We start from the raw sequence: 144,179 nt of genomic DNA, 5'->3' as shown, positions 1-144,179 counted from the left end.
TTGCATGTGTTTCGTGAACATCAACATGTTCATTGCCGTCGTATACATCTAGTTACATGATGTTTCTCACAAAAACTGAACATATTTAATTTGTTGAAAGTACTCGTAGATGGTAAGCATTCATTCCTGTATATGTTGAAGTTCTGGAATTAATAATGTAAGTTCGCTCGCTAGAATCCATAACGGGGTTCGAATTTTTGGAAGCCGCAGTTATTCTAACCGGGGGCTGTTAATAAATAACAATAACTACTTTAATACACCAATATCGTACACCTCTATCTCAACGGCATTCAGTGGAACGTTGCCTATGCTGTGATACAAAGCCTTGAAAATCTAGTGATGGGTCGTTCATGAACGAACTGATTCTTTTGAACGACTCATTGAGAGTCGACTCTTGTAAGAGCTAGCTCCCTCCTTGCTCCTTGAGAGCTAGTACACGCACGCACATTAATGGTGTCCCGACATAAACAATCAACACTGCCCCACTCCAGTACTGAAAAGGGAGGGGTGGAGGAAGTGAACAGGTAGTGCTGAATACACAGTGTGTGTATTCCAGCGTTATACTGTAACATTGTAATAAGATGGCTCCTATCCTATCACAGGTGAATCGAGGACGTATTATTGGTATGTGGGAGGCTCACATGGTCCCCCAAGCAATAGCACAAGCAATACTGTGCAGTCTTCAGACAGTTTGGAGATGGATTGAAATATGGCAAGAACGAGGTGAAGAAGGATTGGTAGACCCGATATAACGCAGCTACAAAATATTCCTAACTAGTATAAAATACTTTTCGGTTAAAAACCTCCTTTACCTCTTAATACTGTAATTATCAGAGTAGGTTACTTTTTAATTTTTTAATGTTAAAATGCTATTTGTTCGGAGCGTCGACCTATAGAGTTCTTTTGCCCCTACTTGCACAATATATGAACCTCCATGTAATTGGAATTGCGGAAGTGTTGAATGTGAGAAACGTTAAGGACGGCACAAACACGCAGTCCCCAGGCCAGGGATATACTCATTTACAATTAAAACCCCCTGACCCGGCAGGGAATCGAACTCGGGGCGGCCGGACACGTTGCCCCGTACACCGCGGGGCCGGACGAGTAGGCTTCAATACATCCGCCACTGTGCCCATTTCGATCACAACGAAGTCTTGTAGCGGGCTGTCTGCATGCAGTCCATGCAGCAATGCGTTAAGCGAGAAGGGGAGTCATTGTGCCTTCGACACTACCCCTTCACTCCCTTTCCCCATGTTTTGTACTGGATTGGCCTTCAACACTACCCCTTCACTCTCTCCCCTTCTTTTCAATACTGGAGTGGGGCAGTGTTGATTGTTTATGTCAGGACACCATTAATGTGCACGTCTGTACGAGCCGACTCTTTTATCAACTGCGACTCCAAGAAAGAGCTAGCTCGTCACATCGACTCTCGTTCATTTCTAGCCAATACCATGCCTCAGATAATCACGTGACATATAGAAGCCGCTTTCTTTTTTAAAGGCTGCCCAGTCTAGCCCTCTTCCCGCACTCAGTTTTATTATGTCAGAAATAATTAAGAAATATTCTGACAAATCCTCACCTGTTTCTTAAATGCGGTCGTAAGTTAGTTATGAACCAACATATTGCCAAAATCTTTCGGTTTTACGGTACAGTGGATAAAATAATATACCGTAGTTTTAAATCGAATTAAGGGAAATAGAAAATAACGCTAGTTTTGACTTTAAAATATAGGCTAAATAACTAATGCCAAAGTGTATAGCGCAGTACATTTTCAAATAATTATTTATTAACGTGCAGTCGTGTAAGGAGTCCGACTCCTTAGCTGGATGGTCAGCATTGAGACCTTCGGTGCAGAAGGGTCCCGAATTCGATTCCCGGCCAAGACGGAAATGTAATTCTTCTGGCTCGGGAACTGGGTGTTTGTGTTTGTCCCAACGCTTTCCTCTTCGTACTCAGAAAACACACCACAATACCAACCACCATTGAAACACGCAATATTGATTACGTCCCTCCGCATAAGGTTAGCGTGAGGAAGGACATCCGTCCGTAAAACAGGGCCAGCCGGGCTGAGTGACTCAGGCGGTTGAGGCGCTGGCCTACCGACTCCAACTTGGCAGGTTCGATCCTGGCTCAGTCCGGTGGTATTTGAAGGTGCTCAAATACGTCAGCCTCGTGTCGGTAGATTTACTGTTACGAAAAAGAACCCCTGCGGGGCTAAATTCCGGCACTTCGGCGTCTCCGAAAACCGTAAAAGTAGTTGGCGGGACGTAAAGCCAATAACATTATTATTTATTATAAAACAGGGCCAAATCCACATTTGCGGAACAGTTCGCACCCGCGACCACACAAGTGTGGGAAAAGTGGCAGCAGCAGAAGAAGAAGAAGAAGAAGGAGGGGGAGAAGAAGAAATAGGTAGTGTAATCGTGTACGGAATGCCAATATATCGAACATATACGTCTCATACGGTGTAGGCCTAATCGTTCTTGAATTGTACGCGAAAAAAAGTCAAAATACCATGCGTACTGTAGTATACTTGGTTATATGTACATTTGTGCTGATAGTAGTTTCATTATTTTCGTTAAAGATCGCGTTTAATAAGTTATGTTTCCTATGCTGCATTATTGAATGAAAGAATCTGTTGTTCCAACGCGGAGAGTCAAGCGAGAAACTTTCTGTAGGTCCAGTCGAAAGAAGATATTTAGAGACATCTGTTGAGTGAAATGTAAACTACGTGAACGGGAATATTTTTCTTATGCTCATCTAGACTGCCGGGGTCGAACGGAAGTATTGCCAATATCTCGAACATACATCCCGTACGGTGCATTCAATCATGAAAGACATCATTTTAAGGAGATTGGAACTTAGGCAAAGTAATATAATATTAGATGTCATCAAGTAAAACTGTATATTTGTGATACATTTCTTCGTTACTGCATGTTGTTGTTTGAGTCATCAGTCCATAGACTGGTTTGATGCAGCTCTCCATGCCACCCTATCCTGTGCTAACCTTTTCATTTCTACGTAACTATTGCATCCTACGTTTGCTCTAATCTGCTTGTCATATTCATACCTTGGCCTACCCCTACCGTTCTTACCCCCCTACACTTCCTTCAAAAACCAACTGAACAAGTCCTGGGTGTCTTAAGATGTGTCCTATCATTCTAACTCTTCTTCTCGTCAAATTTAGCCAAATAGATCTCCTCTCACCAATTCGATTCAGTATCTCTTCATTCGTGATTCGATCTATCCATCTCACCTTCAGCATTCTTCTGTAACACCACATTTCAAAAGCTTCTATTCTCTTTCTTTCTTTCTGAGCCAGTTATTGTCCATGTTTCACTTCCATACAATGCCACGCTCCACACGAACGTCTTCAAAAACATATTTCTAATTCCGATATCAATGTTTGAAGTGAGCAAATTTCTTTTCTTAAGAAAGCTCTTCCTTGCTTGTGCTAGTCTGCATTTTATGTCCTCCTTACTTCTGCCATCGTTAGTTATTTTACTACCCAAGTAACAATATTCATCTACTTCCTTTAAGACTTCATTTCCTAATCTAATATTTCCCGCATCACCTGCCTTCGTTCGACTGCACTCCATTATTTTTGTTTTGGACTTATTTATTTTCATCTTGTACTCCTTACCCAAGACTTCATCCATACCATTCAGCAACTTCTCGAGATCTTCTGCAGTCTCAGATAAAATAACAATATCATCGGCAAATCTCAAGGTTTTGATTTCTTCTCCTTGGACTGTGATTCCCTTTCCAAATTTCTCTTTGATTTCCCTTACTGCCTGTTCTATGTAAACATTGAAAAGGAGAGGGGACAAACTGCAGCCTTGCCTCACTCCTTTCTGGATTGCTGCTTCTTTTTCAAATCCCTCGATTCTTATCACTGCAGACTGATTTTTATACAGATTGTAGATAATTCTTCGTTCTCGGTATCTGATCCCCATCATCTTCAGAATCATAAATAGCTTGGTCCAATCAACATTATCGAATGCCTTTTCTAGATCTACGAATGCCATGTACGTGGGCTTGTCCTTCTTGATTCGATCCTCTAAGATCAGACGTAAAGTCAGGATTGCTTCACGTGTTCCTACATTTCTTCTGAAGCCAAATTGATCTTCTTCCAACTCAGCTTCAACTTGTTTTTCCATTCTTCTGTAAATAATACGTGTTAAAATTTTGCAGGCATGAGATACTAAACTAATGGTGCGGTAGTTTTCACACCTGTCAGCACCGGCTTTCTTGGGAATAGGTATAACAACATTCTTCTGAAAATCGGATGGGACTTCTCCTGTCTCATACATCTTGCACACTAAATGAAATAACCTTGCCATGCTGGTTTCTCCTAAGGCAGTCAGTAATTCAGAGGGAATGTCATCAATTCCAGGTGCCTTGTTCCTATTTAGGTCACTCACAGCTCTGTCAAACTCTGACCTCAAAATTGGGTCTCCCATTTCATCAGCATCAACAGCCTCTTCATGTTCCAGAACCAAATTATCTACATCTTTACCTTGATACAACTGTTGGATATGCTCCTGCCATCTTTCTGCTCTGCCTTCTTTCCCTAGAAGTGGTTTTCCATCTGAGCTCTTAATATTCATACACCTAGATTTCCTTTCTCCAAAGGTTTCCTTGATTTTCCTGTATGCAGCATCTACCTTTCCCAGGACCATACAGCCTTCGACATCCTTGCACTTCTCCTTCAGCTATTCTTCCTTAGCTACCTTGCACTTTCTATCCACTTGATTCTTTAATCGCCTGTATTCTTTTCTGCCCTCTTCATTTCTAGCATTCTTGTATTTTCGTCGTTCATCAATCAGGTCTAGTATCTCCTGAGTTATCCACTGATTCTTAGTTGATCTTTTCTTCCTTCCTAACATTTCTTCAGCAGCCCTACTGACTTCATTTTTCATGACTCTCCACTCTTCCTCTATAGTCTTTCCTTCAGCCTTTTCATTTAGTCCTTGTGCAACATTTTCCTTGAAACAATCCCTCACACTCTTTTCTTTCAACTTGTCTAGATTCCATCTTTTTGCATTCTTACCTTTCTTCAATTTCTTCAACTTCAGATGGCATTTCATGACCAACAAGTTGTGGCCAGAGTCCACGTCTGCTCCTGGGAAAGTTTTGCAATCCAACACCTGGTTTCTGAATCTCTGCCTAATCATAATGAAGTCTATTTGATACCTTCCAGTGTCTCCAGGTCTCGTCCACGTATACAGCCGTCGTTTGTGGTGTTTGAACCAAGTATTGGCAAGGACTAAATTATGATCAGTGCAGAATTCAACCAGCCGACTTCCTCTTTCGTTCCTTTGTCCCAATCCAAATTCTCCTACTGTACTACCTTCTCTTCCTTGGCCTACCACTGCATTCCAGTCTCCCATCACAATTAGATTCTCGTCACCTTTTACATATTGTATTAAATCTTCTATCTCCTCATATATTCTTTCGATTTCTTCATCATCCGCTGAACTAGTAGGCATATAGACCTGCACTATTGTGGTGGGCATTGGTTTGGTGTCTATCTTGACGACAATAATTCTTTCACTATGCTGGTCGTAGTAGCTTACCCGCTGTCCTATTTTCTTATTCATTATTAAACCAACTCCTGCATTTCCTCTGTTTGATTTTGTGTTGATAATTCGGTAGTCGCCTGACCAAAAATCTTGTTCTTCCTGCCAACGTACTTCACTTATGCCAACTACATCTAACTTTAGCCTATCCATCTCCCTTTTCAGATTCTCTAACCTACCACAACGATTCAAACTTCTAACATTCCACGCACCGACTCGCAGAATGTCAGTATCCATCTTCCTGATGATCGCCCCCTCTCGTGTAGTCCCCACCCGGAGATCCGAATGGGGGACTAGTTTACCTCCGGAATATTTTACCCGGGAGGAAGCCATCATCAGTACATCATTCATACAGAGAGAGCTGCATGTCCTCGGGAGTTAGTTACGGCTGTAGTTTCCCGTTGCTTTCAGCCGTGTAGCAGTATCAACACAGCTAAGCCATGTTGAGTATTATTACAAGGCCGTATCAGTCAATCATCTAGACTGCCGCCCTTGCAACTACCGAAAGGCTGCTACCCCCCTTTCGATGAACCATTCGTTAGTCTGGTCTCTCAACAGATACCCATCCGATATGGTTGCACCTGCGGCTCGGCTATCTGCATCATTGGGACACGCAAGCCTCCCCACCACGGCAAGGTCACATGGTTCGCAGAGGAGGCGTTACTGCATATAAAACTTTATCATTGGATTAATTGCTAATGTTGCCAGCAGTGTATGTATATTGTTCGTTTGTTTTATTCCAAGAGTAGCGTGCCAAACTGCACATTGTTTTGCCATCTGTTGTGGGAAAGGTGAACTACATCGCGCCATCCACGGCCGACTTGATGCGTCGCTCTAGCTAGCTCCTTATAAGGAGCGAGGTATCCAGACGGCCGTGCGCCATCTCGCTCCTTCAAATAAAAACGGGTCATGATTAATCTAGAAAATGTAAAATGACACTATTTTGGCCTTTTATGAATAAATAACTCATGCCTTAGTATATACCATAGTAACTTACAACCCATTACATTTTTAAACAATTATTTATTAACGTGTAAGTATTGCCAATATCATGAACATGCGTCTCGTTACGGTGCATTCAGTCTTGAAAGGCATCACTTTAAGAAGAAAGGAACATAGGCAAAGTAATATTATGTTTTATCCAGTAACTGCATATTTGTGATACATTTCTTCGTTACTGTAAATAAAGCTTTATCGTTAGATTAATTGCCAATATTGCCAGGAGTGCATATATTACTTGTTCATTTGTTTTATTTCAAGAGTAGCTTTCTATAATAATAAAGAGGAAAAGCGCACAATGTGCAGGAAAAAAAACAACAAATAGTTAACAACAGTTATTAGGATAGTCCCTCACTGCAAAGCATTTTCAATGAGCACTTCCTTTCACTGCATATCATTGCGTGATATCGATCACAGCTTCTGTTGCACAAAGCACAAACACAGGTGACGTCTGCATCGTGATATTTGCTGGTCATGCACACCTTGAAGTGGAAGCCATGAACGGCGTAGCGTGTCACTAAATGTCTCAGCTCATAGTTCCCTTGTTGCCAATCGCTGTAGATCATAGCGTCTGTAGCGTAGAACTCTGACAATATTTCATTTTTCTTTTTCCAAAGCACTTCCATGAGGCCTTTATATGCAGGAGTTGCTGGCAAAAGTAGCTGTAGTCGTAGTTCCTCAATGAAGAAAGGCTCCCTGGTGAGCTCGTAGGCGAGACGAGAGGGTGTGAATTTGGAAAGGCATAATATTTTTTTCAGAAAAGTGGCTTTCACTTTCCCAATCTGTTCCAGATTTCTCTGTGTGCAGTGTATCCAAATTAATTCTAGTCCATATGTTATGATAGGAGTGATTTTAATTTTGAATAATTTCATTGCTGTTCTAATTGATAGTCTATTGATGAGTTTTATGTCGTTCATCGCCTTGATAGCCGTGTTTGTTTTGTCTTCTATGTGTTTCCTGAATATGATGCCACGTGTTTGTAAGGTCATGTCAAGATATTTGAAGTGTGACACTGCTGTTAGTTTCTTTTCTTGGTAGAAGAAAGAGGCCTGTGGTCCCCCTTTTCTGAAGCTCATGGACACAGTCTTTTTTCGTTAATTTTAGTTCATTTTCCTTTGTCCATTGCACCAGTTGATCGAAGGCAATCTGCATTTCTACCTGGTCTGTTGATGTTATTACCCTATCATCTGCATAGATATATAGGCGTACCTTTTCTGATGATATTGCTTGAACTACGTCAGCTGTTGCTGCAATGAAGAGCAGAGGGCTCAGTGGATCTCCTTGGAGTACCCCGTTTGTTTGATGAATTGGTCGTGAGATATTTATACCGTCACTGATGATTATGCTGTTGTCGTGAAGTAGGTTTTGAATAATTCGCAATAGATAGTTCTCTTTTCCAACCAATTGCTGTAGTTTCTAAATTGTACATTGTGTTGCCATCTTTTGTGGAAAATGTGAACTATTTGAGCTATATCCACCGCCGTCTCGATTCTCTTATATCGTTCGTTCCCGGAAGTCATACAGAGCGACCGGAAGTCATAAAGAGCCGTCTGCCCTAAACCGGATGAACGAATGAACGAACGAACCTGGAGCGGAGAGCGGCCTCTGACTTCCTCGGCTCGCTCCTACTTTCCCGCTCCCAAGAGTCGACTCTTTTGAACGACTCTCAGTTAGGAGCGGGAGCGAATGAGCTAGCTTCCTCAAAAGAGCTAGTTCGACCCATCACTACTTGAAATACACTCATGGAAACGGGTGGCATTCTAGTTCACCATTCAGCCACTAGGATCGCATTCTTGCCCTCTTGTATTCGCATGGCCGTATATGTCAATAAGTAAATTATATCCTAAATAAACAGAGCTCAATTTTTTTGCGACTATTGACAGTACTTTTTTTATAGATATGTCACCGAAGTTTCAAAACTTGCCTTTTGAGAGGTTTCTTATCAAGTTTCAAAACTTTCTCTCTTCTACCAGAGTGGCTCGAAGCAATGTTGTCTAATAGAGGTCTCACAAATTTTTTGAGTAGAAAAAGTGATTTGTCGTCTTTACACTTCCTACACTGAATTTCACTGATGAACATGTCTTTCGAAAAGAAACGTACACTTTTTAGTGACTCCTTTCGGGGCAAGTACTGCACAGCAGAGGTGACAAATTCCGATAATTTTGGGTATCTGAGGACTCCTCGATCTTGAAAACGAATAAGGCACAATGTTGGACTTTGAGTACCTTGAGAAGAGATATGTTCTAAACAGCCTTCACAGTCCCTTTGTTCTTCGACCACCCGCATTAAGTATAATGCTACCATAGCTACAGAAATACCAGGCATTTTAGCTGTTGATCTTGAAACAAATTAATCATATTTATATAATAGTAGCCAACTATTTACAATCAAGTATTGTTCAAGCAGATTTGATGTAATTTACCTTGCAAGGGTTTTGTAATGATAGATATTATGTGCTCAGAAAGCTGCGGAATTTGCACATATTCGCGACTTTCATGCGTTCTTTTTCATCCATCTGGGACTCTCTTGATTGTAGGAAACTGGTTCGTACAGTGTGGGTCTTCTCTTCATTCCCAGCTCAACATTGACATGTTTTGATGCCACATTAATCCCAGTATGGAGCGTTGTTTCGATTGCATCTTAGTAGCTGAAGAAGACCTCGATATCATAGCTCGTTAGGTTCCTCGTCAATACATAATGCAAATGTATACTTATGAGGTATTTTACGCAGGCCACAGTGGATTGGGTAGTCAAGATCAATGTCTGATAATTTACCTCGTGAATCTTTTCACTTTCTCCGAATGCATTTGAATTTTCTTAATATATGACTGGAAATCATTAATTAACCAACTGAGTTGTTCATCTTCAGTACTAAAAGATGCTCGTTTGTTCTCATTCCTGGAATATGTAGCATGTGAGGGGCTGCAGACTTCATGCGCATCGAACCATTTCATAAAATGCTCCATAAAACAAATGTTTTTTTCAACTGTCTCTTTAATGCTATCGGGACAAACCATCTCTATACTTCTCAAAACAGAGATTGTTTCAGGGGAAAATAAATTATTTTTCGCTCTTGCTACGCTAATTTCCTCCAAATTTGTTGTAAAAATTACTTTTCAGGTTAGTTTCCTTACCGTTTTCATAATTTAATATTTCTGAGTTTAAAGAGGCCTCTCAAATGGTCGCCGGTCATGGTACCATTATTTGCAAAAAAAAGTCCAGTGACAAATTTTTGGGATCGCACGATTTTTATGACGTAACTGGGATCAAAACTTAGGAACTGAGAGGCCTAGTTTCATCAGCTGGAAGTCGTATCTCATGCGTAATGCTTCCTCTGTTTAATGTTTCGAACATTGAACATTCACTGGAATCTTGTGAAACGAAATTCCACTACCTTTAATTTCTCGTGAATAAACCATGACTGGAATACACACATCCACAACCAACTCACTTAAAAATCACGTTTCAAGGCGCGAACCTGCTACACATGGGGCAAGAAAGCGGTCCTAGCGGCCCGGCATTGAACTTCAACGTGACCACTTCGATAGCGTCTTACGGGCTCTATTTCAAGGCCTTGTATTATACAATAACGTTGGCAACGAGTAATACAATGCTTATACTTCGTTTATTAGTAAGAAAAATCTGCATCGCTTATACAGGGTTTATTCACTGTATAGCTATTACAAGTGTTAAACAACTGTATAAAGACTTTTTATTAGTAAGACCGTTGCCTACGAGATACATATATGTATATACTCGTAGGCAACGGTAAGACTGACTTCACGGCCAACTTGATGCGTCGTTCTAGCTAGAGGTCTGCATTATCTCTGATTCTTACCGGCGAGTACCGCTCGCCTCTATGGCTCTCGGGAGTATGCGACCAAGCGTCCTGTGCAGCCGGTTGCGGGCTACCGATCATCAGCGACTGGCCGAGTGCGCCAAGCGCTCGATCGGTAGCCAGTAACCGGCGGACTCAGTGCTAGCCAGCCAACGAGCTGCGCTTCGCCGGACTCGAGATCATAGGCCACTACTTTACATTAACCCTCACCTATTTCTTTTACAAATGTCTTTCGTTTTTTACTATCAGTTCTATAACCTAAATATTACAATTGTATATGTTACATTTGAAGTGTGTTAATATGTTGCAGACTATTGGATTTTCGTCTTTGAGGTGATCACGTATTCCAATAATTGTAACGTTATGAACTGTAATGTCTTCATATAGTATTTTGTTCCGTGCGCTAGATAAACGGGGACACATTAATAATGGGCTATGTGTAGCCTACCTCCAGACTCGGCCATATATACACTGTACTAATATCAAATGCAGGATTGTTTTTAAACAAATACTCATCAATTTTCTTTTTACAAGCGTTAATTTATAAACAAATTATGACCTGTAAATAAAATTACATGTGAATCATAACTATACAATTCGTTTTGCGTCATTGGTGCTGCCTGATGCACAGGAGTCATTTGTGTTCTTAGAGATACTACTACAGCTGGCGGTTTACACTTCTTCCTGTGAAGTAAATGACAGCGGAATCATACATTTAAAGAGTTTGAGGAATGTTTCCTTTCTTGGGATTTCGTGGTATGTTCAGAATATGAAATTGTGATGGATCCACCTTGTCTGATTCCAAGCACGATCTTTTGCTGGACAGCAGGTGACCGGCCTGGCTAAAATTTCCCTCGCTGGCAGCACTAGTGGCAGGAATGCAGAGAACTCTTCTGACTACTGCCGACAGCCTTGCAAATAACTCCGCATGCGTTTTCCACCACTTCAAATGTGTCCTTCGGCACAACTACAGTCGGATTAGGAGAGCGAAAAGTACCTGTCGAAATCATTAGTAGAATGCGTGTGTCCATTTTCGTCGTCCTCATCCGAACTCCAGTCCACCTTGGACTTTTTCATGGGATGGACTTGGTCACTGTTTGCTTGAATGGGCTCTAAAAATGAACAAAAACATCCGTAATGCATTCCTGTCACCCTTAAATATGTATAAAACTTAGTTAGGATTACTGGTTACTAAAAAGCCATATTTCCAGTGAATTCCTATATATATAGTAATTGCCACGTAAGGCAATACCCCAGAAAGTAAATATCGCCGCCCGATGCTCTTCTTTTCTCTTTTTTGTAATGGCTGATCACTGCTGCCAATCTGCCTGGTTACATATTAAAATCACCAGACATAACCATAACAAACTAACCTCAATGTAAACACCGATAATGAATGTTTCCCTACCCTAGGAAATGATAAAAGTTAAGATGAAATAAATCAAGATATTCATAATTAAGTCGATTTCCACGCTCAATGAGGAATTAAGGAAATAAACACACTTTCTCACTCAAATTAATGTTACTTTATTTTGATATACAGTAGGCGTACTATAACCATATTCTTGAAAAGAGGGGCGTGTTAAACGATGCAATTTATTTAGTAAGTCTTTGCAATGTGATTTTCGAAAATTCCAGACATCCAATGACTTCCATTTCTTTTGCGCGAACATTTCCTTCTCTCTTCAATACCAGTAATCAGTAAGGACAGAGATTATTGGGCATATTTTCAGCCTGCACGCTGGTTATATCTTCAAGCTCCGTGAACGGAAATTAGGTCAGCTTTCAAGTTCACTGCGGATTTGAAAATAATAATGTTATAGGTTCTACTGCCAAAATTTCGTCTCGCAAGAGTTATTTCATGTACCGGTAGATCTAGACATGAGACTGGCGTATTTGAGCACTTTCATCATTTCACACAAACTATGTTATTAAATGCATTATCCGAACATGCCACAATTCTACTTACCTGGTATTAGCCAAATAGATTTACAATCCCACAGAAAAAGAAAATATGCTTTAAATATTCTCGCAAATGTGACTTTAACGGCAATGCGGTGGCAACACGCAATTCACGCTAGAACAGTGATTGAACGTTGCCAACGTGCCAGATTAACGGTAAATGTAAGACGTCGTATCGGCAAGTAGGGTCCCTAAACTGTATGGTTACCGACACTGAAAAAGACCTGAAAAATACCCAACAGCAAGAAAAGTAACTATAAATCAATACCTTAATATTACAGGAGAGAAAGGGTAAGGTTGCACCCTTAGGGTACGTTCTTACACGGAGAGGACTATATATCGCAAAAATTACATCAAAGAGCATTGTGTAATTTTTAGGCTGCGAAATCTTTCCCAAATATTGTACATTTTAGATGGCATAATTGTTGATCTAACGAAAGGTGGAAGATTAGACAAACAAACATTTGTTTACAAATTTGTGTCAGTGATTCAACCTTACCATTTACAGGCAGTTCTGAGCACAATCGTCGAATTTCAGCATACGCGACTTGCTTTTTTTCTGCCGTAACTTTCTTCAAATGACGTCGTGATGGCCATAGAACCGTGTCAACGTAATGGATAGCCTCCAATTTGTACTTCTCTCTGATGAAGTATGCTGCTCTCGTTTCTATTCTCGTCATGCACTGAAAAGGATAAACAATATACACATAATTAAAGTCCGATAGTTCAACAGGTTTATAAACGATCGTAACTTATAAAAATATCTCTTACTTCGTTGTTACTCTCTTCTGGTTCACAATGATGTAACAGACGCGTGTACCAATGCAGCACACGTTCCAGCGTTGTTACTTTTTCACTTTCCAAATCCAAACTAGCTTCTTTAAAGAGGGTTAGAAAAGCGATAACTTCTCGTACGCACTCTTCATGGAAAGTTTCTAAGAATTTTGATTCTAGTAGATCTCGAATATCGTCAATTTGACTTTGACTTATGATGGAATTGAGCATTAACAGTATACTGTTCCACCGCGTTACAGCTTCTTGCTTCACAGAGTGCTGCAGACGCCCCGAGTGACCCTATCTCTTCAAATAGCCTACTATAGCTCTTGCTGATACCAAACACGACAGTATTTCAGGAGCTTCGCCTTCTAAAAACGTCTCTTGAAATGTGTGACGAAGCGCAGTCATCAGAAAGTGATCAAAGCAAGGCAAACGGTCGTAAGATTCAAGTGCCCTCTTCATATTAGCTCCTTGGTCGGTGACAAAGTAACATTTTGTAAGATCTTTCTTGTTAATTGCTAACTCAAGCAACCGCCCTTCGATTTCGTGCCGAATGTTCTTTCCTGTCTTAGGTACGTCCGGAAACTCAGTTGTTTAGCAAAACAAGCGTTTCTAGCTGTCGTTCATCGTTAACATAATGCGATGTCACAGTGAAAAAATTTCTCTTCTTGTAGTTATCAGACCACAGATCAGCATCTAAAGCGCACATTTTGTTCTTTAGGGCACATATTAGCTTGGGCACCATTGTCGCCCGTATTTTGTCGGCTTTTTCTTTAACATGCCGTGATACAGTGGTAGGGTGCGGAAGAACATCTTCTATATTGACTTTGCCATAAGTCGCGCCAACACTGACGAGTTCTTGCGAATAGTTCTTGAAGCCAGTTTTACTACAAGTATTTAACGGTAGCAAATCTATTCCACTCATATCGACCAAGTTACCAACACCAACTTTCTTTATGGTGCTTGGTACTGCACGTGTTCGGTGGAATTCTGATCCGCAGTTATTTTTGCAGTGCCGAATAAGACCTGTTGTGCTTGACTGGTAAGAAAGTTTAGTAATGCGGCACACTCCACGAAACCAAAAGAAGCCTGCGTGACAGGATCCACTACAAGTGCAAACGATTTCCAAGCTTCACTCTTCTCCTCCTCTTCCTACATATCTTTCTTCTTCAGGACTAACGAGCCGCTCCTAATTCTCTCCAGAATACTTTTCTTCGTTTCTTGAATGCAGTGTTTACTACCTATACTTGGTTGATTCATAACGCTGTCTGCACTGCTCAAAGCCCAGTCACCAACTGATTTTACACATGATTTCTAATGCAAATCCGCACTGTTGAGCACGCGGCGGGTTTACTGTCACTGGCCGGGATTATGATCACGCTCGAGCGCCCGGCAGTGCTCGACAGTTCCACTGATCACCGAGAGGTGAAGGACGGCCGGCCACATGGTCCATTAGACGGCCACAGCCTTATTTCAGCGTGAGCTTTTCCCAGCCGTCGAGCAACGGCACGAAGGGGGCAATGCTCGAGCGGTTGTTTTCTTCCAAATTCTTCTCTATTAAATAGTTCTAGCTACCTAGCTAGCTGGAGCACAGCGAGGGATCCAGTCGGCCGTGGTGACATGTATAGTTTTAAATCCATTTCGCAGATGTCATCATGTCAGAGTGTGATTGGGTAAACCGCTCTCACGCCAAGCCCATCAAATTGTCAAGACAAGATAATAAATAAATACTCGTTTTAAACACCACCAAAAGATAAATGGATTTTATTTAAAATTCATAAAAGCGCTGTTCAGCTATACTTCTTGAGTACAATTTTCCTCAAGAATTAGTAATTAAATGAACTAAAGTATATTAATTAAGTATATTAAAGAATATTAATTTTCCCATGATCAGGACATGATATAATATCAAATACAGATAATCACTGCCTGCTCGATCTGCATCCGATGGCTGCTTAAACTGCCTGCTCATTCCATACTCAAACGTGTAACACGCCTTACAAACAATCTGCCGCTAGATGGCAGCACCATACGTACCCATTTACCGCGTGAATACAACTAGATAAGCATACCAGCAAAATTTAAAATCTGAAAGTAAGAGAAATATTAAAGAATTTTACGTATAAAGTGGTACTCTAGAGAGTTATAGCTTCAGCACTTTTCGAGAAAGAGGTTTCGACGAACAAGAATACCTGGAAACTTTGTCTGTATGGTACTTCCCTACATTACTAAGTAGAGGTTTCACGACTTTGGCCAGCACAATTCCTGACACAAGTTCCTGGTGCTTATTGTTACTAAAACACTTTAAAAACTTACATTGGCACAAAGGTAGAACATAGTTTTTTATAATCTGGAGCAGATTTGCAGATTTCTTGCAGTACGGTAGAGCCGCCTCAACAAATTTCTGAAGCCTCATAATTAGGCCAATAAATCGTTGCTAGGGCTAGCGCAGCTATCAATGGGGATGAATTAAATGAGGTAGAAACGTTATTCAAGCACGTGCTGCATTCTGTTTTTTCTTCGATTACACGCACTAAATAACCACACACTAATCCCTGGTAAGCAGTTTCCGAAGTGACACACACTGACTCAGGGGGCTCACGAAAATCTTCCAGTAAATCAAGTACATACTCAGGGAATAATAATAATAGACGGCCTATTAGGCGACTTGCATATCTGTGAAGATGAAAACCCTACCTAGGATGATTTCTAATGCTGAAGATGCCATACACACCCCAGCCCCAGAGCCACTGGAATTAACCAATTAACTAAATAGGCCCTACTTGCGTAAATAATAATAGTAATAAAAAGAGCAGTATATTGACACGATATTATACTGCTAGCAAAAGACTCGTAATGGAGTCTTAATCTGCTTACCCTCCAGGGTTGGCTTTTCCCTCGGACTCAGCGAAGGATCCCACCTCTACCGCCTCAAGGGCAGTGTCCTGGAGCTTCAGACTCTGGGTCGGGCGGATGAAACTGGGGAGGATGACCAGTACCTCGCCCAGGCGGCCTCACCTGCTATGCTGAACAGGGGCCTTGGAAGGGATAGACAAGGAAGGGTGAAGGAAGCTCCCGGCATTTGCCTGGAGGAGAAGTGGGAAACCACGGAAAACCACTTCCAGGATGGCTGAGGTGGGATTCGAACCCACCTCTACTCAGTTGACCTCCCGAGGCTGAGTGGACCCCGTTCCAGCCCTCGTACCACTTTTCAAATTTCGTAGCAGAGTCGGGAATCGAACCCGTGCCTCCGGCGTTAGCAGCTAATCACACTAACCACTACACCACAGAGGCGGACAATGGTATCTATGACAGCATATTATTCTGTTTTGTACCTTTACATTAACAGTAACAGTGTCCCCAGATATTATATTACTTAGTATGTAATACTTCAAACCTTACGCTTACCATTTTCTGCAATGGTGTTTGAAGAGCTCTTGTTAGACGTCTCTGTGCTTGAATCCCTTCTCTTAATCATCGCTGAAATTAGCGGTTGTTTATAAGCTGCATAATCAGGGAAAGGGCTGGGTACAGATCCTGTTTTTAATTTTCGCGTTTTGCTGGTCACTTTGAAATCGTCATTTACGAAATGTAGACTGCAAACCACGGATTAATCAGAAGGAATCCATTTACTTCCCTTGCTGTTTCCTTCCCTGGATATAATACTTAACCACTTTCGACGCAATTGTGTACTTGAAGGTATATCATGGAATGAAATATCACGGCATTCTGGTTTCCCTTTCTTTGATTTGCAGAAAGGCACGCAGCAGTACACCATTTTCACTGAAAACAAGTACAGTCCACCGCCGTCTCAATCTCTATATACTGCCTGCTCTGTGCCGCGAGAATTGCGTTTACAGCGACATTGCAGATGGCAGCACTTACCGCACCCAGAGCTCATGCTGGTTAAATGGGAGTTCGTCCGTAAAGCCAATATGAAATGAAAAATAATCCTTAACATGTTTCTAATTGAGAAGATAATGCACATACAGAAACTAACATTTCACATTTGAGCTTGGCTTTATAGAAACGTAAAATATATAAATTTCACCAGTTACGGTAGGTATACTAGGATCATCCCACTGCTGCATGGTATATACAAATTTCAGAATTTTTTCGACACGAGTGACGGAGCATCTTTCCAGTCCTTTTCTTAATGTTATTTACCAGCAGTGGAAGCAAAAAAGAATCTATCACTATTTCGTAAACCCTTTGTTCAAGACCAGATTTCAGGATACGTTTTACAGCACATAATGCGTGCGTTCGTCATGTCATTAAAGCAACCACCCAAACTCACTGAACTAAATAGAGCTTCTATTGCGTCTCCAGAAAATCGTCTAGTGAGAACATAAAATAACCGTTTTTTAACAGATAAGACACACATTCCACTATAGATTTCACAGTTATCGAGACAGCATCTGCCGTCTCATTAGTCAGACACTTCAGTTTTTCACGTTTTGATTCCAACCGAATTATTTCAACGTACTCGATGAAATCATCATTCAACCATTGTAAGTATTTTATCTGCTATTGAATAGAACTTCACACAATCTGGATTCCTTTTGCCGAAAGGCTTTACTGTAATCATTTCTAAACTAAAAGGGATAGATCGGAGACTTCTAAGCTTTTAACGAGGAAGTAGACAGCAGGACTAGAGAACTTCTTTGAAAGTAGTATTACAAGAAAACACAACAGTTTACTCGCGAGAGCGGGAGATTTTACAATATATGTGCCGCATACACCTTCAACATTGACTACGCAAACGAACTTGCCACTGGTTCGGTCGTAGAGGAGCCATTTAATCGGCGATCACTGTTACTACACTCCTGTCTATTGGTCTGAGAGTTTTACATTCAGCTCTAAGTCTTTCCTTCACTAATTGGGAAATTCCGACAAACACTATCAATATTTTCCACCTAGGCTACCTGTCCAGAGTACTTTGTGACGGAGCTGACACTAGATCAGTTCTGCCATATTCGTAACCGTTTGAGATACTATTCCCCACGGCGCATAGTAATGCGTGCTTGTTCTGACTGTCCGGATTTTGTCTTGCAAAAATTATGAATTTGATTTTTTAAAACGGTCATTTTTCCTTTATAGTTTTCTGCTTCCTTTACTTTATTCAGACGATCAATTTCTGGGCTGCCTTCGAATTGTCTCTGTAGTCTTTTAACTTCATTATGGTCATTCATCAGCTGTTATGGCAGTCTCAGAATTCTTGATCGGAGCCTCTAATGTATGATTTTTTGATCACTGCTGTCATTCTTATTCGCTGGAATATTGACTTGGATTGATACATCGTTGTTCAAATGAATTTCGTACTCGTCATCCAATGTATTTCCTGTGGTTGAAGAACTTGTTTTATCACAGATTCTTCCGAAGAAATATCTTGTCGCTGTCTGGTCTTTCGCTGAGCTATTTTTCTGGTTTGAAGGTAATGGGGATAATTCGAAGGTCGACTAGGCACGCCCTCTGGCTTCAATATATTTTTCTTTTAGTTTTATCTTTTATCTCCATCTCTAAAATTCGGGGTACAAACACGAGAATAATCGGATGGAATCCATTGACTACCCTTGGTTGATCCTTGCGTTAAGCTAGTTTTCTCAACGTTCTTTACTTGGGGGGATAACAGGAGTCCTCGCACCTGAAGAATTTGGATTTCCTGTTTTTATATATAGAGAGGAACACAACATTTAATCATTTTACAACCAGAGACACACACACAAATGCTCGATGCAAACGCACTGGAACACAACAACGAGGGTGCGGAAATAACTTGGGTGCGTTAACTGGCGCCCCTAGCGGAGGTTTGTGACACTAAGAGCTCACGCTGAGAAGCATGTTAACCGCATAGGATAGAGCAGGCAGTATATAGGATTGAGACGGCGGTGGTACAGTCTATCCTATTTCCCGCTATTTCATTCCGACAGGTCTGGAGCCGGTTAGTGCTGCCACCTGGTGTGGGTATTTGTAAACGGAGTGTTTCATTTAGTGCCATGTTAAAATGAGTATATTACTCCGTGTGGTGCGAGTAGGTTCGGGTGTTCAGGGTTTCGTCTTACTTAGCTTCCTTGGGAGCGGTACGAGGTTTTGTATTATATGTCTTAAATTCTCACTCACTCCCCACATCATGGCGGAGTCGAGTGGGGGTCAGCGTATGGAGGAGGAGTCTGTAGAAGTTGATACTCGTGAGTACTCTATGGACAATACACATGTGTTAAATGACCCACCCCCATCGGATCGTAACCGTGCTTCCTCTACTAAGGTTGATGTGTATGCTCTTAAACCTGAAACGCAGACATACGATGATACCCATAAAGGCCCCTATCTAGTATTTGTGGAGGCCATTGATGTAAGTAAGAAATTGGGCAGTATACATCCCATGGCTTTGGGAAAACTTTTTTATGACCGTAAATTTTCAGGTGTTACTCAAATTGCTCGCCGAGGTCGCCATAGGATTCAAATTGAGTTTCAGACAAGCACAAAAGCTAATAACTTTCTCACCAATCCTATCTTAAAGGAAAAAAATCTTAAAGCTTTTATTCCTTCCGCGTCACTATATAAGATCGGAGTTATTCGAGGGGTTGATAAAGATTTGTCCGTAGAGGAAATTTGTCAGGTTGCTGAATCGACCGCCCCTATCGTTGGAGCTCAGAGAATGAACCGCCGCTCCGTTCAGGATGGCCGGGTCAGTTATATTCCAACTGGCACCATTAAACTCACATTTCATAGCCAGACTTTACCTGCCTTCGTCTCCATTTATCGGGTTCGAACCCAGGTCGACCCGTTTGTCTTTCAACCGACTATCTGTCGGCGATGCCAGCGATATGGCCATACCAGAAAAAACTGTAGGGCTCAACTTCCTCGATGTGCCAATTGTGCACAAGATCATGAAACTACAGTATGTAAGAATCCTACCAGACTTTGTCTAAATTGTTCCGGGGAGCATTCCGTGGGATCTCTACAATGCCCAGAACATAAACGACAACAGGCTATGAAAAAACAACAGGCTTTGGAAGTTTCTCCTTTATCCTCCGAGTCCTTTTTTACCCCAGTGTCCAATAGATTCAGCCCCCTTTTGACCCTACAACAATTTCCTCCACTCCAGAAATCTACGCCGGTTCTACAGAATCAGCAGCCCAGAAAACGTAAATTTACGGCGGTTGTCTCATCCCCCACTCCGAGTCCGGATAGGTCACCAGGGTATGATGTCCAGGGATACCGTGAACTCCTCAAAATACCTCTCTCGGCTACGCCTGCCATATCTTCCACTGCCTCTGTATCCGGGACGAGCACTCCCTTTCCTTCCCAGCAGGCTGTGTCGCCTGCGACCGTAAAGCCAGAAACATCCCTGGCTTCGAACCCGGTTTCGAAATTCATTCCAGCTATTTCCGATAAACTTGGGGCGTATGCTAAGGCAGCTGAGCACGATGCCACATGGTCAAAAAGGCTTCTTACTCTACAGGAGGAAGTTGTGGCTCTTTTACGCAACCTCGAATCTTCTGTTGCTTCACAGAATAGGTCTACCAGGAATGCCGGTAGTAATGTAACCAAATAACACGTATTCCCTCTGATAATGGTTGTCTATCTACCTCTTACAATATTCATTCCCAATTTCGCGGCACCACAATATAGACGTGTTCGATTTTCGATATCTAACCGTAGTTACCTTATACATTTCTTTTCTCTCTCCCAACCGGTCTAGTAGTTTCGATACCTTTCTTTCTCCCCTCGTTGTTGACCCGGTCTGTTTGTGATTAGTAGAAAGTCGCCAAGTATCGGTCGCTTTGGCGTGAAGATTAGTCCCTTTGTGCCCTTGTGTTTTCCTGTGTAGTCGTGTTGTTTCATTCCTTAATTTCCCATCTTTTTTACACTTTTGACTATTTGTCCACCTCCTCCATACTTTGGTTTCTTTGTTCGGTTACGTAGCTGGGTATACCGCTCTCAAGCGAAGCCCATTAAATAATGTAGACAAGACAATACAAGACCATGTTAAAATGTTGTAATGAGCAGGCAGTATAAGCAGCCATCGGATGCAGATCGAGCAGGCAGTGCAGATAATATTGCCATGTGAACATCGACTCGTTTTCTGTCTTGTTTTAACTATCCTCGATAATCATTCGGTGTTCGGCTGTTGTGCAGTGCACACGTCTCTCTCCGGTCACTGGTGCAGCGGCTTTTTCACGTCTGTAGATAAGTAGAGTGTTTTATGTTTGTGTTTGTATCCTAGTATTTCTTCTTTTGTAGTTGTTTCGGTGTTAGTACAGTGCAATCCCCTTTCGGAGTACTATGTCTGTAGATAGTGGCGGTGGCCCTTTAGGAAGACCTCCTGATATCGGCAATGATGCCGTGAGTGAGGACTTACACATGGACGCTAGTAATACTGATTGATACCCAACGAGACAGTTCTCAAGATACATTACGTAACATGGATCAGCGCCAGCACGTTCCTGTATCTACATATTCTAACACTCATCTTGGCCCCTACATAGTATATGTCGAATCGACTGCATCTCAAAATAAAATAGGACATATTCACCCTATGACTCTGGGTCGGATTTTCTACGAGAGGCAAATTGGTGAAGTCAAGGCCATCCATAGGAAGGGAAGAAATAGGATCCAAGTTACTTTCCTGTCTAGTAAGGCTGCAAACGCCTTTCTTTCTCATCCCATTCTTAAAGAAAAGAAATTGACAGCTTTTATTCCGTCCTCGAATATTCATCGTGTAGGGGTAGTACGGGGAGTAGACACTACTATTTCCGAATCCGACATTCTCACCTATTTAGACTCACCATATCCTGTAGTGAAAGTACAACGTCTCAATAGACGTTCATCCAAAGAGGGAAAAACTGAATATATCCCTACAGGTACTGTGAAAGTTGTATTTGAAAGTCAACAACTTCCGAAAAGTGTGTCCATTTTTAAAGTCATTTTAGAGGTTCAGGTCTTTATATTCTCTCCTTTATTATGCAAACGATGTCAGCGGTATGGACATACCGCTACTAATTGTCGTTCCAGGGAGCCGAGATGTGGAAAATGTTCCCTTAATCACTCTACCGAAGATTGCACTCACCAACTAGTTAAATGCGCTAATTGTGCTGGAAATCATCCTGCGGGAGCAGAACATTGTGAAATCCACAAACAACAGAAAGAAACTAAACGCATTATGAGTGTTGAAAACAAATCATATTTAGAAGTGAAAAACTATTTTGCCCCATTAGAGTCCATATCTCACCCCCTTATGATGCCACAACATTTCCCTCCTTTACCCAATAGACCTTCCCACTCGGACGAAACTCTCCCTCGAAAGCGTAAATTTACTATGGTGGTTAGTAACCCTCCCCGCCCACCCGTTAAACCAGGTTATGACAGGGCATCATATCTGAATTTGACAAGTAATCCGAAGACTGTTCCAGAACATTCTGGCACTCCAGTAGTTCGTTTGATACCTGCTACTCCTAACGAGCCTGCATCTTAGTGCTGGGGACGGAGCGGAGCGGAGCGGAGCGGAGCAGTTGTTGTGACGTCATCACCCGGTAGTACCGAGTGAACTACCGAGTGAATGTCCTGACGCGGGACGTTTAAACACGTTATAGGTATGGCACTGCGAAGGTATTGCATCCCCCTATTAATACCCTTCTCTCACAACGTATGAACTGTAAATAACTGCATATATATTCACTATAATTGTTATATACGTAACTGCTAGGGAGTAGGAGGTAGTATGTGGAATAAATGTTAGTAACTCGTATAGTTAACTCATTCGAATAGTGAAACAAAGTATGGCGCACACCTACCGAAAGGGTTTGTATACAAGGGGATTGGAAGTTAACAGAAAAGTAATGTATTAACAATTATTTCGTAAGTTCATGTGATACGGTACACTGTTAATGAGAAGAATAACCTGAATATAAAGAATTTTATCAGAATATAATGAAAAACACTGACATAATTTCATCTACAGAATGACAAAAGTAATTACGTAAATGAACGTTGACTGGAATGTCCTTCATTGCAAATGTGATTACAAAACATATCTGACAACATACTACTACACGTCCCAATGCCAAACAGCTATCAGTAGAATGCTTTTATAAATACAGTTATTATATTATATTATATTATATTATATTATATTATATTATATTATATTATATTATATTATATTATATTATATTATATTATATTATATTATATTATATTATATTATATTATATTATATTATATTATATTATATCAATTAATCAAGGTGTAGTAAAGCTAATGCAGTGAGCTCGCAGTTGCGATCAGCAGTATTCTGTAAGAAGGAAGTCAGCTCCCAGACGAAACTATCTTTACATCGGTCTGTTTTCAGACCAACTTTGCTTTACGGGAGCGAAAGCTGGGTGGACTCAGGATATCTTATTCATAAGTTAGAAGTAACAGACATGAAAGTAGCAAGAATGATTGCTGGTACAAACAGGTGGGAACAATGGCAGGAGGGTACTCGAAATGAGGAGATAAAGGCTAATTTAGGAATGAACTCGATGGATGAAGCTGTACGCATAAACCGGCTTCGGTGGTGGGGTCATGTGAGACGAATGGAGGAGGATAGGTTACCTAGGAGAATAATGGACTCTGTTATGGAGGGTAAGAGAAGTAGAGGGAGACCAAGACGACGATGGTTAGACTCGGTTTCTAACGATTTAAAGATAAGAGGTATAGAACTAAATGAGGCCACAACACTAGTTGCAAATCGAGGATTGTGGCGACGTTTAGTAAATTCTCAGAGGCTTGCAGACTGAACGCTGAAAGGCATAACAGTCTATAATGATAATGTATGTAATGTATATTATATTATATTATATTATATTATATTATATTATATTATATTATATTATACTTTATGTGCCACCACTCGTCGCGTATGTGCGGCCACAAAATTTGCATTTTGCGTGTTTCCTATTATCAGTAATGTCAAAAAACTGCCAGGCATCCGACGGTTTTCGTGGCATTTGTGGAACAACGTTCTGTAAAAATTTCTTTAAATTCCTTTAAATGTTCTAAAAATACAACTACTATCTACGAATATGTTTAAATATCACACTAACACCACAAATATAATCTAACAGACTTTAAATTATCTACAAAACATAACAAGCGTAGGAAATATATACGTACATTCGAAACACACAGATTGAATACAGGTACTTTCGTACGTGTGTTGTGCGCTACACTGTGCTCAGGTCCTCCGCGAGTACTCGCAGTTGTAAGCGGAGGGGATCGGTGGTGCGCTCTACCGCTACAACCGGATTACTCATCGGTATTACTCGCTCCGTCCCCACCTCTACTGCATCTACATCCCGGAAGTCAAGTCCCCAAGGGCAACCTTCGGCTTCCCCCGCACAACTATCTGCACCTCCCTCTGTCACGGCTTTACCCTGTAATTCAAATGTTACTTTTACCGACAAATATCGCAGCGTCTCTAAGCAATTTGAAGAGTTAATAGAAAACGCGGGACAAAATGTCCAAGTGAAGCATCTGTTAAAGTCATTACAGGATGAGATTTTTCTTTTAGTGGGACACTCCACTCCTTCCAAGTAAAACATACGGCTATTGCAATAGAATTGTAGGAGCATTCTACACTCATCCGACTCCGCCTAAATCATGTCTGTACGCCTACACATCTCTATCGCCTTACTCTTCTTGAAAGTACCTTATGTCCCTGTGGCCGAGCAGTCCGTACTGTAACTCCCATCTTTTTTCACTGTCAGACATATGAACATCACCGTCGCGCATTCATAGGTAAGCCAAGACCGACTACAATATATCAGACCGTAATATCAAAACCAAGATGGTGGACGTCGTGGGCGCAGTAGCTGCCGACTGATGAAGGTTAGGGTAGCACGCAATAACTTCATTTCGACGATAAACCAACTCACGATTTTCGGAGATGTCGGAGTTTAGTGCCGCAGGAGTTGTTTTACCTGCCAGTAAATTTACCGACACGAGGCTGACGTATTTCAGCACCTTCAAATACTACCGGACTGAGCCGAAATCAAACCCGCCAAGTTGGGGTCAGAAGGCCAGAGCTTCAACCGTCTGAGCCACTCAGCCCGGCGTCACATTAAATTATTGTGTTGATACCATTGAAAGAGCTACACAATATCTGGTTCAATCAGCCAGAAATTACGAAAAGATCACGTACATATTTTGCAAACGGTGGTAGGTAATTTAACATGATAAATGTAACATCATAGGGAAAATCACTGTTGCACCGATGAAAACGCTTCGCGAACAAGTACTCATCACACATAAACAACTAGAATCACACATATTGTGCTAGAATAGATGGACAACCCTACAGCAAAAGAGAACAACAAGCTGATTATTTCGAAATTTCACTTAGTCAAATAATGTTTTCTCTTAGATTACACTTCGCTGGATAGATGGAAATACATTATAAAACTGTTAAAATGATATTTATAACATCATTTGGAATGTTTAAAAATAATTTAAGGTTCGAAATTCCTCGATTTATTCACTCTCATAAGAACTATGAAACATAACGTGTTGCCATAGTTTCGAAGTGGTGGACAATTTCTAATGTTCAGCACTCGACGAAAATGAAGTACACCCGAAAAGATTATGCCAGCTCAATGAACAGCCCCGGTGATGTTAAGCCTTCCTTACTGGAAACTCTTAAATCGTATGTTGACATATGATATAGTAGCACTTCCAACCATGATGGTAAACTTAGAAATGAAGCGTTCAAACACTAAAGATATAATAGGATTTTCCCCATTGAAGAACATGAGTAAAACAACTCTATTGACTCTAAACAATGATGTCTTTAACCTACATGGACGAGCTACAATTTGGTGTAGACTGCTTGATAGCAGATATCCACAGCATGAATCGGAAGGTATTGGTACAATAAAACCCCTGAGTTACAAACAAAGCTAATCCCTGCAAGTCATCCTGTGAGTGGGGGCGGTAGAATAACACCCGCGGTATCCCCTGCCTGTTGTAAGAGGCGACTAAAAGGGGCCCCAGGGGCTCTGAACTTTGGAGCGTGGGTTGGTGACCTCGGGGCCCTCAGCTGAGTCCTGGCATTGCTTCCACTTACTTGTGCCAGGCTCCTCACTTTCATCTATCCTATCCGACCTCTCTTGGTCAACACTTGTTCTTTTCAGACCCCAACGGTATTACGCATGGATTCCTCGGGAGTCTTTCATTTTCATGCCCTTCGTGCCCCTTGTCTTCCTTCGGCCGATACCTTCATTTTTCGAAGTGTCGGACCCCTTCCATTCTTTCTCTGTGATTAGTGCTATATAGAGGATGGTTGCCTAGTTGTACTTCCTCTTAAAACAATAATCACCACCACCACCACCATCCCTGCAAGTCACTATTTCTTCTATGTAACAGTGTGCAGATTGGATCTGTCACACTATAAGTTTTGTTATACACCAAGATCTAGCCAAATGTTCCCGCAGGCAAGCACAGATTCTTTCAAAATACAATTGCATCTAAATCACACGACACTTTGAAGCACATAGACATCATATCAATTATCACTATCTAAATGATTTTTTTTGTAGAGGAATACGAATAGGTCCACCATTTAGAATTAGAAAAATAGTTTTCCCTAATCTCAGAGTTACTGTCAGATGACATATGCACACTACTGTTTTGTAGAAATATTCACGATGTATGTTCCTGATCCACTTCTCTCTTAATGTTTCATTCCTTAGCGAACTTAAGAATAGATGTATGAGAGGCATTGCCATAGTTCGATTTAAATCCGGTTCACAACGCGATCAAAACAAACATATTCTCACATGACTGCGTATAATTACAGATCTTAGTGACCACTGACCCATATAAATACACTCACACACTTATATTCTACATAGAAACTAATACTTATCGTCAACTTACATGAAATTACGCCGACTGAATAAGAAAACAAAAACGAATAGGCTCACCATTATCGGTTGGAAAGAGATCTTCCCTAACCACAAATTTTGGTTACACACATAGCCTACGATAGTTTGGTCTTTGACTTCCAAATTTTCCCGGTGAATATTCCTTATCTATTTCTCCTGTAGAGATCTATCTTCCGGGAATTTAAAAGCTTCAGCAAAGGTATAATTAGATCTACAACCACGAACGCAGCAGAAACGACCCATTTTGTGCTATGTTACAGCACGGCAATATAAATACTATTATACATTAAAAATACCATCAAATAAACTTCTAACAAAACACCATACTGATAAACCGTTCTAGATTACTATTTTACCAAACATATACTTTATACTTCAATAACTTGATCAAAATAACACTCTTTAACAGAATGTAAACACAGATATGAACCAACCACATGTCTCAAAAGCTCGCCCACGAAGTCGCCATTTTCCTCCCAATCGATAGTAACATTAAGGTCTGATATATTGTAGTCGGTCTTGGGTAAGCTTTTTCATGTGAGTTACCAACTGCCGTTAAACGTTCCGTGTTTAGTGTTCTAACCGACTTTTGACGTAGTAGACTTAATCATCAATTTTTTTAGTTACAGGTAACATCCATTTGTAACCTTTTCCTTTCCTCTAGGTACGGACTTGCACATATTAACCCTTATTTGTGGTCCGGTCTTGTTTGTTAGTAGTAAGACGTCGTGACAGACCACACAGACGTGAAGAATTAGAACCCTGTGTCCCAGTGTTTTTGTGTTATGCCCTGATAGTTTAGCCTATGTATCATTGGTATTTTCCTAAGTTTCATCATTACCTGCTGCTTTTAGCTTCATTACATAGCTAACCCTCCTCTTTCGTAGTGTACTACTTTCTTCTAATGTTGGCACCTCTCCCAGACATTAATCAAATACTGTATTTGCATTAATTAACCCGCAAACCAGTGACTGGACGTAGCGTCTTACGACGATGTCCAACAACTAACCAAGAATAAGAAGAAGATCCTCGATAATCGACTAACGCATGTCTCTGTTTTGTATTAAATCAATGAGACAAATTCTTGATGCCGCGTTTATGAATGTATGAAATGCCGACTGAAGAATAACACGGATTTTCAGTAAATTGTTATTTGATCAAATACAGGTATTAGCAGTTGTATACAAATATCATTATCAGTTTCAAAAAGTGGGAGTGTCTGTTTGAAGTTAGACTGTATTCAGTGACTTGGCTTGCACGAAATGAATAGTCAGGTACTTGCTAATGAAGGCCTACGTATGGTTTTAACGACGAGAACATTTGGTCAGTATGAAATACGTTGATGAGACAGGAAAATTACAATGGGTTGGATTAGCATTTCTAATCTAAGGGTTGTTCGTTCATAATATTAATGTGTACAAATATTTAATTTTTTAATTGTCTGAATAATTCTGTCAGAAATTGCGAAAATAATTCGGTTAAATGCGTGGGCATTAAGACTTACAGTTGTTCTGTATTATTACTGGTCATCTCCCTTCCTTGAATTTTAATTTTATTTTGTTGGTTCATCTCCCAGCTTGATGGGCTGATGTTCTCGAAGCCTACTTAATAATAATAGTACCGGTAATAGTTTTTAAACTACTTGAGAGAGATTTTTCTTCTTCACAATTTATGCCTACTGTTTGTGTTAATATGATTCTGTTTGTAATCTGATGTTTGATTTAAATAATCCAGACCTTAAAAAGGCTGTTAGGACCAAATTTTCAGTATAAACCCTCAAATGTTATTGTTTCATGGATGCAAGGCCTAAGAGAAAGAAGGGTTATGACCATACAGTGAGAAAATAGGATCAAAAGTAGACAATAAGCATTTATTTTGACAACCAGGCTGCACTGAGAGTTGATAGTTGACTGAGTTCTTGGTTGAAAGTGGTTACAGTCTTACCCTTCTGCTCACCATTTGGTTTTAATTGCAGAGATATTGTAAAGAACTGCTAAATTACTGCATTAGCTTTGATACTTCGTGATTTTTTTCTCTCTCACTTCACAGTGAAGAGTGCAAGTTGAATTTAGAAATGAATGTGATGACTGAAGCTGGGCATCTTTGAATGCAAATTAAAATACAATCAGTATGCTATGAAAATCAACATTTCCAGGACTAAAGTGATGGTCATAAGAGACAATAAAAGGGGGTGATTCCGAAGTTAACTACACTAATATTAGGACTGTCTTACAACAGTATCATACTTTTCCTTTCGCTTTACAATTATGTGCCAGAATGAGTGGCTCGGACAGTTGAGGTGCTGGCCTTCTGACCCCAACATGCCAGGTTCGCTCCTGGCTCAGTCCGGTGGTATTTCAAGGTGCTCAAATACGTCAGCCTTGTGTCGGTAGATTTGCTGGGACGTAAAAGAACTGCAGGACAAAATTCACTGGGCGAGTTGGCCGTGCGGTTAGGACCGCTGAGCTGTTAGCTTGCATCCGGGAGATAGTGGGTTCGAAAAGCACTGTCGGCAGCCCTGAAGATGGTTTTCCATGGTTTCCCATTTTCACACCAGGCAAATGCTGGGACTGTACCCTAATTAAGGCCACGGCCGCTTCCTTCCCACTTCTAGGCTTTTCCTACCCTATCATCGCCATAAGAGCTATCTGTGTCAGTGCAACGTAAAACAAACTGCAAACTGAAAAAAGGGCAAAATTCTGGCACCTCGGCAGTTCCGAAAACCTTAAAAGTAGTTAGTGACATGTAAATCAAATAACATAAACAAAATGTTATCATCATTACAACTAGGACCTATGTGAGAAAAAGGAAATCTCAGCTGTATGGAATAGCATTTACATCTGTAAAAGTAGGCTATCTTAATTTTTGCCTGTTAAATGTTAAAAACTGTGTCTCTGCTTAAAGTAGTTTGGGGTGATTTGGTTCATCCGTTGGCAAAGGATTGAAGTATCCAGTTGAATGATGGCTGTTTAACATATCTCCCTTTAAGATATCCTTTCTTCATATCCTTGTAAAGTGGCATTTCTTTGACCAGATTCCACTATACTTGACTAATCATAATGTCATTTTTTTCTAACAGTTGTACTGGTAATGAAATGGCGTATGGCTTTTAGTGCCGGGAGTGTCCGAGGACATGTTCGGCTCGCCAGATGCAGGTCTTTTGATTTGACACCCGTAGGTGACCTGCGCGTCGTGATGAGGATGAAATGATGATGACGACGACACATATACCCAGCCCCCATGCCAGCGAAATTAACCAATGAAGGTTAAAATTTCCGACCCTGCCGGGAATCGAACCCGGGACTCCTGTGACCAAAGGCCAGCACGCTAACCACTTAGCCATGGAGCCGGACAGTTGTACTGGTCATATCATTTCTGAGATGTGTTGTTGGTAGTAATTCTCCTCCTCTTCACAAGTGATAATGTACCGTATGTGTTACTTACTTTTATCAGTATTTGGTTGTCCACATCTTGTTATGAAAAGAACAGAAAGGTTTATTTATTTATTTGGCATAAGCCTAGCGTAGCTCACTCCGCTCATTCTATACGAAGGCTTGCCGGCAGGTGATACCCTTGTATCGTATGGCAGAAGAACAGCTAATAGTTATTCAAGAAAAATGGTACTGGTACAGAAATATTTTACAAAAGAAAAATATGTGGAATTATGTTGGGAGAAGTAGACTTTACAGATTCTTACACTATTGCTTCTCAAATTTCAATGCCTTGGAAGTTTAAAGCCTTTGCATTAGAAATGATTAATTATTCTGAAAGTGGATACTAAAAAAGTATTGCATGATACAAACTTTCAGTGATCAGATCTATATAAATATTGCACATAACAAAAGTTGCAGAGATTTCATGATTACAAATTTACATCTAGCGACTGCAACTAGATTAGAGATGAGGGTGTCGTATCAACAAGGTCTTTTAATGATCTTTGGTACTTTCTCAGAAGGCAATCCTTCATAAGGTGTTCCACAGTCTGTTCCTGAGCTCCACAGTTGCAAAGTCCCCATTTGTACAGGGAAGGAGATCTCATGCCATGGATGTGTTGTTAGTCTGTCTCATTTCTGAAAGAAACTGGAAGTAAATCTCTGCTTCATCATATTTATGTAAAGGGGCTTTATATTATTGTTTTAATGATTAATGTTGGTCATGTACAGCACATTATGTTTAGACTGGTACTTGATTTATCAAATTGTTTTGTATGAGGAGTTTATTGCATTGCCTGGTGGATAAGGTACACCTCTCACGACGGTGATGGATGATAGGTAACACTCATCAACACTATGATGATGAACTTGTGTCTTCTTTTTCTTCTTCTGCCACTTTTCCCCCCACATGTGGATTTGGCCCTGTTTTATGGCCGGATGCCCTTGCTGATGCCAACCCTATGTGGAGGGATGTAATCACTTTTGCTTGTTTCTGTGGTGGTTGGTAGCGTGGTGTGTTGTCTGAATATGAAGAAGAGAGTGTTGGGACAAATACAAACACCCAGTCGCCAAGCCAAAAGTATTAATCTCATACAGTTAAAATCCGCGGAATCGAACCCAGGACCCTCAGTGTTCTCCGTAGGACCTTTTTAATGGTCGCACCACCCTGCCGTTTTTATGGACCGCGCGGCTATCATAAACCAGATATGTGCTAGTTACATAATATTAATACATATGGCCTATTTTAGTCACTGGGTGTTCCTAATTAAAACGTAATTACTGTAAAACTGTTTATTAATGATAGATTATTATTGTCAGCATAATTGCAACAATTACACTGGAGTTTAAATGTTTATCTTGACTGTGACGTAGTGTCGTATGCGAGCGCTGCCTGGATTACTGTGGAATCGCATCCGAACACTATTCAGCAAGATGTCGCAAACGCGTATGGCACTCCAGGCCTAAGCGCACTGTTACATGATTATGAAGGAGCAGTAGAACACTAGAAGTTCAAAATACTCTGTTATACCTTGTTCGTGGTAACACTAAAATAGTTCAATTTTGCAGTTAATGTTTACCGGTCTCATATTACTGTTAATGCTCTGAGGGGCAATACACTGATTTTTTTCATATTCAATTTTACGTAGTATTCCCTGCCCGGCTACTCATTCCTGCCACCCGATTGACAAAAATTTTTGAGGAGAATACTAACCTTCTGAACTGAAGACCTCAATGCTGACCATTCAGCCAAGATGATGGTGAACTCGTGTGAAATGTCAAATTATTGGCATCCTTTCAGTTCACTTGGTTAGACCTCTTTTCCTTTTTAGATATATTTTGTGTGTGTTCACTCCAGTTTGTCTTTTTATAGTACAGTATACAAGCAAGATACCTGTGTTTGCTATGGTTTAAACTTGAAGGTTCTTTTTCAAAATTTTAAATTTTGGAGATCTCACTCTTGGTGGAATCTGTAGAACTGTGATGGTAGTGGTGATTATTGTTTTAAGATGAAGTACAACTGAGCAACCATCTCTCAACACTAATCGGAGGGAAAATGGAAGAGGTCCAAACCTTTGAACAATTAAGGTTCTGGCAGAAGAAAGAGAAGGGCCATGAAAGCATGAAAATGAAAGACTCCCTATGCCTCTTAAACGTAATACCATCGGGGTTGGAAGAGAACCGGATTAGACCAAGGAATGTTGGATAGGAAGGATGAAAGTGAGGAGGCTGGCACTCACAGGTAGAAGTAAATGCCAGTCTCAGGAAGGGGCCCATGGTCACAAACTTCCAAGCTGAGGGTTCCCCTTCCAGTGGCCTTGTACAACAGGCCAGAGATTTCGTGGGTGTAAGCTATTCTACCATCCCTCATCCACGGGGAGAAGCCTGTAGAGTTTGTACATCGAACAGTTTCGGAGGAATGAATTTGTTTTTTTTGATTTACCCCTCATTTCAACCCTAAAGAACACGAATGTTTTTAAACCCATTCTTATTTAACTGCCAACTTCCTTCATTGAACACATCTGAATGGATGAATAATTTTGTTTGCAGAGTTAATCCTCATAATCTTAGGACCGAGCTCGATAGCTGCAGTCACTTAAGTGCGGCCAATATCCAGTATTCGGGAGATAGTAGGTTCGAACCCCACTGTCGGCAGCCCTGAAGATGGTTTTCCGTGGTTTCCCATTTTCACACCAGGCAAATGCTGGGGCTGTACCTTAATTAAGGCCACGGCCGCTTCCTTCCCACTCCTAGCCCTTCCCTGTTCCAACGTCGCCATAAGACCTATCTGTGTCGGTGCGACGTAAAACAAATAGCAAAAAAAAAAAAGCATAATCTTAGGCATGGAATATACTTAAGTGTTTCTTATTTAAAATTGAGGACATGAAAGAGCATATGAAATTTCAGTTTAGTGCAGCTCTCGAAGAATGAATATTTTTTGGATATTGATTTGGAATGAAATGTTTTCAGATATGTCATATTTAACATCTAGAATATAAAAGAACAGCCATCATGTGAAATTTTAATTTTGCACATCAAATGGTTTCAGAGAAATTACTTTTCTTTTTGTGTCGTATCTAACCCACATTCACACCCCTTTAAAGCAGAATGTTTTCAGATCATTTGTTACTCAATAAAGACACAAAAGAGATACCACCTTGTGAGGTTTCAAATTTGTACAGTACATTAAACCATTTAAAAAAAATAAACATTTTTGTTTTCCAAACTTAACCCACATTTAAATCTCTCAGGTATAGAATGATTTAAACTATTTCTTATTTAACTTCTAGGGCATAAAAGAGCAACTGTCATAGGATATTTCAACTTTGTACATCAGTCTGTTCTGGAGGAATGAACAGGTTTGATTTCTTGTCGCACATTTAAGCCATTGCAAGGTGAAATTTTTTTGAAATGTCGTCACATTTACATCTAGAACATGGAAGCGAACATCACATGAAATTTTAACTTCGTACATTGAACGGCTTTGAAGAAATTAATATTTTTGTTTCAAAACTTTAGGAGGTAATGTGTTTTAAAATATTTCTTATTTGCAAGAAGGACATGAAAGGGTAACAATCATGTGAAATTTCAAATTTGTACATTAAGTGGTTCTGGAGGAATGAAGATTCTTGTCCTCAGAGCTAACTCATTTAAACCCCTTAAGGAGGAATGTTTTTAGGATATTTATTATCTGACATCTAAATATAAAGGAATGGCCGTATTGTGAAATTTTAACTTGATGCTTTGAACAGGAAAGTACAACCAATACATGAAATTTCAAATTTATAAGTCAAAGGATTTTGGAGGAATGAATATATTTGTTTTTGGGTCTTAATCCTCTGTATGTTTTTCAAATATTGTGCTATTTAACATCTAGGACAACTATGTGTGAAATTTCAAATTTATACACTGAATGGTTGCAAAGGAATGAAGATTTTGGTGTTCGAGGTTTAACCCGTAAAGAAATTCACCTTGTTTTCTTGACACGGTAAAAGCCCAAAAGCTTATATCATGTCAGCCTGTTTTATGTTGCAATAAATGTATAAGTATTGTGGCAAGGTGTCATGTTAAATGTTTTTCAGCTCTGTTATGTTGAAGAATCATGTTGATGTTAGCACTGTTGTATCTTTCTTGTAAAATTTTGCTTTTAATCCTGCAGGATGCGATTTACTCTGACAAGAGGACTGTCAGCATTATGTCTTTCGACTGTGGCCTTGCTTATGTGGACGGTTTTGAGACAAACTCATTTACAGAAGTTTACTCAGACATGCCATCATCCTGAAGAATTTCAGACTTCTCTCCACAAACTAGCAGACAGGTAAGAAATCAGCATTTAAATGATCATACCAATAGTTAAATGTTTAACATACAGTCTTATTCAAGAGATACCAGAGTATCTGATTGTGTGGAAATGCTTGCCAATGTGACATATGTTTATGGTCTTATGAGAATCGTAGCTTGAATTTCACCTTTGACCAACCTTTAACTGTTTTTCTGTACTCTTCCACTTCCATTTTAGAAAAGCTGATGCTGTTGCATTCTCAATCCAGTCCCAATTGATTACAGTTATGCAAATTACTAGTGGCACTATTGACCTAAAAATGCTAAAAAATGACCTTTAAAATGACCTTAAAATTATCAAATAATGTCCTAAAAAGGAACAAAGGACCTAAAAATCCCAAGTATTTATTGTTTGAAACAAAATTATATACATTTCTAGGTATGAACAATATTGATAATTGATATTTTCTCTAATTTTTATATAGCAATATGTCAGTTCTTTGTTTTGGAATGTCGGTTTTCCTTAGAAACAAAACGTACCGGTACGAAGATCTTCTGACACCAGGTACTCCGTAAAGAGAAATGATCTGAATAGGAAAACAATGTTACTATAAAGATAATCGTAATTGGCGTCGGTTGCAGATTTAACTGTAAAGCTATATATAATGCCATATTATGTAGGTTTTAATATTTACTTCAGACCGTGTTGCAGTAGATAACTGTGACCATCTGTAGATTCTCGAATGTAAAAGAACGTCGATTGTCGGCCAAAACGTTCTTGTACATCGAAAAGCTCCTTTCGACGTCCACAGATGCGAGTGGTGCATACTTGAAGTGCGCTAAATCATTTGGTGACAGCTCTTCTTCAATATCCACTACACTGAAATCTTCTCCAGTCAGTACCCGGACAACTGAGCACAAAACGTTGTATCCTGTGTTTTTATCAAAAACAGATTTTAGTTTCCGAAATACCGATTCGCCAACTTCACCACACACATTTTCCAAAGCTTCCTGTGTTGCTCTCACCAAAGCTGTCGCTTGTTCGATTGTCACACCTCTCTCCTGAAGTCGTGTAATAGCTGACGGCAGGGAGCTAAAATTTGCCGTAATGTATGCCAACTTACCCTGCTCATCGTCAGCTGAAAACATCTCTTGGGCGATTTCGATAGCCTTGGCGCCTTGGGCTTTTACAGAATTTATCACTTGCTTCACTGCTGAAAAGTTGTCGCTGTAGTACTCGTACGCATTGATCCACGTACCCCAATGTGTGACTACAGGCTGCGGAAGTAATGGGATATTGGGAGCTAGTGACTTAGAGTTTCCTGCGCGATGAGGCCTTGATAAATACTTTTTTTACCTGTGACACAAGTCTATCAATGTCAGGAAAATTCTCCCTCACGTCTTCTGTCACTCTGTGGAAAGCATGAGCTAGGCAAGTTACATGCACCATTCTTGAATAAAAAGCTTTGATAGCTTGACAGCTTTAACTATGTAAGGCACGAAAAGTAAAACGTCATCGTACCTCACACCATCAGGCCACAGCAAAACCATGGCCCTGTCAAACATTCGACATATTGTAAAATGATTGACAGATTCCAGGACTTCAGAAGTTAGCAAAAATATTTCTCTGGGATTATCTATTTCCATGGTTCCTACAATTACATCAGCTACTCAATGACCTTCAACATCAGTAGTTTTGTCTACTGAGACAAAAATCTTCTTTCCGCTTGTTCTTTCCTGTATTCTTTGAAGTGTTTTTTCATAGCAAAGCGGTATGTAATTTTTCCTTAGCGTATAGATTCGTCCGGAATGGAATGACCTGTATACCGTGCTAGGAACTGACTTAGTTTAGGAATAGTTAGATTATGAAGAGGAATATTTGCTGTGACAAAAACTTAACAGAGTTCAATAAAAAAGGCTGAGGTTGTACCTCTGCTTGATGATGCGTTTTGCATGAGTAAGCTGATATTCTGAATACCGTGCACTTGTTTGTTGCGACACGTGCTGTTGAACAGTGAATCTTTTTGCTGCTGCCACTTTCACTTCACACACTTTACAGAATAGTATTTCACCATCTGTAGAAAAGGTGTCTTCCCCGAATTCAGAGACAGTTTGTCTCAAATGACCTGCCTTAGATGGTTTTACCTTTGGCACTTGAACACGCACTCGAAATGGTTACACACAACTGACATCTACAAACTGTACAAATAAAACTGACCTGCAGGAACAAGGAAATAGAGTCCACTGGCAGAAATACCTCACTGCTGATGTCACTCTGTGAACACACTTCCCTGGTGAACTGATAAAGGCTTATCCCTCGTCTGAAGGTCACCCAAGAATAGCTTAAGCTCTCACCTCCTGTTAAGACACAAAGGTGATGTACAAAGCTACGTACTCAACTCACAACTAAGTGCAGAAACTTTCGAAGATGAACCTTCACGTAAACCTTCAAGTACGTCAATATAAAGGGATGATGATGATGATGATGATGATGATGATGATGATGATGCTTGTTGTTTAAAGGGGCCTGACATCGAAGGTCATCGGCCCCAGATATAGGAACTGGTTGGTTGATGACATAAAACGTGGATTCTTATTTAAAAATAACCAATAAGAAAAATAATTAAAAATGACAAAATAATGACGCAAAAAGAAAAAGAAAGACCTAAAAATCAAATACTAAAAAAAAAGATGAAAAAATGACTTAATGAATATTCATTTCTGTAATCTGGGGGCCATGAACAGGATTTGTGTATAACTTAGCAACTTCTATGACGCACCAATTAAAAGATGACATGTCATTGAAATCTGGGTCCTGGTGATAACAATAATGAGTTATAAAATGAAATACTCTCCTTTTCTTCACAATTCTTTTTCAAATGAAAAGTTTAAATTGGACTAATAGGATAATAATAGACACAATTTTCTCCCTTTGGCAGCGATTTGAAATTTCATGTAGTTGGAAGTTTTACCTCAGAAGATGATTGGGATGAACTTTGCTATTGGGAGTCCTGATGATGATTTTTTGTGATTTCCCATTTTTGTACAGAGCAACATGGGGTTCGAAACTCCCCCTCCCCCCCATCTTATGAATGTAACAGCAAGAAAGATAACATTGTCAGTATATACTAAAACTTATTGAGAACAAAAACATTCTTCCATTTATTTCGATTGTTGCTTTCATGGCCCGTAATTATAGACATGATAATAAGCTTTCAGGCTTTTGCTGGTTCAAGAAAACAAGGTAAAATTCTTTATTTTTCACAGGGAACTGTGCTCCGCATCTTCAGAAGAAAGTCTCGTCTGTTCACGAGGAAGACTTCTGTAATAATGACAGTTCGAATTTACAAATACTTTACTGTAATAATGACGGTTCAAATTTAAGAATACTATTGGTCTGTTGTATTACCTAATTGATAACCACTGTCCCTCTTGAAATCCTAGCCTATGTGCAGGGTGTCATACTTTCATAATCTGTGTACACCTGTTATTGTAATTCTTACTTCATTTGTTGTATACAAGGAGCTTAGTATACAGTAACACAACATAAAGTGTATTGCTTCGATAGTTTTATACAGTATTTAGAAAAAATATAACTAAACTTTTCTTGAAGCTTGATTAATTGCACGTAGTTAATGCTGATATTGAAAGGTAGACCGAAGGTGTGTGGCGTATATACATTTATATAACGTGAGAGTCCTATATACACACTCAATCCTATCTTGATGAAATAGTCTGTTCCAATGAGAATGTCTTTGCATAGTCGAAAGCTATCTGCTGAGTAATAACAAGTGTAACTCGTAGTGAGAGTTCGTATTAACAAGAAGTTAGTATTAGGCTTAGACTTGCAAGGAACTTGCATTAATATTCTTAATTAGCAGAATGCTAAGATTGATGTCGGAGCACTGGTGAGGACTTGAGGAAGTAGCAGAATGCTTGACTCGGGGCTTGACGTGGCTATGGGGATCAGGGAAAGTGAGGCAATGTCCAGAGGTGAGACCTCACGGCCAGAAATCAGTCCACCTGTTCAAACACATCTTAAAGAGGATGCCTCCATGTCTGACTTGCGGTGTGGTCTGGTCGTTGGACACTGGGGTAGTCCTGGAGAGGCGTGGAACGTTGCTCCTTATATAGCGCTGCCTGACGTCACAGACGAGCATGCCAGGCGCAGTGCAGTCACCTCGTAGTCTCTGGAAACATCGGTGATGCGGCGGGCTACGGAGCTTGTAGGCGCGGAGGACACACACAACACTTTTCACTCTCTAGTCTTTGACCTTGTTGTATATACTCCTTTCTGCACTCCCCGACCTGTCTCTACTAATTTTTCCCCTTTTTTCTGCTACACACTTTTTCTTTCCATCTTTAGCTCTGTTCTATTCTTCTATCCATCTCAGTCTTTCTTTGCACTTTATTTCTTCTACCACATTCGTCCTTGATTCATCTAGTGACCTTGCTGTTTATTTCCCAATGCACATTTGGTACAATTGGACAACCGGGTGATTTGGCCATGCGGTTAGAGGCGCACGGCTGTGAGCTTGCATCCGGGAGATAGTGGGTTTGAATCCCACTGCTGGCAGCCCTGAAGATGGTTTTCCATGGTTTCCTATTTTCACACCAGGCAAATTCTGGGGCTGTACCTTAATTAAGGCCATGGTTGCTTCCTTCCAACTCCTAGGCCTTACCTATCCCATCATCGCCATAAGACCTACCTGTGTCGGTGCGACGTAAAGCCACTAGAAAAAAAAAAATAAAAAAAAAAAAGAAAGAAACAATTGGACAAGAAACATCTTAATTGGAGCTAAGATGGCGTCGTAACCCCCACTTGGAAGGCTAGCACACAGTGAGCCATCTGGTGACAAATGAGAGTATAACTTACAATAGACCAACCATAAAGTGTTCATAAATTCAAACCATCATCATTAGAGAAGTCTTCCTCGTGACCTGACCAGACTTTCTTCTGAAGACGCGGAACAAAGTTCTCTGCAAAACATAAAGAATTTCACCTTATTTTCTTGACATGACAAAAGCTTCTTCCATTCTTCCATTGTTTTTCAAATTTCAAGGAAAGACAGTCTGTATGATCAAGTCAGTTAAGCTGATCTATTAGATATAAAAGGTAATAGTGATAATTGTTTTAAGGGACTACGAAGCAAGTTGGCCGTGGGTTTAGGGTCGCACAGCCGTGAGCTTGCATTTGGGAGATAGTAGATTTGAACCCCACTGTCGGCAGCCCTGAAGATGGTTTTCTGTGGTTTCCCATTTTTACACCAGGCAGATGCTGAGGCTGTACCCTAATTAAGGCCAAGGTCGCTTCCTTCCCATCCTCAGCCCTTTCCTATCCCATTGTCACTATAAGACCTATCTGTGTTGGTGCAATGTAAAGCAAATTGTTGTATTTTAAGGGACAAATGAAGAAAATACACACACACAGCTATAAAGAATTCTATAATTTCGATAGACTTTGTTTTAACGGGTAACTTCAGTGTGAATATTTGTTTATTTGTATACACATTAAAAATCATGACTGAGTCTATGTTTCGGGAGTGCTTCTTTTATATATCAGTGGTTTCTGTTTATACAACGTATATCAGTTCGTGTATTTAGTTTACTGTATATGAAGGTTATGGTTATATTCTGCCACCAAAACAAATGGTTCCACTTTGTCATTAAACAATGTACATTGTAATAGACAAAAGTAATAATGTCGCTAATTTAGTGCTTCCAGGCTTGTGCAGTACAGTTGAGAAAGTAACTTGTAATGAATTTGTGTGTGTTTGCAAAAATTTTGGACCATATCTTTGAAATCTTGTGTAGAAATGTATTGTACTCTACTGTTCCTACTGCATTCATTTGACCAATCTTCTAATATTCTGAGTGTGTTTATCTGGCTTTCTTCTTATCCCACACTTCCCACATCAAGACTGAAGAAATGTCCTCCTGACGAAGCTAGAAAGCAGAAATGAGCTTGTTGGGTGCTGAGCAGAAATGAGCTTGTTGGGTGCTGAGCAGAAATGGATGTAGAAGACTTTGGGTTGATAAGGAGAGAACTGATATCTTTGAAGACAGCAGTGTATAAAGATATGGAGATTGTCAGTGTTCATTTGTATTTTTATGTTTATTTCTTTTCTGTTGCTCCCTGTTCCAGTGCTGACCTGTCATTGTGTTTTACCCCGTTGTATTGTGGTATTATTTTGTATCAATGCTAAACCCTGTATTGCCTTAGAACTATTCCTACTGCATCAATTGAGTAATCTTCTAATATTTTGAATTTCATATTACAACATTATTTATAGTTTCAAAGATTGAGCAAAGATCTGTTTTGTTAGTATTAGGATAGTAGTTGATTCTATTAAAAAGTAGAAGTATTAGTTCTTTTGCACATTGTTAACATACAAGACTTTTTTGCATAATCTAAGATGGAATGTGTTGTTTCTCTTTCTAGGACTCATCATATACTGGCAACATTGGGACTCACTCATTTTCTTTGCTATGGGTCACTGTGGGGGTTGATCCGTTTGTCCCGCTCTCTACCATGGGAGGATGATGTAGAGTTCTGCCTCCGTAATGAAGAATTGTCATTGAAGGATGAAGTTTATCTGATTAGAGTATTTAAAAAGGACAATCTAGACTTAAGTTATAATTCAGCTGAAGGACTTTATGTTGTTAAAGACCCTAAATTTCATGGGGGAAGTGTTCAGCTTATTGTTTTTGAAGAAGATCCTTTGGTAAATATTAGAATTAAGTGTTTGTGTAGTCAATATTTTCTGTAATTGTAAGTTAATTCTGTTAGACCCTATGATTCACAGTGGCCAGGAATGAACTCATCATATAATTAGTTTCCTGGCAGAGGTAGTGGGATTTTTGAAGGGCGGAAAATAGTCCGTTCGACACTTAATGTCATATGATATCGGCATGTAAAAGATTTCTCGTGACTCATTTGGTGTTTACCCAAAAATATTCATTAAATCTCAGCCACAAACACTCAAGAGAGTTTCGGTTTGCTCAGTCTGCCATCTAGTAGGCCTAGAATAAAATGGAATGTCGAATTTGACGAGCAGACAGCCAGATGGCATCAAATTGAAATGTCTGCACACGGTAGCTGAGGCCATACGATTATTATTATTATTATTATTATTATTATTATTATTATTATTATTATTATTAGTTTCCTAAATGTTGCTCTCTGTTGACTGGTCAGTGTTGTTGTCACTGTGTTATAACCAACTTGACCATAGTATCAGATTAAAGCTTTCTAAAGCTCTATTGCCTGAAGAAACTGCACGTAGAAATACACTCACTGACGCGAGAAACACAACACTTCTATACCTTAAAAACACTGAGATTTATTTTGAATTCCAGTGACTTTTATGACACTAATCTACTATTTTATGGTAAAATATTGTAGTATGGACTCCTTTATGTGTCTGACAATGAAACAGAATGATTTCTTATAAATAATTTGATCAAATTAAGCCAGATATACGGAAGTAATACATATGGATTTGTATTTCAAGCAAATTTTAAAGAAGTTCATGAAGTTGTTTAGTTTTTCTTCTCTTCAAGGACTTTTTTTCTCATCCTCAGAAGTGTGTATAACATCCTCTTGCACCAATCATGGTATCAAACCTTCACAAAATTCCCTTGAAAAGGGGAGGAGATTACAAATGTCCACCTTAGTCAATACAATTCTTATATTCAAACACTTTAAGAGATTATTGTAAAAAGAGAGTACATATTTTGGCCTTCATACGGCCTTCTTCTGCCACATATTAAAATACAATGGTGAGAAAAACAAATTATACAAATAAAACTGTTTAAAAACAATAAGAAATGAGAAATGTTCATCTTAATGTGAAAAATCCGTTAAAAATGGTAGGGCCTATAAGAAGAGCTGCTCGAAAATGTTACAAAAAAGTGGTATGTTCCGAGCTGTCAGTGGAGAGATGGCATGGAATGACATCAGTAGACGAATAAGTTTGATTGGTGTCTTTAAAAGTAGGAAAGATCACAATATGAAGATAAAGAGGATAAATTGGGGCAAATATTCAATTATAGGAAGGGAAGTTAGGAATTGGAATAACTTACCAAGGGAGATGTTCAATAAATTTCCAATTTCTTTGAAATCATTTAAGAAAAGGCTAGGAAAACAACATATAGGGAACCTGCCATGTGGGTGACTGCTCCAAGTGCAGATCAGTAGTGATTTGATTGATTGATTGATTGATTGATTGATTGATTGATTGATTGATTGATTGATTGATTGATTGATTGATTGATTGATTGATTGATTGATTGATAATGGTAAAATGAATAGACAGAATGGTGATAAAAACAAATGATACAAATTTAAAAAAAAAAAAATCAAGAAATGGTTATGTAAAAATAACTTCATCTAGTAAATCTTTGTTCTGTGGTGACTCCAAGCGCTAGCTTGTTTTACATAATTGTATTTTCCACCAAATGTGTTGCTACATATTTTGAATTATTCACAGAATTTTCTCTGATTCAGATGTAGAAAAAATTTCTCAAACAACATGGTACTTTTCTTCAACATTTTTAAGAAGATATTCCAAATGATGGTTTTCTAGGAGTAAGTGCCCAGACATATATATGTTTTACAAAACTGATTATACCATTTTTAATGGATTTCTCGCATCAAGTTGAACAATTTTTTCCATAACCATTTTTTGATTATTTTTAAACAATTTTTGTATCGTTTGTTTTTATAACCATTCCGTCTATTCATTGTATTTTAATGTATCTGAAGAGAACCTAATGAAGGCCGAGATATATCTACGTTGATTTTTTACAATAATCTCTTAAAGTATTTTAATATAAGAATAAGGTAGATACTTTTAATCTTTTCCTTTTTTCAAGGAAATTTTGTACAGTAGAAGTCCGTTATAGCGAGAATTGATAACGGTAAAAAATTTATTCACTATAATGGATCGTCATTATATCAGATTTTTGTAAAAGTCAGGAAAACCCCATACACATTAGAATCGGTATGAAACGGCAATCAGTTTGTTAAAAACTTAAGTTTTCGCGGATGTTATCTATACTACGGCTTACTTGTTTGTTATTTTTCGAAATCTGATACTACGTGATAGTGTATGTTTAATTTCATTCTGAAAAAGATAGAGTATCACTCCAGAGGCCTCTGTGGCAAACGTTCCAGTTTTCTTCTTCAAACAGCGTCACCTAACGTAACCGTATATGTATAATGAAAACATATTTCAAGCCCACATAGAGAAATAATAACCTCCTAACTACAAATTTACATGGGAACAGCCTTTCCGAAATTCAATTAGACGCAAGAAAATATGAACTGTCCTCTGAAATCAGTGATGTACTCTGCCATATCTTGAGGTTTATCACATTCTTACTTAATTTCAGTATATAACATTAAAATTAATCGATCATTTATTTCAGCCATTATTTCTAACAAGTTAACAACTGCTATCGGCCACTTGATTTACACATTTGTTACAAAAACATGTTAACCTCTTTTATTTTGAATTTTCTTTTAGAGAACAGCTGTCGATGGATATTACTAACTGACTCCAACATCGCCGTTGAATGACGACGAGAGAGCTCACAAGTGTACATATAGAGAAAACGATACCAAAGGTCGCATTTTGTGGCAAACGCTTCAGTTTCCGTATTCAAACAGTCATCTAACCTAACTTAACCGCGTATGTACCATGAAAACATATATCAAGCGCCAGTAGAAAATTGATAACCTTCTTGCTATAAATTTACATGGGAATAGCTCCTCCGAAATTTAACCAGACGAGAGAAAATATAAACTAACCTCTGAAATCAGTGATGCACTCTGCCATATCTTGAAGTGTATCACATTCTTACTTAATTTCAGATTAGAGTATTAAAATTAAGAGATCGTTTACTTAGCCTTTATTTCTAACCAGTTAACAACTGCTATAGGCGGCATCATTTACTCATTTGTTACAAAAACCTTTTCTTCTCTTTCATTTCTAATTGTCTTTACGGAACAGAATCAACTCTGACATCGCCTTCGAAAGTCGACGAGTGAGCTCGCAACGGCACATAGCGAGAAAACGATACTTGACTTACTTTGACTTATTTCCTGTTGCTCCCTCTGGAGCATAGGGCCTTGATAAAACAGTACGGTTCCTGGCCATTCTCTTCACTTCGCTCTAGGTTTTGTCAACCTCTGCAATCTCCTTTTCGATCGTCCTCTTCCAGGTCTTCTTGGGCGACCTCGCTTTCTGGTGCCTTGAGGGTTCCAGTCCAGCGCTGCCCTCTCAGCAGCTCCATTCGGCTTCCTTAATGTGTGTCCAATCCAGTGCCATTTCCTCTCCTTGATCTGTATGTCAGTCGGCTGCTGATTGGTCATGGTCCAAAGATCTTCATTAGAGATTATGACCAGCCACCTCACATTTGTTATGCGACGCAGACATCTATTAATGAACACCTGTAGCTGGTTATTGATCTGTTTTGTAACTTTCACAGCCGTATAGAAGAATCGACTTTACATTGCTGTTGAAGAGGTGAAGCTTAGTCTTCCTGGAGATGTTTCTATTCTTCCACATGGGGTAGAGCTGGACAAACATACCATTTGCCTTCTGGATACGGCTTTGAACATCTTCCTCTGCTCCCCCATCAGTTGTAACTATACTTCCAAGGTAGAGGAAGGACTCAACTCGCTCAATTTCCTTTCCATTTACTGTCAAGCTAGTCATGACATCCGAATTAATCCTCATCTCTTTAGTCTTGTTTGTGTTGATCATAAGACCTGCACGTTCCGCTTCCTTCTGCAACCTACTCAGTTTATCTTCTATGTCCCTGTACCGCTGTGCCATAAGGCAAATGTCGTCTGCGATGTCAAGATCTTCAAGCCTGTCTCTCATCCCCCATTGAACACCCCTCTTCCGTCCTATTACCTTCTTCATCACACTATCTAGGACCAGCAGGAACAGAGTGGGAGAAAGAACACACCCCTGTCTCACTCCAGACTTGACGTTTATCTTTTCTGTTAGTTTCCCTTCATGAAGGACCTGACACTCATACCCCTCGTACATCTCTTTCATGATCTTGATAATCTTCGATGGAATTCTGTATTCCTCGAGGGTCTTCCACATGATTCTTTGGTTTACAGAATTGAAGGCTTTCTCGAAGTCCACGAATGTGAGGTAGAGGATATTCCGCCTTTCCACATTCTGTTCTATGATTTTTCGAAGTGTATTGATTAGATCCACTCAGCTGTGATGTTGCCAAAATCCCGCCTGTTTCTTTCGAAGCCTTCTTTCTACTGAATCCTTTATGTGATTCAGGATGACTCGCGACAGCACTTTACTTGGAATGGAGAGCAAGCTGATACCTCTCCAGTTGTTGCAGTTTGTTGTATCCCCCTTTTTTCGGGAACTTGACTATCAGCCCCTTCTTTCAGTTGGTTGGTCTTTCCTCCTCTTTCCATATCTTCTCCACCGGGCGAGTTGGCCGTGCGCGTAGAGGCGCGCGGCTGTGAGCTTGCATCTGGGAGATAGTAGGTTCGAATCCCACTATCAGCAGCCCTGATGATGGTTTTCCGTGGTTTCCCATTTTCACACCAGGCAAATGCTGGGGCTGTACCTTAATTAAGGCCACGGCCGCTTCCTTCCAACTCCTAGGCCTTTCCTATCCCATCGTCGCCATAAGACCTATCTGTGTTGGTGCGACGTAAAGCCCTTAGCAAAAAAAATATCTTCTCCAGCAGTGGGTGCAGCAATCTGATTGTAGTATCAAGGTCTGCTTTCAGTATTTCCGCTGGAATGTTGTCCAGACCTGGTACCTTCCCATTTTTCATTTGCTTCAATGCTGTCCGTATCTCACCCTGGGTTGGAGAGTCAAGGCCGATGCCTGGATCACCTTCTGCTTCTCCATCTTCTCCTTGCTGCTCATTTTCCAGTCCCACATCTCTATTAAAAACCTCCATAAAGTGTTCCTTCCATCTACTCAGCTGTTGTTCACATATAGTGAGGATCTCACCTGTCTTGCTCTTCACAGGCCTAGTTTTATTAAAACCTTTCTTTGAAAGCATCTTTGTGATGCCATAAAGCTCCTTTATATCCCTCCTTTCTGCCGCCTGTTCTGCTTTCTCTGCCTGCTCATCAATCCACTTCCTGTGATCCTTTTGTGCACTCCTCTTTACTTCCCTATCTGCTATTGAATACTCAGCTTGTGTTTGAGCCTTCTGCTGTCTAGTTTTGCATGTATTTAGCTTGGCCTTTATGTCCTTCCTGTAATTTATCTTGTCCCAGGTCTGATCAGATATCCATTCATTCCGCAGGTAGTTTTTGTACCTGAGCTGCTTCTCACTTGTTTCTACAGATATGTTCCTTACCTCGTTCCATACAGTCTCCACATCCTTCTCTATCTCAGAATCCAACACCTGGAATCTGTTGCTAAGTTCCAGTTGAAAGGTCACTGCCAATGTCCGCTCCTCTCTTGTTCCTAACATCCTTTTTTTTTTTTGCTATGGGCTTTACGTCGCACCGACACAGATAGGTCTTATGGCGACGATGGGATAGGAAAGGCCTAGGAGTTGGAAGGAAGCGGCCGTGGCCTTAATTAAGGTACAGCCCCAGCATTTGCCTGGTGTGAAAATGGGAAACCATGGAAAACCATTTTCAGGGCTGCCGATAGTGGGATTCGAACCTACTGTCTCCCGGATGCAAGCTCACAGCCGCGCGCCTCTACGCGCACGGCCAACTCGCCCGGTCCCTAACATTTTCCAAACTCCTTCTGAACCTCCTGCTCACCACGTGACCTTATGACACTGCCTATGTGGGAACACCGTGCCACCTATTACCAGGTCTTGGCTGGCGCAATATTCCATAAACTTTTTCCCATTTTCATTCATCTCTCCATTACTGTGTATACCCTTGATGTGTTCCAATCCTTCATTTTTTGAGCCAACTTTCGCTTTGAAGTCTCCCATAACTATGAGAATCCTTCTTACGTTTTCTCATTGTGGCATCTCACATCGTTTGGTAGAATTCTTCCTTTCTTTCCAACTCCGAATGTTCTGTAGGTGCATAGCATTGGATAATGGTCACATTCCTGATCTTGGTCTTGAACCTAGCAGTCAGTAGCCTACTGGAAATCGGCTTCCCCTCCATAAGACTTCTCAGTGTATTTTTACTGAGCAGCAACCCCACTCCGTCCCTGTGCTCTTCATCCTCACCACCAGAATATAGAAATGCAATTCTATCTGTTGTCTGTATCTCACCAAATCCTGGCCACCTCACCTCCCTCAATCCCAGAATGTCCAGCCCGTAGTTCTTCATTTCCCATGTCACTTGTTTCAGTCTGCTTTTCTCCCTCAAGGTCCTCACATTCCAGAAACCAATTTTTGATATCCTCTTCATGCCAAACATCATCATCAGGTTATCCATCCGGTTTTGTAATTTCGCTTCAGTTTCCATAATCAGATTATTTAAGAAGAGCAAGTGATTAATCCACTGCTTTCGAGTGCCTTGACGGGGCTGCCATCTTAAGCCTGAGGCACCAGGCTGATTTTCTGTCGGGGTTTCTTCCCTTAGCCTTTGAACCCACTTCTACTGCAAGGCAGCAGTTCCTATTCTATTTACCCAGAATAGGAGGGTTGTCCCTTCCGCCAATTCCACCGTTCCGAAGTTCTTCTTCTCTGACTTCACTGTCATTGAGGTCTTCACCGTAACCCTGGCAAGGGACCCCCTACATCGGACTACTAGTCGGGTCAGCTGGACCAAGGTTTTTTAAAGAGGTGTTACTCCTCTATCACTCACCCTTTGTCCTGACTTGTGACAGGCAGAGCCTGGCTTCCCAAACATTGGGTCCAGGTTGGTGGGGTTGAGAAAACGATACTGAAGGTTGCATTTTGTGCCAAATGCTTCAGTTTTCGTATTCAAACAGTCACCTAACCTAACTTCCGCGTATGTACCATGAAAACATATATCAAGCGCCAGTAGAAAAGTGATAACCTTCTCGCTGTAAATTTAGATGGGAATAGCCCTACCGAAATTTAACCAGGCGTAAGAAGGTATAATCCAACCTCAGAAATCAGTGATGTGCTCTGCCATGTCTTGAGGTTTATCGGATTCTTACTTGATATCAGTGTAGAGTATTACAATTAAGCGATCGTTTACTTAGCCTTTATTTCTAATGAGTTAACAACTGCTGTCGACCATGTTATTTACGTATTTATTACAAAAAATGTTCTCTTTTATTTCTGACTTTCTTTACGGAACAGCAGTTGACGGGTATTACTAATCGACTCCAACATCGCCTTCGAATGTCGACGAGAGAGCTTGCTAATGGGCATAGCGAAGAAATGATACCGAAAATGATCGATCGCATGCAATATAATCGTTGGGTGCATAAATATCACTAATGGAAAACGTCTCACACGCTTAATCGCTCGTAATAACGGATGCATCAGTGATAGGGCTCTCGTGTAACCGAAGGATAATGCACAGTTTAATATAGGAATTTCAAAGGGACAGACAAAAACTGTCGTTATAGTATGGTTCTTGCTATAGCGGACTTCTACTGTATGTTATATCCTCTCAACACGGAACATTCTTCTTCTTCATCATCATCTATTCCCTTTTCCAGAATTCCTCTGGGTAGGGTAGTGTACCAAAGCCCACCTTATTCATCTTTCCACCGTTCCTTTTCTAGTACTTTATTGCTATCGACTCCTTCATCTCATTCTAGGCTGTCCCCTAGGCCCTTAGGCCTGCATCCATGAATGTTCTCATTGGTATTCTCTCTCCTGGCATTCTCATCATGTGTCCAAACGATTTTAGCTCTGCTATATCAATCTCTTCTTGAAGTTTACACACTCCCACACTTCTTATTTCCCCACTTCGTATTCTATTTCATCTTGTCTTTCCCTGTATGCTCTTCAAGAACCTCATTTCAGCTACTTGTATCTTACTTTGGTTCTGCTTAGTCAACTTCCAGGCTGCTGAAGTATAGGTCAGTATAGGTTTATAATAGTACGAGTATAAAACCTTCTTGCACTTCATTGGCACATCCTTGTTTCATACAATGTCTCTCACACACTGGTATAAACTTGCAGACTGCTGTATTCTTAAATCAATTTCTCCATCTAAATTTCCATCTTGTGACATCATGCTGCCCAAATATTTAAAATTCTTCACTACTTCAAGAGGTTCATTTCCAATTGTTATCATTCCCCTGGATCTTCTGTTACCTCTCGTCATGATCAAAGTCTTGCTTTTTGCAGTACTAATCTTCATTCCAAAATTTCTTATCTCCTCATTCCATAAATCCACTTGTGTCTGTACTTCCTCTTCATTATCTTCCCAAACTACAATGTCATCAGCAAAGAGCATAGACTTTACTTGCTCGCCCATCATCTTCTCCTTGATATTATGTAGAATTCTATCCATGATGATAATGAAGAGTAAGGGAGACAATACACTTCCTTGTCTTAAGCCTGTCTCAACTCTGAACCATTCAATTTGACTGACTTTGATTCTAACACAGCTTTCGCAATTTTGATACAATGTTATTACGGAACATTATGAATATGAAATTCATACATTGTAATGCTCCCGATGAATGCTGCAGTGTCCTCTTGAAGAATCCTCTCCCATTCGTCCAGGGATGCCTCCCAAAGGTCCGGTAGGATGTCTGGATAGTGCTGACGGACTCTTTTCCCTAGCTGGTCTCAGTTATGTTCTATACAATTCAAATCGGAGCATCAAGCATGCCAAACCATAACATGAATCTTTGCTTCATCCAAGAGCTGTTGCACAAATCTCACAACATGTGGGTACGCATTGTCCTGCATTAGTGTGAAACCAATACCAAAATGAAGCAAAAGACACAACATGCTCCAGAAGGATATCCTCCACATGCCGATATGCTGTAAGGCTCCCATACTCCATGAAGGCCAAATCTGTCCTTGCAGTCATATAGATTCCTGCCCACGCCATCAGAAAACCACCCTGAAAAGGCATCCTGGGTGAGAATGTGCAATGGAAATGCCTTTCCCCAGGCCTTCTCTAGATCCTTTCTCCACCGTCAGGTGATTGCAGGCCAAATTGCAACTCATCAGTGAACAGCAGTTGCTTCCATTGTTGTACTGTCCAGCCACTACGTTCCCTTTTGAAACACAGTTGAGCTGCGCAATGCTGTTTGGCAAGTTCTGGGCCTTTAGCGGGTCTTCTGGATTGAAGATTGTCTTTATCCAGTCTTCTTCAGACAGTTCCCTCACTGACATCGAGCCCTTGAACTTGGTGGAGTCGATTTCGCTTCAACGGCAGTAGTGTGATGGTTGCAGAGAAATTGAAGCCATAAGAAGTGGTCATTTCTTGCCAACGTTGCTCTTCTTGGGCTTGAACGTGGTCTCCTTGAATAGCCTCCAGTTTCCCTGTACCTTATTACGGTTCTGGAAATCATTGAAGCTATAAGTTTTCAACACTTCTGTGACATGATGCATGCTACGACCATCTTCCATCAAAGCAACAGCTTTTACGGTATCTTCAGGACTTAATGACATTTTTTCTCCTAAAAATTGATTTTGACACTGACAGAAAAATAATACAAGTGCTTGAAGAGCAGGAAAGCATTATTGTCTCAACATTCAGTGATATGTTTTCCAGGTTGTGTGAGAAATAATGTTGAGGTTAATGCAGTAAAGAATCCACACGTCAGTGTTTGCTCAAAAATAAATCCAACAACTTCCCCTCTCTAAAAATACAGGATAAAGAGTTAAATTTTGATTAAATAGATACCTATTTACTTAAAAATACTCTATTGTAAGATCCTCCAATTTGAGGTCAAAGTTTAGAATAATAAATATACAGAATTTGCTAATGTTAGACTCGTAAATGCACTTATTGGACAGGCTGTAATTACAAGAAAAACATTTCTTCAGAATTTTGTTGTTACTGAACATACCATTAGCTGTTGGTCAAGGACAGTTTTCCACTTTTCAAGTGTTTGCCAAAGAATGTTATTAGCAGGGAGCAGATGGGAATTTTACTTTCACCCAGTAGGAGCTTCTGCCTGCTTCCTGCAGTATTCTTGCTTAGTAGCAAGTCTTGTAGTCAGAACATTTACGGTATTTATTTTATCGTATTTGTGATTATTTTTTAACTGTTAGGCTCTTCAGTCTGCCAAAACTAACTCTGAGTAAATAAATTTATAAACAGTATTTCTTTTTCAGATGTTACCACATGTTTTCTCTTTCAGATAAACAGTATTTCTTTTCCGGTGTTACTATGTTTTCTCTCTCAGGTAGTTTATAAATTTATTTACTCAGAGTTAGTTTTGGCAGTCTGAAGAGCCTAACAGTTATAAATTAACTGAGTCAAAACTGAAAAGAGATGGCTTCAGATGTTAATGAAAATATTTATACTGTATTTGTGATTGTTGCCAGTAAAATTAATTCATAAAAGTATTTTACTGTGGAGTTTAAGCTAGATGTTTTGGAATTCGCAGAGAAAAAGGATGTGCGGGCTGCAAGCTGAGAGTAAAACATGGTTCGTTACTGGAGAAGTCAAAGAAAGAAACTTAAAGCTGCAAAAAGAAAACTGAACTCGATTTAAATCTTTAAGGCATTCATTACTGTTTTCACACAGAACAGAGCCATGACATGCAGCCGCTAATAACAAATTTTTTATTTGTATGACTTACAATAGCTAGTACGTACAATTTAGTATACCATGCGTATTTAGTTTTCTGTTTCTGAAATACCTATTTGTAAGATCTGCCACGAACGTATAACTCAACCCCATATTTGGGACTAAAATTTGTGTTAAAAATGGTGTCTTATTTCCAAGTAAATAAGATAATTTCAAATCATTTAAATATTTAGTGGTTATAGTAGAGTTGTTGTGGCATTTACTCATAATGATGGGTTTAGATATTGTTTTTACCACAAATATTCCATTTCAGGTACTAGAGTTTCAACTTTATTGAAATTCATCTTCAGCCTATAAACACAACAATGTTTCTTTTACTGCTTCCAAAAATGAATTCTTGTGAAATGTACCAAATTCAAACCTCCAAATTCTGATATCTCAAACCTAGAAAGATTTACTGCATACATAGATACTCATTTTATCCACAACCATGACCAAGCATTAGAAGTTAAGTGCACATCACTCGTCCAGGCATCTATGAAGAAGCAACATTCGTTTCATTACAAAATTGTACTTGTACTGAGTATAGTAAATTGAAGGAAAAAAAATCAGTGATAACAATCTCATACTTTGAAAGAAGTGGATGATGTTCCTCTGTGAACATGAAAACAATACTAAGTCAGTAAAAAGTTATATACTTGTCAAGGCGGATAAAGGAAATGTCTGTGTCATTCTAGAGATAATACGATTTGAGATAGTTGAAGAGTTCATATCCTCTGACAGTGTCAGGCTATTTAACAACAACCCATTACCTCGGTGTCACCAGGATATAAAATCTACAGTTACGGTAGTAATGTAAACTACCTCCTGAGTGACCAAGGAAAGGAAACCATAGTTCCGATGAATACCGCATCAAAAACACTTTAGAACTCATCTCTAAAATACAGAATATTCCTGCACAATCTATATATATATATATATATATAAAATAAGAGTTTTGTCTGTACATTGCACAGAATTTGAAAGGAATGATATTTCTGCATCGGTCGTGTCCACAATAACAAGAAAATGTACTTTTTACATTTCTGTCTGTTTGTATGTATATACACACATCAGGAGAAAACGGCTGAAGAGAATTTAATGAAAATCGTTATGTAGAGTTGTGGATTGAGCCACTACAATCTAGGCTATAAATCATTCTATTCACGCTGAGCAAAATGGTAGTTTAGGGGAGGGCTTAAAATTTAATTCTGAAATATTTGTTATTAGTGATCCTATTGATAAATACTGCATAATTAAAGTTATATAGAATTAAATTTTTGATCTTTTATGTCATACATTTTCACAGTACCGGTTATGATAACAGATATTCATGAATTTGTATTTCGCATCCGGCAGATAGCGGGTTTGAACCCCACTGTCAGCAGCCCTGAAGATGGTTTTCCGTGGTTTTCCATTTTCACACTAGGCAGATGCTGGGGCTGTACCTTAATTAAGGCCATGGCTGCTTCCTTCAAATTCCTAGGCCTTTTCTGTCCCATTCATAAGACCTATCTGTGTCGGTGAGACATAAAGCAAATAGTGCAAAAAGAAATTGTATTTTTGTTGCTAAGTCCATATCAATGCTGAGCCACGGGAAAATGGGTAAACAGAATTTAAAATGACAATAGGTATATAGAGTTGGGGAATAAAACGGTACAGTCTAAGCTATAAACGGTTTTATTCATCCTGGATAAAATGATAGTTTAGGGGAAGGTGCCTAAAATTTAATTTTTGAATACCTAGGTTATTGATCCTATCGAAAAGTACTACATAACAGAATTTATAGAGAATACAATTTCCGATCATTTATGTTTTATTCAGTTTTACCATACCGACTATGATAAGACCGGTATTTCACAGTCGGAAGTAAACTAAATGTGAAGGCCTACAATATCGAAAACTCATAAAATTGATCATTAATAACATTACATTGACCGTTGATGTTCTTCGTCTTTTATGCTGGCACTCATCTCCAACAGATGGACTTACTGCTGCGTATCGAGTATAACAGCTTGTCTGAATATTGGCAGGAAATAGCTGGGCAGTTAGATAACTTTCTTCTCAAGCATACCCTTCCTCTGGTTCATACATTTTCTGATACTGCTGGTAAGTAACACACTGGTTCATTATAGTATTCCAGCTATTCGATCCCTACTCTGACGTGCTGATTGGATTGATCAGTGTGTACAGTTAACGGAATATTGGCAGAGGCTCACTTATGACATAGTCTAGAATTACAATTTCTGTCTATTCCAAATTATAGCACCACTATTCACTAAGTAACTCAAAATTCAACCCCGTAATGAGCCATTTCTTAAGAAAAGCTTCTTCCTCTTGACTTTTATTAAATTCTACATTCATTTTATTCCAAATTAGCAGCCAAGAGGAGGTTTCTCCTCTGGCTTGGGGGAAAAATTTGCCTCCTAGTCAGATAGACTTTCTCCCACCACTGTAGTGGAACCTTTGCTTGAGGAAGAACAACACGGGTTCAGGAAAGGTCGAAGTACTTTGGATCTTATCTTTGCAGTTAAGATGCTGACAGAAAAGTACTGGGAATATGGAAGAAATCTTGTGATTGCATTTGTGGACATTGAAAAAGCATATGATAGTGTTCCTCGAAACAAGGTATGGAAATGTCAAAATACTTAATTGACAAAGTCAAGGTGCTATACCAGAAGTGCTACAGCTGTGTCCAGATAGGCAACGGATGATCAAAATGGTTTGAAACAAAGAGAGGTGTCCAACAAGGAAGTGCTCTGTCACCATTCCTGTTCGTAATAGTAATGGACAAGGTCATCAAATCCCTATCAAGAAAATGGACAGTGAACCAAACGCCCTGGTATTTGCTGATGATGTGCTTTTATGGGGAGAGACAGAAGCTGAAGTTCAGAAGAAACTTAATGAATGGAACAACACATTCAAAAATTCAAAAATTTTGGACTGAAGATGAGCAAAACGAAGACAGTGGAAATGACCATCAACAGGGAAGGAACAAGCTCAAATATATTTCTGGAAGGAGCAAAAATCGAATCGGCCTCACACTTCAAGTACCTCGGAAGCACAATATCGAAAGACAACGCTGTTAGCCAGGAAATACTCAGCAGGATACAGAAAGCATCGAACTTCTACAGTCAAGTCAGAAATCTCCTCCGGGACTGCAAAATACCACAGAAAGCGAAAACAATAATGTACCACACTTACCTCGTACCAATCCTCACGTACGGTTTAGAGACATGTACCCTACTAAACAAAGACTTCAGTAGAATCCAAGCAACTGAAATGAGATTCATTAGAACCCTGAACCAAACAACCAGAAAGGACAAGATCAGAAATGAAGTGAATAGGAAAGTAGCTGGTATTGAGGTTCCTATTATCCCTGTCATAAAGAAACGCAGACTTCAGTGGTATGGGCACATAATGAGAATGAACAGGGAAAGACTTGCCAGAAAATATTTCTACCTTAACCTCATAGGAAGAAGACCACAGGGAAGACCAAGAAAACGTTGCATAGAGACTGTGAGATCAGGTGTGGAGGAGAGAGGATACAAATGGGAGGATGTACTGGATCAGAAGATGTATGAAGACAGAAGGAGATGGTGAGCGCTTGTACACCACACCCGGGAAACTGGAGTTGGGAAATGATGATGATGATGATGACTGTAGTGAATTGAGATTTTCCAACTCATCGGGTACTCCAAGGAAACAGATGAGTAAAAGAGCATAATTTTTAGTTTTTACCCTGGGACTCTTCACTCTTCCCTCCCCCCTAAAATAAGTGTGTCCACGGCTCACGGCCGTCTGCGGCCTGGTCATTCCAGTTCTGGAACTTTGGACTGTTAGATTGGCAACATACTACTATTCATTAAAAGTGAGGAAATCTGTGGTTTTTCATTCATATGATTGCATTGCTTTTAATCGCGACATTCCTACTGACGTCATTGTAATGACCTATGTTGATTTTAGTTGGGAAAACTACTAAGGCAGTCTTTTTGAGGATGTAAAAATGCAGGTGGAGAGTGAGAGTCTACCATTGTAATGAAAATTTCCCAACTTGATTGTGACTGATGGTAGGCAAGAGGGACTACCATTACAATGAAACTTCCGTAACCCAGTCTTCTCATTTAAAAAAAAAAAAAAAAAAAAAAAGGACGTTTGGTGACTTCCCCGTAGCGTTTCTAGGGTAACGTTTAACGTTAAGAGCTATGCAATTTAATACAATCTTACTTGCAACGTGTACACTACCTAACAGTATACAGTGTAGAATTCCTTAGCGAAGCACGGGTACATCAGCTAGTCTTTCCGTAAACTAGTGTCTTTTGATGTCAAGAAACTTTCCATGAACATTCCACTTCATCAAACCCCTCTCTCTTGTTGAAAACACCATCTATACCTCTCAGATGCCCGCCACAGCAAAAGAGGAATTGTGCGACCTTCTATTTGCTTGTACCGAAGGTAACTTTTTAAAGTTTAATGGACAGTATACAAACAAATTGACTGTCTTTCCATGGAAAAACACCCTGTCACCTCTACTTGCCGAGATATTTATGGACAATTTTGAAAGAAATCTTCATTATCAGACACCCTCATTGTTTATTGGTTTTGTTACATTGATAGTATAATATGCTTGTATAAAGATACCAACCTTCAGCTTGAGAAATTGCAGTACTTCAGTTACTCAATTCCTGTCACTCTTTCTTGCAATTTACTCTTGAAACTGAAAATTTCAAATGAAATTTTCTTGATTTAACAATTGACCACTTTCAAAATATCCGCACCTTTAACATGTACAAGAAACCCACTTTTGCGAATTTAATAATTCCATATAATTCCTCCTATCCCTTCCAATACAAGTTAGCTTTTGGCACATATACACAACTCAGCAATGTCAGGCATATCAGCACTTCAATCAAACTGGAGTGAAAAATATTCAGATATTGCAAATTCTGATGCAATTAAGATTGTTATTAAAAATCTGTTTAACCCACCTAGTAACTGTTCGGGGTACCCATTTTCTGGAAAAACAGGGATAGTATAGGGAAATTAAAAATGCAGAAAATATACAGGAAAAACAGGGAAATGACTCGTCACATCTAAATTAAGCTTTCGATCTACGACTGGACCCGAACGGCATGATTGAATGAGACTAATAAGTAGTTGGTACGTGAGTCATATGCAGCGAGTAGTACTTAGAGAGAAAAATACAGAGTGAGTGCATTTGGTACTGAAGGAGAGTGAATGAAAAAGATGTACTTGCGCTGACTGCTTAAAGATGGCAGTATATGAGGCATGCGACATATCTAGTATTGCATTAGTTAATGTGGTGTAGCTTACAATTACAATGTAATTTCAGGTCTTTACTTTGATAGTAAAATTAAATGTTCATAGATAGTAACTTCCTCCCAATTAATTTGTAATTGCTTTGTTCTCATTAAACTATCCGGCTTCATGGTTAAATGGTTAACGTGCTGGCCTTTGGTCACAGGGGTCCCGGGTTCGATTCCTGGCAGGGTCAGGAATTTTAACCATCATTGGTTAATTTCTCTGGCACGGGGGCTGGGTGTATGTGTTGTCTTCACCATCATTTCATCCTCATCACGACGCGCAGGTCGCTTATGGGAGTCAAATCAAAAGACCTGCACTTGGCAAGCCGAACATGTCTTCGGACACTCCCGGCACTAAAAGCCATATGCCATTTCATTTCATTTCTCATTAAACCAAAACTTAAATTTTAATAATACACACCTCAAAAAACCTTTTTGCATCACCTGGAGTTCCAAGTTTCTAGGTTTTTGTTGATCCCAGGGAATGTATGGGATGCAAATACAATAATAATAATAATAATAATAATAATAATAATAATAATAATAATAATAATAATAATCATCATCATTTCCCATTTCCAGCTTCCTGGGTCGGGTTGTGTCCTCTATCGCTGCCTGTCTTTCCACCAATTTTCTCCTTTATTTTAAGTACATCTTCTGGTTTTCCTCCCCTCTTCTCTATGCACTCCCACACTGAACCTGTCCACCTCTTTCGGGGTCTTCCTCATGGTCTCTTTCCTGTTAACTTCTCTGAAAAAGCTTTTTTTGGCACTCTCTCTTCTCCCATTCTCATCATATGCCCATACCACTTTAGCTTTGTTGTTTCTATCCTGTCTTGAAGTTTCAAGATTCCTGTCCTTTTCCTTATCTCTTCATTTCTAATTCTATCCTTTCTGGTCTTGCCCTCGATACCTCTTAGGAATTTCATCTCCGCTGCCTGTGTTCTACTCTCCCCTCGTTTTGTTGTAGTCCACGATTCAGCTGCATACGTTAGTATGGGTTCATAATAGGTTGAATATAATACTTTCTTATATTTCTTCGGGACATATTGGTTCCATAAGATACCCCTTACACTCTGGTAGAAGCTGTTTGCTTGTTGTATTCTTTTCCCAATTTCTTCCATTTCTTCAGTTATCTTTCCATCTTCTGCGATCACACTTCCCAAGTACTTGAAACTTTCAACCACTTCCAGAATGTTACCATTCAGTTTTATCTGTCCTCTTCTTTCCTTCCTTCCTTCCTTCCTTCCTTCCTTCCTTCCTTCCTTCCTTCCCCTTGTCATCAAATTTTCTCTGTGCTTACTTTCATCCCAAATTTTTCTGTTTCTTGATTTCATACATCTAAATTACTTAGTTTTGCCCTTCCATTTCATCCTCACCCCCATATCACTATATCATTTGCAAACAACATGGCTTTTGTTGCCTGTCTTCCTAATCTCTGTTTAATGTTATTATGAATTTTATGAATAGTATGGGGGATAGTACACTTTCCTGTCGGAGACCAGTTTCAACTTTAAACCATTTTGTTTTTCCTATATTAGTCTTCACACTACTAATACCATTTTTGTACATAGCTTTTATCATTTGCACTTACACTCTGTTAATTTGCTTTTTCCTTAATGTGTCCCATACCAACTGTCTGAGCACACTGTCATAAGCTTTCTCAGTGCCAATAAATGTCATCACTATGTCTATATCACTATGCAAATACAATATGGGATGCAAATACACGCTTTATGTCAAGCATAACATGTTTGGTGTAAAGAAAAGGCAACGGCAGGCACAACACAAACATTATTCTTCGGCAACATGCATGGACCACCTATCGAACATGGGAATCTGATTCTGCCTCTCTTTATGGTGTTACCCCACCCCGTGCGGTGAAGCATGATTGGACCCATCGTTGCATGCTGTTCTCAAGGCGGTTGAGGCTGTCCTGGTTGATCCTGTCCCACTGTTTGACAGTAGACTGCCGGCCGGTGAGAGTTGGATTTGTTCATTGTCGCACTGCCTGTTTCAGCATATCCCAGGCATGTTCAATGGGATTCATGTCTGGAGACACCTCAGGCCAGTCCCTCCAGTGAATGTGGGCCTCCCTGAGGATGTGATGAAGGTAATGCATATTGTTCCTGAAACATGTATGATAGAATAAATAATTTTCAATCATTAAAAGTGTATTGACAAGGTGGATCCAACATAAACTATCTATATAAATAAAAATGAATCGCTAAATGTGTTGCTAAGTGTAAAACTCGGGAACGGCTGGACCAATTTTGCTAATTCTTTTTTTCAAATATTCGTCGAAGTCCGAGTAAGGTTTTTACGAAGAGAAAAATTGAAAAAATGCCAGGAAAAACGTAAAAGCCCCATTTTCTTTTTCCATTCAAACTGTTTGTCTCTTTTTCCTTCTTCCACGTTTGCGCTTAGCACTGTCCTCCTCTAATCCAGCGCGTTTGCCAAAAGTCCGTAAATCTCAATGTTATCGGTTAAAATGGGTGAATATCGGATTATGTACAAAATTTCAAGCCGCATTTGATGCCGTTAACAAAAAAAGAAAGTTTACAAAATAATTGAGTGAAAATGTTAATATTATGGAATGTTACCTCAAATGCAAAATCTTCATTGCATAGAACTTATCATGTAATAACTCTTATTTTATATTAACTATATTTGTCATTTTTTCACTGCTGGTAAAGGAATATTTCATCTCGACATAGATAAATTTGTTTTTAAATTTAAATGATAAGAACATGCACTATGTGTGTTTCTTTTCAGTCGTGTTCAGAGATTTTTATGTGCAGGCACGAAAGTCAGTCGCTGGCCAATTTCTTCGCTATTGAATTTGCATGGGGGGTCAAAGCGAGGCAAATGGTCTTTAGATATGGAAGTTATTTTAAAAACAAACCCCAAGTTCTTATCTCACTTAGTTTACAGTTTGTGACAGGAAGAATGTCTCCTTGGGTTTTGGTTTCGCGCGTACGCTCTCCAGACAGTCGCATGCAGTGTCGTGTTTTGTAATAGTTGGAGACCTATGTCTACCCTGATTGTTCTTAAATCTTCGCTACTCAACATACAAGTTCATCGATTTCTTTGGTTGATTGGGTTATTTTGTGTGAGCTTCCATATACAATATACTCATTTCAAGACTCAAACTGCCTATAAGACGCGAACGGAGCAACTTCAGTCGAAGAACTCGAAATGCTACAAGCCAAACTAATTTTCAGTCTAATCGGACTGCACAACAACGTGAAGAGCAAAATGAAACTGGAAGGATTCGGATATCACAAACCCGTGCAGCGTGTCGTTCAGCTTCCAAGTGTGAATCAGGCTGCTTCCAGTTACGATGTTTCAGTTGACTACAATGCTTAGCACTGCATTGCTATTGGATCTATGAACTCAGTTTGCGAAAATTGTAAGGCATTGAAATACAAAAATGAAACCACTGGATTGTGTTGCGCAAATGGCAAAGTGAAATTAGTGCCATTGATTCCACCACTAAATCCATTGTACTCATTGGTTTCAGGAACAGGTACAGATTCCATATATTTCCTTACAAATATCCAAAAATATAACAACTGCTTTCAAATGACTTCATTTGGGGCAACAAATTTACTTTGGCACAATTTCATGCCAGCTTTCATGGTAACATATAACAAACAGGCTTATCCCCCGTATTGCTTTCTTTTAACATACAACAAACAGATTTATCCCACATATTGTTTTGTTTATTTTATTTTATAGTTTTTGTGACAAAAATAATAAACCTGTCCTCCTTAATTTACAGATACAAGGCTAAATATATCACAGAGCAGGTTCACTGTTGCCCGTGTTAGATGGCGACTAAAAATTCCTACAAATTTATTTCATGGGCAATTCAATACAACAAATTGATTTGCGTTGTGCACATAACAGTTCAGTGAAGAGGTCTATTGTAGAACAATTACAAACTTTCTTTCATCAACAGAATCAGTTGATTACATTGTTCAAAACTGCACTGGATCTCATGCCATCTGATAATCACAAAGGTGTAATCAGAGCTGATAAAACTCCTGTGGGCCAACATGTAAGACGTTTCAATGCACCAACAATTGATGAAGTTGCCATTGCTATAGTTGGAGAAAAGTCAGAAGGCCGTGATATTGTTTTACATCGCCGGAATGATCAGTTACAGCGTGTGTATGAAACACACTGCTCATACGATGCGCTACAATATACCATCATATTTTGACAAGGTGAAGATGGTTATCACTTCTCGATCAAGATGATAAATCCCCTTACAGGTAATTATAAATTTGGATATTTTGTATCAGCCACTATATGTATTATATGCAAGTTCAATCACTGTCATTAAAACAATAATTTATTTACAAGTGAGCGATCATTTCACCAATATGCTGTTGATATGTATGTCAAAACTGAAACAGAGTGTTTGACATTCATCAAGTTGAACCAGAGCAAACTCCGTTCTGAAAAGTATATTCACCTTCGAGATGCGATTAACAGTGATGGAAATGCAAAGAATGTCGGCCGGATGACCATTCTTCCAGCAACATACATCGGATGTCCTCGACATATGCATGAATATGCTCAAGATACCATGTCGTATGTTCGTCATTATGGCACAGCAGATTTATTTATCACATTCACGTGCAATCCGCAGTGGATAGAAATAAAAAAAGAGTTATTCCCTGGCCGATCAACCTTTGATCGCCATGACATTACGGCTAGAGTCCTCCAACAAAAGTTGAAATCTTTAATGGATTTCGTTGTGAAACATAGCATATTTGGTGAGATGCGCTGCTGGATGTATTCTGTGGAGTGGCAGAAAAGTGGATTGCCTAATGCACATATTCTGATTTGGTTGGTTGAGAATATAAGACCAAATGAATTTGATGAAGCGATATCAGCTGAAATCCCTGATGTACAAGTAGATCCAGGCTTGCATGAGGTAGTTATTAAAAACGTGATTCATGGTTCCTGTGGAACATTAATCAAAATTCACCGTTTATGGTGGATGGTAAATGTTCGAAGCATTATTCATGGGTATTAGTACCAGAAACAATCACCAGAAATGAAGGTTATCCACTATCGTCGCCGGTCGACTGCAGACAATGGAAGATCAACAATAGTCAAAGTGAATCAACAATACATTGAAATTGATAATCGTTAAATTGTTCCATATTCACCGAACCTATCAAAGACTCGAGGCGCACATCAAACCTTGCCATTCCGTCAAATCTATCAAATGCATTTGTAAGCATATCGCCAAAGGAAGTGACATGCCTGTGATTGGAGTTAGTGCAGAGAATTCCAATGATGAAGTTACCCAATACCAAAAGGGCCGCTACGTTAGCAGTAATGAAGCAATTTGGCGCATTTTTTCTTTTCCCCTTCATGAAAGACACCCCACTGTTGTTCACTTAGCAGTACACTTAGAAAATGGTCAAAGAGTATATTTCACGGCTCAGAACGCATTACAACGAGCTGTTGAACGACCATCTACAACCTTGACCAGTTTTTTTTCAATTGTCAGAATGATGATTTCGCCTGAACACTGCTATACTCCAAAATGTCAAAATATTATACTTGGAATCAATCCTCAAAGAAATTTCAACGACGGAAACAAGGAAAACCAGTTTCAGGTTACCCAAATGTATATTCCACCGATACAATAGGTAAAATTTATTCAGTACATCCAAGCGACTATGAGTGTTTTTATTTGAGATTGCTCTTAGTCAATGTTCGAGGCCCAACATCATTCCATCATTTACGAACTGTTAATGGTGAATTGTGTGGCTCTTACAGAGAAGCCTGGCTACGTTTGCAACTGTTAGAAAATGATGCTCATTGGGATCAAACTCTCAATGATGCTGTAATTTCTTTACAACCTCATCAAATATAATAATAATAATAATAATAATAATTATAATTTCATGTGGCTATTTCTAGCCGAGTGCAGCCCTTGTAAGGCAGACCCTCCGATGAGGGTGGGCGGCATCTGCCATGTGTAGGTAACTGCATGTTATTGTGGTGGAGGATAGTGTTATGTGTGGTGTGTGAGTTGCAGGGATGTTGGGGACAGCACAAACACCCAGCCCCCGGGCCATTGGAATTAACCAATGAAGGTTAAAATCCCCGACCCGGCCGGGAATCGAACCCGGGACCCTCTGAACCGAAGGCCAGTACGCTGACCATTCAGCCAACGAGTCAGACGTTTTCTATAATTATATCAATATAATGCCCATCAAAACCAATTGATTTATGGATCAAATACAAAGATGATATGTGTGATGATATCTTGCATCAAATGCGTATCACAACAGGAAATCCAAATTTACAAATCAGTGAAGAAAAGTACAATGAGGCGTTGAAATCAATGGAGAACATGTGCTTGATGATGTCAAACAAAGTATTATCTCAATTAGGCATGGCCGCGCCCAATCACCCGATGCACAACGCTTTTAATCAAGAGTTGCAACGCGAAAAACTGTACGATCTCGATGCTTTAAGAGAATCGGTTCAAATAATCTTCCGCTATTCAACCAACAACAAAATTATATATTTGATACTCTAATGAAAGTTGTAAATGATGGAGCTGGAGGGATTTATTTCTTGGACGCTCCCGGGGGTAAAAGAAGAACTTCCTTAATTTCATTGATTTTAGCAAGAATTCGCTCACACAATGAAATTGCACTCACACTTGCTTCATCAGGCATTGCAGCTACATTGTTGAAAGGCGGTCGAACAGCCCATTCAGTGCTAAAATTGCCGTTGAATATGCAAAGCAACGAAACTCCGACCTGCAACATATCGAAGAACTCTGCAATGACAAAGGATTGGTAGCAATGTAAATTGATAGTCTGGGATGAATGCACCATGGCACATACAAAGTCTTTGGAGGCATTAGACCGAACTATGAAAGATCTGCGGAACAATCAAAACCGATTTGGTGGAGCGTTGATATTGTTAGCAGGAGATTTTCGTCAAACATTGCCAGTGATTCCACGGTCAACGCCAGCTGATGAGCTTGATGCATGTTTAAAGTCATCAGTTTTGTGTAAACACGTCAAGTTACTAAATTTAAGCCAGAATATGCGTGCCGAGTTGCAAACTGATCCATCTGTAGAGATATTTTCAAAACAACTAATTCCCTTCAGACATTCTGATTGGCTGTATTACTTTTTCTAACAATTATTTCAGTTTACTGAGTCCAAAACTGAACTCATTCAAGAGGTGTTCCCAAGCTTTGCTCAAAATTACACAGATCATATTTGGTTGAGCGAACGAGCTATATTGGCTGCCAAAAACATTGATGTAAATGAATTAAATTTCAAAATTCAAAATGAAATTGCCAGTGAATTGAAGATGTACAAATCAGTTGATTCCGCTACTAATCAAGATGATGTCGTCAATCATCCACCCGAATTTTTGAACTGGCTGGATTCGCCAGGATTGCCGCCTGACATTCTTCAATTAAAGGTCGGATCAGTGGTCATAATGTTGAGAAATTTCAACCAACCCCGTCTTTGTAATGGCACATGGCTAGCGGTGAAAACATTACTGAACAACGTGATCGAAGCAACCATTCTAACGGGGAAGTATAAAGGAGAAGAAGTTTTGATACCATGCATTCCTATGATTCCGACTGACATACCATTTGAATTTAAACGACTGCAGTTTCCTGTGCGGTTCGATTTTTCTATGACCATAAATAAATCCCAGCAGTAGTCATTGAGTGTTTGCAGCATTAATCTTGAAAACCCATGTTTCTCGCATGGTCAGTTGTATGTTGCCTGTACCTGTGTTGTAAAACCATCAACTTTGTTTGTTTACGCGCTAGGTAATCAAACAAAAATATCGTGTACCTTAAAGCTTTACAATGAAAAATATCATCATAGTGTTGATTAGAATCAGTGTTTTCTATGATAGTTATTTCCTACGAAGAAAGAGGAGTAAGTTTTGCCACATAATCTTCACGCCATCAAATTAAATTACTTGATTTGCAACGGGGGATAATTATGGCTCTTTGAGGGATTTGAAGACCTGCTGAACAGTTCCCATCTACGTTACAGTCAATCATGGTTATTTCTGGGTAGTGATATGCTGTGACCTATTTGAGCATTTCCTTATTCACAATAAAGATATTAATATTGCAGGTAATGAAAACACATTTTTCCAATAGTTTATTACTAAGTTTTGGTAGCAGTAGAAAATTAACTAATTTGATGTTGATGATGTAGTCATTTGCATTATTCTGATTTTTGTGTGCACTACAGACTGAATTTGAGTTCGTTCCATTGTCATTTATTTTTGACAGAATGACGTCTGTCGGTTCAGCTAGTTTTAAATAGTTTCTTTAATAGATTTAGACAAGTCAGTTCAGGATCAAATAAAATACCTATTATTGTTAAGTTTATCAACGGTGTTGGAGTATACGTGCAGGTGCTTGCTAATGATCTCCTGAGTGTAGGTGGTCTCCATGGAGACCCTTTCTGATTGTCTGTGTAGACACAGCCTTACCAGTTGTCTGCTGTAAGGAATTTTGCAGTTCTGTTGTGGTGTGTACCGGGTTCCTGTGAGCCAGGATTAGCACGTAATGGTTATCAGCTCCTGTTGTTGTCCACGGATGACCATGGCAAGGACTCGTCACACGATATCGGCTATATATCCTGACAACATTATTATGGTGTACACCAACCAGGCCAGCAATTGCCCTCACAGACAGGCCTTGCTGATGCAATGTCAGTATGTGTGTATGCTCAAAAATGGTAATTACTTGTCGAGGCATGTCTGTATACTGCTTAGGACACAAATATGTTCTTGTCATGTGTCCACGGGTAACAGTAACAACACTCTTCTGGACTGTTCTGAGACTGCATGTATTACCTCCATAGCTGCTAACAGGTAGCATTACAAGTCATTCGGATGTCTGTTTGCCATGCAATAACTTTTAGAGTGAACATCCTTCACGTACACAAAAAATGCAGGTGGTGCAAAACATCTTTTGTGGTGTGTATTAAAAATTAAAAAGCCAATAACTCTTATCTTCTTAATGTTCTTTTCAAAATGCCCAGTGTTTTAAAAGCTAACCATTGTGGCAACTTCATCAATTTTTGGTGCGTTGAAACGTCTTGCATGTTGGGCCACAGGAGTTTTATCAGCTCTGATTACACTTTTGTGATTATCAGATGGCATGAGGTCCAGTGCAGTTTTGAACAATGTAATCAATTGATTCTGTTGATGAAAGAAGTTTTGTAATTGTTCTACAGTAGACCTCTTCACTGAACTGTTATGTGCACAGCGCAGATCAATTTGCTGTATTGAATTGCCCATGAAATAAATTTGCAGGAATTTTTAGTTGCCATCTAACACGGGCAACAGTGAACCTGCTCTGTGATATATTTAGCCTTGTATCTGTAAATTAAGGAGGACAGGTTTATTATTTTTGTCACAAAACTATGAAATAAAATAAACAAAGCAATATGGGGGATAAATCTGTTTGTTATATGTTAAAAGAAAGCATTACTTCTTTTAGACAGACATGTTAGCATTACACAATATACACACAGTTTCTCCTTTGTTTTCAGTAAAGCAGTACTGGTCCTCCCATTCACTCATAAAGCTATAATTTATTTGCCTTTCAGCCATATTAAGAAGAGTTAACATTTCAAATATAACTGATTAATAACTGAATAATTTAAAGTTTAAACAGTAATGAAGAAAAGCACACAAAATATGTTAAATGTAGCCTATAACTTATCACAACACAAGGCACTCAAAGTGTATTCCATAAGCTCAAATTAATACTGAATGTTTGCCTGAAAGCAAGGAACTTGGAACGTTTCCTATTGCAAGAATGTTATAAATCTTTAGATTGATGCCTTCATGGCCTGTAATTGTAGACATGATAATAAGCTTTTGGGCTTTTGCCATGACAGAAAATAAGGTGAAATTCTCTATGTTTTACAGAAGAACTTTGCTTCATGTCTTCAGAAGGAAATCAGGTCTGTTCACGAGCAAGCCTTATCTAATATAGAAGTTTTGAGTTTTAAGAATTGTTATGTCCTTTTATGGTGCCCTTCACAGTTAATCTCCAAATTAAATTTTAATTAATATTTGAAAATAATCTTTTTGCATTTGAATAAAGATTCTCCAGACAAAATTTCACCTTGTTTTCTGATATGGCTAGCGCCCAAAATTTTATCATGTCTACTGTTATAAATCATTTGTTCATTGTTTACTGCTCAGTTTTGTTGGGATGAGAGTTATTTTCTGGGCTAATTGGGTGTCCCACTGTAGTCCTGGTGAAACTGTGTCATGGTAGGTAGTTTATTCCACTGCAGTAACGTGAATTACAAGGAAGCCATCCTGTTTTGCAGAATAAAAATGCTGCTATAGTTGGCTCCGTGAATGTAGAGAGCCCTATGCTGGTGCTAGTCCCCCACAGTGAGAGATTTGTGATGGATTTCCTCTTGTCGCAAATACAGACACATTGAGTGGTTCTCTTTCTGAACCTTTGTTCCATCCTTTCACTAATTGCGGGCACATGTCAGTCAGGTCTAGGTCATGTTTGCTATGGGCTTAAAGCTGTTTATATTTGGAGGCAAGGATATAACAAATTTCCTGAACTTGAGGGTGGTGCTTTTAAGATGAATGCTGGGCTAAGAGGCTCCGACAGTTGAGGCGCTGGCCTTCTGACCCCGACTTGGCAGGTTCAATCCTGGCTCTGTCTGGTGGTATTTGAAGGTGTTGGTAGATTTACTGGCATGTAAAAACTCCTGCAGGACTAAATTCTGGCACCTCAGGTTTTCTTTTGTATAATATTGTATATATTTGTCCATTTTGTAAATTCCATACGCTTAATAATAATAATCTCCACAAACTGTAAAAGTAGTTAGTGGGACGTACAGACAATGTACTTTAAGACGAAAAGTAAGAATCATTACTCAAATGCAAAAATAATTGTTTTCAAATATTAATTAAAATTTAATTTGGAAATTAATTGTGAAGGACACCATAAAAGGGCATCATGGGTATGTTTTATTTGAGAAGTTTTTGAAGAAATATTCATGTTGTCATTGAGACTCATCTTTCATTCATCATTTTTCCCTATGTACCTGACAGTCATACATTATATGGCTGGTATATTTCATTACTAGTCATTCCTGGTCAATTGGTATAACAATGTAGAAGGTAACATACTGTCCTAGAACAGAATCTACTGAGCTCAATAGCTGCAGTCGCTTAAGTGCGGCCAGTATCCAGTAATTGGGGGATAGTGAGTTCAAACCCCACTGTCGACAGCCCTGAAGATGGTTTTCTGTGGTTTCCCATTTTCACACCAGGCAAATGCTGGGGCTGTACCTTAATTGAAGCTTTCTTCCCATTCCTAGGCCTTTCCTATCCCATTGTCACCATAAGACCTATCTGTGTTGGTGCGACATAAAGCAAAAAAAAAAAAAAAACAATTTTATCAACGACCTTTTTACCAGAATGGTAAAATTCTTACTTTGTCCGAGGTTATACCCTGCATTGATTTGTGTAATCACATCAAGTATGAACATAATTTTGTGAAGTTTCAAATTCGAAAAAATACAATTCAGTGGTGAGGTAACTAGCGTTTCACCCAAGTGTGGCAGTGGGCTTGTCAGGTGGAATGCCACACATCTCTAAGATTCCAGTTTTGATTCCCTGCTGGGAACTGAATTTTTTAGTATGAAGCTGAGGAATATACAGCAAGAGAGAGAGAGCAGTGCAGATACATATCTCCTGTAGTGTACTGTTACTGCCAGAAATTGTAGTTTTACTTCACTGATGCTATTATAGTCATGGCCACATAACCTCCAGTTTCATGTGGAATCTGATCTGCAGAGACATGATTTTTCATTTCAACATTCCCACATTCATTAACTGGGATATGCCCACTGCCAAAATGCTGGTAGTTTCATGGTTGAAAGAGCCCAAAGAGCTTGAATAATTTCAGCTCGAGAATTTTTTATACATGTTTTATTTTGAATACGCTTATAATTGAGCTCGGAAGTAGCAGTACCGGGTGAGTTGGCCTTGCAGTTAGGGGCGCGCAGCTGTGAGCTTGCATCCGGGAGATAGTGGGTTCAAATCCCACTGTTGGCAGCCCTGAAGGTGGTTTTCTGTGGTTTCCCATTTTCACACCAGGCAAATGCTGGGGCTGTACTTTAATTAAGGCCACGTCACTTCCTTGCCATTCCTAGGCCTTTCCTGTCCCATCGTCACTATAAGACCTATCTGCGTCGGTGCAACGTAAAGCAAAAAAAAAAAAAAAAGTAGCAATACCTAGGTGCACAGTATTCTATTGATATTTACTTATTGTTTTGAGGTGTGAAATTTTATGTATTTCTCTTATCATTGTAGATCAATATGATGAGACGAGTTGGTTGGAAGAGACGAATGTTGCCACCTGACTGTGAGGGGATGACATCATTGCAGTGTTTTCCGCCCAGACTTATTGCTCCACCTCTCCCTGTCAAGGAATTTGGTGGTTACGTCATGCCTGTTCCTCGAGAAGGAATTGAGTTACAAAAATACCATTATCAGGACAACTGGTGGAAGGAAGTTCTACCTAAAAATTGTTAGCATTTCTGTATCACATAATATTTATAATAGTGGTTGTTACTGCTGTCATGAGGATGCATCACATTGTGCTCTAAGTTTATATGGATCACTACTGATTTGTTAGTAAGGAAGATATTCTTACAAGTATTATATTGCATACCAGCCGAGGGCAGTTGCTAAGATAGTTTGAAGATGGAGAAATGATCAAACTAAAGTTCGCATTAGTTACTTTTATTAAAACTAAAAAGAAAGAAAATCCTTATAACTTAAGAATACCCCTTTTCATACAATCTGGTCGCTTTTACTTTTCCTGTCTCAATGAATTCTTAAAATATGCATAGAAAGTCATGCATCTTGTTATATTTTAATGTTTTGAATTTTATATACTTGATGGATTTCATAAATTTGATAATCCATGAATTTATTTTGTTTAGTAGTACAGTATTTAATTCAATTTTGCTGTAGTGTTAGTAGTTCCTGTGGCCTAATCTTAATTGGTTATTTTATATTTCACTCTGAAAATGTGTGTGTAACTTGCTTGTTTTCAGGCCAATCTAGTCCTAGTTATAAGGCATGTTTTCCCTCATTGTGAATGATTACTGTTGAATTTGTCACCCTGCCCTTTTTATTATGGATTTTTGAAATTACTGAACATGTCACATTGGTTTAGGTTCCACATTAATTCATGGCTTATGATTGAAAATTCTGTAGATCAAGAAGTTTGTATGGTATTCTGGTGTTAAGGCATGTGCGAGAAATGACCATAAAACATGACAGCACTTCCTCATCGAAAGTGAGAGCTTTTTAAATTTAGAGTGCGGCTCTGCATTTGACCTCACATGATATTTGCCCTCAGAATGTTGATCTGGGCCAAGGATCTTTGGTAGGAATTTCCTCTCTCTTATTTGGATCCTCTCCATCTCACTATGGTGAGTGAGGGGCCAAGCACTTGGGAGCATATGGTGCTGTGGTCATACTGCTGTGGTGTTGTGGCAGTATTTGGTCTGCCATGAGATTGGTCTGGACTGATGAATGGGCTTACAAAGGTGAAAAGCTGTTTCCATGCATTTGGTCTGATACGACTTCTTTCTGTGATGCTTTAACGGAAATGATCTCTCTATAAAAGAATGAAATAGACATGATACACTACTGTATAGGCTTTTGGGCTTATGCTGTGTCAAGAAAATAAGAAGAAGCATTAAGAATCTGTTCTCATAGACAATAGAGATTTCTTCTGATGACGCAGAGCACAGTTCTTTGCGAAACGTAAAGAATTTCACCTTATTTTCTTGACACGGCATAAGCCCAAAAGCCTATACAGTATCGTGTCTAAAGTACGGGCCGTGAAAGCATCAATGGCAACATGAAATATTTTGTTTTTCTCTGCTTGGTTTTGAGAAATTTCTTCTTATAGAAGAGAACCAGATATTTATTGCATCTGCTTGCAGTGACTTTGGCTATATTAAAAACATTGGGAGAGGATCTGATACTTGACAGTGCAAATGTACGTATAATAAAATTCATATTGAATTGATTATCCATTGTAATGAAGCAGAGGGGAGGAACAGATAATTGAAAAAAACAGATAACACAGTACAACAAACTTAAACTTTTTTTTGCTCTCAGAAATGAAAATATGCAATTTTAGTTAATTCGCATATGCTGATTTTGAAATTAAAGCTCGCTTTTCTCTATCACCTAACAGTTACAGTAGAAGTCCGCTATAACGAGTACGGCACATGACAAGAATCCCGTTATAACGACAGTTCGTGTCTGTCCCTTCAAAATTCCTATATTAAACTATGTATTACCCTTCAGTTACAGCAAAAACACTATCGCTGATGCATCCGTTATTACGAGTGAATAAGTGTGCCTTTTTTTTCCGTTACCAACATTTATGCATTCAGTGATTATATCGCTTGCGATCGATCATCTTCGGTATCGTTTCCTCGTTATGTCCACTAGTGAGGTCTCTCGTTAACATTCAAAGGCGATGTTGGGAGTCGATTAGTAATGCCCATCAACCACTGTTCCATAAAGAAAATTAGAAATAACGTGATAATAAGAAATAAATTAGCAAGAGTTCCTCCTTTTCAATACAATATATCAAGTAAGTAATATTACATCAGTCTTGGGACTAGTTTCAGCCGCTTAGTGGCCATCTTCAGCTAAATAAAAATTAAACAGATTTTGTGATAACTAAAACATATAACACAGACAACGTTGCAGGAATAATTATAACGTTAAATTAAATATAATAACAAAATTTATGGTTATGATCTTCTTGTCATAATATGATGTCTTTAATTTCACTTAGGACCTCAGGCAAAGAAGTAAATCTGGAAATGATAGCCAGAATTAAGAATGAATAAACATACAGAAAAAAACTAAAAAGTAAAAAAATTATTATGAGACTCATCTCTAATGTCTGATGTAGGACAAGCACTGACTTGCTGGAGGAAGCAGGCAGGCCTTGTAACAAAGGAGTGGGTAGGGAACAAGCACTGACTTGTAGGAAGTAGACAATGTAATAATGTGGTCGATAGCAGTTTTTAACTCGTTAGAAATAAAGGTTTAGTAAACAATTGCCTACTTTTAATACGCTACACTGAAATTAAGTAAGAATATGATACACCTCAAGATATGGCAGAGCACATCACTGATTTCAGAGATTGGTTTATATTTTCTCGCGTCTGGTTGATTTTTGGAGAGGCTATTCCCATGTAAATTTATAGTGAGCATGTTATCATTTCTCTACTGGTGCTAGGAATATGTTTTCATTATACATATAGTATGGTTAAGTTAGGTTAGGTGAGTCAGTTTGAATAAGAAAACTGAAATATTTGCCACAAAATGCGATCTGTCATCTTCGGTACGGTACTGTTTTTTCGCTGTGTACACTTGCGAGTTCTCTTCTCGACATTCGAAGGCGATGTCGGAGTCGATTAGTAATGCCCGTCGACTGCTGTTCTCTAAAAGGAAATTCAAAATGAAAGAGGATAACACGTTCTCGTAATAAATGCTTAAATAACGTGGGCAGTAGCGGTTGTTAACTCGTTAGAAATAAAAGCTGAATAAACAAGCGCGTAATTTTTGATGTTGTGTACTGAAATTGAGTAAGAATGGGGTGCACCTGAAGATATGGCAGAGTACATCACTGATTCTGAGGGTAGTTTATATTTTCTCGCATCTAGTTAAATTTCGGAAAGGCTGACCCACGTAAATTTATAGCGAGGAGGTTATAACTTCTCTACATGCGCTTGAAATGTCCTTTCATGATACATATACGGTTAAGTTAGGTGACGCTGTTTGAAGAAGAAAAGTGGAGTGTTTGCCACAGAGACCTCTGGAGTGATACTATAATTTTTTCAGAATGAAATTAAACAAACACTTTCACATAATATCGTATTTTGAAACATAACAAACGAGCAAGCTGAAGTGTGGATATTATCCGCGAAAATACAAGTTTCGAATGAACCGATTGCCGTTTCGTACCGATTTTAATGTCTATGAGGTTTTCCCAACGTTTACAAAAATTTGGATATAATGACAATCCGTTATAGCGATTTAATTATTCGCTTTTATGAATACACAACATCAGAAATATACCCTTTGCAGTCCAATTTTCTGTCATATGTTCCAACAGTCTGGTCCAAATTAATTTTGCACATTTATACCTAGCCAGATTAAACTCAGAATTTTTATTAGTAATTATTTGTATTAGTAATTATTATTATTATTATTATTATTATTATTATTATTATTATTATTATTCCGAGGTATCTGTGGAACAGCAGAGGTGAAAGAAGGTGCTGGGATGAATAGGTCTCAACTTACGAAATTAAAGTTAATTTAAAACTTTAACAAAGGTTATATTTTCTTTTCAAGATCAAGGAATAACAAGTATGACAGGTACTCAGTAGCATATCAACAAATTAAGAATGTACAATTACAATTTGTTAATGGATTTGGGCTTCGAGCCCCCAGACATGCAATCCTTGAGCAATGAGCCCAACTTTACATATGAACAACGTTCAACAAAGGGGCAGAAAACCCCAACCATGCCAAGGAGCACTAGCTCCCAATTACCCAGTTAAGCCTGCTCGAGGCACACAGAAACCAAATTTAAGAAAGAGCAACCCGCTCACAAAGTTCAAGCCAATTCAAAGGCCACACCAAACTCCAGCTTCAAGCTGCCCTCCAGGCACACAAGAACAGGGGTAAAAATACCCAACCTACTGAGGCCTATTCAGTAAAGAAACAGGATAATTACATGGCCCCAAAATACCAACATGAGTGGAGGCGTAACTTGCACTCCTAATACACCTTTTTAAAACCTATTTGGCACTAGGCCGCTTATGCAAGGGATAATCCCATACTACGGAGGTGACACGATAGGAAAACTTTATTATATTACAAAGAGAAGGGAAACTGTTATGAAAACGTAGTCACCTCAAAACACTATGAGTGGGAGCTCGAGAGGGTTAGGCACTCTCTATCCCAATTTGTAGTTAAAGAGATAGAATTTTATACCAAGTGTCTTTTACATTTTAAAGGAAAGTTACATGATAAAAGTTTCGAACCTGCCCCGAGGGTTAAACTGCTGAGCTAGCAAGAAATGAAGTTATTAAAAGGCCATTACTTTATGGAAGAACTGCTGCCCGAAGGAAGAGGCGCTTCCCGCCCCCTGCTACATAAAACACTAGGAAAGATGTTACTAAAGTGGCCCGGAGACCAGAAAATCAGCAGTTTAAATACCCTCGTGGAACATTCAAGACCTTTCAAGAATGAGAACCCACACCCCCCTCAACTTTATTGGCTAGGATCAAGCAACATATCCATATCGGAGAAGACGTAAGTTATTGGTCAAAAATTAATTAGAGAAATTCGGGATTGGCTAAATTCAAAACAAGCGGAAAGAGAAGGGTTATACTGCCAACCCAAAAAATGACTGAAAGAAATTTAACAAAGAACAAACTTATGAACACAAAATTTCTCAAAAAACAGTTCCTTCACTTCGCACTAGGGTGCACAATTGTGGTTCTTCAGTAGTGCCATCTAGAAGAGAATGTTCACACTTCTCACTATAGAGAAAACAAATATAAATCGAAAAAGACACAGTTCAGAACTCTTCAAAATTTACAATAGCAACATCTGAGAAACTTTAGAATTAACATGGTGGTTAAAGTTCAGGCTTCCTCCAGTAGAGGAGTTTCAACTGGCGCAATGTTTGAATTAGCGGCGTGGAGGTGTACCGCCCGGTACTATTATTATTATTATTATTATTATTATTATTACCGTACTTGCTATTGCATAGGAATTAGTTTCCGCAATAATTTTCGTCGCCAGTGCAGAGGTAAAAAACAATACAAACCGTAATAAACTGAAGTGGAGTGATGCCGCTAGGCAGAACCTGCGGTCCTCTAGTTTTCTGACCTGATGAACAACTTAGCCTAGGTGGTTCACTATCATGAAATGTTACATTCCGGTAAACACTATTGCCGTTTGCATTCCCATTTGTATGTGCGGAAGTATGTTCAGCATTAACTGTTACTGAAATTATCAACCCTGACCTGCGAAGCGTCGTCATTGCCGCGTGCCGTATCCCCTCCTCCAACCAGGGCCATTAGCATGTCTTCTTGCTTTTGTAGCATTCACTGGAACTTCCTCTTCTGAATATTTGGAAACAGTATATGATGGTCCGGGATCATTCTGCGCTTTTTACGCTCAGGTCCAGTCGCTAAAGTTTCACTTGGAATGCTGGAGTTCACTACACCTTCATCTTCACTTGACAGTTCCCTAAACTCTTCGTCTAATTCAGGTAAATAATCATCGTCACTGCTGTCTAAATAAACGTGCATACGTATTTTTTCTTCATTCACATTTGGGATTTTATATCGCAAATTCAACCGAGACAATTCGCTTTTACAGATAAACATGCCTAGTACAACACGTGTGCAGCACTACTCACTGTAAACACAGCTGACAGGCCGCGGGTAACCATGATGACACACAGCTACATATATCTCGTATTATGTCCATGGAGATAACAGAATGGCTTCTTTTGTGGACAAAAATTTGTTCTAGAAACTCCAGGGATATCGATCGACCTCAGTGAAGTCAAAGAACTTCAGTAAATAACTTCTCAGGTAGAACGAAACGTAATGTCGAGGTGAGCTCGACGTTGGACCAGTTACAATAAACCATGATGTCGAGGTCACCTCGACGTTGGACCGGAAAAGGTTAAGTATTCTAAAATTGTATTTATGTTGCAATTAAGACTTTGTATAGTAAAAATTTGTACCATCTTAAAAACCTTTTCCCCGAAGACTTGCGCCTATAAGATGGCTCCGAAACATCTGTGATAAGTTGCCAGCAATAATCACAAGCATGTTGGACACTGATTTTCCTTTCTTTTAAGTCCTGATGGAACCTTTACCCGTGCTCATCACTGACCTCACCAAGGTTCGATGGAAAGAAATTCAAGTGTGTATAGAGGAAGTGAATCTTATGGGACATGTTGCATCCCAGTGTCTTGTAAGCCCTCAACAAATCTTTCACCATATTTCTGTAATTGTCTGCTCTATAGTTTCCCAGAAAATTCACACAAACTGATTTAAAAGCAAGCTAGTCTTTTCTTTCAACAGGAATGATAGTCCTCTGGAATACAGAATCATTTAAGAGAGTGCAAATTTGTGGCCCTGTAAAGATACCTTCCTTTAGTTTTGCTTCACTCAATCTTCCCCTTAAATATCCAAATGACCGAGCGAGTTGGCCGTGTGGTTAGGGTTGCGCAGCTGTGAGCTTGCGTCAGGGAGATAGTGGGTTTGAAGTTTGAAGCCCTGAAGTTGGTTTTCTGTGGTTTCCCATTTTCACACCAGGCAAATGCTGGTGCTGTACCTTAATTAAGGCCACAGCCGCTTCCTTCCCACTCCTAGGCCTTTCATGTCCACCATCAACGCCATAAGACCTATCTGTGTTGGTGCAATGTAAAACAAAAAAATAATTGAAATACCCTTCCTGATATGTCTATCACCTTAACAAAGTTCTTTGTCAATCCCAGTTTTATATGCTACTTCCTCCTCTTCTTCCTGATACGTTTCTGTTTATGCAGGTAGTTCAGGTTTTATATACGAAGGGTGAAAATTTATTCTGGTGACATCAACAAGTGGCAAATTTTTAACATATTTTTGTCCTAATACTACACTTTCTCTTGATGACCACTCTCTAATTTCATAATGATTATGCTTATCCCAACTGTCCCACTCAGAGAAAACATTTTTTGAATCTTGGCTGCATTTCTCTTAGCTTATCTATCGCTTTTAGATCTGCACAAATTTGTCACCCGTGTTATGTATAGTTCAAAGCCTTAAGAATTTTCCATACTATCATATGTTTCTTTCATATTAACAGAATAGGCAACTGAGGGGTTTAACATTCCTTTAGAGTAATAAAACCAAGAGCTATAATAAAATGTTGCTCAGACGGAGACACTAGCGCCTTCCGCTCTCGAAGAAAGTAACAGTCCCGCTGTAGCGTGCAATACAAATATCTCAACAATGTTAGGTGATATGAAAAAAGTAATGTTATTTTCGTGATTAGCGTGTCCCAAAACATGGTAATTGATATATTTCGAGTCTGAGAGCAATTCACTGTTGTACTGCGTAATATGTTCGACATGTTTTCTTTTAAGAGGTCTGCCACTTTCTTCTGAATTTTACCACTAGAATTTTTTATTTCTGCTGATTTTTAGAGGAATACTGGATTGAGATATATGCAGTATATCTGCCAACCAGACATAACTCAAATCTGTTCCTAAAATAAGATAAAGATTATGGTTTTACACTGGTAAACAAATGACCAAACAAAAACTACAACTGAAACAAATGTATTAACAATAACCCTTACCTGTAAAATTGTAAATACGTACCTGTAAATAGAAGTGCAATAGAACCTCAATTATCAAGTGTAATGAAGCGGAGGGGAGGAACAGATAATTAGAAAAGACAGATAATCTGTTTGATGTTATTTTTATGTTCTTTTAAGAATTATCTTCCTTTCTTCTGAACTTTACCATAAAATTATGTATTTGTTTGTCTTCTTTTTCTTTTTAATTTCCATTCTAATTCTCTGGAGTAAAACAGTGTCCGAGAAACTAAGGCCGCTTTCATACGAGGCAACTAGTGGCGGCGATCGGTGGCAGCAGCCCATCGCCTGTCCTTTTATCCGAGACAACTAGTGGCGGCGATCGGTGGCAGCAGCCCATCGCCTGTACGGAAAACAGGTCTTAAACTCCCCATTTCTAAAATAGTATCTACGAGTTAGGAACTGCTTCTGCTTGCGTTGCTAATCCAAAAGAAAAAGAGAAATAAACGCAGGACAAGAGCAATGAAGGTGCATCCTCCACCACAGAGGTTGTACACAGGATTTGATGAGTCAATGCCCTTTGTATTTGTAGCTGATGAGGGATTAGATCTTTCCTGTCATATACTGCGACCATATGTGGGCACTTTTCTGAGTGTAAAGAAACGCGTCTTTTAATTGCAGACGTTCAACGGCATGCAGGTACATTGAATGTACCTTTGGAATACTTACAAACAAATGGCGTATTTTCCATAGATCAATGAATTTTGACACCACACTAGCAGAGGACATAGTGAAAATGTGTTGTGTTTTGCATAATTTTGTACGAGAGAGGGATGGTGTTCAAATCGAAGATACTTTGACAGTAGATGGATTGTTCGAAATGTACCCTGCTTCAGGACCTACATCAAGGCTCACCAGAAATTTACGAGACAAGTTTGCGACTATTTTGTCAGTGAGGAAGGTGCAGTTTCATGGCAAATGGATCGTATTTAGAGACATAAGTATTGTGTCTACAGTACTATATAGATCATAGATGGACACCACAAATACAATTGTACTTTACATGCCTTTCGTAATTTTTAATATGTCAATGGGCTCTTTTTAATAACATTAGTTAAGTAGTGATGATCGTTGATCTTTCATTCCATTGCTATCTTGTTTACCATGTAAATCTCCTGCATGATTAAAACTTTTCACTACAGTAAAAATAATTGAAGCAAATAATGAATGAAATTCTCTTTTCTGAATATACTCTGTAATTTACAGAATTGTCTTGTTAGTTTTCTTGTAACAAATTAATAAAAGGTACGTAAAATATAAGAAAAAAGCAAACTTATTTCGTTTCTCTCTGCTGGTGTGTTGTCATCAAACTTAGGGAAGAACCTCAATATAATGCTATGCCATGCATTTCTTCGTTCACTTTTCCATACTTATTGACTGAAGCGTTCCAGATCGTGGGATATTTGCCATATCTGACAATGAACGCAGTAGGCTTGTTATTCATGACTTCCTAATTTACACAAACTGGATCAAACTGGAGTGGACAGTGAGAAGTAGCGGTAACTAGTGGCATCGTGTGAAAACTCTAATTTAAAATAATGCTTTACCTTGAGTGGCGGTGACTCCAAGTTGCAGCTGCTAGTTGCGCGAGTGAGCGACTGTAGGCGACTGTTTCCCGGTCCCGCAACTGCAGTCGCAACGTATGAAAGCTCTCATTTAAAATAACACTCCACTTTAAGTTGCCACCACCGATCTCCGCCACTAGTCGCCTCGTGTAAAAGGGCCCTAAGTGTTGTCTTTCTGCTGTGTAAACAACATGAAGATTCCTGCTGACTTGTAGAGGAATACAGGATTTAGGTATAGTCTCTCCTTCCTTGCCACTATTGTCAGTATCACTCAACATAGTAGCCTCGGATGCAGGGTCTGTAACAATGTCGTCGTCACAGACAACTGCTGGATGTTGTTCTTGTTTAAAAATGATCTCTCACATATTATTGTGATTCCAACCTTATCTGTGTTGCCCCCCTCCTCACCTACGATTGGAATGTTATTTGTTTTTCCAGTTCGTAAGAAGCTATCATTCATAAAGTATGAGTAATGGAGGGCTGTTATTTAAAATAGGAGAAATATATTTATATATTTTTTTGTAAATGATGTTGAGAACATTTTTGTTTATCAACTATTAAGATAACTGTGGTAACAAAAATAAATGTTTCTGTAATCCTTGAGGAAATGTAGACTGATAGTTTTAAGTTTATAGCCATTCATTTCAAGACTGTATTATAATCTTTAGTGGCTACATTATGGCTTTGATTGTACAAAATTCAAATTATTCTTTAAAAAGAAATTGTTTTTATGTGGTTATTTTATGTAAAACAGTATATTCATGATCATTGTGTATCGACATCCTGGATGGAAAGCAATTCATAGTAGACCAAAGACAATTTTAAACATTTGTGGCATTACAGACAAGGATATATTTGTGATTATGCAATGAATGGATGCAATTAGATGTTTCAAGTATTGTAAAAACCACTATGGGATGTTGCCATGAATTATTATTGTGTGAGCGGTGTAGAAAATTATTCTATAATCACTATTTGCCAGTGCTGTGAAAACAAAAGAAACACTTAAAAAGAAGCAAGCTGAGAATGTAGCTAGCCACTGTTAGTACTACAGTGATTTCCTATAAGAAATCTATTGTGATTTTCTAGACAGAGGCCAGCAAATCACAGATGCTATTGGAATTCAAGGTGATGTTTTCCTTGACAGTGAAGTTAAATACTGTATTTACTCGCGTATTAGACCTCCCCTTTTCCCCCCATTTTTACAGCCCAAAAAAGTAATGGGGAATCCAGTTCGATAACCTCAAATTTTGTTCAGTGAGCACATGACTTCTGGGCTATAAAGAGCTATAAATTGTACATGTAAACATTCTACACTGTTCTTTAACTAACTCATGAATATATTTGAGTTATACTGGCTATTTTCGTCGGAAGGCAGTATTTATAAATGTAAGAAGACAATAAATGGTGAACACGACTTTTAGGCCTATATATAAAGTACATAAATATAGTCAGTTTTAGTTACTCATATCACGTCATTCATTTCATCTCATTAATTTCTCTGAAGATGTTGACATCAGGAAGGGCATACGCTCGTAAAAACTCGCTATGAAGATTCATCTCACTTCATACTCAACCCCGTAGATTAAAGGGATAAGGGTATCGTATTATCATATTATACAATATTGATACAAAAGAACTTAATGGTCAGTCATTTGTCTCTGTCAATTGAGCAGTAGGCCTACCACACAGTAAACCTGAGTAAACATGATCACTGCCTTCATTTGAATTATTGTCTTGCGCCGCCAACTTCCCTGCTACCGGTGTGTCGGCATTCCAAGTGACGTCATCTTCACTGCCATCTTGTCAGCCACCACTTATTCTCTTTGGTCAGCCATGCACTTCAATCGAGAGCATTCGAGGTCCCGTCTTTTTGAACCTTTTAAAAATAGTTTTGTTCCCGGCATAGTCCAAACAGTGTGAATCTATTCCCAAATGGCTTCTGGAGATGGTCTCTGATATTCGCAGTTAGTGTATGTGTAGCAGAAGCCACTCCTTCCGAATAATGCCATGCTATAGAAAGTGTGCCAAACCACCAGCTGATAACTAACGTACGTTACGAGTTGTACTTTTAAATATAATACATAGTGACTGGAAGCATTCTTTTTGAAAACTGCGGCTGTTGAAAGCCAGACCCTTATTTTTAAGTATATATCATGCTTGTTCTCTGTATTTATCACATCAGGATTTACCTAAACAGCTGTAAATGAGAAAAGAGAGACCGCATTGTGTAGGTTAGGTATGCTATAGCCGGATAGTGCCAAAAAGTCTACAACGAAAAGAATAAAAATAAATAACGGGAACGTTTGCCACATTTATGGATATCTACAGGTGTGACGGTAATATGTTTTTATTATCATAATGTTTAATTTCATATGTTTGTTGTCTCCATTTTTTATTAACACATGACGTAGTATATTTTGTTTGGCATCTCCAAAAATTGTTAAAAGTAAGTGGGGACGTGAAATTATTATTATTATTATTATTATTATTATTATTATTATTATTTGTTAGGTACATTAGCAAGTAAAACAATCGTTATGATTGGGTAGTTTTTATCATGTTTTAAACTTACTTCTCTCCAAAAAATACATGTATTGTCCTGAGTTACGAGATATTAAACGATCTCGCCGTTAAATTAATAGCAACAACCGTTAATATTTCTCAACTAAACTCGTTTCCTCATCCCAAGGTGGTGAGACTCTTTCTAGGCATGCCCCCGCAGTGGAGGGGAGTTACATGTACCATTTTTACTGTATATCAACCTTCCTGCCATTCGTAAATCTCTGGCAGTACAGTACTGGGAATCGAACACAGATTCCCGAGAACAGCAGCTAATTGTGCTAACCATTACGCTGGCGGGCATTCTTGACTACAAAACACAGACATACGTAGTACAGCCATTAAGTTCTGAGACTGACCGCTTGATGGCGCTGTGGTACACTATAGCGCATAGGTGGCACCGTGGTATGGTACCATGCCAGTTATATTGATATACGAGTTTCATTTCCGTATTGACAGCTTACACATGTACAGATAAGGTGGAAATCCTTTCTTATCTGTACACACCATGTCAGTTAGTCTCCCGTCCCTGTAAGAGACAGTTGACTGCGTGCACTGAAAGCAGACATACGGTTGTTGTAGTGACGGTGATTTGAACACGCCTGTCAGACCTTGACATGTCACAGTTTGAGCAACGGGCAAATGCCAAGTTCTGCCAGAAATTAGGCAAAACCACTGCCGAAATTTTTGAAATGATGCACCAGGCTTACGGTGAGGTCGCATAGAGTTGCAAAGTTGTGTTTAGGTGGCACCTACGTTTTGTGCAGGGACGGGACAGTTTGGAAGATGATGTGCGTACTGGTCAGCCACAAACAGTTTGAACGGAATGTAAGATCCAAGATGTTGCAACGTTGGTGCATGCTAACAGCTCCCAATCGGTAGACGATCTCTCAGCAGTTATAGGAGTCAGCCAAGGTACTTGCCACAAAATTCTGACGGATGACCTCAACATGTCTCGTGTTACCCAGCACAGTGTGCCACGAATCCTGTCGCAAGACCAACGTGATGATCGCATGACGATTTGTGGTGACCTCATCAATTGTGCTGACGATGATCTGACGTTTCTCAACCGGATAATAACTGGAGACGAAACATGGTGTTTCCTTTACGATCCGCAACTGAAATGACAATCCGCCACCTGGAAAATGCCATCATCACCATGACAGACAAAACCACGACAAGACAGGTCAAAAGGCAAGGTGATGCTGGAACTGTTTTTTGATTCAAATGGAATCGTACTCAGGAATTTCTCCCAGACGGTGCAACGGTAAACAAAACCCACTACAAGGAGATCCTTGGCCATTTACGCGATGCAATTTGCCGTACAAAGAATTGGCTGTTGCTACACGACAACGCCCCTGCACATCGCTCTGTCCTTGTCCAAGAGGAACTTGCAAGGCAACAGGTGACAGTTTTGCTCCACCCTCCATACTCATCTGATCTCGCACCATGCAATTTTTTTCTCTATCCTCGCCTGAAAGCATTCCCACATGGGTGCAGATTTCAGTCATCCGAAGAGGTCATGACGGCTACAAGAGAGGCCATACGGGACCTTCCTGCCAACTGCTTTTAGCGGTGCTTCCAGCAGCTATACGAACATTGGCAAATGTGCATAATGGCCAACGGTGACTATTTTGAGGGTGGATGTGGTTCTGTGTAGGTGTACGCCATGTAATGCGGCATCATGTGCAACATACAGAGTCTTGTGGGTGCCTATCCTCCAGGCGTCAAGTCTCAGAACTTAATGACTGTACTACGTATAGCATGACCGATGCATGCTTGCAATGCGCGGGTCAGGTAACAAAACTATTCACCTATTTGTACATCATCAGAGCTGCAGTAGGCCTATGCTATGGAGGCGGACATTTCTTAACTATGAAACACATTGCATGGGTCATACGGATGAAACTATTCACAAATTTGTGCGATGTCATCAGAGCTGCAATAAGACTTGTAACCGCTTTGAAGCGGAATCGTTGTTCTTCTCCGATGAATTACATTGGGGGATCTTGTATGCGAGAGGGGTCTAATACACAAGTAAATACGGTAATAACAAGGATAGATGTTTGCTTTAATCCTGGTATGGGTAGTTTTATGATGGGATTTGCAACATCGATTTAATGATATTTTTGTGTTTATCGGCCTGTGTCTTATTTGAGCAGTTTTGGGATATTTGGTGCTAATGCTCATAATAGTAAATGTCTTAGATATGCATCATCAGTGAGTTATTACATAGCATGGTACTGACACACATCTGCATGGCTCTATATTCCTTTTTAATATTTATATAGTGAGATCATATTATCTTTCGGCTGGGAGCTGGCTGGTGCAGCACCTTGCTCTCTAGATTTTTACTCCGTAACTTTCAGTTTATTCACATGTGTATTAAGTAAAACAGGCAAACAGTTATAATTCATTGTGTAATGAGGACTAACATATATTTTAAGAGTAGATCAAGTTCTACAACAGCTTAGTTGCCACAGTCTGTTCCATATGAAATGCCTACTTCTTGGTACAGATGACGTAGGGATTTTGTTGGAGAGCATTCAAATTTTGTCCCAGTTTCAGCCAGTTTTTCTTCTGTTAACTCTGTTTTTGCCTATGAATTCTAGCCTGTAGCGAACCAGTCTCTCTTAATTGAAGAACCAATTGTCTAATGGTATGTCTCTTTGGAACTTGAACGCCTGCCTACAGACCTCTTGACAAGGTTCGTTTTTCACGTAATACGTGTTGTACATGAAGACTTGTTATTCTAATGTGAACTTATCAGCTGCCATTTCAATGGGATAATAACAAATATACACTCTGCAGTTACACTGAAAAAACCATGCAGAAATAGAGAATAAGAAACACTGACACTAATATTTACATAATCTTTTGAAACAAACTGTGTGATAGCAGCACTTGGACTCCGAAGCGCACAGTGCAGCCTTTCAGCCATGTGCCAGTAACATGACTGGCATGACCTTCAAATCTCTGTCTCTGTCTGAAAAGGTAATCTGATTTCACTGCACAATTTGTGTCTGTTAAAATGTAGTGCATATTTGATTCTTTGTCAAACACGCAAATAAACTGTACTAATGTTGAATAAATAAAAAGGTTTCCTGCAGCTTTAGAAAAGCATTTAATATATGAAGTGTTCAGGATATTAAGGGCGAAGTCGTAAATTACAAGTTTTGAGCATCAGCTGTTCAAAGATTTGCATATATTATTATTGTCAGTTTTTGTCATTACTGATATCAAGGGCAAACTCTAATCTCAGGTTATGGACTAATGTAAGTAGAATATAGACATTGATGCAATACAATAATGTTATTGATTATATTATGACTTTATTCAGTTTTGAATTATAAAGTTAAAATATGGGTGCTGTATTATTGGTAGGTCAAAGGCTGTTTGGTGCCGGTAGTGGCAAGGATATGTAATTACTTTACAAAGGATTCTGATTGATTATATTGCTTTGGAACACTCTTGGTGATCACTTATTTGGGATTGAAAATTGTAAACTTATAAACACAAGAAAGTTACCTGCTACAACATTTCATTATCCACTGAATACTTAATCACATTCTTCTTCTTCTACCGCTTTCCCCACATCTGTGGGGTCGCACATGGGGATATGGCCCTGTCTTATGGCCGGATTGTCATTGTGTGTGCCAACCTCCTGAATTTGAGTTGCTTGACTGGAAGGGTTTGCAAGTCGATGTGCAGGGGTACGCCTACGTTTTTAAGCACCTTTTGTCACTGGTGTGCCAAATGCTGCTTACTGTCTGCTATTCAGCAGTCAGATACTACAAACGACCGGGAGCCTGGGGAGGTGGGGGGAGCAGTCTTCGAAGTCCTGTCGATGGTTCTCATGACAGAGTTTAGCTGCACATCGACCTTTCCTGTATGCGTGCAGTTCAGCCAAACAGGCGCAGTACTTGGTGACAGAGTAGACAAGACCCGTTGTCACCTTGTACAATGCTAGTTTCTGCATCCCATGATGACCCAGTGAACTTATTTTGACCAATTTGACTCTGGTTTAAATTATCTTTGCTGTATTTTCCAGGTGTTTCTGATAGGACAAGATGAGGTCTTATGTTACTTCAAGGTACTTGAGATTGGTGTTGCAAGGTACAGCACTTGCGGTAAACTGTGGAGCAATCTTCATCCCTGCTAGTTGGTTGGGCAGATGGCAGCATCATACCTCCATCTTGGACAGGTTAGGCTTCAGGCACTTCTCCATATAACACTGTCTCAGAACTTCCAGGTCCGCTGTTTGTCATCTCACATTCTTCAAAAAGTACTGCATTGGGTGTTGATAGTCAGGTGTCGTGTATAGAGGAAGTTACATCAAGTTTGTGGGAACGTCTGCTGTGTACAGGTTAGAAAGAATTAGAGACAGAACAGATCCCTGCAGGAGGCCGTTGTTAAAAATACACCGCCTTCCAATTTGATTTCTGCTGTGGACTTTAAAATAGTGGTGAGAGATTATTTCACTCAGCAGGTCAGTCAGCTTGTTACAGGGGACTGTTTGTGCAAATTTGAGCATAAGTCCTTCCTACCACACTGCAGCGTGGCACACATCCTCACAGCGTGTGCCGATCTCTCTGGCCTAAGATGGAACCTCGACCTGCAGGAGACTCAAACTTATACTAGCCGATGACATGAATACTGAGATCTCGTCATTCACTTTATGTGTGAGAGTGGATTAATCAAGGACATATAAATTTCAAGTGTTCTGTTACTCAGGGAATGCACATTCCCTTTTGATGCGTTTGTGACATTTTAGGCTTAGTAAAATAATTTTTGTCTTATTTTAAAATTCATTTTAAAATTCCTTTGTTGAATAAATAAATACATTTTTAATTTTTGTCTCCATTTAATTTGTTGAGAGAGGATGATTGCCAAGTTGTATTTCCTCTTAAAACAAAAATCACCACCAGCACAAGTCCACATACACCACACCAGTCTTGCGTTTCCTCTGGAATCCTGCCTTGATTTGGGACATCAGCATCTTCACTTCTTCGCAGCGGCCCCTTTCAGGATGGAAGTCATCCTACTCTGGGGGTTACAATGGTACAACAGAAGGTTAACTGGCCATGTTAGTCTGTATGGCACAAGAGCCAGCATAACATGGGAAAATATCAACACAGTTCATACAAGAGAGAAAACTACAACTTATGAACTCTAAATTTAAATCATTGTTGAGTGTATGTGATGTCTTGTCTGCTTGCTGGACAGGGTATGGTATTGTTGATTGCTTGCTTTGGGCGTTTTTACATTTTATTATTATTATTATTATTATTATTATTATTATTATTATTATTATTATTATTATTATTATTATTATTATTATTATTATTATTTTAAACAATCCCCCTTATACTTAACTCAATTTTTTTCTCTGTCCATTGCTTTGGAAGATAATATATCAAAACTGAAGAGCTGTGTAAATATGTATTGTTATTTTCAGATGTACTGTGTACATCTTGTGGTTATCAAATTGTTACTGTCAGCTTGATTTATTACGGTCACCTTTTGAGGTTTCCTGAGAATACTGTATCATTGTAGGAGATATTTTAATAGAAGTTAAATGTGATTTAATGCCAAGTATTCACTATTGTTCTATTGTTAAACTCTTAGTTTGTGGGTTTTTCCTTGGACATAAAAGATTTACGACCATAATTTGTGGTGTGGGTTCACTGTGGTCACACACTGAAATATCTCATAAACTACTAGTAAATAGTGCATATTTAGATAGGATGTGTAAGGTCAAAAATAACTTAAATATCTAAACAGAATGATTATAAAAACCTCCATTCTAAAGTAAATTCTCACATTTACATTTAAAGCATACTATAAACCAATTACCCTAATTTTTATAATATACAGTATTTCCAGCACAAATTAAACAAACCATATAGTACTGGTTTGAAAAATGAAAGATATGCTCTTTTCATTTCAAATTTAAGCCAGTAAACTTCAAATAAAAACATGGTTTACTTTGCATCTGGTTGACTGGTTAGAGAAGTGCTTCTAGAATGTCTTTCACAATGACAACGGAAATATCTACTTCTTTTGGCCATACTTATGACATTTTCGGAGGAATATGACCGTCATTTCATCTCCTTTAGCAGTACTGCCATCGTCTTCTCACTTTACGTAAGTTTTCTTTGTGAAAATTTCAACCAAAACACAGTCACTCACAGCTGGTTTCCTTTTAGATTTACTGACGCTATCTTCTTATGCCATAATTTGTGCTTCCATCTCTTATGAAATCTCATCATCACTTTCAGCAAAGTAATTTTCAGAGTTAAAAGAATTTTCTCTGGTGCATCTTTTCTGTTTCTTAGTTGTTATTTAACCACTTGAACCTGCTTGAGGCTGAACTTGAAATGATCCATAAGCACACTTTTTCCTACATGCAGCCCCTCTTTTTAGGTTGACCATTTCTTTCAGTAGCACATTTCTTTTAGGAATCTTTAAACTGACTCAGCAATATCACTAGCATCAGACTTTTACTGACAGTTTTTTCCTGGGAGTGTTTTTTTCTTCTTTTTTTTTTCTGGGAGTTAAGCAGATCATTGTTTTCAGTGGAAACATTTTGATCCTGTTTGCACCTTTCAGCAGTTGGCACAACCTTTGTATAAAGTGAATTTAACAAACCTGGAAACTGAGCCCGTGGCATACCTTTTTTTCACTGTTGCCATTTTTAAACATTTTACTAGTAATGCTTTAGAGGCCCCAGAAAGACTACATTCAAAAGCTGGCACATATGAGTGGAGTTAGTTAGCATACAAGCTCTTACAATGTATTTTGTTACTCTTTAATACTTGCGGTGAGAAATGAGAGAAAAGATCGTCTCCAACACTAACTTTTGGCCGTTTTTCACCTGCTATACATCATCATTTATTCGCTCCAGCAAGCTGGATGCGGTTGTGTACGAGCCTCCTCCAGTTTGTCCTATCCATCCACAGATGCTGCTCATATATGCAACGTCAGTTCATATCTCTAATTTCAAGGTCCTTCAATATCTGTTTCTCCCAAACATTGCGAGGTCTTCCTCATGGTCTCTTCCCAGGAACATTGTGGTCAAAGTAGGTTTGAGGAGTCCTGTGAGGGTCCATACTTTTCATATGACCAACCATTGCAATCCCTTCACTTCTAGAGTTTCCAACTAGCTTCTTTCCAATCCAAGCGATTGCCGGATATCTACGTTCCTTACTTTATCCTTTTTTGTTTTTTGTAGACGAGAATGGAGGAACTTCATTTCTGTTGCCTGAAGACAACTTTTTGTTGGTTCAGTAAGTGTTGCTGCTTCCAGGCCGTACATAAGAGGGGATAACATAAGAGAACCATTTTTCAAAGTTTTTTTGGACTATGATGCATGACAAAGGTATATTGGATGCTGTGGCAGCAAACATGACACTTGTAGATTACTTTAATTGTTCATCTTTTTCTCAAAATGTTTCATCCTCCTCTTTGCTTAACATTTTGCTCTTTCTGAAAGGTTTGTTTCACCAAAATTAATTAATTGTGTTTCAGGAGGTATGCTGTCCGACTCATTGGCTGAATGGTCAGTGTTGAGGCCTTCGGTTCAGAGGGTCTCAGGCTTGATTTCCGGCTGGGTCGGGGATTTTAATCGCATCTGATTAATTCGTCTGGCCCGGGAACTGGGTGTTCGTGTTTGTCTCAACACTTTCCTCTTCATATTCAGACAGCACACTACACTACCAACCACCACAGAAACATGCAGTAGTAATTACATCCCTCCATATAGGGTTGGCGTCAGGAAGGTCATCCGGGAGTAAAACCCAGCTAAATCCACATGTGTAACACAGTTTGCACCTGCAACCCCACAGATGTGGGAAAAGCAGAGGAGGAGGAAGAAGTAGAAGAATGAGAAGAATAAGAATAATTTCAGGAAGTATGCTCTGAATATCACCTGTCTGTCTGTTAGGTCATCAGCCCCGAGGCTGGTTTGATCCTCAAATAGCACTACCAAAGGCTATGCAGTTATAGGTAAACCACAGAAACCAAAGGCGTACTAGGCAAGATGAGGAGTGAGGTAGTTTGCCATTGCTTTCCTCACTGGGCCAGAAAGTGTTATTGCATCATGATTAACCCAATGAGCAACACCTTTCATAACACTCAAGACACACTGGTTGTGCTCTAATGTCATTACTCAGAACCACCCATACCCCAGCAGCTTCCATATTGTCACAGCCATGGATGAGGCTGGGATTTAGGTGGAAGCACACTTTCCTCTGGCCTGCGCCATGAGGTGGATGCAAAAGTACTGTATCCATCAAGAAATGACAGCAGGCAGGAATATCACCTACCTGCTCAAATTATTAATACTATCTGGGCCAACTTGGCAATCTGGTTCGCTGTGGAAATACTACTAGAACTAGTTTTCTCTTGATTGTTCTTGATGAAACTAGATGTGCAACACTATTTCTTGATCCTGTCTTTGTGAATAGTCTCGTGCGGATAAACGGAGCTCAAAGGTTGTAACAAGGGAAACTGTAGTCATTATTTGAATGACGTAAGCACACAACCATGTCACTTTGTCTCTGCTCAACTCAACTCTGTCTGCATACATGATTTATTTGTATTGGTGAATTCCTTCCAATATATTGGGCACTTTCTTTACGAAGCATCCTGTATAACAGCAGCCTGCCGTTTGCTGCAATAAGTAATGCATATAGGAATAATCTTTTAGTTTTTTAGTCTGTCAAACATATGATACAAATTTATAAAATTATTGAATATACTTGAAAAAACAAAAATCCCCAACCAACAGTTCCATCTTAAGAAAAAAAATTTAGTTAGGGTAGGGAACGAGGGTGCCTTGTGTAATTTCTCACCATTTTGTGAAGGAAGCATGAAACAAATAGTCTCAGACAATATAACACTTCAACAATAGCGATGTGACGCCCTCTAAGAAGGCAGTTACAGTGAGCTGATATTATGACTAATAACACCAGAAAGCTAGTGGACTGCAGCCTGTTTCATGAATTTGTGATTGATAGGTACAAAACCATTTCTTATGATGTTATTACTTCATATGGAAGGAAAAGTTTGCAACACATCCAGCTGATAAGTAAAAAAGGACACATTTATAGCATGTATGAACAGTTTAGCCAAATTATGTTTTTAAAGATTTTATTATTTAGTATATGGCTTTTAGTGCCAGGACATATTTGACTTTCCTGGTGTTGGTCTTTTTATTTGACATCCGTGGGCGACCTGCACATCTGGGTGTGAGATTATTATGATAATGAGGTAGGAAGAGGGTGATATTCGGTGTTGGTCCATAGCCTGCTCCTGTTAAATAACTGCAAGGGGTCAGTTCAAGGCTTAACGTCACCTTTCCACAGACGAATCTCTGTTAACAGCATCATGTCCTCACTCCATATGAACACTGCAGAGAGGATTGGAATTGAATGCAGGCTTTAGGCATGTTATCTAATGATTATAAATTATATACCACTGCCTCTCCTACCCTCCTGGCCATTATTCTGATGTTGAATTTTTTTTCCACAAATGGGATTCAAAGCAGTTAATCATGGTGTCTGATCATGAAAGGCTTGATGCTTTAATGATTATAGCCACCAGGTGGGCTTTTTCAAAGATAGACATATATATCTTGCAACAAATAAATGCACCAAACATTAATTTTGGACTATGTTCACTAGGTTACCACCTGTAGAAAGACAAACTGATGAGAAATAAAAACATTTAGATTGTTAAACTATTATTGTTTTATACCTGTCTTCTTTATATTTTTCTAGATTTAACCATAGTCCTTTCTGTAACTGTTGTAAACCTGGTTGATGATTACAGTAATATGAAAATAGCTTTCTTGCGGGGTGTATATGAATTAAGTGCAAATATTCTTTTATTGTCCATATAGATACAAAATTATGGGTACATATTACTAAAATGTGTTTTCACTGTAATATTTGGTCTTTATGTTTTAACAGCTTTTACTTGTCACTTCAGGTCTACTTAATGATGCTGAAAAGTTCTTTCTATCATAACATTTGTCTCTAGTAGATATGGTCCAAACTGAACAGCCTTAATAGTGTTTTTCAAGTGTGTATGGTGGTCTAAATTCAGCCCTTGTATCAGGCAATAGCATTTCCTCTATGGATCATTATTCTCCTAGCTTTGTAGTTTACAGAAGATGTCTTGCTTATATTTTCAGTCTGCTCTACCACTGTTTGAGTTTTCTGCAGAAAATGTTATTGACTTGTCCATTATATCATATCCATACCTTATCCAGATTCCATAAAATCAGCTTCATGGTCCGTATCGCACTTCAATAGATTCACAACTAAGTGTTTATTTATTTTCCACCTAGTCGATCCAATTTAATGGTTAAAAGTGGTACGTGTTTCATATATTATCAACATCTTCAGCCACATAACACTGTTTAGAGAAAAATACTGTATATAAATTGACAAAGTAATGCTTTAGAGGAAGTGTCTCACATGTTCTGTGAGTGATTATGTATATTTAATTTTGCCCAACGCAAAAAATAAAGTATTGATTAGGTGGTTCTTTAATTATACTTGTTGACTAAATGAATTTGTCGAGAATTTAGTTGTCTAATATTTTGAATTTCATGCCTCTCTTTGGTTCATAGTAACTTACAAGAAGTGGAATCAATGTTAATTAATTTGTGATTAAGAGCTTTCATCAGTACAGAAAAACTTCACTTTAACCAGTTCATTATCCGTAAGTGTTAAGAAATAGGTAGACGAAATATTTACGCAGTAAGTTTCACAGTATTTATGTAATGGAATGGGAACAAACGTGAGTACAATTTTGATTTATAGAATATTAATGTTGAGTGTTGGCGTTGTTCGAAGAATTGCTAGATGCTGTAATTGGTTTAGACATTGTGACTTGTTCACAAGGAGGGGGATCAGTTTCTTCACTCACAGAACACACTTGTCTTGAGTACAGCCACTTTAGGGTGCTGTAGCAATGATTAGAAGTAAACATGGTTTGGCAGAAGACTGAAGGAGAAAATTCATCACAAAGAGAGCTTACTGTAGTCTTGATCAACTGCATTGTTCATCAAGAAAGTATTTATTACATCATTATATATTGTATATTAAAATTATAATTAAGGTGCTGTAAACTACCATAATGTGAATTTTGCTATTAAAAAGTGCTTTAAATATATGTTGAACAAGGCTTGTTATGCCATTAGCTTGCATTTCATATTCCCTTCCTCTGGCATTTGCCACCTTCTGCTTTTCTTGAGAGCTTGGGACCAAACCATCACATCAGCAAGTAAACCATGACATTAAAGTGATACACTTGTCTTTTTACATGTGCAGACATTTTATAACATTGTTGTAAATGTTCAGGCATTTCTGTGAAGTGCTTTTAAGCTATTTTGTATTTTTTAAATAAGAAACTTCCCTTTAATGGCAGATATTAAAAAAAATTAATGCAGATTGTTATCATGTGCAGGGGTGTGATAATTTGAGGCAAATTAAGCTGTGAGAACATTTCTTGTCTAGTGTGTATATATATATATATATATATATATATATATACTAAATTGTAACACTTTAGTCATCTTGTTGAAATAAATTAATAGCTTAATATAAGTTATCTTTTCTTTTAGTTCTATGGTAAAACTCTCAGATAGTGGATGTCTGTGGTAACTTGCTCATGAAAAATTAATAACATTCATACCTGAATACAGAGCTCGACATGGAGAAGATAAGTGTTGCCAGCTTGATTTTACTGTAAACAGTATGTATTGCAATTTTTTTTACTTTTATAGTGCTAATGCTATATTTTTAAGGTATGTTGTCGGCTTTATTACCAGTCCATCTTTTTGGAAGCATGGCCATAAATTTATGAATAAGTTGTAAAAATTCAGCTAATTTTTCGGTATACTGTATATGCCACGTGAAGTGAGAGAGGTTTCTGTTGGGTGTGTTTTCATTTTCATGCACCGGCACCCACTGTATGTGAGTTTTACCGTATTCACTGTCAGTCTCAGTTGATGTTTAATAAAAAAAAACTTACTGACTAGTGTGATAGCCAAATGGATTTCTTACTTTTGTACTTCACATTCCAGGATTTATGAAAGTAATAAAATGACTGATTAAGTTACATTGATGTTAAAGATCTATGAAACACATTTTTCTCTTTATTTGGAGAGTGATAGTTCATTTACTTTATTTATTGAATTCTCAGCAGCTTTTACAAAGGGTGGAATATAATGTTCTGATAATTATATGAATATATCAGAAGAATAACCCATTAAAGAATTTCCTTTTTTCCTTTGCTTACAAAAAACGTCTTCCTTTCTTCATAGAATGTGCAGAGAAATATGAGAAGGTGCCTATGATATACTTCTCTAGCAGCATAAAAATGAACTATAACAGCCTGCTATGACGTATTGCTCCAAAACACTGCTGATTTTTCATAGTTTCAGGCCCTTATTATGCACTCTTAATGTTGGAAATTTTCGGAATGGTTTCTTAGCTATTATCACCGAAAAGGAACCTCTGTGTCAAATTTCTCTCTCATCGGTCCGAGTGGTAATTCTTTTTTCTAGTTGCTTTACGTCGCACTGACACAGATAGGTTTTATGGCGACGATAGAGTGGTAACTGAGCTTTTGTGGTGAGTGAGTGGTATTTCACGTTTATATAGGGTGATTTGCCTAAAATTTGCACCACAAATATTTCTGAAATGGAAGGTGCTATTGATGTGTTGTTTTCTTAGGAATAAAGGGATCATAATGGTAGCCCATACACAGGTGTTAATACTGTAGTTATTAGAATGTATTCTTTTAAAAAGTTACATTTTTCAAATGAAACAATCTCTATAGAATTAATGACATAAAGTTAAATAAATTAGAATATCAGTGGTCTTTATTCTACCGGGTGAGTTGGCCATGCGGTTAGGGTCGCGCAGCTGTGAGCTTGCATCCGGGAGATAGTGGGTTCAAACCCTACTGTCTGCAGCCCTGAAGACGGTTTTCCGTGGTTTCCCATTTTCACACCAGGCAAATGCTGGGGCTGTACCTTAATTGAGGCCACGGCTGCTTCCTTCCCACTCCTAGGCCTTTCCTATCCCATCATCGCCATAAGACCTATCTGTGTCGGTGCAACGTAAAGCAAATAGTAGGTCTTTATTCTGGGTTCTAATACAAGTAGTTTACGAGCTATCATAGTTTGAAAATTGTAAATGCTAACAGTTGTCTGCTTCATTTAACTGCTTAGTTACAAGGCCATGTTGTTCTTATGCTTGTTTCCTTTACAGTCCACTGATTGCATTGCAACTTCCTTGTCCGTTACTTTGTGATAGTTCAAGAAGTAGGACGTGGTGGGAGATGGTATTTACCATTGCTGAAAAAACTAACATGTTAATGGTGTATGATGAATGCTGTTTGTTTTTGTGCTCTGTACGAGGAACGATATCCCAGTAGATGTCACCCATCTGAACAATTATTAGCAAACCTCTTCAACCAATTCCATGAAACTGGAAGTGTAACACCTAGAAAACATAACAGAAACAGAGTGACTGGTCAAGAGGGTGAAATTACTGTTCTAGCTGCTGTTGCTATAGATCCGCACATTAGTTCCCTTGCAATTGCTCGAGGAAGTGGCATGAATACTACTCTTTCTCTATTGTCTCAAGCTTCATCCGTATCGTGTCTCTCTCCAAGAGTTGCATGGAAAAGATTTTGAGAATCATGTTCACTTTTGTGCTGGCCCCGCGGTGTAGATGTAGCGTGCCTGCCTCTTACCTGGTAGCTCTGGGTTCGATTCCCGGCCAGGACAGGGAATTTTACCTGGATCTGAGGGCTGGTTCGAGGTCCACTCAGCCTATGCGATTACAGTTGAGGAGGTATCTGACGGTGAGATGGCGGCCCCGGTCTTGAAAGCCAAGATTAACGGCTGAGAGGATTCGTCGTGCTGACCACACAACACCTCATAATCTGCAGGCCTTCAAGCTGCGCAGCGTTCGCTTGGTAGGCCATGGCCCTTCGGGGCTGTTGTGCCATGGGGGGTTGTTTTTTTCCGTTCATTTTTGTACATGGGCATTAAGACAAGATACACTAGATTTACCATGTACTGTACAGTATATTGTTTCATGATGAAGCAATATTTACAGATCTTGAGCAAGCAAACCTCCGAAACATGCATTATTGGTCCATAAACAATCTCCATTGGCTCCGTCAGGTGGAACGTCATCATTTATGGAGTTTAAATGTGGTGTGGAATAGTGAACCATCAGCTCATACACCCTTTATCCATAGAAGGAACACTAAATTCTCAAAAGTAACCTACTAAAACAGACCAACTTCCACAGATGTTAGAAGACATTCCATTACAGACATGTAGTATCAGCATGATGGCTGCCCAATGCATAGTGCATGACATACAGTACTACAGTTTTTATCCACTAATTGTTTCCGAATTGTTGGATTGGATGAAGGGGACCTGTACCCTGGCTGGCCCGTTTACCAGATTTGACGCCTTTAAGTTTTTTTCTCTGGGGAAAGCTAAAAAGACAGTGTTTACAAGGACATACCGACTATGTCAAATGATATGAAATGACTTGTTACTGCTACCTGTGCTGACATTTCTGATTAAATGCTAGAACATGAGCATCAGTCTTTACATGGTAAACTGGAAGATTGTATTGAAGCTGGTGGTCATCCTTTTGAACACAACCTTGGAAGGCCAATTCTCTTTCTTCTTCAGAATCCAAAGAATTTGTTTATTCACTTCTTTTCTTAAGTTGATCAGACAACTGCCGGTATTTACAATTTTCAAACTACGATAGCTCATAAACTGCTTTTACTAGAATCATGAAGGAACACAATTGACATTCTAATTTACTCCAGTTTTATTTTGTTAATGTCAGTGAGCATTTTTCTGTTTAAAAAAATGTAACTTTCTAAAATACACATTCTAATAATTATTAAAATTGTGTATGGACTACAATTCAGCCCTTGGTTACACTTCATTTTTATGACAACAGCACTTCAATAGCGCCTTTCATTTAAAAAATATTTGGGGAGCAAGTTTTAGATGAATGACCCTGTATATGAAGTAGCTCCTCTACCCATCGCTTACAGGTTATCGAGTATTTCCATGTCAGTGATGCTCGCTGTTCATGAATTTAGGAGAAATAATCTAAGTTCTTTAATATATCTGTTATATATATATATATATCTGCTCATTCAGTAAAAGTTTATGGGCAGTAAAATATTGGAAATTTCTTCTCCTATAATTTTTATTACATACATATATTAGATAGAAACCAGTGCTTTTTTTTCTGGAAAAAACGTTAACTGGTATTCACTTGGAAAACTAGAGTCGCAGGCTACAGTTCCTGTAGTGAAGTTAATTTAAAACACATAGTGTAACATAATGTCTAACCCAAACTATAGGGAAAAACACAACTTAACCTAATCTTTACATTAATCTTCAGACTTCAACACAGTTAACTAGAATGTTAGTAAAAATGTAACTTTAGTACCTTTTGTATTACAGAAACTTCCAAATTGAACTCATGATGCTGGTACTGCCATTTTTATGTGAACATTCCTTGCTCTTTTTGTCAGTCGCAAGATATTCCAGGAATTGACGTGGTAGCGACTGAAAATATTTTAGGGGATGATGTACAAATTTGATACACATTCAATGAACTCACAGTTGTTAGGTGTAGAGAAGCCCTTGTTGGTGCTAACATTAAGTTGATTTGCGAGAAACCACGTTCACATTCAGAGGTAGAAATGGGAATGCTGTTGATGGTGTTCTCAAGCAATTGATGAAACCACCTTAGAATTTGTTTGTTGTGAATCCTTAATCGCCTATGCAAAGTTTGTGCTTTAACTTCACCAGAAGTGGCCAATATTCCTGATACAGTACTTTTGTCCATTCTGGTATTTGAGTGTCTTCTTTTGTTAACAGATGATTTTCCATTGGTCATGTTAAACTGTCATAGAACATTTCAAGAGAGCAGGTCGACTTTTCTTTCTTCTCCAGAGTAACTCCCTAGAATATGAAATACTTAACAGCTGCACTTCAAACTTCATGAGAGTAAGACACTAATAAATTTCCTATTTTCAAACAGAAGAACCTGCCTGGATATTATTTGATGGGTCTTGAATCATGTGCTTTTAGTTCAGTGCTAAATTCTGACAACTCTTCAAGACTAAGATCAAGAAAAAATTAAAAATTCGTAATTATTTTCAAGAGATACTCATACATAACTCTTCCACTCTTATCCCTGTTCTCGTCCGGTTTTGCTCCTTCAAAATGTACCACGAGTAATCCGTAGTTCTTCCAAACTGCAGGAACACTTTAGTAACTTGAAGGTACCCAACGGGTATTTGGAATTCTTCCAGTGTGGTACAGTTGCTGGTCTAGATCATCAGAAATATGTCTCAGTTATCTGGCATTTTTAGGTGACTGGTAATATAATGTATAAAGTTTGTCAAGAAATGACTTAAATGATTCATCTGTGATGGAAGTCCTTCATGACTACGTACATCTCCAACGGAAAGTTCAAGTCAATGGTTTGTGCAGTGCTAAAACAAGACATTCCCATGGCTTAGAAATATTCATATCTTGTTTGTTTTTGTCTGGGCCCAAATTTATTACTTCTTAATCAAAGTCATTACACCTTCCTTTATCCCTTGCATCACAGCGGTTCCATCACATGCAATAAGGGTCTCTTTCATAAATTATTGAGAGAAGTCCAATTCATTCAAAACATTAATCAGACATTGAAAAATACCTTGGGCAGACAACTGAAATATATCAATATATCTTTCATATCAGGAAGCATTGTACTTATACACCGTACAGAGTTTTGAGTAATTATGTTGAGCAATTTTCCTGCAATGTAATGGACAAAAATTAGACTGATCCTACTTTTGTATGTAAATACCTGTTGTTTTTTATAGTTTTTTTTTTTTTAACAATTGGCTTTGCATTGCACCATCACAAATAGACCTTAAATGGCAACCATGGGATGGGAAAGGGCTAGGAGTGGGAAGGAAGTGGCTGTGGCCTTAATTAAGGTACAGCCCCAGCATTTGTCTGGTGTGAAAGTAGGAAACCACGGAAAAACCATCTTCTGGGCTGCCGACAGTGGGGTTTAAACCCACTATCTCCCAAATGCAAGCACACAGCTGCACACTGCTAACCAAACTGCCAACTTGCTTGGTACATGTATGCTACTAAGGGTGATAATTGGCTAATAGTAGTGCTGTCATCAATTAGCAAAGAAATTTTGCCATTAGATTCAATTAATTATTTTCTTAATTTCAGCTCCAATATGCTTGAATGTGTTGACACAAGCATTGGTCAAATGAAGAATTTGGCCCATGTCGCTATCATTCACTTCTTGAAGATTAATTTCAGATTCAAAATCACTGAATGCCTGATTTTCTTGACAATTTTGAAGGCTTTTCTGAAGATTTTGGTGGTATCACTTTGCCATGTTCAAAAGACTGAGTAAACTTTTTTTTTTCTTTTGCAGCAGTTAATATGTTAGTTGCAGCTTTATGAATGGAGTTAATTTTATGATCTTGGATTTCTTTGTAGTGAAGTTATTTTCATTTACACCAGAAGAAATAATAAGAACAATTGCCCATGGCTTAGAAATATTCATATCTTGTTTGTTTTTGTCTGGGCCCAAATTTATTACTTCTTGACATACCTGTAGCCAAGGTTTTTATTTTGCACAATTAACCAGTCATAAAATGAACCTTTTTGCTGTGGAGCCCAACACTCGGAAAGATTTTCATTCACGACGTGTGTTCGGTAGCTGTAATCAAGTGTTCAGATTTTACAGATTCGATCACAGCATTTTCCCCCATACTTGTTTTGAGCACACTACAGTCACTCAATTCACTCTCAGAAAGTTTCAATTTCTTACGTGCCGGAGCAGAAGAGGTGAACTGAGTGATAAAGCCCATATGAAACAAACCAATTCACGTATAGAATGTACAACAGACAAAACTACAGTACACAAAGCAACAAAGTTAAGCGAATAGGAAGTGAAGTGAAGCTGCTTACAGTCACACAGAGGAAGTTCCCAGATTTTAAGCGGCGAGCATGTACAGTCCAAAGACTAGTGCTATCGAACTGAATCAATATCATATATCTTATAACAATAATAATAATAATAATAATAATAATAATAATAATAATAATAATAATAATAATACAATTTTCTTTACGTCCCGCTAACTACTTTAACGATTTTCGGAGGTGCCGAAATTTTGTCCCGCAGGAGTTTTTTACGTGCCAGTAAATCTACCGACATGAGGCTGACGTATTTGAGCACCTTCAAATACCACCAGACTGAGTCATGATTGAACCTGTCAAATTGGGGTCAGAAGGCCAGTGCCTCAACCATCTGAGCCACTCAGCCCGGCTGAACACTGTATCTTATGATACGGTTGATAACCCTGAATGAGAGTTAATCTATTGACACTATGTGACGCCATAATTTGATATCAAGTTATGTGGATAGAAACAATATTGGAAATTGTATTTCCTACAATGTTTATTTTGTTTATGTTTATTATGTTATGTTTATTATATTAGATAAAACAATATTTGTGGAGATAATTAGAAGTTTGTTAAAAAAAAATAATGATCTCAATCATTTCTGTAATTATTACTCATTTGATAAAAATGCATGAAAAATGGTTGGAAATTACATTTTTACATACCTTTTATTACACATAGTTTTTCAATGCAGCCAACATCAAAGGAGAAATTTGACATATCCAGTTTTGGCTCCCTTAAATATTGCTGTACCTCTGCATACTAACTACTGTAAATAATGTGTAGCCTAGTGTACAACTTGGCTATCCCTGAACTTATATACAGAGTTTTGAGAAATTATGTTGAGCCATTTTCCTGCAATGTAATGGATAAAAATTGAACTGATCCTACTTTTATACGTGAATACCTGTTCTGAGATAAAAAAGCAAAGTATGAGGCAAACATTTTGAAGACTCAAGAAAATAATTTGAAAGGGAATAGATTAAATCATGAAGTGTACTCTGTAGTAAAATCCCTTATGACAAAACATACAGTTGCTTTATCTTGATAGGTTTCTTTCCTGTATAGGGTTATCTAAATTTGTATATAATTTGAAGTGCAATGTGCAGAAAATTAAACTACACATACATGTTAGGCAAAGACATTTTTAATTTTATGCATTCTCAAAATGCAAGGATCTTCATAAACTGTGGATAGCCAGTAACCGAATAGATGATACTTGGAATCCTACCACCTCCACAATACATTCTTCCTTTTTCCAACAAGAGGGTTTTGAAAGTAAGTCTTCAGCAAGGGATAATTTTTGTGTGGTTGATTTTACATTAATATGTATTTTAACAATAATTTAATATTCACTCATGTTTGATTACAAACTCCATTTTATCTGGAATTTATGTTATAAATGTTTATGATCTTTTGTATTTTTATTATTTTCAACAGCAAGTGCCATTCGGCTTTCTCTAACTAGAGGCTGCCCTGTAGAAAAAAGCATTCCAAGCATGCGTGGCTCGATAATCGAGACTGTAAGAGAGAGACGTGGTCTGGCAGACAGAGGTCAGGTGTTCCACATATTACTCATAACTGTTACTCAAATGGTTGTTCAGAAGTGTAATTGAACCTCATACAGCCATGAAGACCACCATGTTGATACATTTGTTATCCAGTCTGAACATGTTACAGATTTTGCAGACCAAGGAGGGAATGTAGCCTTTATCAACACTTATTTTATTGTATTAGTATTGGCAAAAATTCCTGACCTTTGCAGCAGCTATCCTTTCTCAATTTTCAAAGATAGTTGATTGTTTTCTATTTTGATATAATTTCTCATTCTTTGTTTACTGACCAGAGAGTGGCTCATGATCATCATGACCACTATCAACAGTTTTGAATTTCACTGCTGGCTATCATTGAAAGTTTTTAACCATGTTTTCTCACATCATTTCCAGACAGATAGTTGGGATATTGCCTATTTTAAGAGCCATGAACATGTGCTTCCTAACGCTGCAACTCTGATTAGAGTGATGTGGAATAGTCCACCCACTACCCTTTGCTAACGAGGTCAATAATTGTGGATTGGTCGGAACTGGCAAAAGACATCCAGGAACTGAACCTGGGCCTCTTATACAAATGAATAAAGCATAAAAGGCAAAAACCCAAGACAGAAATAAGTTAAAATAGATTAGGGTTTATTATCATAAAATTGGCTGAAGCAGATATGAGATGGGCATGTAATAAACAAAAGGATACATAAGGAAAAATGTTACTCACATACATATTTTTGGAGGTTATTTTCTTTTAAAAAGGGGCTGCCTGGCTGAGGCGGTAATGGCGTGCTCGGTTCGCCCGGAAGGACGTGGGTTCGAATCCCCATCAGGAAGTCGTAAAATTTAAGAAACGAGTTTTTCACTTCCGGAGGTGCACACGGCCCTGAGGTTCACTCAGCCTACACAAAAAAATGAGTACCAGGTTAATTCCTGGGGGCAAAGGCGGCCGGGTGTAGAGCTAACCACTATCCTATCAAGTGCCGAGGTTACGGATAGTGTAAGCCTTTACCTTCCACCCCTCCAAGGGCCTTCATGGCCTGTATGGAGATGACTTTGCATTGCTTTATTTTCTTTTAAAATGCATAGGAGTCTTTTACTTCCTCAGAAATAATCTCATCAACTTCTTCACTTATCTCATATTTATACGTAGGTAGGAAAGGATAATATCAATAGATTCAGACAATACCAACCAATGGTATTCTGAATTTGTTACAAAATATTTCTTTCGTGAAAGTGGAACCTCAATCAAAGAATATATGATTAATAATATATATATATATATATCGACCTTTAAACCCGAAAAGTAATTGTGACCGCTCCAGAACAAAACGACGCCAAACTTCAATCCCCAAGACATCAACAATTTCCAAAGAGTAGCCTCTCTCAGAATTTAAAATGATATAGAAGCACTTCAGCCAAAAAGAATAATCACAGAACACAAAGAGGTTATATGGAGGAAGAAAAGGGGACATTGCCATAGCTAGAGAAGTGAAGTAAACATAGTCAAAGATGATATGAAAGACATAGAGTAAGATCCCAAAATGTAAAAATAAAACTGGTAAACCAGCCAGGAGCTGAGACAAGGTAATCAAATAAACAACCATAATATTAAAACTGAAGGTAACATCCATAAGGTACCAAAAAATAACACCCGACATTCATACAACGCATCCACATGTGCACAGTAGAGACCAGATGCGCAAGGCAACATAAAATGCAGAATCAAGACACACCATGATAAAAACCGCAGTAGCATGAGAAAAGCGAGTCAAAGGCTCACGAGCTCGATCTGAGAGTCCAGATCAAACAATCAGGGCGGCCACAATACAGGGCAAGGCTCACCTAGTCATTACAGTAATGAAACTACAAATACGCTATGAACATATTCATATCGCTCCTGGTAGCGAACATAAATTGTACGGAACTAGAGTTTGAAATACACATCTCAACATGAGCTCAAGTAAGACGTCGCAGTAGGAGAGAAAGAAACAGCTCTCATATGAAGAATCTTCATAATCAAACATCACACACACCTCTATCAAAACAGGTCAGTGTTACCTGTTTTGTTTTTGTCCCTACGTAGGAGCAAATATATATATATATATCAAGTAAATTATAAAGTAGAGGGAAAAGTGAGAATTAATCCGTCACAATAAAAATTAAAAACATAACCGGGATCACAAGGAACACTAGCCTAGCATAGCTGTGGCAAGCCAAGGGATGTAGTAAAAAAAAAAAAATTAATTACCTGGAATCCGCACATATTAACAGATCCTGTACGTTGACTCAAAGCAGAGAGCCACATATGGAAAAGTATAAATCTTTTTAAAATACCATTTAAATGATACGAAACAACGAAACACATTTCATAGCTCTGCCTCTCCATCTTTTTAACCAAGGCTTCCATTCTTTTCTCATACAGATCATACAAAGCAAAGTTTGGATAGATAGAAATGTTTTAGAAATTCATAATGGCATGATGCGCCATCTGTCATAACCGGGAGAAAGTAGATCAAATCAAATCAAAATCTCTTTATTTGCAAATGAGGTGTGTACCTTGGTAGCAAATGGTACACTAAAATACATTATTGTCAAGCACTAAATTTTAAATTAACAAGAGAAGAAGACATTTTACACTAACAATTTTTTCTATTAAACACACAGCTCATCCTTAATAAATTTCTATTATTTACAAAATTCTACTTATAATATCTCCTGTACTTACAAACATAGTCAACTCATATACAGTATGTGGAGTTACTTCAAATAATACTATTTGACTGTTATAAGATTAAAATTTACATTGCATTTATTCATTCATTCATTTATTTATTTATTTATTTATTTATTTATTTATTTACCCATTTTGGAACCTAAGTAGCATAACGACCTGCTGCGTCTTAACCAGAGCCCCTTTTGTCACCGCTTTTCAGAGTTCCTGAAGGGCCTTCACAGCTACCGTAGCGGTCCCAGGGCCCTCGAAGTCCCCACTGTACTTCACCCCTACAGGCAGTCCCCTACTTTGGCTGTCCATCTCCATAGACCAGGAGATGGAATTAATTTATTCACACACATTTTTATATTTACAATAACCTGCACTGGTCGAATGCCCTCTAACATTTCATTTATTTTCTCTGTTGCTTATTCTCTTCTTCCACGAACCTACTACGCTAGCGTAGCAGGGAAAGAGGTGATACTCCCACGTGGCGCATCCCAGGTGGCGGATAGGGGGGTCCTAACTGACTTGCCAGCGGACTTGAGGGAAATAAAATACCTCTCGCGGACCAAACACACTACCCCCTGCGGGTGGGGGACGCCGACGAAGAATACACCCACGGTATCCCCTGCCTGTCGTAAGAGGCGACTAAAAGGGGCGACCAAGGGATGATTGTCTTGGAACCATGAAACTACTTGTGATTAGTAACACCACGCGGAGAACATCATGGGTCGCTTTAACTTGCACGTAGTAGGCCTACCACTATATTGGGTACCAAATAGGTTTGTGATTAGTAGCACTCAGGAGCACTGTGCGGTCAGTTTTTGCAGTACCTGTGATTAGAACCACCATATGAACAGGACCATGAGATGATAGCTACCATGGTTCTGCCTTGCCTGTGATTGGTACCCACTATATGAGGAACACCACGGGATAGTGGAAGGTCCCTGTGGTTAGTACTCTTATGTGATGAACACCATAGGTTTGCGTTGCCTGTAAATGGTGCCGCAAAGTGAGAAAAACATAGGTCTATATTATATGTCGGATTTCATAACCTCTCAGTAGTTCAATAATGTGTGGAATACCGCACGTCTCTGCTACTCTTGATTAGTACTGCAACAGGACAAATATCATGGTTCTACTTTCCTAGCTAACAGTACCGTTATGAGGGGCCGATAACTTGGATTTTGGACCCCCTTTAGACTGCAAGCATCATCGTTTCAGTGTTATACTATAGCAGCTGTCCCTTGGTCAGTAATCCTATTTTTTTACGTCAGTTTGTGTGAATGTAAAGCATTGCGGGTCGCATCCACTGATTGTTATAAATTCATGTCCATCCATTTATTCTTCGTTCTCACGTTTTCAATTCTGGTCAGTGGAGAATTTTAGACTTTTAATTTGTCATTCCATTTTGTCTCATTTCGTACCATTAGGGGTGGATGACCTCGATGTTAGGCCCCTTTAAACAACAATCATTATCATCATCATCATCATATTCTCTTCTTGAATATCTGTACAGATTTTGGAAAAGGATCAAACACTACCCCTGGTAAACTGTTCCACTCCTTCACGCCCTTCCCAATGAATGAAAATTTACCCCAATCGCTTCTGCTAAAATACCTTCCAATTTTATTTGTACTTGTGGTCAGTCCTGCCGATATAATTATTTTCTAACTGAAGCCTCTCATGATTTCTCCCCATGCTGCTTCTGTATAGGCTCTATATAATCCTATGTCTAGTTTTCTCCGTTCTCTTACTTGGTTTCCCACCCAAAGTTCTTCTAACATTTCTGATACAGATGTCAAGTCAGAAAACAGTTACCGGTACCATATTCAGTTAACAGACATACGATATCGATATCAGGGAATAGAATAACAAGACCATTTGAGGAATAAAATATTAAGACCACTAGGTGTGGCACAATAGATGCAAAGGACTTAAGGCCAATCAGGTTTTTAATTTCTAGATTTCTAGATTTTGTATATTTGAACTGAAGTAGGTACTTGCAGTGAAGTAAAAGTTTCATTAGAAAAATTTTCTCATAAAAGTGTTGACCTTGTAACTCAGGTATTAAACTTGCTAGTTCATTTAGATATATTTTTAACTTTGTGACTTCTGATATTTCTTGAAGATGGCCATGGTAAAATCTTCTTACTCCAAAACAGTCTGGTGCATCTGTTTTCTTCCTTGGACACAATTAAACCTCCAGTAATACAACATATTGCACCAACTGGTGCAATCTTGCCCCTTTAATAACAACAACAATAATACTACTAGTTTTACACCCCTCTCACTAGTTTTTACTTTTTGCAAGTGTTTTAACATCACACCGACTCAGGTCTTATGACGATGATGTTTGTAGGAATGGAAAACCACGGACAACTATCTTCAGGTCTGCTGACGGTAGGATTCGAATATAGGATCACAGCTACGTGACCCAAACCACGTAGTCGACTTACTAGGTTTTTCGGAGACACCAAGGTGCCGGAATTTCCCTCCGAAGGAGATATTTTACGAGCCATTAAAATTACTGACGCGAACACCTTCAACTACTACCGGTTCAAGCGGGGATCGAACCTGCCAACTTGAGTTCAGAAGGTCATTGTTCTCACAGGAACACTGTATACTGTAGTGAGGGTGTACCCAGTTACTTGTTACACCAAAGACAGAGTTTCCTTCTTCCCCCTGCACACTTATCACGTCCCAAACACAGTCATGTTAACGACTCGAGGAATTGTATGGTTACGCTCCAGCTTGAATATTTTTTTTTTCCTACTTGCTACATTATGCATATACAGTTCATGAATTCTTTTTTTAAAAAAATTGGGATGCTTGATAACATTCTGTATTTTCTTCGCTTCGAGTGTCCCTCTCGCTTGTCTCGACATACATTTGCATATCGGACTGCCTTTTTTACGACGATCTGGCGCGTTTGTATGCCAATGCCCTGCTTGTTATCGCTCAGTACCCAAAGACACACGAGGTAATGTGAGCTTTCCCCATCATTATTTATGCATGATTGTGGATTAGCAGAAGAGGAATGAGCACTTGGTGATAAGGAAGACGTTTACTTGTATGATCGTGACCACGGACATTCTTATTTCCCTTTGAGATATTCGCAGAGCCAAGATCTTTCGTGACTGAATGCGAATTACTGTAAAGGGGTGCAATTTTGTTTATTTTCAAATAGAATTAGATCACTGTCACTAGGAAAACAATCTAATAATACTAATTAATAGGAAAACATAATCCAATAATAATAATACTCGTAATACTTGAATGATATATTATTTAGGATGCTGTAAGAGGCGACAAAAAGGGGACACCTGAATCTTTCAACTTGCGAAAATGGGTTTGTAACCACGGCGACGCTTTCTGAGTGACATCGTTTATTAGGTTTGCGAAAACTCGGGAGTCTCATTTTGTCGCCTGCTTGGCCCTTCCTTTTCTTTTATCGGTACTTTCATTCTTCGAAGCTCGGTTCTCTCCCCTTTCCTCTTTTGGTTGGACTTACGAGGGTATGTTTCTCTAGTCGAACTTCCCTCTTAAACAATAATTACCATCGTCATCACCACATTTGGGGTGCCTACTGCCTACATGTCAATTTTGACGTTCTACATTACCCGAGGAACAGGAACTCTCCTCGGTGACCCTATGCGGAGTTTTTATTTTGTTTTGACATGCTGATATCGTGCAACATGAAACTTGGAATGTACTTCCTTCCGCTCTTCAAAATTTCTATAGTGTTTGAACTCGTGATCTTGAGAATCGGAAGCAGACACACTATCATTGATCTACTGAGGAAGCTAGCCATTACATAACTAAATTATTTCTTTTCCTTCTCCTTCTTCCTAGCATTTTCCCCCATCAACCAGATATTGATTTGGCCCGGTTTCACGGCTGGATGTTCTTCCTGACGCCGTCCGGATGTGGATAGCTGTATTCATGTATGATTTCTAGTGTGTGGTGTGTTTTGAGTAGATAGAGAAGTGTATTAAGACGACTATAAACAGTCAGTCCCCGAGCCTGACCCGAATTTCGCTTTATAAAAATTACAATATTTTCCCAAATTCGACCTTGGTTTATGGAAATGCATTAATTATAAACGTGTATATGGACACGGTTTTTGAAAAATGTGATCATAACATGCCTTTTCTATTCAACAAATCATGACCTAGCACTCATTTTTCAGTTCAGGGGAGGTCTAATCAACGACCCAAAGCCACACTTGTTTACCTGTTAATGTAATCACATTCCGCGCCAAATTATTTCTAGTTTTCTTGAAAAATTCTCGGGATTTTCCACCGTTTTTAGGTACGAAAATGCGGCTTATATAGTGATTAAGTTGACAAAATATCGTGTTGATATGAGGTAACGTGTTTTATCACCGAACTTATTGTGTCACTCAAACTAAGGAGGGAGAGAGAGAGAGAGAGAGAGTACATTCCGCTTCCCGCGATTTTCACCATGCTATTAGTCTGCAAGTGTCAATTTCGGAAGAGGCCATTCGGGGCTAACATAAATGAAACGTTTCTATCTGCGCTTAATATTTTGATGATGATCGTAGAGCCTTAATATGAACGGTTCTAAATGGGTGCTAGTGGACTTCTGTGGTTGTTGCTTCAGAATGTATCTTCGCTATCATCCGTTCTATATATATTATGACCTTACACGGATTTCTGATTTAGGGTTCAAAGTTATCATACTATGCCGCGGCTGGTGTCATGCGGAGATGCAAGAAACTCCACTCAAAGGACGAGCAAGTTCGACGAGTCGGGTCACATTTTCACACCGTTAAACTTTGAGATGTTATTTCCGTACGAGACCGTATATTCTACTGTACAATTAGGCCTACTTAAGTCTATGCCATACTATTATACTAAACTTAGCCTATAAATAAGAATTCCGAGAATTATTTTACTCTGAAAGGATATTCCGTTATAATGAATATAATTTTTAACGAAACTTAATTACAAAATAATTGAAATACAACATGATTTGACAGCTAGTTAAAATTGAACATGATCATTGACTGTAAATAGCCAAAATTCCCAACTTTTGTTGGTTACGATGAATCATAATAACAAGCTTTCATAATACAATTAAAATATGTTGGCAATATTATTAACATTAAATTCAAAGATCCAAGGATTCCATCAAAAGAAAAGAAAACCAACATAAAAGTCGCTGAAGGCTTAACTTTAACGTTACAGATTCCATTATTTATACATCATTTACTTCCTGGTTAACAAATAAAATTTGAAATATTTATTCTTTGGCACTTGTATTCGTTGACCACAAAAATTCATCTTTCAATATTCCGTCATTTCTTTAAATCATCATACGATTCAGTAAAATCTAATAAAACAACTTGGGTGCTCCAATGCCATGCTTACAACGCTGTCGCTTATACCAACCATACGATCAAAGAAATAGAAATAAACGGTGGTCCCCCTTTAAATATTAAGATTATGTAGTGATATTAGGAATCAGCATCCTCTGAAAGTCTGCAACAGCTGCATTTATACAATACATTTTCTAAAGTGATGTCATCAAGAATAATAATAACTGGCCGAGAATTCCAATGACTCCTCTAGTGTCCTCTATGAGAATCCTGAAAAATCTACGTCTAATGCTAACTACCAATTCTATGGGCTACCGTAGTAGAAGAATATCATTAGCAGGAAATCAGCTACACATTGCCTTAAATAAGATTTACCCATCTCAACTGCGGCATGGTTCACTTCTACATGGTGCCATTCACTATCGAAGATTCTATTCCACCCCTTCACATCTGCGTATAACTCGCTTACATTAAGTCCTGGGTTATCGTATTTGACGACTATCACATTGTTAACCTCAGTATTCTTCGAAAACATCATCAAGAAAATCACCTATCAACGCCTAAGTGCTTGTCTATCATCATTAAATCCACATGCATGACGAACATCAATCCTAATACCTCAATAACATATCATCGGGACTTTTTCGAAGATTTCATCGTATCATTCAATGCGCAACTCCCAATGAATTATTCTCCAATAATATCGCACATCATTCACTTTATTTCGACGCCCCTACTTCAAATCTCTCTCTCATTTCACATGCGCGTCATGCTCGAGTAAAATCTAACTCAACTTCCAAATATTCAAGCACATTATTATCGAAGACTCTATCATTCTTACATACGCATAACATCATAATCACCGGGCGAGTTGGCCGTGCGGTTGGGGGCGCGCAGCTGTGAGCTCGCATCCGGGAGAGAGTGGGTTCGAACCCCATTGTCGGCAGCCCTGATGATGGTTTCCGTGGTTTCCTATTTTCACACCAGGCAAATGCTGGGGCTGTACCTTAATTAAGGGCAAGGCCACTTCTTTCCCATTCCTAGGCCGTTCCTGTCCCATCGTCGCCATAAGACCTATCTCTGTCGGTGCGACGTAAAGCAAATTGCAAAAGAAAAATATCATAATGCGATAATACCATTATTCCTCTCGCGAAAACTACGCATATGATGTGAAATTATAATTATAATCTTAGATGACTCCAAAAATACATGTTAACTATCTTATGGTCACGTCAAATAAATATGCCTATGCAATAAGTAATACGTTGAGGTTCAGTTACGATGACAGTATTCGACTAAATGTAACGACAACGTTTTAGAAAATTTCTTGCGTAATATCTACTGTTAGACAAAATAGTACACGAAAATTATTTCTCCTGATGATGCTTGTTGTTTAAAGGGGCCTAACATCGAAGGTCATCGGCCCCAATTATTTCTCCTTGATTATTCATGATGAATTTCACAACACACTATATCTGTTACGAAATAATGAGTAACGATCACACGGTATCACTCAAGTTGTTTACCTACACATGTCACATTCTGACACCATAAAATGATCTACTCTACTTTAAGCAACTACATAGCAGAATAAACGAAAGACACTTATTTTTGGTACGTATACTGATGGCTTATGCCTTTGCTGGCAGGACCTAGTGTTTACAGTGCACTATGTCTTGTGGTATGGGTTAGAGCAATTTTGTTACTTTCATTGATCTGTCTCTGTCTTATCCTTGGCTTTGACAATATGAAAGTGACTGAGGTATGAGCGATGCTAGTAATGTCATTCCTTGGGCAGCCAGTCCCTGCTATGCATGATATGAAAATGTTGCTCATAGGGTCGGTCGTTGCATGCATTTCAGTGGGCTTGGCAGACTGATATGCAATAGCAACTTCTGGCTCGGCGAGGAAAGCAACGGGAAACTACCTCACTCCTCCTTTCCCTAGTACGCCTCTTTAGTGATGCCTAGGCCGTCTATGACAGCTGATTGCAGAGCTGTTGAGGATCCAACCAGCCTTAGGGCTGAAGACTGAACATCCATACACACTGATGGCTTCGGGAGAAAGGCATCTCCGATCTCTGGTGTGTTAATTTCATCACCTGGCCCTCATCTCAACATTCTCCAGACCCCTTAGGACCACATCCTGAGTTTATGCCTGCATTGTTTGGTTATTAGGCATCACATAACAATCTTTTATCATGTATATACCTGAAAAGCGTAATATGGAATAAGCACAATATCATATACATAAATAATATTTTACATTGTTTACATTGTTTTGAATTAACACTCGCCTAATTATTTGAGAGAACAGAATATATCTTATCTCTTTATAAATAAATTCGCATTATCTATGCAATAGTTATTCTATTTAACAAGTTTCAGATTCAATTTCTTTCTATCTGTGTGCAACGATTCTGATATCTTTTAGCCTCTTTCCATTATCCGCATTGTTCTTACAAAAACAAAATCCTATTCTAAAACAATAATAAAAATCGGCTTGCATTTCATAAATCCTCAGAATTCAGTAGCCTGTAATCTCCCTTCCAGGTGATTTTGACGTTTTAAGCATAACCTCTTTGATACAGAACGCTCTTGTATTCACTGATCTTGGTAAAAGAACATAATATTTAACAATCCGTCGCCTTCTTAGCTTTACCAAGACCGACTCCAATCCTCAGACCGTATTATTAAAAAAACATGGCGGCCGAAGTAGCCGGATTGCTGGTATTGGCTAACACGAAAATATCACGTACTTATTATATAAACGGCGGTAAATTAACATGATAATGTTACATCATAGGGAAAATCACTTTTACACAAATGAAAACGCTTCGCCAACGAGAATCATATATATTCTACTAGAAAAGGGATCAACAAGCTGATTATTTAGAAATTTCAATTCGTCAAATAACGCTTTTTCTTAGATTTCACTTCGCTGGATAGATGAAAATACATGGTAAAACTGTTAAAATGATACTTCTAACATAATTTTGAAAGTTTCACAATAAATTCAGGTATGAAATTCCTCGATTTATTCTTTCTCATGAGAACTGTGAAACACAATTTGTTGCCTTAATTTTGAAATGGTGAACAATTTCTTAAATTCAGCACCCAACGAATAGGAAGTACACCCGAAATAATAATGTTATTGGCTTTACGTCCCACTAACTACATTTGTTACGGTTTTCGGAGATGTCGAAGTGCCGAAGCTTAGTCCTGCAGTAGTTCTTTTACATGCCAGTGAATCTATCGACACGAGGCTGACGTATTTGAGCACCTTCAAATACCATCGGACTGAGCCAGGATCAAATCTGCCAACTTGGGGTCAGAAGGCCAGCGCCTTAAACGTCTGAGTCACTCAGCCCAAGTACACCCATAATGATTATGTTAAACCCAATGAACGGCCGTGGTAATGTTAATATAATGTTGAGATATGGCATAATAACACTTCACACAATGATAGTAACCTTAGTAATGAAATGTTCAGACACTAAATATATAACATGTTTTTACCTATTAAAGAACATGAGTTTAAAAACTCTATCGACTAAACATTGATATTTAACCACATGTAACGAGTTTCAGTTCGGGGCAGTCAGCTTGATAACAGATAACAACAGCATGAATCGGAAGGTGTCAGTAGTGTAAAACCCTACGTTACAAACCCAGATAATCCCTCTAAGACAATATTTATTCTGTGTAACAGTATACAGATTGCTTCAACTGTCACACTTATAAGTTTTGTTATACTCCAAGATCCAGCCAAACATTTTCACAGACAAAGCACAGATTGTTGTAAAATAAACTTGCATCTAAATCACTCGCCGCTTTGGAGCACATAGACACTGACGGAATAACACGATATCAATTATATTCTATCTAAATTAATATTTTTCAAGGAACACGAATAGTTTGGATGTAGAGAAATGGCTTCCTTAACCTCAGACTTGTTCTCAAAATGATGTGTGCACGCTACAGTTTTGTCATGGACTTCAAAATAATCACGATGTACATTCCTAATCCATTTCTATCTTAATGTTCTATTCCGCAGGAAACTTAAAAATAGTTGTGTGAGAGACATTGCCATAGTTGGACTAAAACCTGGTCCACCTAGTGCATTCATGTCCTTTAATGGGTAAAAACACGACCAAAAACAAGCATATTCTCAAGTTACTGAGTATGATTACAGATCGTATGTGTCCACTGATTCATATAAATACACTCGCACACTTATATTCTACCAAGACCGACTCCAATCCTCAGACCGTAATATAAGAAAAACATGGCGGCCGAAGTAGCCGAATTGCTGGTATTGGCTAACACGAAAATATCACTTGCATTTTATATAAACGGCCGTAATTTAATATGATAAATGTAACATCGTAAGGAAAATCACTTTTACACGAATGAAATCGCTTCGCCAACAAGTACGCACCACATATAATCAACTAGAATCACGTATATTCTACTAGAAAAGAGACCAACAAGCTGATTATTTAGACATTTCAATTCGTCAAATAACGTTTTCTCTTAGATTTCACTTCGCTGGATAGATGAAAATATGTGATAAAACTGTTAAAATGATATTTCTAGCATCATTTTGAATATTTCAAAATAAATTAAGGTGCAAAATTCCTCGATTTATTCGCTCTCATGAGAACTGTGAAACACAAACATAACTTGTTGCCTTAGTTTTGAAGTGGTAGATAATTTCTTAAATTCACCACCCAATGAATGGGAAGTACACCCGAAATCATAATGTTATTCGTTTTACGTCCTACTAACTACATTTTTTACGGGTTTCGGAAACGTCGAAATGCCGAAATTTAGTCCTGCAATAGTTCCTTTACGTGCCAGTAAATCTACCGACACGAGGCTGACGTATTTGAGCACCATCAAATACCACCGGACAGAGTCAGGATCGAATCCAGCAACTTGGGATCAGAAGGCCAGCGCCTTAACCGTCTGAGTCACTCAGATCATTGCTAGTTTTTTGATAATTGCTTTACGTCGCACCGACACAGATAGGTCTTATGGCGACGATGGGACAGGAAAGGTCTGGGAGTGGGAAGGAAGCGGCCGTGGCCTTAATTAAGGTACAGCCCCAGCATTTGCCTGGTGTGAAAATGGGAAACCAAGGAAAGCCATGTTAAGGGCTGCCGACAGTGGGGTTTGAACCTACTATCTCCCGAATACTGGACACTGGCGCACTTAAGCGACTGCAGCTTTCGAGCTCGGTGTCACTCAGATCAAGTACACCCGAAATGATTATGTTAACATGATGTTAATATAATGTTGACATATGGCATAACAGCACTTCACGCAAGGATAGTAACCTTAGTAATGAAACGTTCAGACACTAAATATATAGCCTAATAGGTTTTTACCCATTAAATAACATGAGTGCAAAAACTCTATTGACTAAACATTGATATTTAACCACATGCACGAGCTTCAGTTCGGCACAGTCAGCTTAATAACTGATAGCCACAGCATGAATCGGAAGGTGTTGGTAGTGTAAAACCCTACGTTACAAACCCAGTTAATCCCTCTAAGTCACTATTTCTTTTGTGTAACAGTATGCAGATTGCTAAATCCGTCACACTTATAAGTTTTGTTATACTCCAAGTACCAGCCAAACATTTCCGCAGGCAAAGCACAGATTATTGTAAAATACACTTGCATCTAAATCACTCGACACTTTGAAGCACATAGACACTGACGCAATAACACAATATCAAGTATATTCTATCTAAGTTAATATTTTTCGAGGAACACGAATAGTTTGGAAGTAGAGGACTAGATTTCCTAACCTCAGACTTATTCTCAAAATCATGTATGCACACTACGGTTTTGCCATGGACTTCAAAATAATCACGATGTATATTCCTAATCGATTTCTCTTCTAATGTTCTATTTCGTAGGAAACTTAAGAATTGTTGTATGAGAGGCATTGCCATAGTTAGACTAAAAACTGGTCCACCTAGTGCACTCATGTTTTTTAATGAGTAAAAATACGATCAAAACAAGCACATTCTCACATTACTGCGTATAATTACAGATCCTATGTACCCACCGACTCATATAAATACACTCGCACACTTATATTCTACAAAGAAACTAACATTTATCGTCAAATTTAATAAAATTACACCGACTACATACGATAACAACAAACCAAAACAAACCCACATTTCCAACAATTTCGGCTACTCGATTCGCCATCTTTGAACGATCGAGAGTAGCATTAAGGTCTGAGGATTGGAGTCGGTCTTGATTCTACAAAGAAACTAACATTTATCGTCAACTTTCATAAAATTACACAGACTACATACGATAACAACAAACCAAAACAAACCCAGATTTCCAACAATTCCGGCTACTCGATTCGCCATCTTTGAACGATCGAGAGTAACATTAAGGTCTGAGGATTGGAGTCGGTCTTGGCTTTACGTACCAATCGATTAATTTATAGTTGGTCTCTCGACTCTCGAATTATATCGTCATAAATAGATAATGGATGACCATCGTATGTGAATTAAACTTGGCCTGTATGATTTAATCCATTCTGTGGTCTCCATTATACTTTTGCCATTGAGGTTTCATGCCATCTATCGATATTTGTTCCTCTTCCGTTGAAATAAAATGCAGTATTTATTCAATACTAGCTAATGTACCCGTGCTTCGCTACGGAATTCTACATTGTATACAGAATTCTAGGTAGGTAGTGTACCCTAGTGTACACCTTATGAGCAAGATTGCATATTTCATAGCTCTTAATGTTACCTTAGAAACGCGGCGGGGAAGTCACCAAACGTCTTTTCTCATATGAAGACTGGGTTAGGAATAATAATAATAATAATAATAATAATAATAATAATAATAATAATAATAATAATAATAATAATAATAATAATAATCGTATGGCCTCAGCTACCGTGTGCAGCCATTTTAATTTGACGCCATCTGGCTGTCTGCTCGTCGATTTCGACGCTTCGTTTTACTCTAGGCCCACTAGATGGCAGCCCGAGTAAAGTGAAACTCTCTTGGGCGTCTATGGCTGGGTTAGGGAATTTTCATTGTAATGGTAGCCCCGCTTGCCTACCATCAGTCACAATCAGGTTGGGGAGTTTTCATTATAATGGCAGACACTCACTCTCCACCTGCTTTTTCACATCTTCAGAAAGACTGTCGTAGTGGTTTTCCCAAGTGAAATGAACATAGGTCATTACAATAACGTCAGTACAAATGGCGCGATTAAAAGCAATATGAAATACTCGATCAAATGAAAAACCACACATTTTCTCACTTTTAACGATGCCGATCAAACTGTCCAAAGTTCCAGAGCTGGAATGACCAAGCCGCAGACAGCCGTGATCTGTGAACACTCTTCGTCTGTTTTCGGCTGGGGGGGGGGGGTGTCAATTGGTGGAGAGTCCCAGGGAAAGTCTATGCCCTTTTACTAATCTGTTTCCTAGGAGTACCCGATGAGTCGGAAAATCTCATTTCACTACACTGGCGGCGGAAAAATATCTCTCACTTGGAGGCAAATTTTTCCTCCAAGCCAGAGGAGGAAACCCCTCTTTACTGCTAATCTGGAATAAAATGAATGTAGAATTTAATGCAAGTGAAGAGGAAGACGCTTTTCTTAATAAATGGCTCTGTTCAGGGTTGAATTTTTAATTGTTTAGTGAGTTGTGGTGCTATAATTTGGAATAGGCCTAAATTGTAATTCTAGAACAGGTCATACTACTATTACTAAGTGAGCCTCTGCCAAATGTGAACACTGCTCATTCAAAGCAGCGCGCCAGAGTAGGGATCGAATAGCTGGAATACTATGATGAACCAGTGTGTTACGTACCAGCAGTATCAGACAATGTATGAACCTGAGGAATGGCATGCTAAAGAAAAAGGTTTTTAACTCCCCAGCTATTTCCCGCCAATACAAATTCAGTCAGGCTATTATACTCGGTACGCGACAGTAATCCCATCTATCGGAGTTGAGAACATCATAAGAGGCAAAGAACAAACAATGGTCAATGAAATGTTATTGTTGATCAATGTTATGCGCTTTCGATATTGTAGGTCTTCACATTTAGTTTTCTTCCGACTCTGAAATACTACTCTTATTATAGTCAGTACGGTAAAACTGAATAAAACATAAATAATCGGAAATTGTATTCTCTATAACTTTTGTTATGTAGTACTTTTCTATAGGACCGATAACATAGGAATTTAAAAATTAAATTTTAGGCGCCTACCCCTAAACCACCATTTTATCCAAGGGTAATAAAATTGTTTATAGCTTAGACTATAGCTTCTTCTTCCCCGACTCTATATACCGATTTTCATTAAATTCTGTTCACCCATTTTCTCGTGGCTCGTAATAAATGATCGAAAATTTAATTCTATGTAAATTAAGTTATGTAGTATTTATCGATGGGACCACTAATAATATAAATATTTGAGAATTGAATTTTAGGCCTTCCCCTAAACTACAGTTTCACTTAGCGTGAAAAAAATAGTTTATAAAAATGAAATGAAATGGCATGTGGCTTTTAGTGCCGGGAGTGTCTTGAGGACATGTTCGGCTCGCCAGATGCAGTTCTTTCGATTTGACGTCCGTAGGCGACCTGCCCGTCGTGATGAGGATGAAATGATGATGGAGACGACACATAGGCCTACACCCAGCCCTGTGCCGGCGAAATTAACCAATTATGGTTAAAATTCCCGACCCTGCCGGGAATCGAACCCGGGACCCCTGTGACCAAAGGCCAGCACGCTAACCATTTAGCCATGGAGCCGGACAATAATTTATAGCCTAGATTGTAGTGGCTCATCCTCCGACTTTACATACCAATTTTCATGAAATTCTCTTCATCCGTTTTCTCGTGATGCGTGTATAGACAGACAGACAGACAGACAGACAGACAGACAGACAGACAGACAGACAGACAGACAGACAGACAGACAGACAGACAGACAGACAGACAGACAGACAGACAGACAGACAGACAGAAATTACGGAAAAGTAAAGACTGCATTTCTTTGTTACTGTGGACATGACCGATATCATTATTTGCAAATTCTGAGTAATGTACAGACAAAACTCTTATTTTATATGTATAGATTATCACCTCGTACAAGGACATTTCGTTATCGACCGTAACTTATTGAATACCACGGGGATCTGAACTTATGAATCCACCTGTGCATTCAATTCGTTAGATGGTATTTATTCAACCGAGCAAGTTATTTCATTTATTGATGTACGTGGACGTATGACAACTGGACGTATACTTTCGTATGATTTCATTAACTTTATATTACCATAAACTTCCAATTTTCTCTTTAATTCCGATCTAGCAACCATTGGAAAGTTATAATATAATAGGTACAAAGTATGTCTGTACATTGCTCAGAATTGAGAAAAGAGTGCTTTTTCTGTATCGGTCATGTCCACAGTAAGAAGGAAATGCAGTTTTAATTTTTCGTACTTTGTGTGTATGTATGCGCATGACGAGAAATAGCTGAACAGAATTTAATAAAAATCGGTATGTTCACTTAAGAACATTTTCTGTAACTGAAGTGTAATTAATGATTTTAAAGAAAAATTTTACTTCATATTGTCTCAAATCTCAATTGTCTGAAGTCTTTTAAGTGTGCGCGTATCGGTTCTTGTGACGTGGAAAAATATTTTCCGTTTATAAAAACATTATTTCTGACAAATGTATGAATTTGACTGAAGTAAATTTGGAAATGTTAGTTGTTTATTGTAGCAACAGAAAATATTTGCATATTTGTTGTGATTCTAGGCTATAGCTAATTTTATTCACGTTCAGTGAAATGGTAGTTTAGGGCACAGCAAAAAATGTTATTCTCAAATAACAATGTTTCAAAGCAATACCACGTGACGAAAGTTATAGTCTGTTATAGATAATACCATTTCCGATCATTTATGTCCTATACAGTTTTAGCGTATCGGCGGTGATAACAGAGATATTCACGAATTTAGACTTTTATTACTTAGTCCATATCACCGCCGAGCCACGAGAAAATGGGTGAACAAAATGTAAAGAAAATCGTTCAAAGTGTGGTACGCGCACCACTAGGTACGGAGGGTCATCTCAAGGGGTACGCAAATTTATCGTAGCTTCTAACTGTTTTCAGTGAACAGTTCAGAAAAATATCGATCCCGCTCATTTTCAATTAAATCATGTTTTGATTGTGTTTCTATCGCTACACAGAGTCTCCTTTCCGAACTATTCATTCTGAAATAAGTTATGTGTCAGTTTGTAGGCCTAGCTCCCATTGACTTGGTATGTAAAAATACTTGCTTCTGCTGCATTGCTCTTGTTTTAATCTTTGTTTCGAAATCCACTCATACACTTCAGTGTGTATAGTGCAATAGTAATTGTTGCATTAATAATACTCGTACTATATATCGTTGCGAGGTAATGAAAACCTCGTAATTCCACTCATAAGAAAACCACGTTTCTCCAGCTGTATTGTGAAGGCTTGCCGCGTTGCCATTGGTGTAGGCTATAAATCCTCTCCGGAGTAAACTTTACAGAAGTAGTCCAAAACCGAGCGGTCAGCCAGAGAACTGTTCCTTGCATTCTCATTGCTTAATTATACCTAAGTTCAAGAGCTGGTAACTAACTCTATAGATTGTAAAGAGAGTTGTTATGGAGATCGTTCCGGCAACGCATTAAAGGCGTTGTACATGTGTCAGTATTTTTTGAATATTAACCCGATACGTTGCTTCTTTTATACCGGAAGGAAGAGATCAAATCAAGATCAGCAAAATAAAATTGAAACGCAAAGGGTCAAAGGAAACAAGGCAGCTAGTACGTCACAAGCCGCTGACTGGAAGAGGCAAGCCCACGTACGTGCCTCAAAACCTGGGGAACAACATGAGGGGTGGACACAAATGTCATCGTGCACATGCTAAGTGATTGTCCCGTCAACGACGGGTACTACAGTTAGTCTATATTATTAATAAAAAATGAGATGGTGTTTGATTGTTCCAGATAGGCTCGAAAACTACTGGAGCGATTGAGCTGAAATTTTGTAACGATATAGCGTGATGATGATTATGCTTGTTGTTTAAAGGGGCCTAACATCGAAGGTCATCGGCCCCACGATATAGCTTAACATCCCGAGGGTTACTTTTGATTTTGATATATTTCACCTTTTCGAAATAGTGGGGGCCATTTTTCCCATCAACAACGTGCATACGGTTGGCCCTGTCGAAAAGTAAAGTGCATCATGTGGCCTTGAAATTAAAATCTCTACAAGAAACGGCATATGCATTTTCTTCGTAACTGCGACGGTTTACAAAAAAAATCATCTTTATTGTATTTCTGAATGTCGTCCACGGCTTAATTACTAAAATAACGGATAAATGCTCGGCCCTATCGGAAAATGAAGTGTACCTTGTGCCCTGAAAATTCAATTTTATAGAATAAATGACATACGGTAGGTATTTTCTTCGTAACTGCAACAGTTTTCGAAAAATTCAGCTTATTAGTATTTTTGACTGTGGTCGCCTTCACTAATGAATTGGCTACTTATTTTGCGCGTAAGCAGCGGTATAGCATAAAACCATGTTCTTCATCATTCGCCATAATTCGAGTAAAGTTATTGAATTCGCTTTTTTACACGCCAGCTGAAGAATGACCGCGCCATTTTGCGTTTGGAGGCTACAGTTGTATTAAGGTGGTCATACACTTACAGGAAATCCTCAAGGAAAAAGCCTCCAGGATTTCCTTGGGGATTTTCTCTACCGAAACCTCGCCCACACACAACGAGGATTTTCCTCAAGGAAAAGGCCTTGGGGATTTTCTCCAGGTTCAACTCCAGGTCACACACCAGTTCTGTGTTGACTGGTGGTAATTGTTGGTTGTTCTCGTGGGTTTGCCATTTATTTTCATCATGGCCTCAATGGACGATATTCTAGTAGCTGTCGGTTATATGATTGCATGGGACTGCTTTCGTAAGAGAAGATGCAGGAGAGCTTTTATGGTGGAAGGAGTTGCTTTTGAAGAGAAGCGTGCATTCCCTCAAAAATCGAATTACTTAACTGGAGGTCTTTCCGAAAGATTTCCGCAAGTACTTGAGGATGGACCGCGATACATATTTGCATCTTCTTTCATTGGTCACCTTTTTTTTAATCGCTAAAGAAGATACGGTTATGAGGAAAGCCTACCCCCCTCCCCGCCACGAAAAACTCATTGCAACATTGAGATTGTTGGTTGGCTTCATACATGCAGCAAGAGACTGGAAAAATCCGGCCTCAAGGTGAATAAAGAATTGACTCTTATTCGGGATTTTCGGGTCTCTCCCCACACACCGCGGTCTCAGGGACGCCCCAACCCACGTTGGAAAATTTCTCAAGGCTTGTACTGTTCAGGCCGAACCTTGAGGAAATCCCGCTTGTGTATGGCCACCTTTATTGAGAGTGCTAAGCGTAGTTATCCATATCTGAGTACTGCTGTGGGCTGTAGTTTATTCAGCCATTTTCATTATCATCGTCATCGTATATTTATAATCCGTGTTTCCATCTTTTTAATATTGGGTACATAGGCTTAGGATTCATATTGTTTATAATTCACAGTTTATTTTGCGTCATTAACCACTTTAATTCTTGCTCATAAATCCGTACGAAGAAAGGGTACTTTAGCTAGTTGTTAATAATCATTTTTTCAACTTCACCACTAGCTTTAAAACTGCCAAATATTTTATTGATGGATCTTTTTTCTCGAGAACGTTGCTGTACGGTTGCGAAAGCTTGATGGACTCTGAATATCTTTTAAGCAGAAAATAAAGAAAGAAGCGAGGATGATTACTGGTGCAAGCAAACGAGAGCAGTGGCAGAATGGCATTCGCAATCATCATCATTGGTTTGCCCTTCCAGCGAGCCGGGTAGGGTCTTTGAAAACGAGCGTCTTCCAAAGTTGCGTATTCAAAAAGATTTTGTCGTCCATGACAGATTCCAAATTCCACCCTCTTCTCTTCATGTCTTCCCTCAGTTGGTCCATCCATCTTCTTGTCTTCCAGCTGGTCTTCTACCTGTTATTCTCTTTTCCAAATAAGCACTAGGTAACCTTGTGCTATTCATTCGTTTAACATGCCCAAACCATTTAAATCTAGATGACCCAAGTCTTTCCTCCATAGATTCATTTATACACAGGTTAGATCGGATTTCATAATTTTTCACGTGATCAAGTCGTGTCTTTTGGAGGCCAGTTCTAAGAAATTTTATTTCACAGGCTTGAATCCTACTACAATCCTTTGATGTTAGTGTGATGGTTTCCAGAGAATATGTAAGGATGGGAATGAAATATGACTTGTACAGGATCATTTTTGTTCCTTGTGGAACCTTTTTATCACACAGGAAGTGTCTAACGACACTGTAAAATTTAGAGCCTACGGTTACTCTGTTTGTTATTTCTATCTCAGCTGTATTATTACTAATTTTAAAATGAAACAATTAAAATATTCAAGAAATAAAATCTTCAATCGTCGGACTATCTACTCACACTTAGTGCTTACCGGATTAATTACACATACAATTGTTGATGGGCGCCAGCTACTAATAAATGTAACGATAATAGAACGAGAATCTTGAATATCTCAAGGGTGTGAGGTAATAAGCTTACTTTGACAGCATGCCATAGAGGTTCTAGGAAAAGGACATTGAAGTTTGATTTCCCCATTAAAATTTGAGGTTATCTGATCTACTATTGAAATAAAACAATTAATTGTATTTGATTCTAAACAAAATATATTCTTTAAATGTATAATTGAAATGGCAAAACTTGTTGTGATAATATAGATAATAATATAGAATTCTGGAATTACAACTGAAAGAAACTCTAGGCATTAAATTTGAAATCCTCTTGACCGGACATTTAAATGTTGTACAAGAAATTTATCCCTCACTGGTTCACTTAATTGTACCTTGAACACTTTGAGTGTTATTACGACGCATTCCTTTGAATTAGTATCAGCTGTAGGTATCTCAAACCTAATTTGGTGATGTATCCTTTTAGTTTCACAAACAAGATATAGCATGGCTTGAAATTATATTCACACTTCACAATCAACTTTACAAGTAATTCACTGATAACTGTTAGTCTGCATTACGACGACTCAATATTCGGCTGTCACGGAAATGACACAAGAACTCGACCGAACAGATACACGAAACACACTCCGAACATATAATCCATTTGGTCACTGACGATTACGTATCCATATCATTGCTCTATCTTCAACTGACGGACTGACCAACTGTGGCCTTACTCTCCATACGACTGACTATCTCACTGTTCACCATCCGTCTCCTTCCAATTTACTCCAATTGACTAGCTGCTATAAGACACAGCTCTTTATATAGACATTAGTTGTCACATTGTATAACATCCACGTCAGAGCTAAAAACAGCCATGATCTCACTCTTACTCAGCTCCAAAGTGTTACAGACTGTGATGAAATAGCCTCAGGCAAAGTAGGAACTCCCTAAATGTTATCTCATAGTCTAAATGCATACAATGACAGAGCGATGACTCGACAGTTACTGTAACAGTATTGCACCATATGTTGCAATGTTTTAAAGGTAGAATCACAAATAATATACCCATATCTAATATCAGGCAGTAAGTCTCACTCTACATGATTTTAATGTTAAAAAACACACACATACACACAATAAATTAACTACAAAAAGCAAGCGATAATTAACTAATACATATCGAAAGCACATTAATTGAATCAATAAAAATAAATACAATAATAGTAATAATAATGCAGATAATAATAATAATACTAATAATTTAAACTATATAAATAAAATCGTAACGAACGTGTCTGTACATTGACTATTTTGGTAAAATTTCCGTACAGTTATCCGCTTCAGGTGTAATTATGACCATTTGCATATGTTTGTCTACTTGAAAAGTACTGGATATATTTCCACCTGTCCTTGGGTAGGTTTTAGGGCCAATATTGTTTCTAAATCACTGAATTCACTGGGGGTTAATACGAAACCGAAACCGTGATTTTGCACTCCCACAAAATATACACAACCAAACTTAATGGAAATCTACCTGCCTTAATGGAAATCAATTTCTAAACTTTTTTCTGATATGCACCATTTCAATACGAGGATTAATAAGGGAGATATTATTAAAGAACCGTTTTTCGGCACAAGTCCCACCGGACTTAACTCAAGAGCGGGTGCGGGTAAAGCCTATTTCTTATAACTTGAAAACTACTGGAGAAATGTCAACCAAACTTTATATTTAGCATTCATCTGTCCAAAGGTAGGTTTTGAGGTCCATACCGTTTCAAATTCCAGAAATGGACTGGTGGTTTATTGGGAACCGAAATAGTGATTTTAATCTCCCACGATATATACAAGACTAACGTGACTGGAAATCGACTAACCTTGATGGATATCCATTTCTAAAACTTTTTTCTCATGTGCATTTTTTCGATAGGAGGATTAATAATGGAGATATCATGAACGGTTGGTTTTGCAAGCTATGTAGAGTGGACTATATTGGCGAAATTTTCGTGTAGTTACCCGTTTCCAGTGTAATAATAACCATCTTCATATTTGTTAGCTTTAGTTTCATGAAAGTCCTCATTTTTAACCCCTCCCCCAAAGCAAGATTGAGGCACAGTCTGCCAGACGAGCTAGAAAATTGAAATTTGGCAAAATTATATGTCTTAGCCTATAATCGACGGAAAGCTTCTAAGATCAATAAATATTTCATTTTTTACCCCCCAAAATTTCGGAATATTGAGGCAGTTTTAATGTCCGTGCAGACCTTTGTCTCGAGGTATTTCGCGGCTAAACGGTAAGTCGTATCACAAAACGGATGGCACAACCTCAGTTCAATTTGGAGTGATCTACAACTTTGTTCTATGACTTTTTGTCGTATCTCTCTCCCTTATACGTTCGATTTAGCTGTATTTCTGGATTGTTCGTAAATTAGGTGATTTTACACGTATATTTCATTGTTTGACACACTTAGGGTAAACCTACCTAACTTCGTGATATTAAGGATTATAAGCAATATATCAGAACAAATGCTCGATCTAGGAATTTTATATTTTGCATGCTGAGTACCTATACATTATTTTACAAACACATGATACAGAACGTTCAAAAAATGCAAAACATTTGGAGTTATAACTTGTAATGAGCGAAGTGGACATGCTACCTAATTTCGTGATAGCATACCTAATTCCGTGACGCAGTATACCTAACTTCGTGATAATGTACTTAACTTCGTGATAACTTTTCTGAGCATTGTTACAGTTCACTTCACGAACTTTTCACTCATTTTCAGTATCGGTATCGTTGACACTGACATGTTCACAACTACTACACATAAATACAATAGCATCAGATGAATAAATGGACTGACAACTTTCATGGAACCATCGCAAACAGAAGCAACACTGAATCCAAGGACTTTTATTCTGTCGCTACAGGTGGCGCAGATGTCATCATTTTTCATGTATGACTTCTGTTTTTCCGTAGATACCGGTTTCACTGTAGTGATATGTGTGGTGGATTTTCCGGCTTGATCAGAAACAGGTGTAGTTCGATGTGTGGTGGCAGCTCTGGCCTGATCAGGAACATGTGGCTGGTATGCGGTGGAATAGTCACAACGATAATTTTAGTCTTGGATGCAATTTCCAATACCTCTGGTGTCACGTGACTGGCATGGGAATCCATTATCAGTATCACAGGTCTTTCTGCACCAAGGCCTCCAACATATTCCTTGAACCACTTTAAGAAAAGTTCACTGTCAATCCATCCACTCTGTAACAGGGCTACTGAGGCGTTAGGGAGGTACCATTCGTCAATGAATCTGACATTCTCACTCCTTTAAAAATGATTAGAATTGGACCGAATTCATCTGCAGCATTTCCAGCTTGCACAATTTTTCACTTCACTGAATGGGAACTTGTCATTGTTTGCATACTGTTTTTTGGCCATAGCATACGCAACATGTCTTATTCGGTTAACGTTCAGCCGATCCCTATTTCCTGCATTTTTACTATAAAATTAACTAAATTAATCTCCAGTTCACTCGTAAGGGCAACGGTCTACTCATTTTTTCAATAGCCATATTGTCTTTTAGAGTACTCCACGGAACGGTGAAATGTTTAGCAGCCTTATATATAGACCATTTTTCCTCCAAAACCTTCTGAAGCGCTCCCCGAAGGTCATCTGATGAATAGGCTTGTCTTCTTTTGTTCACAAGACCCGTTTTTTGGAGTTTGTTGCTGTTTTCCTTCTTCACACATTTGCTTAACGCTGGATCCATCATGTCTGAATTGGACACAAAACGTAAGAGTCGTAGTCATTTTCCTAAGCAATTATTTCATGAATAACGCACTTAAAATCCAACTCTGACTACTGATATTGGAAGTGTGCTCCTTGGAGAATATAACTGCATATACTTTGTTTGAATAATTACTTGACTAACTTACCTTAATAGCGTTTTACTACAGGAACAGACCAACAAGTAGCGTGTTTTCATCCACACAACATACAATCAACTGCCTGTCCTTCACCCAGTGGCAATTCCCGCTCAAAATATTTTCCCCTTGTAAAGGCACTCCTGCTATGTATTGAGGACTGGTGAAACTCAATGTAGAACTCCTAGCTTAGTTCAAGATCAATAATATGTCACGTATCACAAAATAAAGTATGGCACGAAATAAGGTAGGTTTACCTTATAGGAAAGATAGAGTCATCATGTTTAGTGCTCACATTGACGAAATGGAAGGCCATATGTGGACCAAATTTCATCATTCTAGCTTATGCATAAGTATGCAATAATAATGTAAAGGTTAGAAATATACCCACATTTTACCAATTTCAAATTTCTAACTCAATTTAACCCATACATATGGGAGATACGAGATAATATTTAAGAACCAAACATGTAGAAGGAAAGCGGCGTCTGATGGCGCAAACCGGTTGTTGATATGATGTACCGTTTAGGAGTAGTGAATCTCGAAGTGAAGGTCTGCAATTTGAAACGTGCTCATGGTCATCTGTCATCTATATAAATAAAATCGTAAAGACTGTTTGTCTCTACATTGACTGTTTTGGCGATATTTCCGTACAGTTACCCGTTTCAAGTGTAATAATGACCATTTGCATATTTGTTAGCTTTGATTTCCTGAAGGTCCTCATTTTTAACCCCTCCCCCAAAGCGAGATTGAGGCACAGTCTGCCACACGAGCTAGAAAATCGAATTTTGGCAAAATTATATTTCATAGTCTGTATTCGATGGAAAGCTTCCAAGATCATTAAATATTTCATTTTTACCCCCGAAAAATTTCGGAATATTGAGGCAAATTTAATGTTCGTGCAACCTCCGTTTCGAGGTATTTCGCGGCTAAACGGTAAGTCTTAACACAAAACGGATGTGGCTATCTTAGTTCAATTTGGAGTGATGTACAACGTTGGTCCTATGACGTTTCGTCATATCTCTGTTCCTTATATGTTAGATTTGTCTCTATTTCTCGATTATACCTACATTTTGCTCTTTGTACACGTATAATTCGTAGTTCGAATCACTTTTACCAAAGGTAGAATCATCTAATTCTACACGAACATTGACCCACCCAGTATCCATACGTGAGCCGAATTCTATGTTTGGAGCTGTCATATTACCCAAAAGTAAATCATTGTGAGAAAACCTTACCCAAATTTCACCCAGTTCAACGTTTCTAGCTCAATTTTACCCATAATTAGATGAGACAGGAGAAAGTATTTTAAGACCAGGCATTTAGACCGCTAAATGAGGCCTATTATGATACATCCGTTTGTCGATATGATGTATCGTTTAGCAGCAGTTAATCTGTAAATGAAGGTTTGCAATATTATAAACATGCGTATACTTCGTATGTCGATCTAATATATTCATTGAATTTGATTTGTAGTGATGAAAGGGTGTGTTTTCCATTATAATTAATATTTTACATCGATAGTGATTCTCAGCAGGAGGTCGTCTGCTATTGTAATCATTACTATTCACATCGACTTTGACTGGCAGTAGAAATGGGATCCTTCTCCAACTTCTTTGTAACTGGGATTAGTAAGGATGGACTATCATTGTAATTAATAACTTCCTTCTCGATTTGACTGCCATAATTTCGTTCAAAACCCCCTAACCGATTGTGTTTAGGAGTAAGCAAGTGTGCCCGCCATTATAAACAAATTCACCCATCTATAATGTGACTGGCATTAGGCATAGTGTGTATGTTGAGCCCTCAGCCCTAAGGCTGGTTGGATCCTCAACAGCTCCGCCATCAGCTGTCATACATGGTCTAGGCATCACTGAAGAGGCGTACTAGGGAAATGATGAGTGAGGTAGTTCCTCGTTGCTTTCCTCACCGAGCCAGAAGTTACTATTACATATCAGTCTGCCAAGCCCACTGAAATGCATGCACCAACCAACCCTATGAGCAACATTTTCACACCATTCATAGCAGGGACTGGCTTCAGAAGGATTGGCATTACTAACACCGGTCATACCTCAGTCACTTTAATATTGCCAAAGTCAAGGATAGACAGAGACAGATCAATGAAAGTAACAAAAAATGCTCTAGCCTATACCAGAAGACAGAGTGCACTGGAAACACTAGGTCCCGCCAGCAAAGGCATTTAGGCATAGTGGCCTTGCTATTATAATGGAAACTCACCAGCTTGGTGTGACTGTCATTAAGAAAAGGGGCCTGTCATAATAACGATAACAGCACAAGTCAATTTTGACTGGCAATAGGGAAGGTGCCAGCTATTATAATAAAAACTCCTCAACTGTAATCTGTCTGGAAGTCGGAAAGGGCGCGTGCCATTGTAAAGAAAACTCCCTATTATAATGAAAACTTACCTACTCGATTGTGAATGGCAGTAGGAAAGTGAGCCTGCCGTTATCATCACAATTCCGCAACTCGCACTTTGCATTGGAAACAACGTATGGGAACCTCCCCCTACTGTTTGTGGATAACGCTGAGACATGCAATTAAAAAAACTTATTCACTGCATGTACAGTAATTTACTTCGATATCCGTATACACTGTAGAGTACCGTAGTGAAACACAGGTACATTTGATGATAATAATAATAATAATACTAATACTAATAATAATAATAATAATAATAATAATAATAATAATAATAATAATAATAATACAGATATTATTTGTAACGGGATTTGAACCGTTACAGTACTACTTCAACTTGGTAGTCCCGTAATTTTATGTTGCATTCTGTATTATGTCTGCTGATTTTCAATGGTACTGTTTATGACGGGTTCCGTTTCATTCCTTAATCATCAAACTTCTTACACCATGCATTAAGATTGTTTTTCACTCCCTCTTCTGTTTCATCCCATATTGCCACATCGCCTGAAAGCACCAGAGCCTGAAGATCTTTATTACCATTTCCTTTCAGCTCCTTTAAAATGGTATCCATTACTGCCATGGACAGAAGAGGTGATAAGGCACTTCCCTGTTGTACTCCTTTGGTTGTATTAAACCATTGAGAGTGACCATCTCCATTACTGACACAGCTTTTGCAATTACTATATAACATTTGGATCTTCCTAATAAGGTACTCCGGTACACCAAGTTTTCTAAGAATTTTCCAAATAGTTGATCTAGGAACATTATCATACGCCTTTTCGCGGTCCATAAACACAATAATGAGGTCTTTTCCTCTTTCCCAGTGTTTCTCTGCCAACATACTAAAAGCAAATATCAGATCTGTTGTGCTTCTTCCAGCTCTAAAGCCATGTTGTTCCTCTTCTAAATAGGCTCTAGTATATCCCTTACTCTGCCTTCAATGATCTCCATAATTTTAAGGCCATACGATAGGAGGGTAATGCTTCTGTAATTTAAACTTTTCCTTCTACTCCCTTTCTTAAAGATAGGAACTATCATCCCTTTTGTCCACTCTTCGGGTATTTCGTTATCCTTCTATATTGTTCTGGGAACTCTATACGGCCACTGTATTCCCGGTGGACCAGCAGCTTTAATCATGTCAGCTCAGCTGTGACTTAAATAGCTCCTGCTGACTTACCACTTCTCATCATATGGAGTGCTTGCTCTACTTATGTCCATGTAATTAGGATATCTTCTCTATTATTTTCTGTCGTACATCCTCAACGGAGATCTCATTAGGGCCATTTAGGAGCTTGTCAAAATACTGTCCCATTTTATCCCTGATATCTTTCATGTTGCGAATATTCCCATCTGCTGTCTCCAGAGCTGTACTTGTTTCTTTATCTGATCTTTTACTTTTTACTATCACATTCCCTTTATTGTCTTCTTCCAGTTTAGTTGTAAATTCATCTCAACTTTTCTCTTTTTTTTCTTCCCGTACAATTCTCTTGACTTTCAACTTCCTGTATCTATATTCTTTCGCCATCTCTTCCAATTTATTGTTGTCTGTTCGGTCGCTGTTGATTCTTCTGTCAAACTTAGCCACATCAAGAGTTTTTTGGCTTTATTCATTTTCATTATGGCTTCTTTCACTTTATCATTCGATCAAGATGTTCTTTACCGTTTGTTTTTTCACGTATTTTATCTGCGCTACTAACCAGACTTGCCTTAAAATCATTCCATTCTTTATTACCTTTGTGTCTGTTATTGGTATTTTAGTTCTGATTTCCTCCTGAAACTGCTGTTTTACTTCCAGATCTTTCAATTTCCAGTCTTTAATTCGTGTTTTTCTTCTTGTTTACTTTAATAGTAGGTTTGGTGACTCGTAGGTCTGCAATGAGGAGTCTATGGTCACTATCAAGGCTCTCACTAGATATCACTTTTACATCATGCACCTTTTCTCCACTTGGCCTATCTGTGACGATAAGGTCTTTCACTGATCTATACTGACCATCCCAGCTGTATCTCGTTATCTTGTGGCCATCCCGTTTCTGAAACTACGAGTTCTTCAACCAGAAGTTGATTTCGTGTGCATAGACCAAGCAGAAGTTCACCCTCCTCATTTCTATTACAAAATCCATATGGACCAATAATTCCTCCATAACATGACAAGGCATTCGCAGTGAGAGGACAAATGGACGATGGTTGCCTAGTTGTACTTCCTGTTAAAACAACAATCACCATCACAACCTGAGGGGATAAAGCCTAAGTTAGGAATGAATTCGATAGATGAAGCTACTGCACTCTGACCGGCCAACCGAGCAGAGGAGGGGAGGCCACGGCTCTACCGCTGCTCTACGCTCCTGCATTCGGGAGACGAGACAGGGCTGGCCCCAACCGTCAGCTGTCCTGAGAATGGTTTTTCGTGGTTTTTCATTCTCCTGCACTAAGGCGAATGCCGGGACAGTTTCTTGTATAGGCCACGGCCGCCAACCCCGTCACCTTCTCCTGCATCTCCTTCACCGTAACAAATCTCCCGGCCTGAGAGACGTTCCGGGGAGGGATGAAAACGTTTTAGTAGTAGAAGTAGTAGTAGTAGTAGTAGTAGATGGAGCTATGTGTATAGCCTAAACCGGCCTGGTGGGGTCATGCGAGACGTATGGAGGTGGCAATTCGGCCAGGCATGCAGGTAATAGAAACAGAGAAAAATCAAAGCGACGATGATTAGACGTTTTAGTGACTTTAAGGTAAGAGTTATAGAACTAGATGAGGCCACGGCACTAGTTGCAAATAGAGGGTTGTTGATGTCCTGGGATCATAACTGAAATTTTCTATTGCCTTATTTTATGAACATTGGTCGATATGAATACCAAAAAGGTTAGTTAATTTTGTATTGACAATTGTTTCAAACCTTATATTCGTTTATGCTCTGAAAATGGGGAGTTGTACGTAACCTGACTACGTGTGGTTCATTGTTTGTGCTCATCAGTACTAAACACTCTGGAGCACGCATTTAGCAATAAGCCATCGTACTGGATATGCCCCAGGGTAGGCCTGTCACACACTTCCAGGAAGATATTTTGGGTTGTAAATGGAGCAACACGGGAAGAGATTTGACGGAGGTAACTGGACTGACTTTTCTTAACGTAATTATTTTATTTCACTTATTACAAGATACAGTACTAACCTACAAGAGTAACACAACAAGCAAATAACTCAATCTATTATTATAGTATAATGTTCACTTGTCACATGTTCTTCTTTCCTTGAAAACAAAATAAACAAAAAATACATTTCTCTCGTACACTATTGTTCTATAAAATAATTATTTCAACTGAGAAAAATACGCCATTGGCACAAAACACATTGCGTAAAAAACACTGCACTATTCACTGCACGACCATTCGAATGTTATAATGAAACACTCTTGAGTTCCTTAACGTGATGTTTCTCTGTCGGTGGCACACGTTTCAGTAATTTTTGTTTGGCATCTTTTAGAAGTCGGATGAATGTGTTCAAGGAGCACTGTTCGTTTTTCTGGACATAATAGAGATACCCCATGACAAGCGAAGTTTGCACAAATTTCAAGTGCTACGTATAGACATCTAGCTCTAAAACTGCTCTGTAAGCTTCATTAGGATTAGCTGATCCTATCATCTGTCTTAGCACAGAACAAAACAATTTCCAGACAACTTCGACACTTCCACAGGTAGTCATTTTATGCCTCTATGTGTCCACCTCCAGACAGTTTTTACAGAGTGGGGACTGGGTGATGTTGTGACGGCATTTTTTATCTTCTGTTGGAATAATTTCATTTATAGCTTTATATGCGGCTACTTTCCAGTCCGTTGGCATATGAGGATCTTTGAAATTTCTCCAGATTTCATTCCTTTTCCTATTTGGGTACTTCTCCGTGATCTGGAGTTGTGTTTCGTTCTTCTCTAATAGATGATTGTATATTACACTTGTAGGAGGTACGTTGTTTCCTGTCACTCGTATCGTATCTATCGCTCGCAGGGCTCTTCTAAAACATCGTGTCGGCAATGAATACTTTGGGTTTTGCTGACTTGTATTCCAAAACTATTATGAGCACCTCCTATTCCTGTCTTTGCAATAATTAACTCTCGCATTAAAAGCGCTTGGCATTTTTCACAGACTGCTATGAGACCCAGTCCTTCTTTTTCTACTGATTTTCTCACTTGTGATCTTGCTACACGAAACATATATCCTCGCCATAAATAATAACTAATACATAGTACAACTCGCTGGCTTATTTTTGCTGGCGTGGGTAGAATTTGTGCCACATACTACAATTTAGATAAGGCAAACAAGTTTATATGCCACACATTTTGGATGATATTCAGGTTTCGACTCAAACTGATTGACAATGTGGGCGTAACCTTGAAACTATGGTTGTCCAGTTTGTCAATATTTTGGGCCATATTAGGGGTGAACACTAATCCCAAAATCTTAATTCTCTCTTTTATAGGTACTAGCGCTATTGTCGTCTCTTTTGATCAGCTATCAAGCGGTAATATCTCGGATTTTTTATTACTGACTTGGGCATTAGAGGCTTTCTCTTAAGTTGTTATTATGCACTTCAACTCTGGGGCAACGGTTGGCGTCTGCAGTAATATGGTGACGTCATCAGCATAGGCTGCAACCGTGAACAGTCTATGGGGGTTGGGAATAGTGGACATTATAAAGTGGACTGTCCGAATAAAGTGCTCAATACTTAAAGGAAAAAAAGAGTCATTGATAGGGGACATACTAATAATTAATGTTATTTGCTTTACGTCCCACTAACTACCCTTTTACGGTTTTCGGAGACGCCGAGGTGCCGGAATTTAGTCCCACAGGAGTTCTTTTACGTGCCAGTAAATCTACCGACACGAGGCTGACGTATTTGAGCACCTACAAAATACCACCGGACTGAGCCAGGATCGAACCTGCCAAGTTGGGGTCAGGAGGCCAGCTCCTTAACCGTCTGAGCTACTCAGCCCGGCAGGGGACATACCTGTCGTACCGATTTTTTAACTGGAATTGGTCCAGTGGCGGTTCGTGACATTTTACTCTGGAAGGGCTGTGCCACCATTTCTTTCCCCTCCCCAATCGGTCGAGTTTTCACTGACCAGCACCACGATACTTTTAGATGAATAATAATAATAATAATAATAATAATAATAATAATAATAATAATAATAATAATAATAATAATAATAATAATAATCCGATGGCACTAGGTGAATAGATATATGTTTGCATCACAACATTTATTAATGAATTAACTACACTACAATGGCATTTATGCACACACATTAATAGGCTAACAACTAATGCAATCCCGACTATTATGGATTATGGAACTTCACTGTTTCACTGATCACAATCACAAGTGATAATAACAACATTCATGAAAACAAATAAACAGTGCACTCCAGAATTTCTCTCTCCTTGCTCAAATTTCAAAGCATGACAACATATTTAACAATTTGATCACACTACAAAGAGTGCCGTCACGTTATGGTTACTTTTTAAATCTTTATTTTAGCTTCTTTAGGAGAACTGAATTGTTTAAACAGTCACTATAATGGAATTCATTGTTTTGTAAAATGTTTTGGAATTAATCTCTAACAACAATTAATATAAGACGTGGTGGTGGTGGTGGTGGTGGTGGTGGTGGTGGTGGTGGTGGGGGGGGGGGGGGCGTAGGTACACTGCAAAGTGGTTGGCGATGTTCTGAGGGCTCCTCCGTTCAGCACTTACACCCGCCTGCGCTCTTCCTTCCCCTGACAAGGCAATATAATCCTTTCAGGCTCCTCCCGCATCCCGCACTCTTGCTAAACTCTGTGAACCTACTGACATACATACTAACCTTGCAGACCATACACCCGCCAGCACTCTTCCTTCCCCTCACAAGCCCACATCGTTCTTCCAGGCTCCTCCCGCACCTCTCACACTTGCAAAGTGTGGGACCTACTCAGGGCTCTGCTGCCACAGTCCGAACGCCTCACTACTAAAGAGAAAACATCGAGCGTACTGGAGAGTAGCCATGGTCTGAAGATCGTTGCCATTTTCGTGAAAATAGAAAAGCAAAACGTTTACAGCCGAAATAATAAAGATAACATTGTATAACTGAACAGCACACCACTATAAATTCGACTTCGCTATATTTCTCCATCTCTTTATGTAATCAATTACAGAGCGAAATAACGTTAAATGTTTTTGGAAAGGTGGTGGGGCGGCGCCCAAATGGCCTTCATGCACGAACCGCCACTGAATTGGTTTGGAGAAGTGTCTATTAAGAAGTATGCGAGAATGCGCCGAACTATAAAGGGTTCGAAAAAGATGCATATTGCGGTTGGGAGACTGCAAAGAGTGCCGTCACGTTATGGTTACTTTTTAAATCTTTATTTTAGTTTCTTTAGGAGAACTGAATTGTTTAAACAGTCACTATAATGGAATTCATTGTTTTGTACAATGTTTTGGAATTAATCTCTAACAACAATTAATATAAGCTAAAATAAAGATTAAGCACTGCTAACAAGTACCCATGATGCACTCTGTCGAAAGCTTTTCAGAAGCCCAGGTTTAGAATCGCGCCCATTTCATTTGGTTCTGCTTCAGAGTGCAACACTGCATTTCTTACTGCCTACAAGATGTGGATTATTTTCCTTTCGGGAATAGCACATGCTTGTCCTACTTTGATGATGTTATAAGGTAAGGTCGTATTCTTTTCGCCAGTATTTTCATGAAGAGTTTAATCGGTGTTCAGGAGTGTTATCGAGCGGAAATCCGATACAGTTCATGGTGCGCGGACTTTGGGTACAAGGATTATTATTCCTTCATTCACATGTGCAATCTTGTATATTAGCAAACAATATTTGCATCAGTGTTAAAAGGTTTGTTTTCATGAAGTGCCAGTACTTTTTGTAGAAAAAATAAGAGAGACCATCAGGGCCTGGAGCTGAGCTGTTACTGGCCGTTCGTAGAGCCTCGAATAGTTCACTTTCTTCAATTGGACGGAGGAGCTGCTGCCTTTCATTGAGTTGTTGTTCGTTGATGGTCGTTTGATCTAGTGGGGAATTCTCACAGTCCTGGAACGTTTCTCCGAAGTATTTCCTAGTTTCATTTAGACAGTCTTTAGTAGATAAGAGTCGTCTGTTGTCATCTGTATGATTTCCTAGTTTCATTTAGACAGTCTTTAGTAGATAAGAGTCGTCTGTTGTCATCTATATGAAGAGTACATATTATTTTGCTCTTCCCGTTTCTTTTTTTCATTGGCTACATCATAAAGCAGTGCATTTTCTTCTGCCAAGGGTGAATTAGAACACGAACGAACTAAGGAACCCTGTAGGATGTTCTCCTGAAGGGCTGTTATTCTTCGTTTAACTGCGAATATGGGACTGTTTACGTTGTAACCTGCTTATAGACACATCAGAAGGTCAGTTAATATAGTGTGTAGAGTTTTCCATCTGTTACTTGCTTTTTCTGCTCCATGTTTCTTAAAGAAGGAATGCATGGCCGGCTTAAATTTTTTGAAACCATTTGTGAACATTTAAAGGTCCCTGTTCGGTGAGACGACTGAGCATATCTGACCGAATCTGTTGAAAGTTCTCTTTCACTTGCTCTTCATCTAGCAACGCATTACTTAGTTTCCAGTATCCCTTCCCGATAATGGGTATTCTCCTATTGGTACGAATCTTCAGTAAACAGCGTGATGATCACTGAAGGGTAATATTTTAACACTGATATCATGTACATTGGGTGCTGGTCTCTGTTTATGTAAAATCTGTCAGTTCTAGATGCAGATGCTCCTCGGAAAAATGTAAATTGTACGAAATTGCCGTGTTTACTTTCCCATACATCGCGAAGCTGTAAGGCCTGACATATCCTTTCAAGCGCTGGAGAAGGGTTGAAATCTACTCTCTGGTCTTTTGCGTGTAAAACACAATTTAAAATCCCCCACAGAAAATTAAGTCTTTGTAGTTATGTCTTAAATAGATTGGTAGTTGTGTGGTCAGAAATTTCTCTCGCTCATGGCGATGATATGTTCCAGAGTGCAGGTAGACGTTTATGTTATCTTTTGTTGATATTGACGTAATCTTCCCACTCGGATGAGTTCCACAAATTTTAATGTTTAATCCAGATCTGTATATAATTGCAGTACCTATCGAGTCTTCCCCAGGATTGGCAATGTATTGGTAATTGTTCCCAAGGTAAGGCAATTTACAGACGTTAACTTCTTGTAGGAAAAGGATATCGATGTCATAATCTCGAATAAATTCTTGTAATAGGACCTGTTTGCTGCGACTTCTCAGGCAATTTACATTAAGTGATGCTACGGAATGAAGAAGTAGAATGATTAAGGAAAATAACACAGTGCCAATCATAATAATGAGTTTGGAGATGGAGACGAGTGCTGAAGTTATTTATTCGGAACATACTTGATAATTTTATTGCGTTTCTTTTTGCCATTGTCATCTACGGGCCGCTTTAACCTAGGATCCCTGTGGCTAACTTGAGGCAGTTTTGTTTCCGTAATTTCCATTTCTTCTACCGACGGAGGTCTCTCGTTTTCGAAGGTCGGTGATATATTATGCTCTTCCCTACTTTGCATGTTACCGTCTTTAATGGATGTTGGTCGTGTCCGACTCGTTGGCTGAATGGTCAGCGTACTGGCCTTCGGTTCAGAGGGTCCCGGGTTCGATTCCCGGCCGCGTCGGAGAATTTAACCTTAATTGGTTAATTCCAATGGCCCGGGGGGTGGGTGTTTGTGCTGTCCCCAACATCCCTGCAACTCACACACCACACATAACACTATCCTCCACCACAATAACACGCAGTTACCTACAAATGGCAGATGCCGCCCACCTTCATCGGAGTTTCTGCCTTACAAGGGTTGCACTCAGCCACACGAAATTATTATTATTATTATTATGGATGTTGGTCGTGTCAATACATCTCCGCCCTCTGCTTTCATATCCTGACTTAGTGGAGGCTGTAACTGATTATGATTTATTTCTTGCGGTAGCTGTGCTAGCAGTAATACATCTGACTCAATCGTAGGTAGCCTTCCGGTTGTGGTATTTGATTATTATTACAGAATAGGGAACATGCATGATCCGGGGTTTTAATTAAAAATATGCTAATCTGATTCAAAATTGCATGCAGAATTCAAAAATGTGATCAAAATGTACAAATAATAACTCCAAACATGATAAAAATCTACGAAAATGTCACGTCACGCAAGTACGCGATCTCATTGGCCTGACGTCATCGTACAGGTTGACTGAATTAGCAGACGAAATAACACATAGTGTGCTGTGAGAAGCAGGATACACTTCGCGTATTTCTACTTTACGTTGGTGTCTAGTATGGTTAAATTCGAGGTCTATACATTGGATAATAATCTGAGTGGTATATTTTAGACTTAAAATGAATCCTGCGCAGACAGTGAGGCAGAAAACTTATAAATGGTGTGCAATAGCACATCGCATACCATACCAAACAAATTGTTTATAAACGTTCCAAAGACGCTAAAACTAGGGAGAAATACCGGCTCCATGGCTAAATGGTTAGCGTGCTGGCCTTTGGTCACAGGGGTCCCGGGTTCGATTCCCGGCAGGGTCGGGAATTTTAACCTTAATTGGTTAATTTCGCTGGCACGGGGGCTGGGTGTATGTGTCGTCTTCATCATCATTTCATCCTCATCACGACGCGCAGGTCACCTACGGGTGTCAAATCAAAAGACCTGCATCTGGCGAGCCGAACATGTCCTCGGACACTCCCGGCCCTAAAAGCCATACGCCATTTCATTTCATTTAGGGAGAAATGGATTTTGGCGAGCTGGAGAAATGCTGGTGATATATCGGAAAAGTCTACAGTTTATTCTTTTGAAGATTTTAACGTAAGATGAATTTGTTTGAATTTTCAAATCACTTTTCCATGTCAGCTGTTCTAGTGGTAAAACTTTAAATTTTAATGTATGATGCTTTATTTAAATGCTTCAATTACATCTTGGAATATGAAAGTAATAAACAGTGCATTAAATAATGCTGATTATTAAAGTATTCTCAAACCTAACCTATGTTTTGGGTGATCCATGTCAAGATAATAAATCAAAGGGGTTATGAACCATTTTGACAGCTCTAATTCTACCAATATATCTTGACATGGGACAGTTATGTATGTCTTTATTGAAGAGCTTAATTGGTAAAGGAATTTAGGCTATATCTAAATACTCTATAATGTAACAAAGAATAGGAGTGTACATCATGAAAGGAAACAACGTGAATTTAACAAATGTATAACTCTACACAAAACCAATGCTTGTCTGTTGGGGTCTTATAAGTTAACAATGCCCAATTATAATAATTATCATAATATTAATGAAATAAATAACATAATTGCACACAGGTGAAAATAATGATGTAGGTGTTTAAAATATTATCCAACTTAGCCTAAGTTTTAGGTTATACGAGCCAAGTCAATAAACCGAAGGGTAAAAATACCGTGCGAGTTGGCCCTGCGGTTAGGAGCGCGCAGCAGTGAGCTCACATCCGGGAGATAGTGGGTTTTGAACCCCATTGCCGGCAGCCCTGAAGATGGTTTTCCGTGGTTTCCCATTTTCACACCAGGCAAATGCTGAGGCTGTACCTAAGGCCATTCCTAGGCCTTTCCTGTCCCATCGTCGCCATAAGACCTATATGTGACGGTGTGACGTAAAGCAAACAGCAAAAAAAAAAAAAATAATAATAATAAAGTAAAAGTCACAGCACCCAAAGACATTCCTGTATTGAGCGACTAAAATGTCACCAGGACACTTTTCTTTCCTGATATGCTCAGTTTGTTAAAAGCCAAATGTAATTAATGTTACTGGCTTCACGCCCCGCTAACTACTTCTACGATTTTCGGAGACGCCGATGTGCAGGAATTTAGTCCTGCAGGAGTTATTTTACGTGCCAGTAAATCTACCGACACGAGGCTGACGTATTTGAGCACCTTCAACTACCACCGAACTGAACCAGGATCGAACCTGCCAAGTTGGGGTCAGAAGGCCAGCACCTCAACAGTCTGAACCACTCAGCCCGACTTGTGAAAACTAGATGAAGTCATATTTATCTTTATCATGTTTAACTTTTTTCCTCCACAAAGATATTTAATTCTCTTTCATGGGCCCCGGAAGTGGGTAGGCCAGTTGTCCCAACCATAAATATATATTTTTTGGGGAATGATAGATTATAGCCCTATAGTACTATGATCTTTCTTTCTTTCCTTCTTTCTTTCTTTCTTAATCAGTTTATCCTTCAGGGTTGGTTTTCTATCGGACTCAGCGAGGGATTTCACCTCTACCACTTCAAGGGCAGTGTCCTGGAACGTGAGACTTTGAGTATGGTGGTGAAACTGGTGAGGAGGGCCATTACCTCGCCCAGGCGGCCTCACCTGTTATGCTCAACAGGGGCCTTGTTGGAGGATGGGAGGATCTGAAGGGATAGACAAGGAAGAGGGAAGGAAACGGCCGTGGCCTTAGGTGCCTGGAGGAGAAGTAGGAAAATACGAAAAACCACTTCGAGGATGGCTGAGGTGGGATTGGAAATCCTTCTACTCAGTTGACCTCCCGAGGCTGAGTAGACCCCGTTCCAGCCCTCGTACTATTTGTTTTCAACTTTCATGGCAGAGCCGGGAATCGAAACCGGGCCTCCGGGAGTGGCACACATAAACCACTACACCACAGAAGCGGACTAGTACTATAATGCTACCTATATGTTTATGTTAGTGCTGAAATCCGATTTCTTACTTTACTAATGCTGAAAGCCCGAAAATGTAATGTTATTCTTTAATAGGGGAATCAGTCTAGAAGGAAATGTTGAAAGTGATGTGATATCTATCCAGGTTCGTTGTTACCCTAATACTATGGGTTATAGTACATTGCACGTATATAAAAGACGCCACTTACAAACTTGCTTGTTATCCGTGAATTTCTGCGGCCACAAAAGTCACTATTTTTCAAGAATGATGACATTTACACATGATAGATTGTCTGATTGTGCTGTTTTGAACCTTTCTCCTGTCATTTTGAAGTTATTCGCGATCATGAATAATAAACAATCGGCTTTTAGCAACGGCTGATGCACAACGGCTGGTAGAGCTCCATGCGGTACTGGATCGTGACGTCACAGCGCGCCGCTTACGTCAGAGGCCGTTTCACTCGCCTTGCGGAAAGGCACTATTAAATATTTTTTTAATGGTAGAAAACAAGGCAACATACCACAATGTAATACGTTTACGTACTATTTCATTGGTGTACTTTTCAAAAAAAATATTTTTGAAAATGATGCATGTTCCCAATTGTCGTTCTCAGTTATCTGATACCCCCCCCCCTGTTGACCTAAAAACTCTGTCCCCCAGTGCGTCACAGAAGTGGCCGGCATAGTTTTCTGGTGATCATTTTGTGTTGCCTGTGTAGCTTCGTGTAAGTCACTAGGTGACGAACTGTGTGAGTTGTCTTCAGGAGTCAACTGCGTAGCTTACAGCGGAATGCGCTGTGTCGGCAGTTTCCCACTCGCCCAGGTGGGGCTAGTAGGTTATTCGGTTAGCTGGACAGGTTGTTTATGTCATGGGCATTGACCCCGTAAGTGTCCCAATGCATTACAAGATGAACACATAGTAGGCTGATTTTCGTAACTGATCAGGGCTTTATGCCCACCAATATCTAAGTAAGACGGTATATGTTACTTTAACATTAATCGAATTGCTCGTACACCATTATGAACCTTGTACCGGAAACCTGAGCTCCATGTTTCATCTTGAATCGAAACAATAGTTCCATATTTTCTAATTTGTTCCACAATTATTCTATATGGTGCATCCAACGAAAGATTAAAAATTCTCACCAACTTTGTACTAAGACCCGCTGAATCAAGTCACTTTGCTACGGAACCCATTATTGTATAAGAAGGAATGCTCACCTGCATAATACTGTAGCAGTTTTTCAGTTGTTTCCTGCTTCTTGCTGCATTTTATGTAGGCTACACTTGCCATGATATACCATTAAGCTGGATCATCTCGATGTCACTTTCTTCTAGTTTCAAGGTGTCAAAAATCCAGTCATGCACTTTGTTTGGGGCTGGTCGGGGCGTGTCTCTTTCGGTGAAGTTGATCACAATCGTGTTCTTCCTTTCCACTACCATGATGATCTTTTAACTGTAAACACATAGATATCTTGAACAACCCTACCTGTCACCACTTTCAAGAGTTTATCAGGTAGTCACTCACACACAAGTAAAAACAGACTCGTTAGATCGTACACTCGGTTCGTGAGCTCTCGGGCTGCCCTGACTTGCACGCACGCGGGTCCAAACAGAACTGTGCCTCAAACAGGCCTCGTGGTGACGATGAGATATTATTAGGAAGGAAACGACTATTACCACAGTACAGCCTCAGCATTTGTCTGGTGTGAATATGTGAAACCATAAAAATACATCTTCAGTGGTGCTCGAATGCAAGTTAAAAACTGCAGGGATGCTGGCAGTGGGGTTCGAATTCTCAATCCCTCAAATGCAAGTTAAAGACTACGTGACCCAAACCGTGAAGTCAACTCTATCTGTATGACGAAGAGTATGTTGCGACAAACACGAACACCCAGTCTCCGAATCATTAGAATTAACCAGATGCGATTAAACCCCGACTCGGCCAGGAATCTAACCTGAACTGAAGGTCTCAACACTGACCACACAGCCAAGGAACTGGTCGAACAAGACCGAAAACTATTTTATAATATTCCCGCAAAAACCATTGTCAGTAAGAGGCATTAAAAAGAAAAATGTATACTCAAAATAAGATAATTCATGTCAAGTATGCTATTCTTTCTTGCACATAACAATCCATAGCCTGTTTCCAGTTTACACCGGGTCAGAAATGGAATGAATTAAGCCCCCGTCTAGCGGCGAGGATAGAGACTGCGTCGACTGCCGAAGCCTGTCACACTCCTCTGGTGCAATGATGAATGACTGACTGACTGACTGACTGACAGATGAAGTGAAATTATGTTGGGTAGTGTTGTTGAAAAGAAAGATGACGGGGAAACCGAAGTACGCCGAGAAAAACCTGTCCTGCCTCCGCTTTGTCTAGCACAAATCTCACATGCAGTGAT

The 144,179-nt window shown here is 38.9% G+C and overlaps 1 protein-coding gene across 4 annotated transcripts; it reads left to right on the top strand.

Moving 5' to 3' along the window:
• Positions 1 to 28,119: 28,119 nt before the first annotated feature.
• LOC136857208 (uncharacterized) lies at positions 28,120 to 92,174 on the top strand. 4 transcript variants are annotated; one of them, XM_067135675.2, is made up of 5 exons: positions 28,120 to 28,253; positions 34,677 to 34,835; positions 41,241 to 41,523; positions 70,175 to 70,391; positions 89,959 to 92,174. In XM_067135675.2, coding segments are annotated over exons 2-5 (660 nt in total). In that variant the 5' UTR covers positions 28,120 to 28,253; position 34,677; the 3' UTR covers positions 89,961 to 92,174. The 4 variants fall into 4 exon arrangements, with proteins under 4 accessions (XP_066991776.2, XP_066991773.2, XP_066991775.2 ...); XM_067135672.2 differs by lacking the exon at positions 89,959 to 92,174 and adding an exon at positions 86,480 to 87,196; XM_067135673.2 differs by lacking the exons at positions 28,120 to 28,253; positions 89,959 to 92,174 and adding exons at positions 28,298 to 28,409; positions 86,480 to 87,196.
• Positions 92,175 to 144,179: the final 52,005 nt, after the last annotated feature.

This window comes from Anabrus simplex, chromosome 1, assembly GCF_040414725.1.
Source record: "Anabrus simplex isolate iqAnaSimp1 chromosome 1, ASM4041472v1, whole genome shotgun sequence".
Taxonomy (NCBI): Eukaryota; Metazoa; Arthropoda; class Insecta; order Orthoptera; family Tettigoniidae; genus Anabrus; species Anabrus simplex.
This window is presented reverse-complemented; position numbering and strand designations above follow the sequence as displayed.

Excerpts from the sequence above, each read along its gene's own strand:
- LOC136857208 (XM_067135672.2), top strand. The coding sequence starts at position 34,678 with ATGCGATTTACTCTGACAAGAGGACTGTCAGCATTATGTCTTTCGACT. Across the intron at positions 41,524-70,174 it reads TTTTTGAAGAAGATCCTTTG|ATCAATATGATGAGACGAGT; the intron begins GTAAATATTAGA and ends TTATCATTGTAG. Across the intron at positions 70,392-86,479 it reads GGAAGTTCTACCTAAAAATT|GTGTTTCTGATAGGACAAGA; the intron begins GTTAGCATTTCT and ends TGTATTTTCCAG.